This window comes from Cervus elaphus, chromosome X (assembly GCF_910594005.1).
Source record: "Cervus elaphus chromosome X, mCerEla1.1, whole genome shotgun sequence".
Taxonomy (NCBI): domain Eukaryota; kingdom Metazoa; phylum Chordata; class Mammalia; order Artiodactyla; family Cervidae; genus Cervus; species Cervus elaphus.
In genome coordinates, this window is record NC_057848.1 from 25,142,762 (window position 1) to 25,286,940 (window position 144,179).

Below are 144,179 nucleotides of genomic sequence, written 5' to 3' on the forward strand. Positions count from 1 at the left end.
AGAGATTCTTGCTCACAGTAGTAGATATAATGGTCATCTGAGTTAAATTCACCCATTCCAGTCCATTTTAGTTCACTGATTCCTAAAATGTTGATGTTCACTCTTGCCATCTCCTGTTTGACCACTTCCAATTTACCTTAATTCATGGACCTAACATTCCAGGTTCCTATGCAATATTGTTCTTTACAGGATCAGACTTTACTTCCATCACCAGTCACATCCACAATTGGACATTGTTTTCGCTTTGGCTCCATCTCTTCATTCTTTCTGGAGTTATTTCTCCTCTCTTCTCCAGCAGCATATTGGGCACTGACCAACCTGGGGAGTTCATCTTTCAGTGTCTTATCTTTTTGCCTTTTCATACTGTTCATGGGACTCTCAAGGCAAGAATACTGAACAGGTTTGCCATTCCTTTTCCAATGGACCACGTTTTGTCAGAACTCTCCATTATGACCTGTCCATCTTGGGTGGCTCTACATGGCATGGCTCGTAGTTTCATTTAGTTAGACAAAGGTGTGGTCCATGTGACCAGTTTGACTAGTTTTCTGTGATTGTGGTTTTCATTCAGTCTGCCCTCTGATGGATAAGGATAAGTGGCTTATGGAAGCTTCCTCAAGATGTTTTAAGCAAATATCATGGACTAGTAATTGGTACAGCTTGTTTCAGGGAATTTTTGTTTGAGGATGATCAGTGTATCTAGCCCCCATGAGCATGCTCACTCAGTAGTGTCCAACTCTTTGCAACACCATGGACTGTATCCCACCAGGCTTCTCTGTCCATGGGATTTCTCAGGCAAGAATACTGGAGTGGGTTGCCATTTCCTCCTTCAGGGGATCTTCCTGACCCAGGGATCGAACCTGTGTCTCCTGGATTGGCATGTAGATTCTTTACCACTGAGCCGCCTGGGAAGCCTAAAGGGCTTTAAAGGGCCAGTATAGTAGTATGGAAAGAACATTGAAAAAGAGAGACTCTAGATCTGATTCTTCGTGACCTTGACCAAGTCTTTATGCCAAACCACTCCTAATTTGTAAAATAGAAAAAATCATACCCCCTCTGCCTAATTCATAGGTTGTTTTGAGGTCAGACAAGATAGATCTTATAAAAGAATTTTTTAAACCATGAAACAAAATACAAATAAAGGAATTTTCTACCATAACCTCTTCATTTCACAGATAATTCTGAAGCCAACATATATTATGGTACTTCCTCAGAAATACATAGCTAGTTAGTAACAGAGCCAAAACGAGAACTAATTCTCTTTACTCCTAGTCAAGTGCTTTCTACACTATGCTATTTTACCTTCTTCACTAATTTAGTATGTGTGAGAACTCAACTGGCTGAGCATGCAAGTATGCAATATCCAATTTGTTTAGAATGATAATCTACACATTTGCATTCACACTGTGATTCAATTTACTGAGGACTGTCTAGATATTGTCATTGTAAATTTAAGTGTTTTATGTGGAGTTTAATTTGAAAATTTTTTGTAATGTTAAATACATCTAGCCATTAGTTGCAACAGTACTGTGGTCTGTGCTGTGATTAGCAAATAATGTATCAGCATAGGGATTATAAATACGCTTATGATTCATCTTTCTGGCGGGTGTGAGTTTAAAGTCAGTTTCTTAAGATACAGGTAAAAATATGGGAGAATAATTTGACTTACATAAATTGTACATCTTAAATAGTTCAATGTTTAGAATGTGGGGAGTGGGAGGTCCATGGATAAATTTTAATAGGTTTTGTGGAAGATCACTGAGGAATATAATAGTATAAGTATTTAAAATGTATTGCATTATGTGAAGGAATAGAAATATAAAAATAGAGAAAGGATGAGAAAAGAGGACAAAAGTAAATTAGCTTAAAGGTAACTCCATAATGCAATGGACATGAACTTGGGCAAACTTCAGGAGATGGTGAGGGACAGAGAGGCCTGGCGTGCTGCAGTCCATGGGGTCACAAAGAGTTGGACACGACTGGGCTACTGAACAACAACAACTCTATAAAAGCCATTGGTGATTATTTATAGACACATTAGAAATTATTCAGTAGGTACTTAAAGCCCAAAAAGAATCGCTTTATTGTTTGTATGATCTAGGTTGTTTATCTCCAAAAGCAAATCATTGGAATGGAGCCAGTATTGCATTAGGGTTCCTAATAGCTCACTGTCTATGATGCCCTACTTTTTGTATTTGAAAGACACTTAACAAATTCTTCATAAGTATGCCTGGGCTCTTGGACCTTTATAACATGGACAATCCTAAATCATGGAACATGGAAGAGGGTAAAAATAAAATACCCTAGAGCTAGTAGATAACATTGGCCTAAGCAAAAGACAAAGAAGAGGATCAGCCATAAAACAAAGAAGACACAGGGACAATATGGGGCCCAAAGAGAGGTAGTTACTCTGGAAGCCTCAGGATAGTGTTGAGTATCATGGTTTAAAGAAGAGACTGAAGGGGACTTCCTTGATGGCAAAGTGGATAAGAACCCACCTGCCAAGGCAGAGGACATGGGTTCGATTCCCAGTCCGGGAAGATTCCACATGCCAAGTAGCAATGAAACCTGTACACCACAACTACTGTGCCCATACGCTGCAATTACTGAAGCTCCTATGCCTTCAAGTACCTTCGAGCCTGTACTCAATAACTAGAGAGTAGTCCCCACTCACCAAACTAGAGAAAGCCCACCCACAGCAACAAAGACCCAGCAGAGCCAAACATAAATAAATAAACAAAAATCAACTGAGGGTATAATTTTTTTTCTTTTTTTTTTTTTTTTTTTTAGAATTTTTCTTAAAAAGAGATTGAAAACAAAAGAGAGGAAAGATGTTAATACAAGAATTACCACAGGAGATTAAAATTTTTTATCAAGATACAACATTCATGAACTACATAAAAAGCAATAATCTCGTGTACTACTAAATAAAATTACTCATATGTATATATGTCTGTGTAACTCCTATAAAGATACAGAACACATATAACTCTCAAGAAAGTTCCCTCTTGTCCATTCTGATTCTATATTCCATTTCTCCTTCCCAAGAGGAATTCCCCTATGGGAATTTTTATTACTATTATTATTTATTATTATTATTATAGATTTTGTTGTTGTTTAGTCGCTAAGTCATGTCCAACTCTTCTTGCAACCCCATGAACTGTAGCCCGCCAGGCTCTTCTGTCCCTGGGATTCTCCAGGTAAGAATACTGGAGTGGGTTGCCATTTTCTTCTCCAGGGGATTTTTCTGACCCAGGGATTAAATCTATGTCCCCTGCTTGGCAGGCAGATTCTTCACCAATGAACCACCTGGGAAACCCGTTATAGATTAGATTTGCCTTTTCTAAAAATTGATATACATGGAATAAAACAGTATGTACTTTGTTGTGTCTGGATCTTTTTCTCAGTAAACTATTTTTCATATTCATTCATATGTGTCAGTAGCTTGTGTGCTGTGCTCAGTCACTTCAATTGTCTCTGACTCTTTGCGACCCCATGACAGAAAGTGAAGAAGAACTAGAGTCTCTTGATGAAAGTGAAAAGACCCTGATGTTGGGAAAGATTGAAGGCAGGCAGAGAAGGGGACGACAGAGGATGAGATGGTTAAATGACATCACCGACTCAATGGATATGAGTTTGGGTAAATTCCGGGAGTTGGTGATGGATAGGAAGGCCTGGTGTGCTGCGGTTCATGGGGTCGCAGAGTCAGACAGACTGAGTGACTGAACTGAACTGAACTTTGCGACCCCGTGGCAGAAAGCGAAGAGGAACTAAAGAGTCTCTTAATGAAAGTGAAAGAGGAGAGTGAAAAAGCTGGCTTAAAACTTAACATTCAGTGCTCTGGGCTGGTGCACTGGGATGACCCAGAGGGATGGGATGGGGAGGAAGGTGGGAGGGGGGTTCAGTATGGGGAACACATGTACACCCATGGCGGATTCATGTCAATGTATGGCAAAACCAATACAATATTGTAAAGTAAAAACTAAATTAATTAATTAAACTGAAAAAAAATGGAGAGAGCAGCATGGAAGCATATACACTAACATATGCAAATAGGTAGCCAATGGGAATGTGCTATATGACTCAGGGAACTCAAACTGGGGCTCTGTGATAACCTAGAGGGGTGGGATGGAGTGGGAGGTGGGAGGGAGGTTCAAGAGGGAAGGGACATATGTACACCTAAGGCTAATTCATGTTGATATGTGACATAAATCAAATCAATATTGTAAAGAAATCATCAATCAATGAAAAATAAATAAACATAATAAAAAATTTTTTAATGGAGATCATGACATCTGGTCCCATCACTTCATGGCAGATAGATGGGGAAACAATGGAAACCAAGACAGAGTTTATTTTCTTGGGCTCCAAAATCACTGTAGATGGTGACTGCAGCCATGAAATTAAAAGATGCTTGCTCGTTGGAAGAAAAGCTATGATAAACCTAGACAGCATATTAAAAAGCAGAGACATTATTTGCCAAGGGGACAACAGAGGATGAGAAGGTTGAATGGCATCACTGACTCGATGGACATGAGTTTGAGCAAGCTCCAGGAGTTGGTGATTGACAGGGAAGCCTGGAGTCCTGCAGTTCATGGGGTCACAAAGAGTCAGATACAACTGAGCAACTGAACTGACTGACTGACTTTGTGACCCCATGGACTGTAGCCTGCCAGGCTCTTCTGTCTATAGGATTTTCCAGGCAAGAATACTGGAATGGGTGGCCATTTCTTCCTCCAGGGGATCTTCCCAACCCAGGGATCAAACCTGTGACCCCTGCATTGCAGACAGTTTTATTCATGGTATTATTGATGGACTTTTCGGTGGTTTCCAGTTTGGGGCTATTAAAAATGATGCTTTTCTCATCAGTTATACACATGTTTTGGGGGTAAACATGCATAATTTCTTTTTTTAAGATTTATTTATTTTTGGCTGTGCTGAGTCTTGGTTGCTGCATGTGTACTTTTCTCTAGTTGTGGAGAGTGGGGGCTAGTCTCTATTTGCAGCACACAGGCCTCTAATTGTGGTGGCTTCTCTTGTTGCAGAGCATGGACTCTAGGGCAGGTCAATAGTTGTAGCACATGGGCTCTAGAGCACTGGCTCAGTAGTTGTGGTGCATGGGCTTAGCTGCTCAGTGGCAGGTAGGAACCTCCCAGGTCAGGGATCAAACTGGTGTCCCATGAATTGCAAGACAGACTCTTAAACACTGGACCACCAGAGAAGCCCACAGTTTCTTTCTGTTGGGTATGTATTTAGGAGTGAAATCGCTAAGCATTTATTCATACTTTCAGCTTTAGTGCATGTGTGCACAGTTGTTTCAGTCATGTCTGACTCTTTGCAACCCCATGGACTGTAGCCCACCAGGCTCCTCTCTCCATGGGATTTTCCCAGCAATAATACTGAAGTGGGTTGCCATGCCCCCCTCCAGGGGTCTTTCCGACCCAGGGATTAAATTGGCATCTCTTGTATCTCCTGCACTGCAGGCAGATTCTTTACCACTGAACCACCAGGGAAGCCCTCAGCTTTAGTAAATATTGTCAAATACTTTTAAAAGAAGTTATTTCACTTTATACCCTCACCAGCAATGTATAAAATTCCAACTATTCAACAAACTTGTTAACACTTGATATTATCTACTGTTTAAGCCATTTTGGTGGATGAATAGCAGACACATTGTTTGGTTGTTTAATATGCATTTCTTGACGTTAAGCATCTTTTTAATATGTTTATTGGTTATTTGGGTATCTTCTTTTGATATGTATCTGGTCAGGGCTTTCTCACATTTTAATTGGGTTATTATCTTTTTTAGTTGATTTCTAAGTGCCCATATATTCTGAACAGGAGCCCTTTGCCGTATATATGTATTACAATTATCTTCTTGTTGATGTTGTTGCTGTTCAGTCGCCCAGTCCTGTCAGACTCTTTGTGACCCCAGGGACTGCAACATGCCAGACCTCCCTGTTCCTCACCATCTCCCGAAGTTTGCCCAAGTTCATGTCCATTGCATCAGTGATGTCATCCAGCCATCTTACCCTCTGATGCCCTCTTCTCCTTCTGCCCGCAATCTTTCACAAAATCAGAGACTTTTCCAATGAGTCAGCTGTTCACATCAGGTGACCAAAATACTGGAGCTTCAGCTTTAGCATCAGTCCTTGCAGTGAATATTCAGGGTTAATTTCCCTTAAGATTGTCTGATCTCCTTGCTGTCCAAGGGACTCTCAGGAGTCTTCTCCAGCACCACAGTTTGAAGGCATCAATTCTTTGGCATTCTGCCTTCTTTAAGGTCCAGCTCTTACAACCGTACATGACCACTGGGAAGACCATAGCCTTGACTACCTGGACCTTTGTCAGCAGAGTGGTGTGTCTGCTTTTCAATACACTGTCTAGGTTTGTCATGGCTTTCTTGCCAAGAAGCAAATGTCTTCTGATTTCATGGCTGCAGTCACCATCCACAGTGATTTTTAGAGACCAAGAAGAGGAAATCTGTCACTATGTCCACATTTCCCTTTCTATTTGCCATGAAGTAATGGACCTGATGCCATGAACTTACTTTTTTTAATATCTAGTTTTAAGCCGGCTCTTTCACTATCCTGCTTCACCCTCATCAAGAGCCTCTTTAATTCCTCTTCACTTTCTACCATTAGAGTGGTATCATCCAAATATCTGAGGTTGTTGATGTTTCTCCTGCCTATCTTGATTCCAGCTTGTAACTCATTCAGCCTGGCATTTCTCATGATGTGTTCAGCATATAGGTTAAATAAACAGGGTGACAGCAGACAGCCCTGTCACTCTCCTTTCTCAATCCTGAACCAATCAGTTGTTCTATACAACATTCTAAATGTTGCTTCTTGACCTGCATATAGGTTTCTCAGGAGACTGGTAAGATGATCTGGTGTTTCCATCTCTTTAAAAGCTTTCCACTGTTTGTTATTATCCACACAGTCAAAGGCTTTAGCATAGTTGATGAAAAAGAGATGGATATTTTTCTGGAATTCCCTTGCTTTCTCTATGATCCAATGAATGCTGGCAATTTGATCTCTGGTTCTTCTGCTTTTTTAAAACTCAGCATGGACATCTGGAAGTTCTTGGTTCACATAATGCTGAAGCCTAGCATGCAAGATTTTCAAAATGACCTTACTAGCATGGGAGATGAGTGCAATTGTCCGATGGTTAACAGAGTTGTTAGTACTATCCTTCTTGGGAATTAGGAATAATCCTGTAGCCACTGCTGGGTCTTCCAGATTTGCTGACATATTGAGTGCAACACTTTGATAGCAACATCCTTTAGGGTTTTGAATAGCTCTACTAGAATATTTAGTTTTAATATTTTAATATTTTGACATTACATCCACTAGCATTATTAACAGCAGTGCTTCCTAAGGCCCACTTGACTTCATACTCCAGAATGTCTGGCTCTGGGTGACTGACCACACCATTGCAGTTATCTGATTCATTAAGATCTATTTTGTACAGTTCTTCTGTGTATTCTTGCCATCTCTTCTTGATCTCTTCAGTGTCTACTAGATCTCTACCATTTCTGTCTTTTATTTTGGCCATCTTTGGGAAAAATGTTCCCTTGATACTTCCAATTTTCCTAAAGAGATCTCTAGTCTTTCCCCTTCTGCTGTTTTCCTCTACTTTTATGCACTGTTCTTTTAAGAAGGCCTCCTTGTCTCTCCCTGCTATTCTTTGGAACTCTGCATTTAGTTGGATGTACCATTCCCTTTCTCCCTTGCTTTTCACGTCTCTTCTTTATTCAGCTATTTGTGAAGCCTCCTCAGATTAAACGCTTTGCCTTCTTTCTTTTCGCTTTCTCTGGGATGGTTTTGTTTGCTGCCTCCTGTACAATATTATGGACCTCCATCATAGTTCTTTTTTTTTTTTATTAGTTGGAGGCTAATTACTTCACATCATTGCAGTGGGTTTTGTCATACATTGATATGAATCAGCCATAGAGTTACACGTATTCCCCATCCCGATACCCCCTCCCACCTCCCTCTCCACCCGATTCCTCTGGGTCTTCCCAGTGCACCAGGCCCGAGCACTTGTCTCATGCATCGGACCTCCATCATAGTTCTTCAGGCACACTGTTAACTAGATCTAATCCTTTGAATCTATTCGTCACCTCCATTGCATATTCATAGGGGATTTGGTTCAAGTTATACCTGGCTGGCCTAGTGGTTTATCCCGCTTTCTTTAGTTTAAGCCTGAATTTTGCTATGAGAAGCTGATGATCTGAGCCACAGTCAGCTCTAGGTCTTGTTTTTGCTGACTGTATAGAGCTTCTCCATCTTTGGATCAGTTCAGATCAGTTCAGTCACTCAGTCATGTCTGACTCTGCAACCCCATGGAATTCAGCACACCATGCTTCCTTGTCCATCACCAACTCCTGGAGTTTGCTCAAACTCATGTCCATCAAGTCAGTGATGCCATCCAACCATCTCATCCTCTGTCATCCCTTTCTCCTCCTGCCTTCAATCTTTCCCAGCATGAGGGTCTTTTCCAATGAGTCAGCTCTTCACATCAGGTGTCCAAAGTATTGGAGTTTCAGCTTCAGCATCAGTCCTTCCAATGAACATTCAGGACTGATTCCTTCAGGATTGACTGGATTGATCCCCTTGCAGTCCAAGGGACTCTCAAGAGTCTTCTCCAACACCACAGCTCAAAAGCATCAATTCTTTGGCACTCAGCTTTCTTTATGGTCCAACTCTCACATCCATATAGGACTATTGGAAAAACCATAGATTTGACTAGATGGATCTTTGTTGGCAATGTCTCTGCTTTTTAATATGCTGTCTATGTGGGTCACAGCTTATCTCCCAAGGAGCAAACGTCTTTTGATTTCATGGCTGCAGTCACCATCTGCAGTGATTTTGGAGCCCAAGAAAATAAAGTCTGTCATGGTTTCCATTGTTTCCCTATCTACTTGCCATGAAGTGATGGGACCAGATGTCATGATCTTCATTTTTTGAATGTTGAATTTTAAGCCAGCTTTTTCACTTTCATCTTTGGCTACAAAGAATGTGATCAATTTGATTTCAGTATTGACCATTTGGTGATGTCCATGTGTAAAGTTGTCTCTTGTGTTGCTGGAAAAGGCTATTTGCTATGACCCGTGCATTCTGTTGGCAGAATTCAGTGAACTTTTGTCCTGCTTCATTTTTTTTTCCAAGGCCAAACTTGCCTGTTACTCCGGGTATCTCTTGACTTCTTACTTTTGCATCCTGGTCCCCAATGATGAATAGAACATCTTTTTTGGTGTAGGTTCTAGGAGATCTTCTAGGTCTTCACAGAACTGATCAACTTCAGCTTCTTCAGCATCAGTAGTAGGGGCATAGACTTGAATTAATGTGATGTTGAATGGCTTGCCTTGGAAACAAACAGAGATCATTCTGTCATTTTTGAGGTTGCACCCAAGTACTGCATTTCAGACTCTTTTGTTTACTATGAGGGCTACTCCATTTCTTCCATGAGATTCTTGCCCACAGTAGTAGATATAACGGTCATCTGAATTAAATTTGCCCACTCCCATCCATTTTAGTTCACTGATTCCTAAGATGTCAATGTTAACTCTTGCCATCTTCTGCTTGACCAAGTCCAATTTATCTTGATTCATGGACCTAACATTCTAGGTTCCTATGCAATTCTGTTCTTTGAAGTATTGGATTTTAATTCCAAAACCAGACACATCCACAACTGAGCATCATTTTCTATTTGGCCCAGCTACTTCATTCTTTCTGGGGCTATTAGTAGTTGTCCTCCACTCTTCCCCAGTAACAAACTGGACACCTTCTGCACTGGGGCAGTCATCTTTCAATGTCATATCTTTTGGTCTTTTTATACAGTTCATGAGGTTCTCGTGGCAAGTATACTGGGGTGGTTTGCCATATTGCCATATGGTTTGTACATATTACAATTATCTTCTACTCTGTGGATTTCCTTTCCCTTCTATTAATAGTATCTCTTGATGAACAGAAATAACACATACATATCACATACAACCATCCTCCCAGCAGACAAATTTACCTCTTTTACTGGGGCAACAAAAGTCACCAGATAGATAGAAGTTCCCTCATTTTCTTGTCACTAACCTTACACTTCCTTACAGCCTTGACATTAAGGCTGTATATTGTCTCCCTGCTTATTTAACTTATATTCAGAGTACATCATGCGAAATGCTGGACTGGATGAAGCACAAGCTGGAATCAAGATTTCCAGGAGACATATCAATAACCTCAGATATGCAGATGACACCACCCTTATGGCAGAAATAGAAGAAGAACTAAAGAGCCTATTGATGAAAGTGAAAGAGGAGAGTGAAAAAGTTGGCTTAAAACTCAACATTTAAAAAAATAAGATCATAGCATACAGTCCCATCATTTCATGGCAAATAGATGGGGAAACAATGGAAACAGTGACAGACTTTATTATTTTGGGCTCCAAAATCACTGCAGATGGTGACTGCAGCCATGAAATTAAAAGACGCTTGCTCCTTGGAAGAAAAGTTATGACCAACCTAGACAGCATATTAAAAAGCAGAAACATTACTTTGCCAACAAAGGTCCGTCTAGTCAAAGCTATGGTTTTTCCAGTAGTCATGTATGGATGTGAGATTTGGACTATAAAGAAAGCTGAGGGCCGAAGAATTGATGCTTTTGAACTGTGGTGTTGGAGAAGACTCTTGAGGATGGTTGGATGGCATCACCAATTGGATGGACATGAGTTTGAGCAAGCTCTGGGAGTTGGTGATCAACAGAGAAGCCTGGTGTGCTACAGTCCTGGGGTTGCAAAGAGTCAGACACAACTGAGCAACTGAACTGAACTGAACTTACACTTCCTTTCAACTTATTAGAATTGGAGGCCCAGAGAAAGGACAGAAAGACCAGAGGAAGAAGTAAGTGAAGAATGTAAGTGAAGAACCAGTGAGGTTTACAACACAGCAAATGGCAAGGGGATTTTCTTTATCTGAGGAGGCATTGTTAGTTTTTGAAGCCCAGGACCTGAACCTAGAATGGTACATGAATGTTGCAGCAGGTGTTCAGAATGCAATCCACTGCTACTGTGTCATCTATGGCGAGAAATAAAGAGTAACCACTCAGACATCACTGGATTGTTTCTTCAAGAGGGTGGATAGAATTGAGTTCAGCAAGGAGCCAGACACTGTGGCATCAATGCAGGCATGAGTGACATTGTAGCTCGCCCTCTGTCTCCTACTGCTCTTGACCTTTCGGCTCTACTATCTCCCACCTCGTCCCCTTCCTCTAGTCAGTAACCCTTCTTGCCTGTTCACTGGATGCCAGCTCCTGGATGCCAGATGTTGTACTGCACTACTGCACTTTTCAAGGTGCTGTGCTGTAGATTAAAAATGTTCCCTTTATTTTTTTTGTTTACAGTTTATGTATTATTTGTGTGAAAAGTATTAAAAACCTATTACAGTACAGTACTATATAGCTGATTGTGTTAACTGGGTACCTAGGTTAACTTTGTTGGACTTACAAACAAATTGGATTTATGAACATGATTTCAGAACAGAACTCATTCATATGTAGGAGACTTACTGTAATATATAATGTATATATACAACTTCATGTATATACAAATGGTTTCACATTAGACACACCTTTTAAAAGTTACTTTTTTCACTTAATTTTATGTTTTTCTGATGTATCTATATTGTTTTTTTTTAATTTTTTTGTTTTTTTTTTTGATGTATCTATATTGTTAAAAATAGATCTAGTCCATTCACTTTAACTATATATATATATATATGTGTGTGTGTGTGTGTTTGTGTATATATATGCTTTTTCTTAGGATTTAACTCAGAAATTAAATTCTTAAATGTCTGTGAGTGGTGTGAGGTATTGATCTACATTTATCTGTTTCCCTAAGAGCCAGTTATCCTAATTCCGTTTACTGAAGAGTCAATCATTTCACCTACTGACTTATTGTTCTCTATGTGTCATATAATAAGATTACATTTATACATAGTTCTGCTTATAAGTTCATTATTTTCTCCATCAGTTATTTGTCTATTCATGTGTGCCTTAATACTATACTGTTTCATTATTATGGATTTGTAGTAAATTTCGCTATCTACTAATATAAGTTCTTTATACTTACTCTTCAAAAGTTTCATGACTCTTTTTATCTATTTTCTCTTCTACATGAATTATAAGATGAATTTTAGTATCAGCATGTCAAGTTCTGTAAGAATAAAATTCTATTGATATCTTGATTGTATTTTCATTTAATGTGTAGAATAATTTGAAAAAAGTAACTAAGTTTATAACAATGAATCTTCCCTCATGAATATATTATAACTTATATTCACCTGGGTCTTTTAAATTTTTCTAAAGTTTTATAATTCTCTTCCTAAAAACATTACATCTTTTATAGGATTTATTTTAATATACCTTGTAATTTTTGTTCCTATTATAAATAGTAACTTTGGGAGGAGGGTTTGTAATTTTGGCCTATGAATACATGTGTGCATGTGAGTGTGTATTATGCACATAAAATACTTCACTTTACTTTTTGATATATCTTTTGCTATTTAGAAAGGTTTCATTTTTATTCTAATGATATCTTTATTCTGGTGGTTTTCAAACTTTACCATATATCAGAATTCCTGGAGAGCTGTTACAGGTTGCTGAGTTCTAGCACCAGAGTTCTTATTCAATAGGTCTGGGGTAGTTGAGTTCAGCAAGGAGCCAGACACTGTGGCATCAATGCAATGGGAGAATTTGCATTTCTAACAACTTTCTAATAGATAAGGACCTAGAAGTCCAGTACCACACTTGAAGAATCATTATTTTATACTAATATTTTCATATACTTTTTTCTTGATTATATTTAATTTTAACTTTTTACTTCGAAATAACTTACATTTACAAGTGAGTTTCATTTAGGAAACTAAACAGTATGAGGGTCTTGGGTACATCTTTCATGCAGATTTACTAATTGTTAACATTTTGCAAATACTTGCTTTATTACTTTATCCCTCTCTCTCTTCCTCTCTCTCTATGTAAATATTTATACATGTTTCTGTACATATTTATATTTACAAAGATATATTTGTATGTATATATTTAATCTTTGGTATTATTATTACTTTCTAAACCATCTGAGAGTAAGTCACTGACCTCATGCCTCTTTTCCCCTTAAATATTTCAATGTGTATTACTTAAGAACAGGGATATTCCACCATCAACAGATGAATGGATAGAGAAGATGTGCATGTATTTCACATAGACAATGGAATACTACTTAGCCATAAAAAAAGAATGAAATAATATATTATTTGTGTGAAAAGTATTATAAGCCTATTATAGTACAGTACTATATAGCCAATTGTGCTAGTTGAGTACCTAGGCAAACTTTGTAGGATTTACAACAAATTGTCAGACTCATCCAGAAAAAAAGGGAGATGGTTCAAATCAATCTAATCAGAAATTAAAAAGGAGAAGTTACAAGTGATACAGCAGAAATACAAAAGATTACAAGAGACTATTTCAAGCAACTATATGCCAGTGAAATGGACAACAGGGAAGAAATGGAAAAATTCTTAGAAAGGTACAATCTCCCAAGACTGAACCAGGAAGAAATATAAAGTATGAAAAGACCAACCACAAGTAATGAAATTGAAAAACAGTGAATAAAAATCTTCCAACAAACAAAAGTTCAGGACCACATGGCTTCACAGGTGAATTCTATCAGACATTTATAGAGGGCTTCTGAAACTCTTCCAAACATTTGTAGAGGGAGGAACACTCCCAAGCTCATTCTACGAGGCTACCATCACCCTGATGATCCAATCAGTGATTGAACCTGTAGGATGAAAATTTAGGGAGGTGTCAGTAATCATATTTCCTGTTGCATGGACTTGAGAAACAAAAGGAACTTTGGCAGAAGGGGCAGAGGGGTAGAGAAAGGGAGAGAAAAAGAGAGGGGGAGAGAGAGAAAGAGAGTGCACAAATAAATGTATGAGGAAGAATAGATTAAAGAATGATAGAGAATCTTAATAACATTTGAACCCTTGGTTTTGATCATTCTTGAGGCCTAACTGTACCTTGTCCTTTCCAAGTTCTGAATATTCCACTCCTACCTTTTTGTGAGAGAGCCCATTATCTTTCCATAAATTTTTCTCTTTCACTTAAGTTAGTTGCAGGTAGGTTTTTGTGCCTTTTTTTGTAGAAAAGAATAACTTTATTGCTTTGCCAGGCAAAGGGAGACATAGTGGGCTGATGCCCCCAAAACCATGTGTCCTCACTTCAGAGAGACAGTGAGAAATTTTACAGTAATTATTCAAAGAGGAGGTTGTGATCAGCTAGTGGACACTCTTCTGACGGGTTGATAGTGAAATAAGTGGGAGTCAGCATCATCAACCTTCAGGTCCAACTGGCCTGGGGTCTACATGCTTGTGGGCAGCACACAGTTGTTAACTGCTAACTGTTCCCACATTGAGAGAGTTTCAATATCTGTAAAGCAAATCAAAGATATTGTTGTGTGTATCCATTTGGGGGAAACCAGGACCCTATCCCAAGGCTGCTCTTGACTGTTTGTTTCTCCCTGGTCTGGCATCCCCTCCCTTCCCTAATTAAGAACTGCTTGAATCTGCCCATTGGAACTCACAGTGGGTCAAGGAGGGTGAGTGAAGGCTGTTTCCTATCATCAAAGAAATGGAGGATGCAGGCTTTGTGCCCCAGAACCCCGCAGGGCCCTGCACAATATCACTATGTGTCCCTATCAGGGAGGAACAGATTTTCTTCTACCCTTCTAGGTTCTTCTGGCTGGAGAAAGAATTAAACCAACATAAGACAGATTAAGAGGAGGACATCAAATTTTAAAAACATGTATATATAGGAGGCTCAGCAATAAAGAATCTGTCTACAGTGCAGGAGATGCAGGAGACCAGAGTTCGATCCCTGGGACAGGAAGATCCCCTGGAGGAGGGCATGACAACCTGTTCCAGCATTCTCATTGGAGAATCCCATGTGTGCCTTTAAACTACTAAAATGCCTTTACAGTACCAAACTTACTGTACAGGCTACTAAGTTTGTGCTGAACCGTATTCCTGATGAGAGTCAGAAATGTCCATATCCTGTTCATATTCTCATATACAAAATTAATATAATTTTCAGCTTTTATCCAATTTTTATCCATCAGTAGAAGAGGGAAATTTTGTATGGCCTAAACGATTTACTCTGAAAACTTTTAGGATTCATGTGTTTTGTATATAGACTAGAATTAGTGTTATAGACCAAAGCCTCAACCAAATTCAATGTTGCACTATGTACAGAATATTTATTTTCTGGCTAAAATCACTTTTAGTTACATAATAAAAGTTACTTTTATTATTAATCTTCATTTTCTTTCTTTTGTAACCTTTCAAAGATTAGAAATTTCTTTTCTAACATTTCAAAGATTAGAAATTTCAAAGATTTGAAGTTCATTTCAAAGAATCAAAGTGGTTGATTCTTTTAGAGATCATTTTGATGAATAAAAATTCAAAATTGCAATACACACTTTGAATCACTTTTCAACAATTCTCAAGGTTATGAACAGCAATAGAAAGCATGAAGGCTTCACTAAAATGCTGATAAAACCAAGATGTAGATGTTGACCAAAGATGATGGCTCCCATACATCATTCCTATACAACAGCCCAATTTAGGCTAGAGCATGCGTGCATGCTCAATCACTAAGCCGTGTCTGACTCTGTGGAAACTCATGGACTGTAGCCTGCCAGGCTCCTCTGTCCATAGGATATCCCAGACAAAAATACTAGAATGGATTGCCATTTCCTCCTCCAGGAGATCTTCCTGACCCAGGGATCGAACCTACATCCCCTATGTCTCCTGCATTGCAGGTAGATTCTTTACCACTGCTCCACGTGGGAAGCTCAACTGTCAAATTAGGGCCTACAGGCCTAATTCTGCCTCCTGTCTATTTTCATAAATAAATTTTAATGGGAATATATCCACACTCATCATCTAAATATTACCTATGACTGCTTTTGGTCAATGAATGTGGATTTGAATGGTGGCAGACAGAGATTGTGTGTGCCCCACAAAGTCTAAATATTTACTATCTGACCCTTTGAAAAAATTTGCCAACACTTGGCCTCAAATATTAGCAGTACAAATGGAGATAAATAGATGAGCAGATTATATTTTTTGAGTCAGAGAAGGAACAAGCCTGGTGAGTTCTAGCAACATAAAGGAAGGCAGGCCAGGGTGGTTAAAACATAAAATGACCCAGATATTACCATTGGTTTTTCTTTTTCTTATTTTGTAGCAATTTACAACTATTGATTACTAATCAGATATTAACTCACTCATTCAACAAATGTTCTTTAAGTTCCCACTCTGTCCTAGACACTATATTAGCTGCTTCACATAAACACACACATATCATAATAAGGGAAACCAATAATTAAGCAATTATAACAGAATCATAACTAACTAACGCCTTGTTCAGTCTTATCTGACTCTTTGTGACCCCATGGACTGCAGCACACCGCGCTCCCCTGTCCTTTACTATCTCCCAGAGCTTGCTCAAGCTCATGTCCACTGAGTTGGTGATGCCATCCAACCATCTCAGCCTCTGTCGTCCCCTTCTCCTCCCACCTTCAATCTTGCCCAGCATCAGGGTCTTTTCCAATGAGTTGGCTCTTCCCATCAGGTGTCCAAAGTAGTGCAGTTTCAGCTTCAGCATCAGTCCTTCCAATGACTATTCAGGACTGATTTCCTTTAGGATGGACTGGTTGGATCTCCTTGCAGTCTAAGGGACTCTCAAGAGTCTTCTCCAACACCACAGTTCAAAAGCATCAACTCTTTGGTGCTCAGCTTTCTTTATGGTCCAACTCTCACATCCATACATGACTACTGGAAAAACCATAGCTTTGACTAGAGAGACCTTTGTTGGCAAAGTAATGTCTTTGTTTTTTAATATGCTGTCTAGATTGGTCATAGCTTTTATTCCAAGGAGCAAGCATCTTTTAATTTCATGGCTGCAGTCACCATCTGCAGTGATTTTGCAGCCCAAGAAAATAAAGTTTCTCACTATTTCCATGGAGCCTGATTACCTAGGTTTCAGTGTCAGCCCTGACACTTAACTACTGTGTGATCCTTGTAAAACTGCTTAATTTCTCTGAGCCCCAGTGTCCTTATCCTTAAAGCAAAGATATCCTTATCCTTAAAGCAAGGATAATAATATTATCTATCTTAAATTTTATAAACACTTAGTTCAGCCTTTGGCCTATGGTGGCAAATTTAATAAATGTTGGTTACTATTATTAAGGCAAATGGCTTCTTTTCCCCCAGCTTTTAAACAGGCTTTATCTGTCAACCTCTGGCCTCTTCCTGGGTACTTTCTACCTTTTGATTTCGACTTGCCCTTATCAATCTTGTCACTCCAGTTGCTATCGTCATGCTTTTTCCTATTACAGGACCTTTGGTCATTCTGTTCCTTCCATCTGGAATGTTCCTTTTCCTGTTTGCCTGGCTAATTCCTATTTGCTCTTTAAACTCCATAGGGCATGAACTCTCTCCAGTTTTTGTTTACCATCTTACACTCAGTGGTTAATACTGCACCTGGAGTTCAGTGGACACTCATTAATGTTTGCTGCATGAGTAAACACGAGTCTGAGTCTATCATCTCACCTTATTCAGTGATTCTTCTGTACATTAATTCACATCCTAGCTATAGCCTTCTTTCTACTCACTGGTTCTAGATAATGCTCACCAAATATTCACTACACACAAGATTTGTTAGGTTCTGGGCTAGGGACTCCGAAAATAAATTTGAAAAATATGAATTTCCAGCTTTCAAGAAGCTACCTGCTCATGGAGGGACACAGGCATGCAAACAGAGAAACTATAATCCAGAATGATAAGTGGTATACTTGAGGCCTGTGCTTGAGACCATTGGTCACATTGGACTCATGAAAAACCAGAATATACACTTATCTAGGAAAGAAAAGGAAGGATTCATAGAGGAGGCAGTATCTCAATTGAGCCAAAAATAATCAGTAGCCATTTTCAAAATAGACAATTAGGGATAAAGCATTTGGCAGAAAGAATTTCAGGGTAAAAGTATGAAGGGTTTTTTTTTTCCTTTGTTGGTCCTGACTTCTATAAACCTTTTCCTTTTTTATTACCATTTTGAGTAACAATTTGCATGCCCAATAACTACGAGACTGCTCAGTCTCCCATTTTCAATGTCTATACATGAGATTTGTTATTTGTTGCTCTCAGTTTTTCCCTTTGCCCTGAATTTCCATCAAACATAGTATTTCAGTGAGCTTAATTTGTCCTTCTTTGTCATATGTATACTGTTCTTCCTTGTTTGCGTGCCTAAGATGTGCGTTCCTAATGATTCATTCCATTCTAGCGCTAACTGTACTTAACACTGTACCTGGACCTTGGATTCAAAGTGCTCAACTAAACTGGGGGGAAGCCTGGCGTGCCGCAGTCCACGGGGTCGCAAAGGATCGGACACGACCGAGCGCCTGAACAACCACAATGAGTTGGTGGGAGGCCAGCAGTGAGTGCTGTGTTTACGTAAGCTCAAGAGAGCGGCGGAGTCTATTGAAAGAAGGTAAATTCAGTGAACTTCAATAAAACTACCGAAAATAGGAGCATCCGAGGCGGAGTTCTGAAAAGGCAAGCAAGGCGACCTGGGTCTTACACGCATCGTTTTATGGGTCCATCTATTTTGCTGTCTGCGACTGATGGTTCCCAACCTGCTAGGAATCGACCTCAGCGACCCGTCTCCATCCTGATGATTCCAAGAATCCAGCGCGCGCGGGCACCCGTTGCGTGCTCGGCGCGAGGCCCCGCCCCCCGGCCGGAAGGAGCGGGGCGGGGCCTCCGGGCGGGGGATGGGGCCTCGCGCCGGGGGAGGGGGGAGCGAGGGGCTGGCGGTTTCGCGACCGAAAGCAAAAGGGCGGGCGCAGGGCTGCCTTCCGAGGCTCTCCTCGCTTGCGATTCGTCCACTTGGCTGAATCGGGAGTCGCGACCTCTGGCACAGGTGGGTCCCGCCCCATGGAGCGGGGAAGGGGTGTTCTGGGTGGGTTCGATGAGTGGCGTGGCCGAGGCGCTGGCTTGCAGGCTTGGGGAAGTGAGAGAGTGGCCGCCCCCACCCTGGCTGCTTAGGCCCCGGGGCGGTGGTACTTACCTTCACCCTGGCACAGGAGAAGGCCACTTGTGCCTTGCCGCAGGGCTTCCGTCACACGGTGGGTGGCACTTGCGCGACCCGGAGCCCTGAGATCAGCGCGTGGTTTGCTGGGCCCAGTGCTTGGGAACAGCTTGCAGAGCTGCAGCAGCCTCGCTTTGGGACTGCTGCCCAGAGGACATAGTCTCAAACTCGAGCAGACTTCCCCGCCCTGGGTCTGTCCTTGACTGGGGCCAGCTTTCAGCGAGTCCCTCCCATCTCCATGCTTCGCCTGGCTGGGCAGTGCAGTGGAAGCTGCAATTCGGTTGTCTGCAGGACCTTGCAGCACTGACTCTTTCTTGCTAATGTTTTCTGCCCAGATGGTACACTTTCTCGGCCCCTCCGGAGCAGGAAACCTAGCAAGAAGCAGGGCAGGGCATTGGGGAAGTTAGGCCAAGAGATCTTTCTCTGTTACGAAAACAATTCTGCAAAGGCCAAGGAGGCTTACTTACTTTACTGCTTGCCAGGAAAACTGGAAACAACATTAATTCAATGCCTTGGTTGAATGTTAACTCTAAAGAATGCCCTTCTGAATGCTTTACCATTAAAGAGTTTAACCAGATGATAAATCATTGTCCAAAACCTTATGGGTTGAATGAGCATTGTACACTGTCTGGCAAAAAGTCTAACCGGAAAGATTTGGGTGACTTAACTGTATACTCAAACTCTGCAAGACAGACCTGAGCTCTCATGTGGAGGAATGCTTTCATATGCAATTCCCATAGAATTGTCTTTTAGGGTTGCCTCTTAGCTTGGTATTTTCAGGAAACACTGTATTAAAAATTACACTTGATTTTGCATTAACTATAAGGGCAAAGAATTAGAAACACTATGGAGGGACATGATGCTATCTCTCTAATTCCTTCTCATTAAGGAACTGGTGACAATGATAATGGCAACCCTATATTATGCAAAACACTGTAATCTTCACAACCACAAGAGGTAAATGTGTTTATCTGTCATGATACTTAAAGATGTTATACTTTATCTCATAACCAGTATGATGAAGGGAATGTTCAAAGGGTGGGTTGAGTCTGTGGGCGTCTTTTGCACGTCCCCCTGTTTCTGAGAAGAATGGTGGACTGGGAGGGATCACTTCCTGCTTTTAGTATCTGTATGAGGAACCACAAGCAGCTCTGTATCTCTGCTTGTCAACTCTGGAAACAGCAGTAAAATATCCAAACTGATCACTCACTCTCTGCAGTGTTTCTGGCAGCTGTGTTTTCTGCCTGCCAGGATGAGGTGGGGTGGGGTGGATGCAGGCCCTGGGTGAATACACCCCTTCTGATGGGAAGAGTCTCTTTCTGCTTGGAGCCAAAGTGAACACCGATCCACCAGTTGGGCACCATTGCGACCCTCTCTCTACAACACCACATGTTCCCCATGGTCATATGGGCTGTACATGCACCTGTCATTGCCCACATGTAAAGAATTTGCAGGACAACTTACAGGCTTTGGGCAAAATCTGGTCTCTGCCACACCCAAAGGGTTTAAACAAGGAGTGGCCACTGGTATGAATGCGAGTGTCCTTTAGGATGGGGGACCTGATGACCTCCCAAGTGATCAATAGGGTGAGAGGGAACTTCTGCTAGACATCTGCTGAGCCGACCTCGTGGGTGAGCTGTTTGGCAGTGGGTGACTGGCTGTTTGGCAGGACCCCATGGAGGCTTTGGCCATATTTTTACTCTGTTCATTCACACTGTCACTCCGAAGACAATCAATGACTACTTCTTCTGTGCCAAGATGCTGATCTGCTCTGAGATGAGCAGCACAAGAGGACAGTAAGTTTGAGAGGATGACAGGAATTCAACTTGAAGCATACTAAGTCCGAGGCATCCTCACTCTTCCTCGTCCTAGTATCTGATCAGTGCAAATTCTTGCCACTTCTGCATCCTGAATATTTTTTTGTAAACCCACTCACTTCTCTTTCCTCCCCTGTTAATCAGAATTTCAACCCAGTGACACCCTTTCTTTTTCTGTTAATTACAAAACTGTATTAAAGGACCCAAATCCTTGCTTGACCCTCAGTCCTCATGGGAAAATCTCCACTCCTACCATAACCACAGCAACAGCAGGAACATCAACAACATACAGCAGCTCAATGAGGCATGTATGACCCCTAATGAATAATCAGACACACGAACTTTCTGTTTTTCTCTCCTTCCCAAAGTGTTTTTACAATTTTGTATTGAGATATAATTTACACACCATAAATTTGACTCCTTTTACGTGTACCTTCAAGGATTTTTAGTAAATTTATTGAGTGGTGCAACCATCACTGCATCCAACATTAGCTATTTCTATCACCTCAATAGCATCTCTCTTGCCCATATGCACTTAGTCCCCATTACCATCCCAGCCCCCTTAACAACCACTAACCCACATAATTTTACATTGTTTACATTCACATGCACCACCAGCACCATATAAAAGTTCTAATTTCTCTACATCTTCACCAATATTTTGTCATTTTTCCTCTTACAAAATGTATAACTGCCCTTGTGGATGTAAAGTAATATTTTAGCTTTAATGTGCATTTCCCGAATGTAAAGATATTGAACATCCTTTCATCTGTCTTGTCCATTTGTAAATGTTCTTTGAAGAAATGTCTATTTAATATTTTGCCCATTTTTTCAATTAGGTTATTTCCCTTCCTATTATTGAGATGTAAGATTTTTTTAAAATATATTTAGGATACAAGTGCTTTATCAGGTATATCATTTGAAAATATTTTTTTCCAATCTGTTTCTTGTCTTTTCATTGTTTAAATATTTTTAGTTTTTTCATTTTTTAATGATACCTTTTGAAAAGCAAAGGTTTTGAGTTCTGGTTAAGCTCAAGTTATCATTTTTCTTTTGCAAATTGTGCTTTTTTGTGTTGTATCTAAGAACTCTTTGCTTAATCCAAGGTCATGAAGATTTTCTCCTATATGTTCTTCTGAAAGTTTTATAGTTTAATCTTACATTTATTTCTAATCCATTTTGACTTATTTTGTGTGTGTGGTGTGAAGTAGGCAGTCTAAAGCCATCTATTTTTAACGTGAAGTATGACCTACAACACCATATTACTTCCAGATGTGCAATATAGTGATTTGATGTTTCTATACATTATGAAATTATCACCATGATAAGTCTAGTTACCACCTATCACCATACAAAGATGCTATAAAGTTATTGGCTATATTCCCTATGTATACATTATGCCCACACAGCTAATCTATTTTGTATCCAGAAGTTTGTACCTCTTAAGATCCCTTATCTGTTTCTCTCATTCCCCATTACTTCCCTCTTCTCCGGCAATGGCCAGTTTGTTCTTTGTATCTATGAGCCTGTTTCTGTTTTATTTATTCATTTGTTTTGCCTTTTAGATCTGACACATACCTGAAATCATATGGTATTTCTCTTTCTCTCTTTGACTTATCTCATTCAGCACACTACTCTCTTGGCCCATCAGTGTTATTGAAGATGGTAAGATTTCATCCTTCTTTATGGCTGAGTACTATGCCATTGTATATACATATCACATCTTCTTTGTCCATTCCTCCATCAGTGAACACTTAGGTTGTTTCCATCTTTTGGATATTTTAAGTAATGCTGAATTTGGGGGCATTTGGAGAGAGGACCTTCAGTGTCCACTTTTCAGGCAACTGGCCCCTGAGAAAGTCTTGCTGGACACCGTGCAGGTGCAGAGCAGGACTCCCATTCCTTACCCCACTGGGGCCCTGGGGAGATGTGCCAGGCCCTTGGGTACCCATTCACCTTGTGATGTGGGGGCCATGGCGGGCGGTGGTCATCTCTGTGAGTGGACAGGGTAGCATTCTGAGCTGGTGATGGATGAAGACATCTGTCCTGCTCAGGGGGGCATGGTGAGTCCCCTGGACCGAAGAGCGCCATCCCATGCCATCTGCTGTGGCAGCCACTGGCAATTGTGATTCAGACTTGAACCCAAGGGAGACAGTCGGTTCCCCCATCGCACCAGCCACGTCTTAGGAACCACCACTATGGAGATGCCAGCTACCTCACTGGGCAGCTCGGAGAGGCCACCTTGCCTCCAGGGCAGGAGGTTCCACGAGACAGTGCTGCTCCAGATCCTTGCACACACATGTGCAAGCACAACCAGCCCCAGAGGAAAGCCTGTGCCACCCCAGTCCAGTTCTCCAGGCCAGGCTGTGTTCTCATGCAAATATGCCAGAGGCCTGAGCTCTGAGCCCTGTCATCTCCTTGCAGCCCCAGGGCAGGCAGGAGAGAATGGTGCCCCTTACCCATCTGAGTGGGTGAGCTGGCTGTTAGCAATCCAGGAGGACTTCTGGTGTGGGCGCTAGCAGCAGGGTTGGAGTGGGGAACCCTTTGAATCCAGTAGAGTGACCATCTCTGACCCCCCCACTGGATGCCCAACACCTGAGAAGGCCTCAGTGTGCCAGGAAACCATGGAGCTTTCCCCCGAGGCCTGCTTGCTTTGGTTCTCTTGACCTTCCTCTTGCATTCTCTAGAACTTTCTGGCCCAGCTGAGCAAACAGGGGGTTCTGCATTTGGCCCTGGGCTCCTAGGGAAAAGTCATTCCAGTTCCCTTTGCCCTGACCACACACCCATCCATCTGATCCCTCCAACCTGTAGTCACAGGTCTATTGTCTTTGGGGTTTGATGGCGTTTCTTTTTGGACTGTGCAGCTGGTGGGATCTGTTGCCGGTGCCTGTGTGCTCAATTGGTAAGTTGTGTCCATCTCTTTGTGACCCCATGGACTGCAGCCCACCAAGCTCCTCTGTCCATGGTATTGTCCAGGCAAGAATCCTGGAATGGGTGGCCATTTCCTTCTCCAGGGGATCTTCCCCAGCCAGGGATCGATCCCTATCTTGCATCTCCTGCATTGGCATACGGATTCTTTACTACCTCACCACCTGGGAAATCTGCCTTAGTTCTCCCTGACCACAGATCAGACCCGTGCCTCCTGTAGTAAGAGTGCAGAGACTTAAGCACTGACCACCAGGTGAGATCTCAGGATTTGTGTTTTCTAGAGGGGACGTGGTGATATATTTTAGGGGGCAGGTCTTTGCCCACTTAGGGGTCGTGGCTGGCAGGTGTGTAATCCTCAAGGAGGGTGGGGAAGGAATGGGCTTGGTTACAGAGTCAGCAGATGCTGAACAGGTGGGAAGGGAAGGCTGGGGGTGGGGGGCGGGCCCAGGGCTACCCAGGGAGCTATAAGCAGCATCAGTGTCTGGGGGTCCTGTTCCCCCAAGGCCCAGGGGTCCTCCCTTTGCAGAAGTGTGGGGCCCGACTGCCAAGGTGGGCGGCCAACCTGTTGAGCCACATGGTTGAACTGACACTGGCTGAGGCTTCCTCTCCCGAGCCTGGACTCAGGAACAACTGGCTGTGATCATACTCTGCTGCTCGGGAAGGGACATGTGTTTCTTCTGATGGAGCAGGGCCCATTGTTACAGAGGAGTAGTCGAGGCTGGGGGCATGCTTGGGGAGCTTTCACTCCTTCCCCAGACCTTTTGCAGACACAGAGTGCTAATGAGAGGGTGCCGGGGTCCTCCCCCACCAGACTCTGAAGTTGTCACCCAGCAGGTCGGCCCACCAGGCTTTAGAGCTGTGTTGTAACCTGCTTGAGAGTGGGGGGGGGGGGCGGGGAAGGACCCAACAACTCCCCTTCCTGTCCCCTGCAGTTTGGAATGTGAAGTTTTGCACTTAGCTGTGCCACCTGTTGGTTTAATACAAGTGGCTCAGAACCGCTCCCTTTGTCACCGAGCCCGCCTGGCCCTGGGGCAGATGCCTGCATCGGGTTGTTGGTGTTCAGAGTCTCCCAAGGCTGCTCCCTGGAGAACTTTGGGCTCGGCCAGTGCATCATCTAGTTCCTACAGGTTTAAGGTGTTACTATATCCCATGCCAGGCCTCCCTGGTGGGCTGCTGGTGGTCCCCAGCTGCCAGACAGCCCCAAGAATCATGGATGTATTGGCTCACCCCCACGGTCAGCACAGGTGGTGCTAGCGGTAAAGAATCTGCTTCCAGTGTAGGTGATGTGAGACGTGGGTTCTATCTCTCAGCCGGGAAGATCCCCCTGGAGGAGGGCATGGCAACCCGCTCCAGTATTCTTGCCTGGAGAATCCCATGGACAGAGGAGCCTGGTGGGCTACAGTCCATAGGGTTGCACAGAGTCAGACAGGACTGAAGCGACTTAGCATGGAGTGTGAGCATCCCTACAGCAGTGGCAGGATGTGTGAGAACCAGAGAAGATGGAAGGGAGGATTTTAGGAAGCATAGCTCTAGCTTATGAATTAGATTCACATGGAAATGTTTTTTGAGGGTCACAACTAATGATCAGAATCATAAAAAAATAAATAATGCTGCATTGAAACACACAGGTGCATATATGTTTTCAAGTTAGTGTTTTTGGTTTAGTGTCGGAGGGTCCCCTTTTCTCTACATCCTTGCCAATACTTGTTACTTGTTGGGTTTTTGATAATAGCCATTATGACAGATATGCGGTGGTATCTCATTGTGGTTTTGATTTGCATTTACCCTCTCCCACAGAGATTAGACCTACATCATAATGCAACAGCTCTCCTGGACTTCTCAGACTCTGTCTGCATTTTCTCTCACATGTTTCCCCAGATAAACCACTTGCACAATCTGTGCCTGTCATGGCACCTCCTTTTCAGAGGACCTGGACTAATGCAGTTGTCAACATTACAGATTGGGATATTTCTCACAGAATATACATTTCTGGCTCCTCTCAAATATGGCAACATTAAGAGTCTCTGGCAATAATTAGCTAGAGCTGAGTAGTGGCTAGGGTTTTTGGACAGATCAAGCATTCTTTGATTCACTCCTCTCACCACAGTTCCCTGTTGTCTCTTTTGCTTTACCTATTTATGTTTCTTGCCTAACCCTTGTGGGCATATAATTTTGAGACCCTGATATAAAGGAGCATCCTCTTAACTCATGCAGTCCAATATATTCTTGCACTAGTTAAACCCAGACACAGATACGTATGACAGATACAATTTCAGCTTAGAGCTTTTGCTTTGGCCTCCTTTACACCAGAACTATATCGTCATGAACTATTCCTTTTTGTTCAAATGTCATTTTTCTCAATAAAGTCTACCCTGATCACCATGTTTAAAAGTCCTACTTCCTTCAGCATACCCCTTTATCCTGCTGCATAGCTCTGACTGCCTTCTAATATTTATTGATTTTGTTTATCTTTGTCCTTCCACTAGAAGATAAACTCCATGAAAGCGGGCATTTTTGTCAGTTTTGTTCCCTGATAAATCCCAAGTGCCTAAAATAGTTTCTGGCACAAAGTTGACCCCCAATAAATATGTGTTCAATGAACTGAGCAGGAATAGTGAGAGGGAGAAATGCAGCAGGCAGAGGAAACCACGTATGTGAAGGCAGTGAGGCATGGGGCAAGATAGATGGGCCCAGGAGACGCGTCAGTAGTTTGGTCTGCCCTCTAGGAGCTCTCAGCGAATGGAAGAGAAAAGTAATTTAGCAGGTAATTATTGGATGTGTTGTAAGCTCATAAGGGTATGCACAAAGTGCTGTGAGAACACTGAGTAGGCAGCTCCTAACTCTTCCTAGGGAGGTTAGGAAGATTTTACAAAGGTGACATTTGAGCTGGGTCTCAGGCAGGAGAGTGATATGCTGAAAGTGTTTTAAGAAAATTAATCTGGCACTAGTATGAAAGGTGGATTGGAATATGGATAGAATGGAGGCAAGGAAACCATCTAGTCTATGGCAGTAGTCCAGGTATGAGCTGATGAAGGCATCTATAGGAATGGAAAGAGAAGAACAAATCTGAGAGACATTTGAAAGGAAAAATTGACAGGGGCTAAATGGACTCTTGGCTTTAAGCCTTTTAGGAGGGAATGTGTCTTCCTTAGCAATAACCGTGCAAAGGTTCAGATTGACCTATTATGTAATTGCTTACTCTTGACTAGAATTTCTAGCGATTGCTGTTCTCCAAAAGTTTCTCTTGGATGATTGATACTTGTTGGACCTTAATTTACATTAAGATGGCGTTAGACTCTAAAGATTGGGAAGCTCTCAAAAACATAATTTTGACCACGAAACAGCAAATTATCCTATTAAAGGAGAAATGAGGGAAGCCACGGGTTGCAGGGGAAGTTTTTCAATGACCTCATAGGTGCTTTTTTTTTTTTTTAAAGAATAATGTATAAAACATCAAAAAGAAGGATGAATATAGCAGATGGCATGTGCCTAAAGGATTAGTATTTTGAAGGATTAAGGCACAAAATTACCTTGGGCTTGTATAAACACGTAGTTGCAGAGACAGAACAATGTTAACTACGTTCTCAGAAGGAAAAAGTACATGTTTACTGGGATGGATAAGTTACAACTTGATATTGTTTAACAATTCCCAATGATCAAAAGAATTAATACGAATAAGGAAAGGCTCTTTAACACTTAATTTTTTATAAGTATATTACCACTTCTAACAAAGAAGGAGGAAGTTTCAATCTACTAATTAATGAGCTAAATATGTCCTTAGTTAGGTTCTAGAACAGATTTTCAAGTAAATGAATACTGAGAAAATTGCAAAGTTATCAACAAAGACATTCCACACAGATCTAATTTTATTAGAGGTGTTTATGGAAATATGACAGCTATAACATGTACATTGAATGAATGCAATTTCAGCAAGATTTTAACAAGTCTTTTATGATACCCTTGGGAACAAGAATTATCAATCCATATTGGTGGGTTATATAATTAATACAATTATGTATTAATAACCATACTCAAAGAGTGCTGATCACAGACCATAAGCAATGGAAGACTTTAAGATGGCCTATTGCAAACCTTACCTTTGGTTTGATCTCATCAACACTTTCATTACTTAAGTGAAGATTTAGAGCAGGCACCTTACCAGATTTAAAGATGCTGTGAACCTCGAAGAAAATTCAATCCAATGTCCACAAATGTTTATGAAATTCTCCTAAGTACTAGGAACCATGCTAGATGTTAGGGTACAAACATGAATGACCCATAGGCCTCCTGTTGAGATGTATCCAGGTCTTTACTGGTAGGAAAGCATAAAAACATATAATTTCTTTTTTTAATTTTTTCAATCATCAGAATTTAATTTTAGAGCATTTACATCCCTACAAAAAGAAACTGCATACATATTAGCTGTCATTCCCCAATTCCTCCCTCCCCGCTGCTCCAGCTGGAGACAAGCACTAATCTACCTTTTATCTCTTTGGATTTGCCTTTTCTGGACAGTTCATGTAAATGGGATCATATAGCATATGGCCTTTTGTGTCTGACTTCTTTTTGTTTATATCAGAGTGTAGCCAATTAACAATGTCATAATAGAAAGGCATACAATTTCAACAAAATGTATTGAGAAGGAAGACAGAGGCATAAACAGGCTGTTATGAGAGAACTAAAGAAAGCTGCTAGTTCATTCTGAGAATTTAGGGAAGAACACTTAGATGAGATGATATCTCCACTGATTCTTGAAAGATGAATAGAAGAGAGTAGGAAGGGCTTCCACTTTAGAGGAACAAATAGCATGAACAAGAGTTTCTCAAAATTTAGAAAGTATAGTGAGTCTGGGAAATTATGAACAAAGAAGTACAAGGAAGTAAATAATAGGAAGTCAGGCTGAGAGGTGGCTTAGGATCAGGTAATTGGAGGCATTACCTAATATGATAATTAAATTGGATTTTTCCCTGAAGACCCTGTGCTTAGTCAGTCAGTCATGTCTGACTCTTTGTGACCCCCATGGACTGCAGCCTGCCAGGCTCCTCTGTCCATGGGATTTTCCAGGCAGGAATACTGGTGTGGGTTGGCATGCCCTCCTCCAGGGGTGAAGACCCTAACCTATTTCAGAAACCTCCCTCAGTCATCAGCAAATTATCTTATGTCTCTAGCTATGGACTTGGTATATGTGATTGGTTTCATCCCCCATCAACCTGAAATTCAGTTCCTTTATCAGCTTATACCACATAATAACATGTACACATCCACTCAAAGCAAGCATTTTTGCAAGGAGTTATTGATAAGGTTCACATCAAGCTCCATATAGCTTCTCTGCAGTGGCATGACCTCCTTTTTTCCACACAGAATGAATGAATTCCTTTTAAGATCATATGCAAATGGTGTTATTTTATTAATATTTATGAAAGCATCACACTCAAGGTGTCAGCAACTCCAAGAAAGGTACTTTTGCCAATAGATATAGTTTATCCCTAATAACAATAGTGATGAGGATGATTAGAATGACAGTAGCTGACATATATAGGTCTTACTATGTGACAACACAGTTCTGAGTACACTAAACCCATGAGATAAGTATTATTGTTATACTCATTTTACAGAACAGGAAACAGTAACTGAGAGTTTAAGAAACTCCCACAATTACACATAATCAGTGGAAAAGAAAGTTTCAAGGCTTCAAGATGAGGATGATCAATAGTGTCACAGTGATGAGTCCCAGAAGGACAAGATCTAAAAGGCAACCTTTATATGTGGTTGTAAGGTTAAAATTAGTGATCTTCTAAAGAACCACTTCAGTTAGATAGTGGGATGGAAGCAAGATTACAGTGCATAATACAAGTGGCTGGTAAGAAAATATAAGTAACAGTTATTGACCACTTATGGTTAGCTTTTCAGAATTTCTCCTTTAATGCTCTGTGGTTGAGATAAGATCAATTATTTTACATAGTTACATATGTAGTGTTATTCCTATAGCCTTATAAACATTGTTTTATATTGTTACTAACACTCTCGTTGTTGAATTTTCTAGGATGTGGTGTCACAGGTTGTCCCACCTACAAAGCAGGCTCCAGGACCTGCTGAGGGGGCAGGTCACACGTTGGGCCCTTCAACAGTCCAACTTCAAAAGCTTATTTCCACTAGCCATCTATTGGCACCATACAGCCTCCAAGTCTCTGAATTGTGTTTGGCAGCAACATGAAGATCACTTTGGTAAGACTTGTAGAGACAGATACTTTATTTTTAATTGTGATAAAAAAGTAACATAAAATGTATCATCTTAACCATTTTAAGTGTAAACTTCAGTAAGTGTAAAGTATATTTACATTGTCGTGCAATGACACATGCTTTTCATGTGGACTGAAAATACTTTCTGTGGAGTTGTGACAACTTCTACCCATGTATTTCCAGGATTGTTTTACAGGTTGTGAGAAAGACAGAAATAATATGGGGTAATAGTAAGATGTCATCCCAGCTAGGGGAAGGGAGGTCTGCCATGGTCCACCGCACTTTGTCTCCCCAGGTCATCTAAGGAAAAAGGAAAGAAAAAATCAAGCCCTCAGTATACAGGGGAGGGAGCTTCCCTGGTGGCTCAGTGGTAAAGAATCTGCCTGACAATGCAGGAGACATGGGTTCGATCCCTGGGTTGAGAAGATGCCTTGAAGGAGGAAATGACAACTCACTCCAGGATTCTTGCCTTAGAAATCCCATGGACAGAGGAGCCTGGCAGGTGTCTCAGAGAGGTGGACACATTTGAGCAACTGAGCTTGAGCCTACTATACAGGGGAGAGAAATTCAAAGACATAGACAGGAAATTCTATAGTCAGGGAAGGTATTAGGTGGCAGAGGGGCCAAAAGCTTTACTCCTGTGTTTTAGTTTCCTAGCACTGCTGTGATAAATTTACCATAAACTAGTCAGCAGAGAATAGCAGAAATTTATTCTTTCACAATTCTAGCAGTAAAAAATCTGAAATGAAGTTGTTGGCAGGGCCATGTCCTCTCTGAAGGCTCTAGGAGAAATTCTTCTTTCCCTCTCCTTGGTGTTCTTTGGCTTGTAGCAACATCACTCCACTCTTTGTCTCCATCATTACATAACCTTCGTTACTGGGTCTCTTCTGTGTGTTCCAATTTCTCTCTCCTTATAAGGGCATCTTCGGTGGATTGAAGGCCCACCCCAATCCAGTATGACCTCATCCTGTCTTGATTATCTTCAAAGATGCTATTTCCAAATGAGGTCTCATTCACAGGTATTAGAGGTGAGAACTTCAACATATCTTTTGGGGGAATACAGTTCAACTCACAATACCCTGGAAAGGGCCAAAAACACTGTGAGGACCATACTCCCGAGACACAGACTCACGATGCACTCCAAAGACTTAGGCTTAATCCCAAGATCAGAGAATTCCCTTTCCTCCCCTGACTCCAGCAAGCTAATAAGTCTTTGTTAAAATAGCAGTGAATGACAGCTACAAAGACTGTCTCGGAGGTGAAGCACCAAGAAAAGGGGCAAGGCCAAGAGGAGAGGTAAAAACAAGATCACTAAAGGGATTTAAAGCCTTTAGTACCCATAGACAGAGCAAGCATCAGACACAGCACAACTCTTGGCCAGATTGATATAGTCACCATAAAGTCCTATTTACTTCAGTATCTTCTGCTCTATGCAATATGTCTGGCTGTCAGCAACAAGCACAAAATTACAAAATATATATGCTAAAAGGCAAGAAATAACACAAGTTGAAGAGAAAAAGCACCATCAGAACTAGACTCACATGTGACATATGTATTGAAATTTTCAGTCAGGAAATTTAAAATAACTGTGGTTAATATTTTAAGGATTCTAAATGGAAGAGGTAGACAAAACGGAAGACCAGATGGATAGTGTCAGCAGAGTGATAGAAAAATACAAGAAAGAATCAAAAGGAAATCAAAAGCATAGTAACAGGAATGAAGAATGACTTTGTGGGGCTTATTAGACACACCCAAGAATAGAATCAGTGAATGTAAAATAGGTCAATAGAAATTACCTACACTGAAATGCACAGAGAAAATGAGAGTGCAAACAAACAAACAAAAAAACATAACAGAGTATTCAGGAAATGTGGAATGCTATCAAAAGTTATATAATATGTATGAATGGAATACTAAAAGGAGAAGAAATAAAGAACTAAGCAGAAGAAATATTTTAGGAAATAATTTCTGAAAGCTTTCCAAACTGCATGACAAACATCAAACCACATATTCAAGCAGCTTAGAGAAGCTTAGGATACATTTTAAAAAACCATGCACACACAAACACAACCCCACACTTAGGCAAAAGAGCAAAAAACAAAGAGCAAATCTTGAAGGCAGTCAGAGGGGAGAAAAACACTTTACCTACAGAGGAAGACAGATAATAATTACAGTAAAGTTCTCATGAGAAACTATACAAGCAGGAACACAACGGAATGACAATTTTAATACATTAAAGGGGAAAAAAACTGCCACCTATGATTCTATATCCAGCAATCCTTCAAAAGTGATAGAGAAATAGACTTTCTCATCTAACATCTCAAAATATTGTAAAAGAATTTATTCTGGCAGAAGAAAAATGATATAGGTAACAAACGTGGATCTACATAAAAATAAAGAGTGTTAGAAAGGAATGAAGATAAAAAACAAACTTTTCTCCTTCTGAATTATGTGAAAATTTAACTATTTAAATAGTAATAGCAATGTGTTTGGTGTTCATAGCACATATAAAAGTAAAATAAGTGACAATAATATGACAGGATAGGAGGGAGAAATTAGGAATATTCTATTTGTAATACCAAGTTCTGATTGGATGAGGAGGAATCAGAACTCTTTTTCGTAGCTAGTGGTATGCAAAATACTATACAACTCTGAATGACACTAGATTTATCTAAAGGTGGGCTTAGATTATTTAAAATGTACACTGTAAACATTTGGAAAAATAATTTTAAAATGTTTTTTTAAATAGTGTGAATAATAAGTCAAGAAATGAGATAAAATGGAATCATAAAAAATATCCAATGAAAATCAGAGAGGCAGAGAAAGAAGAAAAAAAAAGGAAGTAAGGAATAAATATGACGATAGAAAACAGCAAGAAGGCAGATTTAAAATCAACTACACTGGTAATCTCTTCAAATATAAATTGTCTGATCACACCAGTCAAAATACAAAAATTGTCAAAATGAATAAAAAAATATTCACCTATATGTTGTCTACAAGAAACATGTTTTAAATGTAAAGACGCAGGATAAAAGTTAAGGGATGAGGTGGGGACAGAGGATATATGGATCTTTCTGAAATTTAGTCTCAGTTTTGCTGTGAACCTAAAACTACTCTAAAAAATATAGTCTACTTAAATGTTTTTCTTTAACTTAAGTTGTTGTTGCTGTTCAGTTGCTCAATTGTGTCCGACTCTTTGCAACCCCATGAACTACAGCACACCAGGTTTCCCTATCCTTCACCATCACCATCTCCTGAAGCTTGCTTCAACTCTCATCCATTGAGTTGATGATGCCATCCAACCATCTTTTCCTCTGTCATTGTCTTCTCCTCCCGCCTTCAATCTTTCCCAGCATCAGGGTCTTATCCAGTGAGTCAGCTCTTCCCATCAGGTGGCCAAAGTATTGGAGCTTCAGCTTCATTATCAGTCCATCCAATGAATATTCAGGGTTGATTTCCTTTAGGATTGACTGGTTTGATCTCCTTGCAGTCCAAGGGATGCTCAAGATTCTTCTCCAACACCACAGTTCAAAAGCATCAATTCTTTGGTGCTCAGCTTTCTTTAGAGTCCAACTCTCACATCCATACATGACTACTGGAAAAACCATAGCTTTGACTAGGCAAACCTTTGTAGCCAAAGTAATGTCTCTGCTCTTTAATATGCTGTCTAGGTTGGTCATAGCATTTCTTCCAAGGAGCAAGTGTCTTTTAATTTCGTGGCTGCAGTGATCATCCACAGTGATTTTGGAGCCCAAGACAAGAAAGTCTTTCACTGTTTCCATTGTTTCCCCGTCTATTTGCCTTGAAGTGATGGGACCAGATGACATGATCTTTGTTTTTTGACTGTTGAGTTTTAAGCCAGCTTTTTCACTCCTCTTTTATTTTCAGCAAGAGGCTCTTTAGTTCCTCTTCGCTTTCTGCCACAAGGGTGGTGTCATCTGCATATCTGAGGTTATTGATATTTTCCCCTGAAATCTTTTTTTTTTTTTTCAGTGGGTTTTGTCATACATTGACATGAATCAGCAATAGATTTACATGTATTCCCCATCCCGATCCCCCCTCCCACCTCCCTCTCCACCCGATTCCTCTGGGTCTTTCCAGTGCACCAGGCCCGAGCACTTGTCTCATGCATCCCACCTGGGCTGGTGACCTGTTTCACCATAGATAATATACATGCTGTTCTTTCATAACATCCCACCCTCACCTTCTTCCACAGAGTTCAAAAGTCTGTTCTGTACTTCTGTGTCTCTATTTCTGTTTTGCATATAGGGTTGTTGTTACCATCTTTCTAAATTCCATATATATGTGTTAGTATGCTGTAATGTTCTTTATCTTTCTGGCTTACTTCACTCTGTATAATGGGCTCCAGTTTCATCCATCTCATTAGACCTGGTTCAAATGAATTCTTTTTAATGGCTGAGTAATATTCCATGGTGTATATGTACCACAGCTTCCTTATCCATTCATCTGCTGATGGGCATCTAGGTTGCTTCCATGTCCTGGCTATTATAAACAGTGCTGCGATGAATATTGGGGTGCACGTGTCTCTTTCAGATCTGGTTTCCTCAGTGTGTATGCCCAGAAGTGGGATTGCTGGGTCATATGGCAGTTCTATTTCCAGTTTTTTAAGAAATCTCCACACTGTTCTCCATAGGGGCTGTACTAGTTTGCATTCCCACCAACAGTGTAAGAGGGTTCCCTTTTCTCCACACCCTCTCCAGCATTTATTGCTTGTAGACTTTTGGATAGCAGCCATCTTGACTGGCGTGTAATGGTACCTCATTGTGGTTTTGATTTGCATTTCTCTGATAATGAGTGATGTTGAGCATCTTTTCATGTGTTTGTTAGCCATCTGTATGTCTTCTTTGGAGAAATGTCTGTTTAGTTCTTTGGCCCATTTTTGATTGGATCATTTTTTGATTCAGAGCCTTAAAGATAATGCTGTCAAAGTACTGCAGTCAATATGCCAGCAAATTTGGAACACTCAGCAGTGGCCACCGGATTGGAAAAGGTCAGTTTTCATTCCAATCCCAAAGAAGGGCAATGCCAAAGAATGTTAAAACTACCTCACAATTGCACTCATCTCACACATTAGCAAAGTAATGCTCAAAATTGTCAAAGCTAGGCTTCAACAGTACATGAACTGAGAACATTCAGATGTTCAAGCTGGATTTAGAAAAGACAGAGGAATCACAGATCAAATTGCCAACATTCATTGGATAACAGAAAAAGCAAGAGAGTTCCAGAAGAACATCTACTTCTGTTTTATTGACTACACCAAAGCCTTTGTGTGAATCACAACAAACTGGAAAATTCTTAAAGAGAGATAAAAGTAGAAATAAATTCACTATTGCATTTGGAGGTTTTAATACCTCTCTCAGTAACTGATGGGCTTCCCAGGTGGCTCAGACAGTAAAGAATCTGCCTACAGTGTGTTTTGATCCCTGGGTTGGAAAGATCCTCTGGAGAAGGAAATGGCAGCCCACTACAGTATTCTTGCCCGGAGAATTCCATGAACAGAGGAGCCTAGTGAGCTACAGTCCCTTGAGTCACAAAGAGTTGGACACAACTGAGCAACTAACACACATACACACACACAGTAACCGATATATTAACTAAGTACCATGAACCAACTTGACCCAGTTGGCATTTATATAACAATCCATCCAACAACAGTAAAGTGCACATTGTTCTGAAGTGTAAATGAAGCATTCGTAAAGGTAGACCACATTTTGAGCCATAAAACAAAGCTCAAAATTTAAAGGATTCTAACAAACATATAGAGACCATAATAGACAAAAACCTAGAAATCAATAACAGAAAGTTAGAAAAGTCACAAATATTTGGAACTTAAATTATACACTACCTTTAAATGTATAAGTCTCAAGGAAAGTTAAATATATCTCAGTCTAAATGAAAATGAATATACAACTTATCAAAATCTGTGGTAAGCTACTAAAGCAGTAGTTGGAGGGAGATGTATGGCAATAAATACACACACAGAATCTGTGCAAAAAAGCTACAAAACACTGATTAAAAAATGAAAGAACATAAGTAACTGAAAACACATTCCATAACCATAGATTAGAAGACTCAATATTGTTTTTTTTTTTGTTTGTTTGTTTTATTTTTTTTTTATTTTTTTTTTTCCAGTGGGTTTTGTCATACATTGATATGAATCAGCCATGGATTTACATGTATTCCCAATCCCGATCCCCCCTCCCACCTCCCTCTCCACCCGATTCCTCTGGGTCTTCCCAGTGCACCAGGCCCAAGCACTTGTCTCATGCATCCCACCTGGGCTGGTGACCTGTTTCACCATAGATAGTATACATGCTGTTCTTTTGAAATATCCCACCCTCACATTCTCCCACAAAGTTCAAAAGTCTGTTCTGTATTTCTGTGTTTCTTTTTCTGTTTTGCATATAGGGTTATCGTTATCACCTTTCTAAATTCCATATATATGTGTTAGTATGCTGTAATGTTCTTTATCTTTCTGGCTTACTTCACTCTGTATAATGGGCTCCAGCTTCATCCATCTCATTAGGACTGGTTCAAATGAATTCTTTTTAATGGCTGAGTAATATTCCATGGTGTATATGTACCACAGCTTCCTTATCCATTCATCTGCTGATGGGCATCTAGGTTGCTTCCATGTCCTGGCTATTATAAACAGTGCTGCGATGAACATTGGGGTGCACGTGTCTCTTTCAGATCTGGTTTCCTCAGTGTGTATGCCCAGAAGTGGGATTGCTGGGTCATATGGCAGTTCTATTTCCAGTTTTTTAAGAAATCTCCACACTGTTTTCCATAGCGGCTGTACTAGTTTGCATTCCCACCAACAGTGTAAGAGGGTTCCCTTTTCTCCACACCCTCTCCAGCATTTATTGCTTGTAGACTTTTGGATAGCAGCCATCCTGACTGGCGTGTAATGGTACCTCATTGTGGTTTTGATTTGCATTTCTCTGATAGTGAGTGATGTTGAGCATCTTTTCATGTGTTTGTTAGCCATCTGTATGTCTTCTTTGGAGAAATGTCTGTTTAGTTCTTTGGCCCATTTTTTGATTGGGTCATTTATTTTTCTGGAATTGAGCTGCAGGAGTTGCTTGTATATTTTTGAGATTAATCCTTTGTCTGTTTCTTCATTTGCTATTATTTTCTCCCAATCTGAGGGCTGTCTTTTCACCTTGCTTATAGTTTCCTTTGTAGTGCAAAAGCTTTTAAGTTTCATTAGGTCCCATTTGTTTAGTTTTGCTTTTATTTCCAATATTCTGGGAGGTGGGTCATAGAGGATCTTGCTGTGATTTATGTCGGAGAGTGTTTTGCCTATGTTCTCCTCTAGGAGTTTTATAGTTTCTGGTCTTACATTTAGATCTTTAATCCATTTTGAGTTTATTTTTGTGTATGGTGTTAGAAAGTGTTCTAGTTTCATTCTTTTACAAGTGGTTGACCAGTTTTCCCAGCACCACTTGTTAAAGAGGTTGTCTTTTTTCCATTGTATATCCTTGCCTCCTTTGTCAAAGATAAGGTGTCCATAGGTTCGTGGATTTATCTCTGGGCTTTCTATTCTGTTCCATTGATCTATATTTCTGTCTTTGTGCCAGTACCATACTGTCTTGATGACTGTGGCTTTGTAGTAGAGTCTGAAGTCAGGCAGGTTGATTCCTCCAGTTCCATTCTTCTTTCTCAAGATTATTTTGGCTATTCGAGGTTTTTTGTATTTCCATACAAATTGTGAAATTCTTTGGTCTAGTTCTGTGAAAAATACCGTTGGTAGCTTGATAGGGATTGCATTGAATCTATAGACTGCTTTGGGTAGAATAGCCATCTTGACAATATTGATTCTTCCAATCCATGAACACGGTATGTTTCTCCATCTGTTTGTGTCCTCTTTGATTTCTTTCATCAGTGTTTTATAGTTTTCTATGTATAGGTCCTTTGTTTCTTTAGGTAGATATACTCCTAAGTATTTTATTCTTTTTGTTGCAATGGTGAATGGTATTGTTTCCTTAATTTCTCTTTCTGTTTTTTCATTGTTAGTATATAGGAATGCAAGGGATTTCTGTGTGTTAATTTTATATCCTGCAACTTTACTATATTCATTGATTAGCTCTAGTAATTTTCTGGTAGAGTCTTTAGGGTTTTCTATATAGAGGATCATGTCATCTGCAAACAGTGAGAGTTTTACTTCTTCTTTTCCTATCTGGATTCCTTTTACTTCTTTTTCTGCTCTGATTGCTGTGGCCAGAACTTCCAACACTATGTTGAATAGTAGTGGTGAGAGTGGGCACCCTTGTCTTGTTCCTGATTTCAGGGGAAATGCCTTCAATTTTTCACCATTGAGGGTGATGCTTGCTGTGGGTTTGTCATATACTCAATATTGTTAAGATGTGAATTCTCAATATGATCTACAGGTTCAGTGCAATCCCATTCAAAATCCCAGCAGACTTTTTTATACATATTGACAAACTGATTCTAAAATGTGTGTGGAAAGACAAAGATATCAGAATAGCCAATGCACTTCTGGAAAAAATAAGTCAAAGGCTTAAATTAGCATAGTATGGTTGACCCTTAAACAACGCAGAGGTTAGGGGTACCGACGTTTTGAGCAGTCAGAAATCTGATTGTAATTTATAGTTGGTCTTCTTTATATATTCAGTTCATTCATATACATGGTTATACATCCACAGATCAAACCAAATGCAAATCATGTAGTACTGTAGTATTTACTATTGAAAAAATTTGCATATAAGTGGACCCAAATTGTTCAAAGCCACGTTTTTCAAGGATCTCCTTGCAGTCCAAGGGACTCTCAAGAGTATTCCCTAGCAGCACAGTTCAAAAGCAGCAATTCTTCGGTGCTCAGCTTTCTTTTTTTTTTCCCCATTTATTTTTATTAGTTGGAGGCTAATTACTTTACAATATTGTAGTGGTTTTTGCCATACATTGACATGACTCAGCCATGGATTTACAAGTATTCCCCATCCCAATCCCCCCTCCCACCTCCCTCTCTACCCAATTCCTCTGGGTTTTCCCAGTGCACCAGGCCCGAGCACTTGTCTCATGCTTCCAGCCTGGGCTGGCGATCTGTTTCACCCTAGATAATATACATGTTTCGATGCTGTTCTCTCGAAACATCCCACCCTCGCCTTCTCCCAGAGTCCAAAATTCTGTTCTGTACATATGTGTGTCTTTTTCTGTTTTGCATATAGGGTTATCGTTACCATCTTTCTAAATTCCATATATATGCGTTAGTATACTGTATTGGTCTTTATCTTTCTGGCTTACTTCACTCTGTATAATGGGCTCCAGTTTCATCCATCTCATTAGAACTGATTCAAATGAATTCTTTTTAATGACTGAGTAATATTCCATGGTGTATATGTACCATAGCTTCCTTATCCATTCGTCTGCTGATGGGCATCTAGGTTGCTTCCATGTCCTGGCTATTATAAACAGCGCTGCGATGAACATTGGGGTGCATGTGTCTCTTTCAGATCTGGTTTCCTCAGTGTGTATGCCCAGAAGTGGGATTGCTGGGTCATATGGCAGTTCTATTTCCAGTTTTTTAAGAAATCTCCACACTGTTCTCCATAGGGGCTGTACTAGTTTGCATTCCCACCAACAGTGTAAGAGGGTTCCCTTTTCTCCACACCCTCTCCAGCATTTATTGCTTGTAGACTTTTGGATAGCAGCCATCCTGACTGGCATGTAATGGTACCTCATTGTGGTGCTCAGCTTTCTTTATGGTCCAACTCTCATACCCATACATGACTACTGGAATAACCATAGTTTTGACTAGATGGACCTTTGTTGGCAAAGTAATGTCTCTGCTTTTTTAATAAGCTGTCTAGGTTTGTCATAGGTTTTCTTCCAAGGAGTAAGTATCTTTTAATTTCGTGGCTGCAGTCACAAAATTCAAAACATTCTCTGTTAAAAACACTGTTAAGAGAATGAAAAGAAAAGCCACATAGACTTGGAAAAAATATTTGCAAACAACATACCTGAGAAAAAATTTCGAAAAGACCTCTTAAAAGTTAAAAATAAGAAAACAACCCAGTTTTTAAAAGGGCAGAAAGAGCTGAACAGACATCTAACCACAAGACACAAGTATGGCAAATAAGCATATGAAACATGCTCAACATCATTTCAAATTAGTAAATGCAAAATAAACCCACAATGAGATGCCACTAAACACCTATTAGAATTACTAAAATCCAAGAAAACTGGTGATACTAAATGCTGACAAGAATGCAGAGCAATAGGAACTCCTTGTTCATTGTTGGTGATAATGCAAAAATGGTACAGCCACTCTAGAATAAAATTTGGTAGTTTCTTATAAACGTGGACTTGCCAACAGCTGCATTTCTAGGTATTTACCCAGCTGATTTGTAAACTTATGGCTACAGCAAAAACCCACATGTGAATAACCACTTTATTCATAATTGTCAAAAGTGGGAAGCTATCAAAATACCCTTCAACAGGTCAAGTGGTAAACTATAGCACATCCATGCAATGTAATAAAAAGGAATGACATAAAATCTATTAAAGGCAAAACTATAAGGACAGAAAACAAATTAGTTACAGATAAGTATAGAGGGATTGCTAGAATGAATCAATGTGGTATTGCATTATAGTTGGAGACATCAGTATAAACTCATGTTTAGCTTCATATAGAGAGATGTGAAGATACAGAAATAATTCCAATTGACCCTTGAACAATGCAGGAGCTTTGTGTGCCAATCCTCTGTGCAGTCAAAAATGTGCATATAACTTGTACATTGCCCTCTGTATATGTGGTTCCCCTCTATCCACATTTCTGCATTCTCAAATTGAACCAACCACAGATTGTATAATAAGTAGTATGTACTATTGAAAAAAATTCTGTGTATCAGTGGCCCTGTGCAGTTCAAAGCTGTGTTGTTAAAGGGTCAACTGTATAGATATGTTTTTACACATAGATTAGTATATTTTCTAGCTCTATCCACTAAGAGGTCCTGGGAATAATGACACCCCAGTAGCAATGAGCACACCCAGAACTTGGTTTCTAATACCATTCTCTAGTGAAAGGAACCAAAGCCTTTTGGCGAATGGATGATTCTAGGGCTGGGCCAGGGAAGATACAAGATGAGCCTGGAGCATCTTGTAGTTTCAGAAAGTAAGCAAGTACTCAAAAAAAAATTATAAGGCAATGTTCAGGGGACACAGGAACTAACTGAAAGAACTTCTAATGGCCAAACCTGGAACAGCTTGAGCAAGAAAATAAATGATGTAATATTGGATTATAACACAAAATATAAATGTCCATGAATCTATGCTGATATAAATAAATGATTGAATAATGGGGAGAGTAGATATAAATCTCCCATACAAAAGAATTTCAAATAACTTATATAGATATTCCTCCTCCCCCAACAATGGAGGTGGATCTTAACTCTTCTGTCCTGGAAGGCAGGCTGTACTTAGTGATTTGCTGCCAAAGAATAGAGTGTAGAAGGAGCGGGGGAGAGTAACTCTTAAGAAGAGAAACCTAGCAAACACTACCTTTGATGGCATATACCAGTGATAGGATTTGGTGAGAAGGGCCCCTCACTTCGGTGGCTATCTCCCCAAAAATGTGTAACCCCAATTTAAACACAATAAAAGTATCAGATAAACCCAAATTGTGGGACATTCTAACAGAATGCCCGACTAGTACCTCTCAAAACTCTCAAGATCATCACAACCAAGGAAAGTTACAATCCAGAGGAGCCTAAGGAGACATGGCTAAATGTAACCTGGGCCCTGGATGGGATCCTGTGACAGAAAAATGACATTAGGGGAAAACTAATGAGATTCAAAAATTAGGAAAGCAGTACATTAAGGCTATATATTGTCACCCTGCTTATTTAACTTATATGCAGATTACATCATGCGAAATGCTGAGCTGGATGAAGCACAAGCTGGAATCAAGATTGCAGGGAGAAATATCAATAACCTCAGGTATGCAGGTAGAAAGGGAAGAGGATCTAAAGAGCATCTTGGTGAAAGAGAAGAGTGAAAAAGCTGGCCTAAAACTCAACATTCAAAAATGAAGATCATGGCATCCAGTCCCATCATTCATGACAAATAGAAGGGGACAAAATGGAAACAGTGACAGACTGTATTTTCTTGGACTCCAAAATCACTGTGGACATTGACTGCATCCATGAAATTAGAAGATGCTTGCTTCTTAGAAGAAAAGCTATGACAAACCTTCACAGCAAATTAAAAAGCAGAGACATCACTTTACCAGCAAAGGTCCATCTAGTCAAAGCTATGATTTTTCCAGTAGTCATGTATGGATGTGAGAGTTGGACCATAAAGAAGGCTGAGCATGGAAGAATTGATGCTGTCGAACTGTGCTGCTAGAGAAGACTCTTGAGAATCCCTTGGACAGCAAGGAGATCAAACCAGTCAAGCCTCCTGGAAATCAACCCTGAATATTCATTGGAAGGACTGATGCTGAAGCTGAAGCTCCATTATTTTGGTCACCTGATGCAAAGAGTAGACTCATTGGAAAAGACCCTGATGCCAGGAAAGATTGAGGACAGGAGGAAAAGGGGATGACAGAGAATGAGATGGCTAGATGGCATCACCAACTCAATGGACATGAATTTGAGCAAACTCCAGGAGACAGTGAAGGACAGGGAAGCCTGGCATGCTGCAGTCCATGTGATTGCAAAGGGTCAGACTTGACTGAGTGACTGAACAACAACAAATGATTCAAATAAATTTGGGAATTTAATAAATAATATATCAATATTCATTCATCATCAAAAATTTATCATACTATTGTGTGATAATAGTAATAGGGGGAACTGGGCAACTGTTATATGTGAATTATTTGTATTTGCACCTTTTCTATAAACCTAACACCATTATAAAATTAAAAACAAGCTTATTAAGAAAGAGGGAATTGGAGAAGGTAGTGGAAACCTGGAAACCAGGGGAATATTATTTTGAGATGGAAGATATTACAACATGGTCACTGATGAGAATGATCCAGTAGGAGGGGCAAATTTCATTCATAAATGAGAGTGTTGGCCTTAAATGCCCAGATATTTTAACCATACTAACAAGAAAGAAGGCAGAATATATGTATACAAATGTACATAAGTGGCTGGATATGGAGCATGGGTTTGTGGAGATTGTCTTCTAATTGCTTCCGTATTCAAAAGCAAGATCATCAGTTGAAAGTGGGAAGGGAGAGGTGGTATTGGCAGTTTGAAGAGAGAAGAGACAATGTATAATAGTGTTCTCAGAAAGTGAGTGAGTGATTATACTAAAAAGTTATGCAAAGACTGTTTGGCAGTGTTGAGTACTCATTTGATATTTTTGGTGATTTTGAAATGAAAGGAACCAACACAGTTTAAATTTTTTTTCTCTAACAATGTTTAGCTGGTGGGCTGCAGGCATACTGGAGGTGTTGACTTGAATTTATCAGGGTACGAGTTTTGTCAGGGAAGCATGGTAGAGGGAGATGGGGGGAAGAGAGTTAAGGGTGTTTGCAAGGAATTGATGAAAATGACAGTCCATGGAAGCTGCGCCCTGCAAGGAGGGAAGCAAAGACATTAAAGGAGACAAGATGATGGATAACAAAAAGAAACTTATTGTCAATGGATCGGAGATCTTTGTGGAGGTGAAGGATTGTTAGAGTGAACAGTGCCTGAATAATTGAGCTGGAAAAGGAACACTAGGTAGAATATTGGGTGTTTGAAATGAACATTATGAAGATATTACAATTAATAATGATGAAGTTGCCAAGAATGATGACAGGGAAGGGATGACGGGGGTGACAGTGGAAAGCAGTAACCTGATCATCATTTATTTAAAAATAAAAAGTGACTCAGGAGATGCATAAGCTTCAAAGCAACAGTGAGTCAACTGCAGGATTACTACAACCTTGTCTTGTTCCCCCGATGATCCAGAAACTAGAGCCGGTTTTCCAAAGTTCAATCTAATTTTACTACTCTGATTTTAAAAATCACTTTATAGAGGCCCACTGTTAGAGATGGTGATTGCCTGAATGTGGCAGAAGAAAAAGGTGCAAATGGAGATGTCACATGGATTTCAGAGTGATTTAGAATGCGGAGCCAACAAACTTTGATGATTGGTTAAATGTAGGTTGCTAGAGAGATGAGTTAAGATGGGTCCAAATTTTGTCTTCTGTATTGACGTTTTGGCTTGGCCTAATTAATAAACATTTGCTCAGTGCCAACTTTACACAGAACTGAGAACTTCTAGAGAGCCAGAAATGGTAGTCCATACCTTAATGTAAGATGTAGTATCCATTAAATATAAAATGAGTAAATATAACAAGCATAAATAACTTATGCCATATGCAAATTGATACTTACCAAATAATTAATTTCAAGAAAAATGCAGAGTTAGTCAAGAGTCAAGGAAGCTTCTTTGCATTAATTTAATTTTTAGCTAGATTTTGAAAGAAAAGATGGTCACTTAATTACAGGAGACTATAATTTCAAGCAGAAAAATGGCAAGAACAGAAACTTCTAACCCAGATATCTAATAGGGAAGGAGACAATCATCTATAGTTTTGATGAGAGGATCATTCTCATTTCTGATATGTGACCTATGTTGGAGTCACCAATAGGATAGCTTCACCACTGCTCATTGATTTACTCAACAAGCATTTAATGAGCGTGTACCAGAAGCAAGGCATTGTGATAAGTGCCAAGCACACAGTGATAAAAAAGACATGTTCCCTATCATCAAGGTACTGTCTTATAGCAAAAACACATGGACAATTATAAGACAATGTGATAAATGCTTTTAGACAATATATAGGGTGCTGTAAGAACAAAGAGGAGAGGTACCTAACCCAAAATAAAGAGTTACAAATGACTGCTTACAGAATCTTTGCAGAGTCATGAATATTAAATATGAATTAGCCAAGGGGAAAATGGGGAGAAGGTATGGATGAATGTTCCATTCAGATGGAACTGCATGTGCAAGAGCTCGAAGGATACAGAGATGTCATATTGGCTACAGGTGGCACTGAATCACTTTTATCACTCCAAGGAAATGGTTCTCAGTATTTTAATTTATGAATCCCATAGAAATTTTGTTACAAGCTACAGGTTCCATCCATAGAAAAATGCAGAACTACACACACATTCACACACACAGTTTTACATATCATTCCATGGATCCTAAGTCAAGAATTCCAACTTCAGGTTACTACCAAATAATAGTCCCATTTCAAAATATCAGCAGTTGTTATATCATTTCTTATTTGTTGTTCACTTGCTGTGTCATGTCGGACTCTTAGTGACCCCATGGACTACAGCACACCACGCTTCCCTGTCCTTCACTATCTCCCGGAGTTTGCTTAAACTCATGTCCATTGAGTCGGTGATGCCATCCAACCATCTCATCCTCTGTTGCCCCCTTCTCCTCCCGCCTTCAATCTTTCCCAGCATCAGGGTGTTTTCGAAAGAGTCAGCTCTTCGCGTCAGGTGGTCAAAGTATTGGAGCTTCAGCTACAGCATCAGTCCTTCCAACCAATATTGAGGGTTGATTTCCTTTAGGATTGACTGGTTTGACCTAGCAATCCAAAGGACTCTCAAGAGTCTTCCCCAACACCACAATTTGAAAGCATCAATTCTTCGGCACTTAGCCTTCTTTATGGTCCAACTCTCACATCTGTACATGACTACTGGAAAAACTATAGTTTTGACTATATGGACCTTTGTAGGCAAAGTGATGTCTCTGCTTTTTAATTCGCTGTGAATGTTTGTCATAGCCTTTCTTCCATGGAGGAAGTGTCTTTTAATTTCATGGCTGCAGTCACAGTCCACAGTGATTTTGGATCCCATGAAAATAAAATCTATCACTGCTTCCTCTTTTTCCCCTTTCATTTGCCATGAAGTGATGGGACCAGATGCCATGATCTTAGTTTTTTGAATGTTGAGTTTCAAGCCAGCTTTTTCACTCTCCTCTTTCACCCGCATCAAGAGGCTCTTTAGTTCCTCTTCCCTTTCTGCCATTAGAGTGGTATCATCTGCATATCTGAGGTTGTTGATGTTTCTCCCAGAAATCTTGATTCCAGCTTGTGATTCATCCAGCTCAGCATTTCACATAATGTACTATGTATATAAGTTAAATAAGCAGGGTGACAGTATACAGCTTTGACACTCTCCTTTCCCAATTTTGAACCAATCCGTTGTTTCATGTAAGGTTCCAACTGTTGCTTCTTGACCTGCATACAGGTTTCTAAGGAGGCAGGTAAAGTGATCTGATAGTCTCATCTCTTTAAATATTTTCCACAATTTGTTGTGATTCATACAGTCAAAGGCTCTAGCATAGTCAATGAAGCAGAAGTAGATGTTTTTCTGGAACTCCCTTGTTTTCTCCATGGTCCAACGCATGTTGGTAATTTGACCTCTGGTTCCTCTGCCTTTTCTAAACCTAGTTTGTACATCTGGAAGTTCTCAGTTCATGTACTGCTGAAGGCTAGCTTGAAGAATTTTGAGCATTACCTTGCTAACACGTGAAATGAGTGAAATTATGCAGTAGTTTGAACATTCTTTGGCATTGCCATTTTTGGGGATTGGAATGAATACTGACCTTTTCCAGTCCTGTGGCCACTGCTGAGTATTACAAATTTGCTGGCATATTGAGTGCAACACTTCAACAGCATTGTCTTTAAGGATTTGCAAGAGCTCAGCTGGAATTCCATCACCTCCACCAGCTTTGTTTGTAGTAATGCTTCCTAAGGCCCACTTGACTTCACACTCCAGGATGTCTGGCTCTAGGTGAGTGACACCATCATGGTTATCTGGGTCATTAAGACCTTTTTTGTATAATTCTTCTGTGTATTCTTGGCACCTCTTCTTAATATCTTCTGCTTCTGTTAGGTCCTTACCTTTTTCTGTCCTTTAATCATGCTATCCTTATGTTAAATATTCCCTTGGTATCTCTAATTTTCTTGAAGAGATCTCTAGTCTCCCCCATTCTATTGTTTTCCTCTATTTCTTTGTATTGTTCACTTAAGAAGGCTTTCTTATCTCTCCTTGTTGTTTTCTGGATTCAGTTGGGTGTATTTTTCCCTTTCTCCTTTGTCTTTTGCTTTTCTTCTTTCCTCAGCTATTTGTAAAGCCTCCCCAGACAACCACTTTGACTTGTTGCATTTCTTTTTCTTTGTGATGGTTTCAGTCACTGACTCCTATACATAGTTACAAACCTTTGTCCATAGTTCTTCAGGCACTCTGTCTATCAGATTTGATCTGTTGAATCTATTCCTCACTTCCATTGTATAATCATAAGGGTTTGATTAAGGTCATACCTAAACGGTCTGGTGGTTTTCCCTACTTTCTTCAATTTAAGCCTCAATTTAGCAATAAGGATCTCATGATCTGAGCTGCAGTCAGCTCCAGGTCTTGTTTTTACTGACTCTATAGAGCTTCTCTATCTTTGACTGCAAAGAACACAATCAATCTGAGTTTGGTATTGATTTCCGCATATGTCTATGTGCAGAGTGGTCTCTTGTGTTGTTGGCAGAGGGTGTTTGCTATGAGCAGTGCATTCTCTTGGCAAAACTCTCTTAGCCTTTGCACTGCTTCATTTTGAACTGTAAGATCCAACTTGCCTGTGATTCCAGGTATCTCTTGACTTCCTAATTTTACATTCCAATCCCCTTTGATGAAAAAGACATTTTGGGGGGATGTTAGTTCTAGAAGGTGTTGTAGGTCTTCATAGAACCAGTCAACTTCAGCTTCTCCAGCATTAGTGGTTGAGGCATAGACTTGGATCACTGTGATGTTGAATAGTTTGCCTTGGAAACAGACTGAAATCATTCTGTCATTTATGAGATTGCACCCAAGTACTGCATTTCAGACTCTTTTGTTGACTATGATGGCTACTCCATTTCTTCTAAGGGATTCTTGCCCACAGTAGTAGATACAATGGTCATCTGAGTGAAATTTGCCTGTTCCTGTCCATTTTAGTTCACTGATTCCTAAGATTTTGATGTGCTTGCCATCTCCTGCTTGATAACATTCAATTTACCTTGATTCGTAGACCTAATCTTCCTGGTTCCTATGCAATATTGTTATTTACAGCATCGGAATTTACTTTCACCACCAGACACATCCACAACTGAGCATCATTTCTGGCTTGGCCCAGCCTCTTCATTCTTTTTGGAGCTATTAGTAATTGTCCTCCACTCTTCCCCAGTAGCTTGTTGGACAGCTCCTGACCTAGGGGGCTCATCTTTCAGTGTCATATCTTTTTGCCTTATCATATTGTCTGTGGAGTTCTTGAGGCAAGAATACTGGAGTGGTTTGCCATGTCCTCCTCCAGTGGACCACATTTTGTCAGAATTCTCCACTATGACCTGTGTATCTTGGGTGGCTCTGCACAACATAGCTCATTGAGTTAGATAAGCCCCTTCACCTCAACGAGGCTATGATCCATGAAGGGGTGGTACAGTTTAGCTAACAATTGCACAGAGGTTAAGCTAAAAACCTTTAGCCAGTAAGGTTTCCATCCTTTGCCATTGCAACTGTATGTGGATTGGGGCAAATATACGTGGATTGGGGCACACAAAGTTTAGGCTTTTCATAAGTTTGCCTTGGCTTTCAGATTCTGCCACACTTTACATGTTTCCATTGTGCCGGCAGAGGGCCTTACATTCCTCCATGGATATGTAGATAACTAAGGCCCTTTCCAGTCTCTCCTAAGTATGCACACAGCCCTGCATGTGTATACAGCCTTGCTGAACACTGGGCATGTGAGGGGGGCTTTCCCAGGCCCACTATAGCTGTCCCCTCCCTTGATCCCCTTCATAGATTCTTGATTGTTCTGCTGGTCTATTGCTTGCCCTAACCAGTATGTCAGCTGGCTTTCTTGGTTCCCCTGTCCTGGTACACCTACTGCTGATGGAGCTGCTGGGGGTAAACTAGGGGTGAAAGCACCTCAAGCTAAAGCACACAGATCCCCACTGTTCTTACCCAAGATTCAATCATTTTTCTTGACTAAATGCTTTTTAATTTGCTGGAGAACTTTGGTCAATTTCCAGGGTCCCAAAATAGTAGTTTGATAATTTTGTCCAGTTTTATCATTGTTATTAGGGGAGAAGATTTTCCAAGCTCCTTACCCTGCCTTTCCTGAAGTCTAAATCTCAGATTCCTAAGAATACATTTTGAGTAACACTAGCATAGGACTTTGGGGTTGGACAACTTGAATTCTTGTCCTACCTCCACACCTAATGATTATATGATCTTACCAATTAATTTAACATCTCTGAGCTTTAGTTTCCTGTTCTTAAAAAGAGAATTGTAACATTGTACAAAGTCAATTTGAAGAGTGTAGATGTACTGCATTTTTAAACTGTTGATTAGTTTTTCAGTAAGGATATACCACAGTTTATTCAGCTGTTCCTTCACTGCCCCACTGATAGACAATCTTATTTTCTAATCATTTTGCTATTATAAACAAAACTATTATGAATATCCTTGTGCATACCTCCTTGCATGTGACAGTTTCCATAAGGTAAGTACTCAGAGGTGAATTTCTGAGTCAGGAAAGTAATATACATTTTTTTAAAATTATTTTCATAGAAACTTCCAAATTGCCATTCAGTGTGTCATCACCAATATATATTCACATTACCAATGTTTGAGAGCATGCATTTCCCCACATCATTTGAAAACACATGTTTTAATCGAACTTTAAAAAAATTGTCACTCTGATGAATAAAAAAATGATATCTTAATACCCATTTCTATGATTACTCCTAAATTAGAGGCGTGCATGCATTTACTGTTCACTGCTGGTGACTTTCCTGTTGATATCCTTCAGTTGTTTTTCTACTGTGTTTTTATCCTAATGATCATAAGGATTTATTCAATATACTGGGTATTAATCCTTTTATGTTGAAATCTTTTTCTTGTTGTATTTTAACTTGTTTACACTTTGCAAAACAAGTTTTTTATTTTCACATACACAAATTATCTTTTATGCTTTATGTGTCATATTAAAATACTTTTCCTTCTTCAAATTTGTCAATATATAATAGTTTTATGTTTTATATTTTACTTTATCAGTAATTTACTGTTGAAGCTGATGTGAATCTAGAATCACTTTTTTCTTTTTTTATTTTCCTTTTTTTTGTTTTTGTTTTTATTTTTTTATTTTTTATTTTTTCCAGTTTTTTTCCATTTATTTTTATTAGTTGGAGGCTAATTACTTTACAATATTGTAGTGGTTTTTGCCATACATTGACATGAATCAGCCATGGATTTACATGTGTTCCCCATCCTGATCCCCCCTCCTACCTCCCTCCCCATCCCATCCCTCTGGATCTTCCCAGTGTACCAGCCCTGAGCACTTGTCTCATGCATCCAACCTGGGCTGGCGATCTGTTTCACACTTGACAATATACATGTTTCAATGCTATTCTCTCAGATCATCCCACTCTCGCCTTCTCCCACAGAGTCCAAAAGTCTGTTCTATACATTTTTTCAAATATTCATTTTTCTAAAACTAATTATTGAAAAATCTATCATTTAACCAGTATTGCAAAATGCCACCTTTAGCATATATACCATATTTCTATATACACTTAGGTCTATTTTGAGATATTCTGTTCCCTTGATTTCTTAGTCCATTCTGCATGAATATCATACCTTTTAAATGACTGTAGCTTTATAATATATTTTTATACCTAGTAAGACTTCCCTTCCAAACCTTTCTTTTTCTTTGTCAAAATTATTACTTTCTTAATTCTGAATATGAATCTTGGAATTAGCCTGTCCAGTACATGAAAATTTTCATGGGGATTTGGGTTGGAAGTACATGGAGTTTTGTGCATTAATTTATGGAAGTATTTCTGTCTTTTCATTTTTGAATCTGCCCAATTGTGAGCATATTTTTCCATTCACATTTCCTTCAAGTCCTTCAGAATTTCTCCATAGTTATCTTCCACATTGTCATTTATTCCAAGACACTTTATAGTTTTTATTCCTGTTATAAATTTGAACTCATTTTTATTTATCCTGTCTACATGAATAATCTGATGTATAAGAAAGTGTTTGATATTTTTTGGTAACTTTTTCTTTTGATACATCTTCAAGCTAACAGGAAAGTTGCAAGAATAGTACAAGGACCTCCTTTATATCCTCTATCCATGTCTGTTTTTTTTTTTATATACATGAATGACTTCATTTTCCAAATTTAGAACTCTGATCTGTTTTGGATTTATCTTGGAAACCTGGTGACAATATGAGATATGGACTCGATTTTATAGTTTTTCAAATGATTATCAGTTGTCCCAACACCATTTACTTAAAAAGTCCTATTTTCCACAGTGATTATATGTACCAGTTTCTACTAACCAAATTTCCATGTGCATTCATGTGTATTTTTGGATTTTTTATACTCTTCTGTTGTTTTGTCTGCCTGTTCTTATACCAACATCACACTATTTTAATTGTTCCATGCTATATTTTAATATCTAGTAAGGGGCCAGTGTCCCTTGCATTGCTCTTGCTCATTTGTTGGTAGAAGACTTTTTGAAGGGAGTTTTGAGTCCAGACTTTGTCATTTTCCTAAATATTTTATTTATTTTTATAGAATAAATAACATAAAAAAAGAATAAATAACATAATAAATGCTAATAAAAGAATGTGATCTTTTCCCTAGAACTGCAATATGCTAACAGTGTGATGCGCTTTGATTATGTCTGGCTTCGAGACCACTGCCGCTCAGCCACTTGCTACAACTCTAAGACTCACCAGCGCAGCCTAGACACTGCCAGTGTGGATTTATGTATCCAGCCAAAGACCATTCATCTGGACGAGGCCACACTCTTTTTCACTTGTAAGTGGACAGGAGACCTGGTCTTCTTTGGGTACTTTTTGTTAAACAAATCATCCACATAATGAAAAACTATTCAGTAATAAAATAAGAATGAAAGATTGATATGCATGATAACTTGGGGAAAGCACAAAGGAATTACAGTGAAGGAAAAATGTAACTGCATGATTCCATTTATGTAACATTCATGAAATAACAGAATTATAGAGACAGTGAACAGATTAGCAGTTGCCAGGACAAGAGGAGGAATGCTGTGGCTTTAAAGAGGTAACATGAAGGAGTCTTGTGGTAATGGCACACTTGAGTATTTTTACTATAGTAGTGGTTACATAAAGCTGCACATGTAATAACACTGCATAAAGTGCACACACACACACAGAAATAATTATATATATATATATATATATATATATATATAACTCGCGAGATCTGAATGAGCTCTATGGATTGTATCAATACCACTTTCTTGGTTTTGATATTGTACTGTGGTTGTACAAGATGTTAAACATTGGAGAAGGCTCAGGGAAGGGTGCATGAGACCTCTTTTATATATTTCTTTGTGACTTTCTGTGAATCTATATTTCAAAATAACAAAAAAGCATTGGAAGAAGAAATATTTATTTGACTACATTTTACTACTGATTTGTCTACAATGAAAAGAAAACATTACCATATATAGCACTTAGTTTTTCCAGCAAGTATACTGGAAGATGATGCTGTTAAAGCGCTGCACTCAATATGCCAGCAAATTTGGAAAACTCAGCAGTGGCCACAGGACTGGAAAAGGTCAGTTTTCATTCCAATCCCAAAGAAAGGGAATGCCTAAGAATGTTCAAACTACTGCACGATTGCACTCATCTCACACACTAGCAAAGTAATGCTCAAAATTATCCAAGCCAGGCTTCAACAGTATGTCAACTATGAACTTCCAGATTTTCAAGCTGGATTTAGAAAAGGCAGACAACCAGAGATCAAATTGCCAACATCTGTTGGATAATCAAAAAAGTAAGAGAGTTGCAAAAAACATCAACTTCTGCTTCATTGACTGTGCGAAAGCCTTTGACTGTGTGGATCACCACAAACTGTCAAAAATTCTTCAAGAGATGGGAATACCAGACCATGTGACCTGCCTCCTGAGAAATCTGTATGCAGGTCAAGAAGCAACAGTTAGAACTGGACATGGAACAACAGACTGGTTCCAAATAGGAAAGGGGTATGTCAAGGCTGTATATTGTCACCCTGCTTATTTAACTTATATGCAGGGTATGTCATGAGAAATGCTGGCCTGGATGAAGCACAAGCTGGAATCTAGATTGCTGGGAGAGATATCAATAACCTCAGATATGCAGATAACACCACCCTTATGGAAGAAAGCAAAGAAGAACTAAAGAGCCACTTGATGAAAGTGAAAGAGGAGAGTGAAAAAGTTGGCTTAAAACTAAACATTCAGAAAACCAAGATCATGGCATCTGGTTCCATCACTTCATGACAAATAGATGGGGAAACAATGGAAACTGTGAGAGACTTTATTTTCAGGGGCTCCAAAATCACTGCAGATAGTGACTGCAGCCATGAAATTAAAAGTCGCTTGCTTCTTGGAAGAAAAGCTATGACCAACCTAGACATCATATTAAAAAGCAGAGACATTACTTTGCCAACAAAGGTTCATCTAGGGGGGCGGGCCTAAGATGGCAGAGGAATAGGACGGGAAGACCACTTTCTCCCCCACAAATTCATGAAAAGAACATTTGAATGCTGAGCAAATTCCACAAACAACTTCTGAATGCTGGCAGAGGACATCAGGCACCCAGAAATGCAGCCCATTGTCTTCGAAAGGAGGTAGGACAAAATATAAAAGATAAAAAAAGAGACAAAAGAGATAGGGACAGAAATCCATCCTGGGAAGGGAGTCTTAAAAAAGAGAGGTTTCCAAACACCAGGAAACACTCTCACCGGCGGGTCAGTGGCAAGTCTTGGAATCTCAGAGGGCAACATAACTGGGAGGAAAAATAAATAAATAAATAATTTAAACCCACAGATTACATGCCTAATGGCAACTCCCAGCAGAGAAGCAGCCCAGACGCTTGCATCTGACACTAGCAAGCAGAGGCTGGACGGGGAGGCGCGGGCTGCATTGCTTAGGGTAAGGACCTGGCCTGAATGCCCCTAGGGCAATCTGAGGAAGCTAACTTGAGATAGCAACCCAGACTGTGGGATAGCTATCCCAGGAAAAGTCCTAACCTAAGACACTGCCAGGCCCGCTCACAGAACAAAGAACTGAACGGAACTAGCTGGCTGCGGACTGGCCCATCCCCCGCCGGAGACAGGCAGGCAGGGGAGAGCCAGAGCCAGAAGGGGACAGTCACCACCCCCAGAGAGGCATCCTCTACCAAACTGCAAGCAGGCTTCATTGCTAACCAAGACTTCTTGGGATTCTGGACGGTTAACATCTGCTGGGAGGGTCACAGCCAGAGATCAGCTCCCCAGAGGAGACACACAGCACACCTGAGAAGGCATGCCCATTGTACATCCAGAAAACCAAGCGGCTGGGACAGGGGAGGGGATAAGATGCACCCTCCAACTGGGGGTGACTGTGCTCACCAAGCACCTGGTCACCTGAGCTGCTCGGACCTGGGAAGGGCACAAAACGCACGCCCAAATGACTCTGCGCCTTTGTGGAGTACCTGAGAACCTGAACCTGAGCGGCTTAGACCTGGGAAGTGCACACAACCCAGGGCCCACTTTAGACAGTTCCCCTGCAGAGCAACCTGGAACCTCAGCAGTGTAGACTGGGAAAGCACACACGCTGTGAGCAGGGGCAAACCCAGGGCAGCGGAGACCCTGCGAGCGCTCCCCACACACGCCAGTGATATTTGTTTGCAGTGTTCCTCCCTCCCTACAGCACGACTCAACAAGTGAGCCTAAATAAGTGACCACCTTCATCCCCTCGAGTCAGGGCAGAAATTAGACACTGAAGAGACCAGCAAACAGAAGAAGCTAAAGTAAACAGAGGGAACCACTTTGGAAGTGACAGGTGCAAAAGATTAAAACCCTGTAGTTAGCACCAACTACATTGGAAGAGGCCTATAGATCTTGAGAAGTAGAAGCCGGATCAAGGAAATATCTAAAAATGAATTGACCCCACACAGTCCACAACAGCTCCAGAGAAATTCCTAGATATATTTTTATTATTATCATTTTTTAATTGTTTTTATTTTTAAGTCCGCTATTACTCCTTTAATGTTCATATTTATAACTTACTATTACCTTGCCCAAAAAACACCTTATTTTTAAAGCAAACTTCATATATATATTTTATAATTTTTGTGACTTTGTTTCATTTTTTTAATGTTGTATTTTTGAGAATCTAACCTCTACTCTAGATTTTTAATCTTTGCTTTTTTGTTGTTTGTTATCAATTTTGTACCTTTAAGAACCCAATCTTCAGTACCCATTTTTGCTTGGGAGTGAGATTACTGGCTTGATTGCTCTCTCCCCCTTTTGACTCTCCTTTTTCTCCACCAGGTCACCTCTATCTCCTCCTTCACCCTTCTCTTCTCTGCCCAACTCTGTGAATCTCTTTGTGTGTTCCGGGCTGTGCAGAACACTTAGGGAACTGATTACTGGCTGGATCTGTCTCTCTCCTTTTGATTCCCCCTTTTATCCTCCTAGCTACCTCTGTCTCCTTCCTCCCTCTTCTCTTCTCTGTGTAACTCCGTGAACATCTCTGAGGGATCCAGACTGTGGAGAGCACATAGGGAAGTGATTACTGGCTAGCTTTCTCTCTCCCCTTTTGATTCCCCCTCTTCTCCTCCTGGTCACATCTCCCTCCTCCCTCTTCTCTTCTCCATGCTATTCTGTGTACCTCTCTGGGTGTCCCTCATTGTGGAGAAACTTTTCATTTTTGTTATCAGTGCTGTATAGATTGAGAAGTCTCTTGAGGCTACTGTAAGAATAAGACTGAAAACCAGAGGCAGGAGGCTTAAGTCCAGAACATGAGAACACCAGAGAAATCCTGACTCCAGGGAACATTAATCAATAAGAGCTCATCAAAAGCCTCCATACCTACACTGAAACCAAGCATCACCCAAGGGCCAACAAGTTCCAGAGCAAAACATACCATGCAAATTCTCCAGCAACACAGGAACATAGCCCTGAGCTTCAATATACAGTCTGCCCAAAGTCACACCAAACCCATTGACATCTCAAAACTCACTACTGAACACTTCATTGCACTCCAGAGAGAAGAATTCCAGCTCCACCCACCAGAACACCGACACAAGCTTCCCTAACCTGGAAAACTTGACAAGCCACCCATCCAACCCCATGCACAGTGAGGAACCTCCACAACAAAGAGGAACCACAAACTGCCAGAATACGGAAAGGCCACCCCAAATGCAGCAATACAAACAAGATGAAAAGGCAGAGAAATACTCAGCAGGTAAAGGAACAAGATAAATGCCCACCAAACCAAACAAAAGAGGAAGCAATAGGGATTCTACCTGATAAAGAATTCCGAATAATGATAGTGAAAATGATCCAAAATCTTGAAAACAAAATGGAGTTACACATAAATAGCCTGGAGACAAGGATTGAGAAGTTGCAGTAATAAAATTGAAGGATATAAAATTAACACACAGAAATCCCTTGCATTACTATAGACTAACAATGAGAAAACAGAAAGAGAAATTAAGGAAACAATTCCATTCACAATTGCAACGAAAATAATTAAATACTTCAGAATCAGTCAGTTCAGTTCAGTTCAGCCACTCATTCATGTCTGACCCCATGAATCACAGCATGCCAGGCCTCCATGTCCATCACCAATTCCCGGAGTTCACTCAAACTCATGTTCACTGAGTCGGTGATGCCATCCAGGCATCTCATCCTCTGTCGTCCCCTTCTTCTCCTGCCTCCAATCCCTCACAGCATCAGGGTCTTTTCCAATGAGTCAGTTCTCCACATCCGGTGGCCAAAATATTGGAGTTTCAGCTTCAGCATCAGTACTTCCAGTGAACACCCAGGACTGATCTCCTTTAGGATGGACTGGTTGGATCTCCTTGCAGTCCAAGGGACTCTCAAGAGTCTTCTCCAACAACACAGTTGAAAAGCATCAATTTTTCAGCGCTCAGCTTTCTTCATATTCCAACTCTCACATCCAGACATGACCACTGGAAAAACCATAGCCTTGACCAGATGGACCTTTGTTGGCAAAGTAACGTCTCTGCTTTTTAATATGCTATCTAGGTTGGTCATAACTTTCCTTCCAAGAAGTAAGCGTCTTTTAATTTCATGGCTGCAATGATCATCTGCAGTGATTTTGGAGCACCAAAAAATAAAGTCTAACACTGTTTCCCCATCTATTTCCCATAAAGTGATGGGACCAGATGCCATGATCTTAGTTTTCTGAATGTTGAGCTTTAAGTCAACTTTTTCACTCTCCTCTTTCACTTTCATCAGGAGGCTTTGCAGTTCCTCTTCACTTTCTGCCATAAGGGTGCTGTCATCTGCATATCTGAGGTTATTGATATTTCTCCAAGCAATCTTGATTCCAGCTTGTGCTTCTTCCAGACCAGCATTTCTCATAATGTACTATGCGTATAAGTTAAATAAACAGGGTGACAATATACAGCCCTGACATACTCCTTTTCCTATTTGGAACCAGTCTGTTGTTCCATGTCCAGTTCTAACTGTTGCTTCCTGACCTGCATATAGGTTTCTCAAGAGGCAGGTCAGGGTCAGGTGGTCTGGTATTCCCATCTCTTTCAGAATTTTCCACAGTTTATTGTGATCCACACAGTCAAAGGCTTTGGCATAGTCAATAAGGCAGAAATAGATGGTTTTGTGGAACTCTCTTGCTTTTTCCATGATCCAGCGGATGTAGGAAATTTGATCTCTGGTTCCTCTGCCTTTTCTAAAACCAGCTTGAACATCTGGAAGTTCACGGTTCATGTATTGCTGAAGCCTGGCTTGGAAAATTTTACTGGCATGTGAGATACTCAGGAATATATCTACCTAAAGAAACAAAAGACCTATATATAGAAAACTATAAAACACCACTGAAAGAAATCCAAGAGGACACAAATAGATAGAGAAATATACCATGTTCACGGATCAGAAGAATCAATATAGTGAAAATGACTTACTACCCAAAGCAATCTATAGATTCAACGCACTCCCTATCAAGCTACCAATGCTATTTTTCAGAGATCTAGAACAAATAATTTCACAATTTGTATGGAAATACAAAAACACCTCAAATAGCCAAAGCAATCTTGAGAAAGAAGAATGGAACTGGAGGAATCAACCTGCCTGATTTCAGGCTCTACTACAAAGCTACAGTCATCAAGACAGTATGGTACTGGTGCAAAGACAGAAGTATAGATCAGTGGAACAAAATAGAAAGCCCAGAGACAAATCCACACACCTATGGACACCTTATCTTTGACAAAGGAGGCAAGAATATACAATGGACAAAAGACAGTCTCTTTAACAAGTGGTGCTGGGAAAACTGGTCAACCACTTGTAAAAGAATGAAACTAGATCACTTTCTAACACCATACACAAAAATAAACTCAAAATGGATTAAAGATCTAAACATAAGACCAGAAACTATAAAACTCCTAGAGGAAAACATAGGCGAAACACTTTACGACATAAATCACAGCAGGATCCTCTATGACCCACCTCCCAGAATATTGGAAATGAAAGCAAAACTAAACAAATGGGACCTAATGAAACTTAAAAGCTTTTGCACGACGAAGGAAGCTATAAGCAAGGTGAAAAGACAGCCTTCAGAATGAGAGAAAACAATAGCAGACGAAGCAACTGACAAAGAATTAATCTCAAAAATATACAAGCAACTCCTGCAGCTCAATTTCAGAAAAATAAACGACCCAATCAAAAAATGGGCCAAAGAACTAAACAGACATTTCTCCAAAGAAGACATCCAGATGGCTAAAAAAAAAACACATGAAAAGATGCTCAACATCACTCATTATCAGAGAAATGCAAATCAAAAGCACAATGAAGTACCATCTAATGCCAGTCAGAATGGCTGCTATCCAAAAGTCTACAAACAATAAATGCTGGAGAGGGTGTGGAGAAAAGGGAACCCTCTTACACTGTTGGTGGGAATGCAAACCAGCACAGCCACTATGGAGAACAGTGTGGAGATTCCTTAAAAAACTGGAAATAGACCTGCCATATGACCCAGCAATCCCACTCCTGGGCATACACACAGAGGAAACCAGAATTGAAAGAGACACGTGTACCCCAGTGTTCATCACAGCACTGTTTATAATAGCCAGGACATGGAAGCAACCTTGATGTCCATCAGCAGATGAATGGATAAGAAAGCTGTGGTACATATACACAATGGAATATTACTCAGCCATTTAAAAGAAGACATGTGAATCAGTTCTAATGAGGTGGATGAAATTGAGGCCTATTATACAGAGTGAAGTAACCCAGAAAGAAAAACACCAATACAATATGAAAGTGAAAGTGAAGTCACTCAGTCATGTCCGACTCTTTGCGACCCCATGGACTAATGTACCCCACCAGTCTCCTCCATCCATGGGATTGTCCAGGCAAGAATACTGGAATGGGTTGCCATTTCCTTCTCCAGGGGAGAAGGTAGATCCCCTACCTAGGGATCGAACCCGGGTCTCCCGCATTGCAGTCAGACGCTTTAACTTCTGAGCCACCAGGGAAGCCAATACAGTATACTAACGCAGATATATGGAATTTAGAAAGATGGTAACGATAACCCTATATGCGAGATAACAAAAGAGACACAGATGTATAGAACAGTCTTTTGGATCTGTGGGAGAGGGTGAGGGTGGGATGATTTGGGAGAATGGCATTGAAACATGTATATTATCATATGTGAAACAAATCGCCAGTCCAGGTTCAATGCATGAGATGGTCCTTAAGGCTGGTGCACTGGGATAACAGAGGGATGGGATGGGGAGGGAGGTGGGAGGGGGGTTCAAGATGGGGAACACATGTACACCCGTGGTGTATTCATGTCAATGTATGGCAAAACCACTACAATATTGTAAAATAATTAGCCTCCAAATAAAATAAATAAATTTATATTTTTTTAAAAAAAAGGTTCATCTATTCAAAGCTATGTTTTTTTTCCAGTAGTCATGTATGAATGTGAGAGTTGGACTATAAAGAAAGCTGAGCACCAAAGAATTGATGCTTTTGAACTGTGGTGTTGGAGAAGACTCTTGAGAGTCCCTTGGACTGCAAGGGGATCCAACCAGTCAATCCTAAAGGAAATCAATCCTGAATATTCATTGGAAGGATTGATGCTGAAGCTGAAACTCCAATACTTTGGCCACCCTGATGCAAAGAACCAACTCAGTGGGAAAGACCTTGATGCTGGGAAAGATTGAGGGCAGGAGGAGAAGGGGACAACAGAGGATGAGATGGTTGGATGGCATCACCGACTCAATGGACATGAGTTTGTGTAAGCTCCAGTAATTGGTGATGGACAGGGAAGCCTGGCATGCTGCAGTCCATGAGGTTGCAAAGAGTCGGACATGACTGAGCAACTGAACTGAACTGATACTAGAAGAGAACACCTAGAAACTTGTGCATGGTTTTTTCTGGACTCGGCCCCATGCACTTTTTCCCCTTGTTGATTTCAATGTCTATTCTTTAATTGAAATAAGTCTTAACTGGACTATAACAGCTTTTTTAAAAAAGAAAGAAAGCATACCATAGAAAGTTTTTTTTTTAAAGCTGACTTTGCAAAATATTTGTAGAGTATATGATTAAATGTGTGTGTGTGTGTGTGTATATATGTATGTATATATAGTGCTATTACCAATTTGTAAGAAAAACACCAGTGTTCCAAAGAAAAATGTGAGAAAGAAGTGAACAATCATTAAACAAGTCAGGAAACATTCTGTAAAGGGCCAGACAGTAAAGATTTTAATCTATGTTGAGTACACTGTCTCTGTCACAACGATTCAGTTCTTTGGTAGTAGGGTAGAAACAGCTATAGAAAATACATACTACAAAGCAGATGTTACAAAAACAATTCTGGGCAGGTTTGGCTACTAGCTCAGTTTGGTAACCCTTGCATGTAAAAAATATAGATGTCTAACAAATGTTCTTCTTCACCTTAAATAACTTAAATTTATTATAATAAGAGGAGTTTTATTTACCAAATTAGAAAAAAAATATGTTTAAAAAGTAAGAGTACTCAATTTTGATGGGCACGCATATATGCATATATTGTTGGAGGGGATGAAAATCGGTAGACTTTCTAGAAAGTAATCTGGTTATAGGTATCAAGACTCTTAAAAGTTTGTGTCTTTGGACTTAACAATTCTACCTTCTGTGTGTCTATTTTAAGAAAATTATCAGAAAAATGGACAAGGATGATCACTATTAATTAATAGGGAGACTTATCAAAAATACAACTACATGCCCCGGGAGAACAGACTGGTTAGGTAAATCTTGGTAGTCCATATTCTGAAAATTATAGGAATTAATTTTTTGAAGGCTTAATTTTTTAATGAAAAAAATTATTCTTAAAATTTAAGTGACAAAGGCAGGGTGCAAACTGATACATACATATATATATATGTTATGTAAAGTAAAAGTATGCATACAGAAAACTAGAAGGAATGATTGCAAGCTGTGAATAGTGGTGTCATCTAGATAATCGAATAAGTATATCTGACCTTTTCATTTCCTTATACTTTTTTATGCTTTCCAAATTCTTTATGATACTTTTACTATAATGGTGTAGAAATTTGAAAGAGAGAAACAGAGACAGAGAGGTAGAAAGAAAAGGAGAGAGAAAATGTCAGGATAGCCTTTCACTCCTCTTGCTGTATCCTTTGCTTACTCCTTTGCTTATCCTGAATATTTTCTAAAACATTTTAGGAGCTGGCTTTTTGACTTTTTGTGGAGCAGCGGACAAAGTTATCATGTTGTATTGATATCATATCATTAGACCAAACTGCCCTAATTCATTTATAAGAGGGAGATAGAGGCCCATTACTATGTAGCTATAGTTTCATAAACTTATTTTCCTGCTGAGAAGATTTATTTGTTCATTCATTCACTTACTAATTTATACTACTCAACTGAGAAATATTTCTGTCTCAGGAACATTCCAGGCATTCATTTGAATTTAGTTTCATGAACAATACAGATGTGCATGTGTGCTAAGTCACTTCAGTCATGTCCGACTCTTTGCGACCCCATGGACTGTAGCCCACCAGGCTCCTCTGTCCATGGGATTCTCCAGGCAAGAATACTGGAGTGGGTTGCTGTGCTCTCCTTTAGGGGATCTTCCCGACCCAGGAATCGAACCTGCATCTCTTATGTCTCCTGCATTGGCGGGCAGTTTCTTTACCACTGGTGCTACCTGGGAAACCCCATAAACAATACCAGACTGGGTAATTGGTTGCTGAAAATAATATTCTTAACCAGTAAATTATTGGCAGTATATATAATTATTATTTTTAATACCTTTTATTTTTTTCCTAAAAAGGGCCAGATGGTCACGTGACTAGATATGATTTGGATTGGCTGGTGAAAAACAGCTATGAAGGGCAGAAACAAAAGGTCATCCAACCTAGAATCTTATGGAATGCTGAAATCTACCAGCAAGCCCAAGTTCCAGCTGTAGATTTCCAGACCTTCTTAGAAACCAAGGAGGGACTGAAGAACTTTCTGCAGAACTTTCTACTCTATGGAATTGCTTTTGTAGAAAATGTCCCTCCTACTCAGGAACACACAGAGAAGCTGGCAAAAAGGATCAGCTTGATCAGGTGAGTCATTAGTTTTCTGATGTGCAGAAATTAATTTCCAGAGCATGAACATCAGTAAAATAATATGACAGGTATGGTCACCCTTGTTTTTCCAGAATATTCTGTGGCCTGAATAAGGAGATTGCCATTTATAGTGCTTTATTTGAAGCCCAAATTTCTAATCTCTAAAGACTCTTACATGTTAAATATGATGACTTCAAAGTTGTTGTCTTTTTTCAAGCCCAGTGACAAAGTAAGAATTATTCATTATACGCTAGAAAGAGCAGTAACTTTGAGTAAAGATAGCCAGACTGTAGTCTGAGTTCTACCATCAAGCAGTTGGGTAAACACACACTCCTACCCACAATCCCTGTCCCTGTCACCTCTATTTTCCCATCTGATCACTAAAAGGATTGAATAAGATGGTATCTAAAGATATCTACTTTTGACCTGTTATTCCTAAGGCTTAATTCAGACACTGGTTGTTAATAATACTGCCCTATACTGTACAGCCAAAGCCTTTGACTATGTGGATCACAATAAACTGTGGAAAATCTGAAAGAGATGGGAATACCAGACCACCTGACCTGCCTCTTGAGAAACCTATATGCAGGTCAGGAAGCAACAGTTAGAACTGGACATGGAACAACAGACTGGTTCCAAATAGGAAAAGGAGTATGTCAGGGCTGTATATTGTCACCCTGCTTATTTAACTTATATGAAGAGTACATCATGAGAAATGTTGGGCTGGAAGAAGCACAAGCTGGAATCAAGATTGCTGGGAGAAATATCAATAACCTCAGATATGCAGATGACAGCACCCTTATGGCAGAAAGTGAAGAGGAACTGCAAAGCCTCCTGATGAAAGTGAAAGAGGAGAGTGAAAAAGTTGACTTAAAGCTCAACATTCAGAAAACTAAGATCATGGCATCTGGTCCCATCACTTTATGGGAAATAGATGGGGAAACAGTGTTAGACTTTATTTTTTGGTGCTCCAAAATCACTGCAGATGATCACAGTAGCCATGAAATTAAAAGGTGCTTACTCCTTGGAAGGAAAGTTATGACCAACCTAGATAGCATATTAAAAAGCAGAGACGTTACTTTGCCAACAAAGGTCCATCTAGTCAAGGCTATGGTTTTTCCAGTGGTCATGTATGGATGTGAGAGTTGGACTATAAAGAAAGCTGAGAGCCGAAAAATTGATGCTTTTGAACTGTGTTGTTGGAGAAGACTCTTGAGAGTCCCTTGGACTGCAAGGAGATCCAGCCAGTCCATCCTAAAGGAGATCAGTCCTGGGTGTTCATTGGAAGGACTGATGCTGAAGCTGAAACTCCAATACTTTGGCCACCTGATGTGAAGAGGTGACTCATTGGAAAAGACCCTGATGCTGTGAGGGATTGGGGGCAGGAGGAGAAGGGGACGACAGAGGATGAGATGCCTGGATGGCATCACCGACTCAATGGACATGAGTTTGAGTAAACTCAGGGAGTTGGTGATGGACGGGGGCCTGGCGTGCTGCATTTCATAGGGTCGCAAAGAGTCGGACAGGACTGAGTGAGCTGAACTGAACTGATACTGTACAGCATTTAAGCAGCATATTCACATCAATGATTTTAATTGGTTAGTATAGTAGTCCTGATAAGTGTATATTTTATCTCCTGTTCTAATGATGAGGCGCTTGAGGAGCAGATGTATTGAGTGGCTTGACCAGAATTGCTCTTCTAGTAAGGAGTAGAACTGGAATTCAAGAAAGCTCAGGTTTTCTAATCTTAAGTACAAAGTTCTTTCCATTGCATTTCTAGGTAGTATATAGGTTTATCTTCTGTAGTATTAAATGTTATGTAAACTGACTTTGTCATAATTAGTACTTTACTTTTACTTCATAAGAACCAGATATAGCTCATTGTGTAGCAGATGGTATGCTGGGTCATTTGCTCATGATGTATGTATCTCAAGGAGAGATATATAGTAACAGTGATACAGCAAGTCTCACTAAATACTTGCTAGTATAAACTATTCTTTTCTCTTTTTTTATTCTTCCATGTCTAAAAGGTGGGTGAAAAGCAGCTACCCAAAAACATCTTTTTCTATGTGAGGAAGGTGAGTGCAGGACAGAAATGTGAACCTGAAAGCTGTTCAAAGCAGACACATAAACAGAGTGAGATGGTTCCCTGTTTTCTGACTACATTATCCTTCCACTTATTCCCCCCAGCTTCCTAGAATATTACTCAGTGGTGGGCTCATTAAGACAGGTGATGAGTTCAACTATTTTCTTTACTTTATAGTTGGATATCTGGAGCCAAAAGATAAAAGTTCTATTTTTATTTGTCAATAAAGAAAGTATTGGAAAGAGTTTTGAGTGACAAGAATGAAATTTTCAAATAGCTAAAAAGGCCTTCTATGCTACATTTGACAGAGAAACCATCTATGGGAGGATGTGGTTTTTCACTTCAGACTTCTCCAGGGGTGACACTGCATACACCAAGCTAGCTCTGGATCGGCACACTGATACCACCTATTTTCAGGAGCCCTGTGGGTAGGTGGATTAGAATTTTCCAAAGTGAGATCATTACATGTGATGGTCTTGAATACTTTCTTAATCATTTTCTGTTTTATTTGAACCAAGATCATATCTGCTGCTGCTTATTTACATAACTATCTCTTTTCTACTTAGAAATATGATCATTTTTAAAGATTCATAGGAATAAAAATTTTTGAAATGATTGAAAATCTACCTTACTACATGAATGGATCTTAATTTTGTTTAATTTACATTTTTATCAAAGTGATTGCAAATAATTTACCAAAAATGTATTTATTAACCATTGGTTTGGGAATTTGTACAGTTTTTCTTATTTAGTTATTATATTGCAAGTTAAGTTCAGTTCAGTTCAGTCACACTCAGTCGTGTCTCACACTTTGTGATCCCATGGAGTGCAGCATGCCAGGCCTCCCTATCAATCACCAACTCCCGGAGTTTACTCAAACTCATGTCCATTGAGTCTGTGATGCCATCCAAATATCTCATCCTCTTTCATCCCCTTCTCCTCCCACCTTCAATCTTTCCCAGCATCAGGGTCTTTTCAGATGAGTCAGCTCTTCACATCAGGTGGCCAAAGTATTGGAGTTTCAGCTTCAGCATCAGTCCTTCCAATGAATATACAGGACTACTTTCCTTTAGGATAGACTGGTTGGATCTCCTTGCAGTTGTAGGATCTCCTTGCAATTATATTGCCAAGGGGTCAATATTCTAAACACAGCTGCTTTATCTATGGTGTTAAGAGGAATTTGAATCCAATTTAAAAGAAGTTGGAGGGAAAATGTGAATGAAAAATAACCTTTTTTAAATAAATTTATTCATTTTAAGTGGAGGCTAATTACTTTACAATATTGTAGTGGTTTTGCCATACATTGACATGAATCCACCACGGGTGTACATGTGTTCCCCATCCTGAACTCCTCTCCCACCTCCCTCCCCATCCCATCCTGCTGGGTCATCCCAGTGCACCAGCCCCAAGCACCCTGTCCCATGCATCAAACCTGGACTGGCGATTTGTTTCACATATGATAATATACATGTTTCAATGCCATTCTCCCAAATCATCCCACCCTCACCCTCTCCCACAGAGTCCAAAAGACTATTCTATACATCTGTGTCTCTTTTGCTGTCTTGCATATAGGGTTATCATTACCATCTTTCTAAATTCCATTTATATGCATTAGTATGCTGTATTGATGTTTTTCTTTCTGGCTTACTTCACTCTGTATAATAGGCTCCAGTTTCATCCACCTCATTAGAACTGATTCACATGTCTTCTTTTAAATGGCTGAGTAATATTCCATTGTGTATATGTACCACAGCTTTCTTATCCATTCATCTGCTGATGGACATCAAGGTTGCTTCCATGTCCTGGCTATTATAAACAGTGCTGTGATGAACACTGGGGTACACGTGTCTCTTTCAATTCTGGTTTCCTCTGTGTGTATGCCCAGGAGTGGGATTGCTGGGTCATATGGCAGGTCTATTTCCAGTTTTTTAAGGAATCTCCACACTGTTCTCCATAGTGGCTGTGCTGGTTTGCATTCCCACCAACAGTGTAAGAGGGTTCCCTTTTCTCCACACCCTCTCCAGCATTTATTGTTTGTAGACTTTTGGATAGCAGCCATTCTGACTGGCATTAGATGGTACTTCATTGTGCTTTTGATTTGCATTTCTCTGATAATGAGTGATGTTGAGCATCTTTGCATGTGTTTTTTTTTTAGCCATCTGGATGTCTTCTTTGGAGAAATGTCTGTTTAGTTCTTTGGCCCATTTTTTGATTGGGTCGTTTATTTTTCTGAAATTGAGCTGCAGGAGTTGCTTGTATATTTTTGAGATTAATTCTTTGTCAGTTGCTTCGTCTGCTATTGTTTTCTCTCATTCTGAAGGCTGTCTTTTCACCTTGCTTATAGCTTCCTTCGTCGTGCAAAAGCTTTTAAGTTTCATTAGGTCCCATTTGTTTAGTTTTGCTTTCATTTCCAATATTCTGGGAGGTGGGTCATAGAGGATCCTGCTGTGATTTATGTCGTAAAGTGTTTCGCCTATGTTTTCCTCTAGGAGTTTTATAGTTTCTGGTCTTATGTTTAGATCTTTAATCCATTTTGAGTTTATTTTTGTGTATGGTGTTAGAAAGTGATCTAGTTTCATTCTTTTACAAGTGGTTGACCAGTTTTCCCAGCACCACTTGTTAAAGAGACTGTCTTTTGTCCATTGTATATTCTTGCCTCCTTTGTCAAAGATAAGGTGTCCATAGGTGTGTGGATTTGTCTCTGGGCTTTCTATTTTGTTCCACTGATCTATACTTCTGTCTTTGCACCAGTACCATACTGTCTTGATGACTGTAGCTTTGTAGTAGAGCCTGAAATCAGGCAGGTTGATTCCTCCAGTTCCATTCTTCTTTCTCAAGATTGCTTTGGCTATTTGAGGTGTTTTTGTATTTCCATACAAATTGTGAAATTATTTGTTCTAGATCTCTGAAAAATAGCATTGGTAGCTTGATAGGGAGTGCGTTGAATCTATAGATTGCTTTGGGTAGTAAGTCATTTTCACTATATTGATTCTTCTGATCCGTGAACATGGTATATTTCTCTATCTATTTGTGTCCTCTTGGATTTCTTTCAGTGGTGTTTTATAGTTTTCTATATATAGGTCTTTTGTTTCTTTAGGTAGATATATTCCTAAGTATTTTATTCTTTTCATTGCAATGGTGAATGGAATTATTTCTTAATTTCTCTTTCTGTTTTCTCATTGTTAGTGTATAGGAATGCAAGGGACTTCTGTGTGTTAATTTTATATCCTGCAAGTTTACTATATTCATTGATTAGCTTTAGTAATTTTTTGGTGTAGTCTTTAGGGTTTTCTATGTAGAGGATCATGTCATCTGCAAACAGTGAGAGTTCTACTTCTTCTCTTCCTATCTGGATTCCTTTTATTTCTTTCTCTGCTCTGATTGCTGTGGCCAAAACTTCCAAAACTATGTTGAATAGTAGGGGTGAGAGTGGGCACCCTTGTCTTGTTCCTGACTTTAGGGGAAATGCTTTCAATTTTTCACCATTGAGGATAATGTTTGCTGTGGGTTTGTCATATATAGCCTTTATTATGTTGAGGTATGTTTCTTCTATTCCTGCTTTCTGGAGGGTTTTTTATCATAAATGGGTGCTGAATTTTGTCAAAGGCTTTCTCTGCATCTATTGAGATAACCATATGGTTTTTATCTTTCAACTTGTTAATGTGGTGTATTACATTGATTGATTTGCAGATATTGAAGAATCTTTGCATTCCTCAGATAAAACCCACTTGGTCATGATGTATGATCTTTTTAATGTGTTGTTGGATTCTGTTTGCTAGAATTTTGTTAAGGATTTTTGCATCTATGTTCACCAGTGATATTGTCCTGTAGTTCTCTTTTTTTGTGGTGTCTTTGTCTGGTTTTTGTATTAGGGTGATGGTGGCCTCACAGAATGAGTTTGGAAGTTTACCTTCCTCTGCAACTTTCTGGAAGAGTTTGAGTAGGATAAGTGTTAGCCCTTCTCTAAAATTTTGGTAGAATTCAGCTGTGAAGCCGTCTGGTCCTGGGCTTTTGTTTCCTGGAAAATTTCTGATTACAGTTTCAATTTCATGCTTGTGGTGGGTCTGTTAAGATTTTCTATTTCTTCCTGGTTCAGTTTTGGAAAATTGTACTTTTCTAAGAATTTGCCCATTTCTTCCAAGTTGTCCATTTTATTTTCATATAGTTGCTGATAGTAATCTCTTATGATCCTTTGTATTACTTTGTCGTCTTTTGTGATCTCTCCATTTTCATTTCTAATTTTGTTGATTTGATTTTTCTCCGTTTGTTCCTTGATGAGTCTGGCTATTGGTTTGTCGATTTTATTTATCTTCTCAAAGGACCAGCTTTTGGCTTTGTTGACTTTTGCTATGGTCTCTTTTGCTTCTTTTACATTTATTTCCACCCTAATTTTTAAGATTTCTTTCCTTCTAGTAACCCTGGGGTTCTTTATTTCTTCCTTTCCTAGTTGCTTTGTGTGTAGAGTTAGGTTATTTATTTGACTTTTTTCTTGTTTCTTGAGGTAAGCCTGTATTGCTATGAACCTTCCCCTTAGCACTGCTTTTACAGCATCCCATAGGTTTTGGGTTGTTGTGTTTTCATTTTCATTCATTTCTCTGCAGATTTTGATTTCTTTTTTTATTTCTTCTGTGATTTGTTGGTTATTCAGCAGCGTATTGTTCAGCCTCCGTATGTTGGAATTTTTAATAATTTTTCTCCTGTAATTGACATCTAATCTTACTGCATTGTGGTCAGAAAAGATGCTTGTAATGATTTCAATTTTTTTGAGTTTACAAGGCTAGATTTCTGGCCGCCCAGGATGCCATCTATCCTGGAGAAGGTTCCATGTGCACTTGAGAAAAAGTGAAATTCATTGTTTGTGGTGAAATGTCCTATAGATATCAATTAGGTCAAACTGGTCTATTGTATCATTTAAAGTTTGTGTTTCCTTGTTAATTTTCTGTTTAGTTGATCTATCCATAGGTGTGAGTGGGGTATTAAAGTCTCCCACTATTATTGTGTTATTGTTAATTTCCCCTTTCATACATGTTAGCATTTGTCTTACATATTGCAGTGCTCCTATGTTGGGTGCATATATATTTATAATTGTTACATCTTCTTCTTGGATTGATCCTTTGATCATTATGTAGTGTCCTTCTTTGTCTCTTTTCACAGCCTTTATTTTAAAGTCTATTTTATCTGATATGAGTTTTGCTACTCCTGCTTTCTTTTGGTCTCTATTTGCGTGGAACGTCTTTTTCCAGCCCTTCACTTTCAGTCTGTATGTGTCCCTTGTTTTGAGGTGGGTCTCTTGTAAACAACATATATATGGGTCTTGTTTTTGTGTCCATTCAGCCAGTCATTGTTTTTTGTTTGGGGCATTCAACCCATTTACATTTAAGGTAATTATTGATAAGTATCATCCCGTTGCCATTTACTTGGTTGTTTGGAGTTCGAGTTTAAACATCCTTTCTGTGTTTCCTGTCTAGAGAAGATCCTTTAGCATTTGTTGGAGAGCTGGTTTGGTGGTGCTGATTTCTCTCAGCTTTTGCTTGTTTGTAAAGCTTTTCATTTATCCTTCATATTTGAATGAGATCCTTGCTGCGTACAGTAATCTGGGTTGTAGGTTTCTCTCTTTCATCACTTTAAGTATGTCCTGCCATTCCCTTCTGGCCTGAAGAGTTTCTATTGAAAGATCAGCTGTTATCCTTATGGGAATCCCCTTGTGTGTTATTTGTTGTTTTTCCCTTGCTGCTTTTAATATTTGTTCTTTGTGTTTGATCTTAGTTAATGTGATTAATATGTGTCTTGGGGTGTTTTGCCTTGGGTTTATCCTGTTTGTGACTCTCTGTGTTTCTTGGACTTGGGTGACTAGTTCCTTCCCCATTTTAGGGAAGTTTTTAACTATTATCTCCTCAAGTATTTTCTCATGGTCTTTCTTTTTGTCTTCTTCTTCTGGAACTCCTATGATTCGAATGTTGGGGCGTTTAACATTGTCCCAGAGGTCTCTGAGGTTGTCCTTATTTCTTTTAATTCTTTTTCCTTTTTTCCCCTCTGCTTCATTTATTTCTACCATTCTATCTTTTTTTTTTTTTAATTTTTTTATTAGTTGGAGGCTAATTACTTCACAACATTTCAGTGGGTTTTGTCATACATTGATATGAATCAGCCATAGATTTACACTTATTCCCCATCCCGATCCCCCCTCCCATCTCCCTCTCCACCCGATTCCTCTGGGTCTTCCTAGTGCACCAGGCCCAAGCACTTGTCTCATGCATCCCACCTGGGCTGGTGATCTGTTTCACCATAGATATATTTCTACCATTCTATCTTCTACCTCACTTATCCTATCTTCTGCCTCTGTTATTCTACTGTTGGTTCCCTCAAGAGTGTTTTTGATCTCATTTGTTGCATTATTCATTATATGTTGACTCTTTTTTATTTCTTCTATGTCGAAAAATAACCTTCTTGTGTGGACTCAGTAGCTATTGAGCCAAAGATAATATACGCCATCTTTTTTTCCAGCTTTATTGATATATAATTGATGTATAACATTATGTAAATATGAGTTGTACAATGTGTTGATTTGATACAGTTATGTACTGTGACATGATCACCACTAGTAGCTAACAGAGACTAGATCTTTCTCACCACAGAAAAGAAATGGTAATTACTTGATATGATAGATACCATAATTAACTTTCCTACCATTTGCCACTTATTAGAGGTACCTCTATGGCTATTTTGTTGCTGCTGTTTCTGTTGTTTGTTGATCTTCTACATATAGATAATGAACCCGAGGCACAAATATATTAGTAAAACGTGTGTAAGTATGAATTCATAAGGGCTTTCCAGGTGGCACTAGTGGTAAAGAATGCACCTACCAGTGTAGGAGACATAAGAGAGGCGAGTTCAATCCCTGGGTTGGGAAGATGCCCTGGGGGAGAGCATGGAAACCCACTCCAGCATTCTTGCCTGGAGAACCCCATGGACAGAGGAGCCTGGTGGGCTACAGTCCATGGTGTTGCACAGAGTCAGACATGACTGAAGTGACTTAGCACATGTGCACTCGTGAATTCATAAAGACAATATGAGAGGATGATAATATCCAGTTAATTGTAGTTACTCCGATTTCCTTTGAGGATTGGAACCTAAGAATGTTTGCTTCATAAAAGGAAGAATAAAACATCTTTTAGATGTCTGGCTCGATGTTATCGATATACAAAACCACCCACAGCTCTGCATTCTCATTATCTGGGATACAGAAAGAAGAATATGAGGAAATGGGATTAGAAACAGTTGGACAGGAGTTGAGGTTCAAATATTGACTAGCTGTTTTCTCTCTTACCACTACTGTAGATACCCAGTTGGCTGTGCATTTAATTTAACCCTTTCTAGTCAATGGGGAGAGCCAAGTACATCAACAGTACAGTGAGAGTGGTTGAGTTCAGGCTATGGCATCAACCAGACCTGGATTTATATCCCAGCTGGAACATGCATTAGCTTTGTGATCTTGGAAAAGAACCTCTCGGTGCCTTAGTTTTTTCATCTGTGGAATGGGACTAGTAATAAAACCTGCCCATTAGTATTGCTTAGGGATTAAGTTGGGCTTCCAGGTGGCCCTAGTGATAAAGGACTCACCTGCCAATGCCGGAAACGTAAGAGCCATGGGTTCGATCCCTGGGTTGGGAAGATCCCCCAGAGGAAGGAATGGCAATCCACTCCAGTATTCTTGCCTGGAGAATCCCATAGATAGGGAAGCCTGGCAGGCTACAGCCCATGGGGTCGCAAAGAGTCAGACACCACTGAAGCAACTTAGCACACACACAGGGATTAAGTTACATGATGTATTTAAAGCACTTGGATACTTCCTGGAATGTATGAAGTGTTCAATAAATGCTAGTTATTGTTCTTATCATTTTAGCCATTGTCATCATCATCATCATCATTTTATGCCTTATGCTTTCTAAAGTTACCTTTGCTCAGGATTTCATTCTTTCCGACCTCCTCGGGGATTTCTCATGCCTATCAACTTCTCAGTTCTTAAATCTCTACTTTTGTACACTTCTTTGACTCTGTCTTCCTCTGCTTACAGCCCCACCTTATTCCTCACCCTCACAGCTAGGCTTATTAAAATAATTATCTACATTCAGTATCTTTTCATTCTCACTTCTTATTCACTCTTCAAACCTGTAGTCAGCTAGTTTATCCAACCACGTCTCAATTAAAATTACTCTCTCCAAAGTCACCAGCAAGCAACTTATTTCAATCACCAGTATGTACCTTAAAGTCTTTATCTTATTTGAATCCTGGGGCCATTAACCTCTACCTCTTCTTGAATAGCCTTTCTTTTCTAGTTTTCCTTCTACATCTATAGTTAGTTTTCCTCAGTCTCCTATGCTGGCTTATTTTCTTTTGTCTGTGTCATAAATATTATTGTTCCTCAAGATTTTCTCCTTCTCCTTCTTTTCTTGCTTGAAATTATCTCTCCAAATGACTTCTATGCTCTTGGCTTTAGCCATCACCTACAGACAGCTACACACAGGACTTCCCTGGTGGCTCAGACAGTAAAGCATTTGCCTACAATGCGGGAGACCAGGGTTCAATCCCTGGGTCGGGAAGATCTCCTGGAGAAGGAAATGGCAACTCACTCCAGTATTCTTGCCTGGAAAATCCCATGGATGGAGGAGCCTGGTGGGCTACAGTCCATGGGGTCGCAAAGAGTTGGACACGACTGAGCAACTTCACTTCACTTCACAGACAGCTACAAAATCTACCTCTCTTCTAAGATAAACATCTTCAACTGGCTACTAAATAATCCTAACCTAGAAATTTTGCAGAAAGTTTAACATAGCCAGGACTGACCTTCCTCATTTTAATTGTATTTACCCTACTTTCTCCTTGATTTTATTCCTCCTACCTTTATTTATGTTTATCACTTATTTTACTTCATTGTTTACTTTTCCTTATTTTTGCTTTTTTTCCTTAATTACTATTGATTTTATTTTTCCCTTGTTAATTTGAAATTATTACTTTAGGTTTCCAGTCCATTAATAATTGATTTGCTTTTTCCTATTAATTTTTCAGTCACATGTAACTTAATTATTTCAAAATGTCCCTAAACTGAACGTCTTCCTCAACCGTTCACAGCCCCTTATTACCATCCAGTTATGCATCTGCCTCATTCTCTTGGCAAATGGGCATTATTACTTGTCAAGTTGCCCAGGGGAAGAACCTACAGTCATTCTAGATTTTTGCCTATTCTTCATCCTCCACATCTAATCATTTATTTCTTAGATGTGTCCTCTTTTCTATAAGCTCAAGTTCTCAGTATTTTTCTCTCCAGTTTCAGTTATCCACATTGTTTTTCATGTTTTTGTCATCTTGCTTCTCACCAGTTAATCTCGCACCTTAGTTTATTTTTTTTGTCTTTTGTTTGCATTTTTATTTATTTTTTTTCCTTTATTTTTATTAGTTGGAGGCTAATTACTTTACAATATTGTAGTGGTTTTTGCCATACATTGACATGAATTGCATCTTAGTTTAAAATCCTGTGATTCTCTGTGCTATGCCAACAGGAACTTTTCACTCTCTTCCTTGAATATACCTTGCTCTTCTACATTGATATTTTTGGTCATACCTTTTTCCTGCCTGAAATGCTCTCTTCTCACCTCAATCTCATTCCAGCCCAAGCCTTGCTTGTTCTTTAAAACTAAGCAAAATTATTCTCATCCACATCTCAAAAATTTATCTATACAACACCGCACTATAATAATTTCCTCTCTTTATGGCTCCACTGTCTTGTATATAACTTTATTATGGTGCCTATCATATTTTACCAGTACTTACTTGGTTCATTCTTCTAGATAGACTATGGGCTTCTTTAAAACAGAGACTATATCTTATTCATGCCCATATTGCCCAAGTCTGACACAGATAGGTTTCAGTACATATTGAATATATTTAGAAGGAACCCTTAGTGGCATTAATATGTCAGAGTACACAAAAAAGTACAACTGGAAGACAATTAGGAAATGAGATTTATTTCTTAATGAAAAGAAAATGACACAAGTAGAATCAGTAATCATTTTTTTTCTAAAAGTTTGATGTATTCTCTTTTCTCCACTGAACAGAGTAATTTAATTTTTCCCTTCTTTAGCATTCAAGTGTTTCACTGTCTTAAGCATGAAGGAACAGGTGGCAGAACACTGCTAGTTGATGGATTCTATGCAGCAGAACAGGTACTTCAAAAGGCACCTGAGGAATTTGAACTCCTCAGTAAAGTGCCATTGAAGCATGAATATATTGAAAATGTTGGAGAATGTCAAAACCACATGATTGGGGTTGGACCAGTCTTAAATATCTACCCATGGAATAAAGAGCTCTATTTGATCAGGTGAGTACCAAAGAACTATCCCTCAATGTAATATATTTGCCAGATATTAGTTTTCTAATGTAATGAAAATTCCTATGATCCTACATCTGTCACATTTTAATATTGCTATTCCATAGCTTTTTATTAGTACAATTTCTATTCTTATTAAAATTCCCATAGAATAATAAATAGGCCAACAGCCAAGGAACACTAGATTGGAGGGGCAGATTTTTCACATGGCATTTAAAAATGAAAACACTTTTAAAACAAAAACGGTTATTAAATTGTGCTCAGTGATCAAACAGCTAGGGTGCCTAAAGGCATGATAACCACAACATTTGACTCTTGTCCAGATTTATGCATTTCTCCTGACCTGTGTATATTGCCACCTAGTATCTTGTACATTCATAAAGCACATCATATGCAAAACTGAACTTGTCATCTCCACTCATTTCAAGCCTGCTCCTTCACACACAATTGTGAAGATAAAAATAAATTGTTGCCCCTGTATTGTAGTAGGAACTACATAAATCCTAAATCACTTCCCTGGGATAAGCTCCACTGGAAAACTCTCCCTCCATCATCTCTTGTGTCTCAATTGCCTAGAACAATGAGCTCAATATTTTCCCCAACATTTCATTATGAACACTTTTAAATACAAAAAAATTAAAAGCGTTTACAAGGAAAACTTGTATACCTACCGCCGAGATTCTACCATTAAGATATTGCTATACTTGCTTTGGGCTTCCTTAATAGCTCAGCTGGTAAAGAATCTACCTGCAATGCAGGAGACCCTGGTTCAGGAGGAGGGATAGGCTACCCACTCCAGTATTCTTGCCTGGAGAATCCCCATGGACAGAGGAACCTGGCAGGCTACAGTCCATGGGGTTGCAAAGAGTCAGACATTACTGAGCGACTAAGCACAGTGCAGCACATACTTGCTTTATTACCAATCTATCTATCTTTCTATCCTTCTGTTTATTTTTTTTCATTTATTTTTATTAGTTGGAAGCTAATTACTTTACAATATTGTAGTGATTTTTGCCATACATTGACATGAATCATTATAATCCTTCTGTTTTTAAATTAATCTTATTTTTGATACATTGCACAAAACATTGAAGATATATGTCTCCCAATGTACTTCAACATTTATAACCTTAAGTCTAAAATTCAATATTTGTTTACAGATGTTTAATTTTGATATAAAATATACATACAATGTATATACACACAATGTTGGTATAAATATTGAATATACACTTGCTGAGTTTTTAAAACTGCATACACCTATGTAACCCAAATGTCTATCAAGATATAGACTATTACCATCACTACAGAAAGTACCTTTATACCCCTTGTCAGCCCAACCCTACACACACACTGAGAGGAAACATCTGTTTTTATTTTTTACCACCATAGATTTGTTTTGCCTGTTCTAGAAATTCGCATCCTGGAACAAATCCATTCTTTTATGAATAAACACCTGGGCTGTTTCCTGTTTGGGATTATTTTGAATAAAGCTGCCATCAATGTTCATGTAAAACTATCTTTGTAGATATGTGTTTTCATTTCACACAGATAAATACCTAAGAGTGGAACTGCTGGATCATAGAGTACGTGACTTTTTAGTTTCATTAGCAACTTTTACTAAAGCATGTGTTCCATTTTACAGTTGTCAACAATGTATGAAAGTTGTAGCTTCTCCACATCCTTGCTAATACTTGGTGTTTTCAGTCATTAATTGTAGCCATTATACTGGATATCTCCTTGGTGTTCTAATGTGTATTTTTTGGTGACTGATGATGTTGAGCTTATTTCCACGTGCATATTGGCCATTCATATATCTCCTTTTGCTAAGTAACTAGTTAGATATTTTGCCCACTTTTTCACTGGATTGTCTTTTTATTATTTGAGTTGTCTCAGCCTTTCCTATCCATTTTGATATTTTTTTATTTCTCATTCACCAATATGTAGGAGTCACTCAGTTTCCAGATTTCTTTCATAGGGAATTGTTCTCTGTGTAACTGTAGATTTGTTTCTATTATAGACCAGAACCTCCAGCACTATTTGTAATAGTTACAAACTGGAAATTACTTACATGTCTATCAATAGAATGGATAAATGGGTGAAAGTCCCTCAGTCATGTCCAAAAGTCCCTCAGTCATGTCCGACTCTTTGTGACCCCATGGACTATACAGTCCATGGAATTCTCCAGGCCAGAATACTGGAGTGGGCAGCCGTTCCCTTCTCCAGAGGATCTTCCCAACCCGGGGAGCAAACCCAGGTCTTCCACACTGCCGGGAGATTCTTTACCAGTTGAGCCACAAGGGAAACCTTGAATGGATGAATACATTGTGGTATAGTCCCACAATAAAATTCTATTCAACATGAAGGATGAATGAACTATTGACATGCGGTACAATAATGATAAATCTTCTAAATATAACATTAAATGAAAGAAGCCAGACACAAAAAAGTACATACTATAGTATTCCATTTATATAAAGTTTTATAAATAAGCAAAACTAATCTGTGGTGACAGAAGTCATGATGGTATAACAGTTATCCTTGGGTGAGGTGAAAGACATGCCATGTGGTGTGGCCAAAAAATATATAAAAACAAACAAAACATAATATTCTAAGATGGTGGAAACCAGCTAGAACTTTCTTCTATCCCCTACCCTCAGAGTTTTCAAAGGAAAAAATAAATATGGTCAACAGGCAGTGGAACTCTTCTTTAAAATCTTATAGTCTTGAGAGAACATTAGCTTATTATTGCCACATCATCAATGGACAAGTAATGAATATAGGGAAAGCCTTATATAAAATTGCCCCATCAGCAACAGATGTTTTAATATGTTTTGGGGGAAATCTTTCTTTCTCACAATTTCACCTTAGGTACAACAACTATGACCGGGCTGTCATAAATACTGTACCTTATGATGTTGTCCATCGTTGGTATACAGCACACCGGACTCTAACCAGAGAGTTGAGGAGGCCTGAGAATGAGTTTTGGGTCAAACTCAAGCCTGGCAAGGTGGGTGCCAAGCTCAATAGACATCACGTAAGCAGTGAAGAGTAAGGATTTATTGAATATATGAGTCAAAATGTTACAAAGGAAAAAAAAAAGAAGGGAGTCCTGGGTATTGGCCCTGGTCCTACCACTCACTTACTGAATGACCCAGAAGCAGGCTCCCCCGAGTATCTACCCATCAATGGTTCTATTTGTAACATGAGTGAGTTGAACTTGATAGTCCCTAAGGGTCCATCTGACTTCATGATTCCTTTTTTTTTTTTTGGCTCTTCATATTTCCTCTGGATAAAGAACATCTCTAGCTTAGTGTAAGACAGTGAAACAGTTTAACTCTTTGAGAGAGAGAGAGAGAGAGAATTAAAAGAAAAGAACAAAAGAAACCAATGATCTGGTTTGCTTTGATGAAAGAATAATTACTCAAGAAATATAACCTCCTCAGATACAGGGCCTGTTATCTACTGTTGCCTTTGTTATTTCCATTTAGCCTGATACAGAGCTATGCACATCCTAGTTGTCACATGTTTAAAGATAGAAAGAAAGTGAAGTCACTCAGTCGTGTCTGACTCTGTGACTCCATTGACTGTAGCCCAACAGGCTCCTCCATGGAATTTTCTAGGCAAGATTACTGGAGTCAAATGTTTACTTAATCTCAAAATTTTAAAAAAAAATCTCATTAAATGTAATCAGAGAACAACCTAAAATTTTTATTTTAAATGATCTCTTCTGATTTATGATTCCTGTGGTCTGCACTTGTTCTGAGTATTTTTCCTCTCTCTTTTTTTTTTCCTGTTCACAGGTCCTATTTATAGACAACTGGCGTGTCCTACATGGCAGGGAATCCTTCACAGGCTACCGCCAACTCTGTGGCTGCTATTTAACAAGGGATGATGTATTAAACACTGCTCGTCTCTTGGGCCTTCAGGCTTAAAATTGATGGCATTGAGATTATGAACATGCCTGACACCCTATCAGAATTTCATTTCATATCAGCAGAATAATATTGTGCCAATACCAACTTCAAATTGTCTCCTCACATCATCACATGAAACAAAAGCCTCCCCTTTTTCTAGTAAGGAAAACCTTAGAGAGACCATCTCATATGGTATCTCTCTTCCCTAAGTTACAACGTGGACTCATTTGGTTTTTAGATCTTTTGATGTAATTTTGGTCAATCTTCTACAGAAATATAATCATCACATTGATGAGAAAGAATAATAGTCACTAGGTAAAAATTTGTTTCAACAGGATCTATCAGAAAGAAGAGAATTATAGGAATAATGCAGTCTAGCTAGAGCTGAAATTTGCAACATTTTTTGGTCTTAAGACATCCAAACACTTGAACACTACTGAGGACACCAAAAAGTGCTTAGATGTGGGTTATATCTATTGCTACTAATTATATTAGATATGAAGACTTAGAAATGTTTAAAATTTAAGAACAAAACAGCATACATCCATCAGAGAGATGACTTCATCACATGTCATATAGCCTCTGGAAAAGTCTTCTGTACGTTCATTAGATAATTAAATGGAAAAGGCAATATCATCTTAATATTGTTATTTAAAATATTTTTATTAATAATACACAGACCCACTAAAAGAATCTCAGGGACTACTCCAGGTGTCTTTGGACTACACTTTGAGAACCAGTGGCCTAGAGCAGCATTCCCCAAGCTTTTTGGCACCAGGGACTGGTTTCGTGGAAGACAATTTTTCCACGAACTGGGCCAGGGTGGCAGGAGTAGGGGGGTGTGGTTTCGAGACAATTCAAGTGCAACAATGAGGAAAGGTTGTAAATACTTAGGAAGTTTTGCTCACTCACCCACTGCTCACCTGCTGCTGTGTGGCCTGGTTCCTCACCTAGTTAGGGACCCCTTGGTTTAACTGAAAGCTTAAATTTTTTTTCTGTGGTCTCCTAGAACTACAGATATTGTAGGAATTGCTTCATAGCACAAGCTCAGTGATAAGGTGGGAACTGAATACATAGTATTTTATCTTGTGAGAAGAATTATCTCTTCTAAATCATCTCTCGAGGAGTAAAACCCATCCGTTTGGTAATTCTGTGAGGGATAATTACACAAAGGTTTTTAGAGATTTCTGAGGTTCCATATCATAATTCACACATGCACACACATACACACATGCATGTGCATGCCCACATGCACACAAAACACAGAAAGTGGAGATTACTATCCAAACTTGCATTTTAATTTTTGAAGGAATTTATGATGCAATGTTTTCCTCCATTTCTGCTGCTCTCTTTTTCTGTCTTAAAATATTCTACATGTCAACTGCCAAGATTTGACTGGGTTAGGTATAATTGGTTTCTTTTATTTTTAATGATTTTCCCTTATATGTGGAGAGAAGGGGGGAGGGGGAGAGAGACAGAAGGATAGGTTTGAGATTTATTTTCTGTTGGCTTTCATTGAAAATGAAGTATAACCACATTGACTGCTATAGAATGATGTAAGACAATCCAGGCTAGGATTTATGTAAGAGGAAAAAAGCATTATTAGTGAGGATAGGAGTCACAAATCAAAGTCAGTATTCTCTGACAGGGAATAGAGACTAATCTGATGTTTACAGAAAGTTCTTAGTTCACATTTAACAATTTATGCATTATTTTATTGACCCATCCAGGGCACCAAACTATGTTCTCAAATATTTCTGCATTTTAATTGTACTGCATAGGAATCCTTAGGGGTCTTCCATAGAAAGTGTTTTCCTCTTAGGTCAAAGGACTGATGATTAAATTAATGTATTAAAGAGTATTTGTTGTTGTTTAGTCACTAAGTGGTCTGACTCTTTGCAACCCCATGGACTGTAGCCCACCAGGCTCCTCTGTCCATGGGGTTCTCCAGGCAAGAATACTGGAGTGAGTTGCCATGCTCTCCTCCAGGGAATCTTCCCGACCCAGTGAACAAACTCACATATCTTATGTATCCTGCACTGGCAGGTAGATTCTTTACCACTGTGCCACCTGGGAAGCCCTTTACTATAATTATAAAATCCTCCACATCTGTTACAATCTGTCCCCCACTCACAAGACATCTAGCCTAAATCATTATGGTAATAGTGTAGAGTATCTACTTTGCTCTGCTGGCAAAGACTCCATTTTTTCTGTTCTCCAGAACAAGTATATGATATCACTTATATGAGAAATCTTAAAAAAAAAAAAAAAAGAACTTATTTACAAAACAGAAACATACGTACATAGAAAACAAAATTATGGTTACCAAAGGGGAAAGGGAGGAGAATGAGAAGTATGAGATTAATAGATACATACTATCATATATGAGCTTACTAACTGCACAGGGAACTATATTCAATATCTTGCAATAAACTATAATGGGAAAGAATCCAAACTGAATAACATTGCAAAGTCTTTGAAAACAGAACTACATTAAGACCATGAACCATACAGGGCTGGTTACAACATGTGGCTGGGACCCAAATGAGTAGGGGGAAAAATAAACAGAGCCTTGGGGACCTGTGGGCATATAACAAAAGGGCTGAGATTTTTCTCATTGGTGTGCTAGAGGACAGGAGAAAGAAGGTGGGACTGGAAAGTATTCAAAGAAATAATGGCTGAAAATTTTCTGTGTGGCAAAAGACATAAATGTACAGATTGAAGAAGTTGAGTGAATCCTAAATAGAATAAGCCCAAAGAAATCCACATCAAGATACACCACCGTCAAACTTCTGAAAACTAAAGGCCTAGAAAAAAAGTCTTGAAAGCAGCAAGAGAGAAACAATATCTTTCATGTGTGGGGAAAACTGATTTACATGGATTTCACATCAGAAACCACTGAGGTCAGAAGGAACTGGCATGACACTTCTCAGGTGGTGAAAGAAAAGAATCAGAATTAGTGGCTCAGACAGTAAAGAATCCACCTGCAATGCGGGAGACCTGGGTTCGATCATTGGGTTGGGAAGATACCCTGGAGGAGGGTATGGCAACCCACTCCAGTATTCTTGCCTGGAGAAACCCCATGGACCTATGAGCTGGACAGGCTACAGTCCATGGGGTTGCACAAAGTTTGGCACAACTGTGTGACTAAACACAGCGCAGCACATACATGGTGATCAAGTGAGATTTATTCCATGAATATAATGTTGGTTCAACACATGGAAATCAATTAATGTAATACACCATATTTATAGAATGTGGAGAAGGTGCTCATGATCATCTCATAGATGGGGGGGGGGCATTTGACAAAATCCAACACCTGTTGCATAAAAATGAATTCAACAAAATCCAACATCTATTTCATAAAAATGAATTCAACAAAATAGGAATAGAAGGGAATTTCCTCAACCTGATAGAGAGCACCTAATGGAAAACTCACAGATAGCATCATACTTAATGGTAAAAGAGTAGATGGCTTCCCTCTAGCATCAGGAACAAGACGAGGATGTCTGTTATTGTCACTTCTACACTTGATCTTAGCCAAAAGGCTGAGAAGCGATGTTATTGTCACTTCTATTCAATATTGTATTCAAAGCTCTAGTCAGGGCAATTAGGCAGGAAAAATAAAGGGATCCAGACTAGAAAGGAATGAGGAAAACTATCTCTATTTGTAGATGACATGCTTTTTGCATATATAAAACAATAAAGAATCCACCAAAAACCCACAACAACCTATTCATATATGCAATGAGCTCAGCAAAGTTGCAGAATCCAAGGCCAATGTGCAATAATCAATTATGCTTCTCTATATATACTAGCAATGAACAACTAAAAATTAGTTTAGGAAAGTAATCCATTTTACAGTATTGTCAAAAGTAATAAAATACTGAGAAATAAATTTAACAGAAAATGTGCAAGACTTGTACTCTAAGAACTGCAAAATGTTGCTGAAAAAAATGAAAGAGGCCCCAAGGAAATGTAAACCCATCCCATGTAAGTGGATTGAACACATAATATTGTTAAGATGGCTATAATCCCACAGGCAATATACAGATTCAGTGCTATGCCTGTTAGAGTCTAACCTGGCTTATTTGTAAAAACTGAAAAGCTGGTCCTAAAATTCATATGTAAATGCAAGGAAGGAAGATAGCCAAAACAATCTTGAGAAAGAACAAAACTGGAGAACACACATTTCCTAATTTAAGAACTTCTAACAAGACTATAGCAATTCTAAAAAGTGTGGTGCTGGCAAAATGGCAGTCATATAGGCCAATGTTTCAGGATTTCAAATCAAAAATAAATCCATGTGTCTGTAAATAGTTGGTTTTCAATGAGGGTGCCAAGATCATTCAGTAGAGGAATGACTAAACTCCTCAAAAAATGCTGGTGAGATGAGAGGATATCCATAAACAAAAGAATTAATTTGGACCCCTAATTTCACATCATGTAAAAAAAAAAATCAACACTAAATGGATCACAGACCGAAATGTAAAGAGCTGAAACTATAAAATGTTTGTAATAAAACGTGTAAATCTCCATGACTTTGAATTAGGCAATGGTTACTAAAATATGACAGCAAAAAACACAAGCACAAAAGAAAAAATAAATTGGACACTATCCAAATCAAAAACTTTTGTGCATCAAATAAGTCTATCTAGAAATTGAGAATCATAATAGAAAGAGATTCATGTACCCCAATGTGAGTTGCAGCACTATTTACAATAACTAGGACATGGAAGCAAACTAGATGTCTATTAACAGATGAATGGATAAAGAAGTTGTACATATATACATTGGAATATTACTCAGCCATTAAAAAGAACACATTTGAGTCAGTCCTAATGAGATGGATGAACCTACAGACTGTTACACAGTGAAGTAAATCAGAAAGAGAAAACTAAATATTGTATATTAATGCATGTGTATGGAATATAGAAAGATGGTACTGATGAGCTTATTTGCAGGGAAGCAATAAAGATGCACCAGGACTAAGGGAAAGGAGCAGTGACCCTCAAAAGAGCCTGAGCCAGACCTGCCTTTGAGTGTCTGAGAGTCTCCAGAAGAAGCATGAGTCAGCAGTGACCTGCTGCGGGGACAGAGGATCTTCATTTTTTCATTCAAAAAACTAAGATCATGGCAGCCAGTCCCATCACTTCACGGCAAATAGATGGGGAAACAATGGAAACAGTGAAAGGCTTTATTTTCTTGGGCTCCAAAATCAATGCAGATTGTGACTGCTGTATTTCCATGGTGCAGCCATGAAATTAAAAGACTCTTGCTCCTTGGAAGAAAAGCTATGACAAACCTAGACAGCATATTAAAAAGCAGAGGCATTACTTTGCCTACAAAGGTCTGTGTAGTCAAAACTATGATTTTTCCAGTAGTCTCACATCCTGGACAGTAAAAAAGACTGAGTGCTGAAGAACTGATGCCTTTGAACTGTGGTGTTGGAGAAGACTCTTGAGAGTCCCTTGGACTACAAAGAGATCCAACCAGTCCATCCTAAAGAAAATAAACCCTGAATATTCAGTGGAAGCACTGATGCTGAAGCTGAAGCTCCAGTACTTTGGCCACCTGATACAAAGAGCTGACTCATTGGAAAAGACCCTGATGCTGGGAAAGATTGAAGGCAGGAGAAGAAGGGGATAACAGAGGATGAGATGGTTGGATGGCATCACTGACTCAAGGGACATGAGTTGGAGCAAACTCCAGGAGATGGTGAAGGACAGGGAAACCTGTTGTGCTGCAGTTCATGGGGTCGCAAAGAGTGGGACACCACTGAGCGACTGAACAACAACAAATGGAGATGTGGACATAGAGAACAGACTTGTGTACACAGTGGGGGAAGGGGAGGGTGGGATGAATTGAGATAGTAGCATAGAAACATATACATTACCACATGTAAAACAGATAGCCAGTGGAAATTTACTGTATGACAAAGGGAGCTCAAATCTGGTGCTCTGTACAACCTAGAGGGGTGAGATGGGGTGGGAAGTGGGACGGACAGTCAGAGGATCAAGAAGGAGGGGACATATGTATACCTATGGCTAATTCATGTTGAGGTATGGCAGAAGCCAGCACAACATTGTAAAGCAATTCTCCTCCAATTAAAAATAAAGAAAGAAAAAATTATGATTAAGAACCAAGGCTAAATTTTGGTTATTAAGTAGATAGTGTGTAATATGTAATATCTCTATATACTGACAATGTAGATATAGAATAAACTGGGGGGAAAGAGGGGAAATCAGGAGAGGGTATGAAAAATAGAAAAATCTGTTTTTAACATTTTTTTACCCAAAGTTTAAACTTTTTACTTTGTATTGGGGTATAACCGAGTAACAATTGTGTGGTAGTTTCAGGTGAACAATAAAGGAACTCAGCCAAACATATACATGTATCCATTCTCCCCCAAACTCCCCTCTTATCCAGGCTGCCACATGACACTGAGCAGAGTTCCCTGTGCTATACCGTTGGTCCTTGTTGGTTATCCATTTTAAATATAGCAATGTGTACATGACCTTCCCAAAGTCCCTGACTATCCCTTCTCCTCGGCAACCATAAGTTCATTTTCTAAGTCTGTGAGTCTCTTTCTGTTTGTAAGTTTGTTTGTGTCATTTCTTTTTAGATCCCACCTATAAGGGATGTCATATATTTCTCCTTTCTGTCTGACTTAGAAATAAAAGAAATTGAAAAGACAATCCACACGATGGGAGAAACATTTGCAAATCCTATATCTGATAAGGGTGTACTTTCCAGAATGCATAAAGAACCGTAACCAGTTAACAACAAAAAGACAAGCAACCTAATTAAATAAGCAAAGGACTTGAATAGGCATTCCTCCAAAGCAGATGTGCAAATGTCCAAGAAGCACGAGAAAAGATGCTCAACATATTTAGCCATTCAGTTCAGCTCAGTCGCTCAGTCATGTCCAACTCTTTGCAACCCCATGAACCGCAGCACGCCAGGTCTCCCTGCCTATCACCAACTCCTGGAGTCCACCCAAACCCATGTCCATTGAGTCGGTGATGCCATCCAACCATCTCATCCTCCGTAATCCCCTTCTTCTCCTGCCCTCAATCTTTCCCAGCATCAGGGTCTTTTCCAATGAGTCATCTCTTCGCATCAGGTGTCCAAAGTATTGGAGTTTCAGCTTCAACATGAGTCCTTCCAGTGAACACCCAGAACTTATCTCCTTTAGGATGGACTGGTTGGATCTCCTTGCAGTCCACAGGACTCTCAAGAGTCTTCTCCAACATCACAGTTCAAAAGCATCAATTTTTCAGCACTCAGCTTTCTTTATAGTTCAACTCTCACATCCATACATGACCACTGGAAAAACCATAGCCTTGACTAGACGGACCTATGTTGACAAAGTAATGTCTCTGCTTTTTTTTTTTTTTTTTTTGGAGTGGACGGAGCAAGCTCCTATTCCAACTCCTAATTCCAAAAATCCATTTAATATATTGTCCTCGGATAGAGGACGTATCAGATATTAAACTGATTAGAACAGATACTACACTTGATGTCTCTGCTTTTTAATATGCTGTCTAGGTTGGTCATAACTTTCCTTCCAAGGAGTAATTGTCTTTTAATTTCATGGATGCAATCACCATCTGCAGTGATTTTGGAGCCCATAAAAATAAAGTCAGCCACTGTTTCCCCATCTATTTGCCATGAAGTGATGGGACCAGATGCCATGATCTTAGTTTTCTGAATGTTGAGCTTTCAGCCAACTTTTTCACTGTCCTCTTTCACTTTCATCAAGAGACTCTTTAGTTCTTCTTCATTTTCTGCCATAAGGGTGGTGTCATCTGCATATCTGAGATTATTAATCTTTAGCCATTAGAGAAATGCAAATAAAAATCACTGTGAGATACCACTTCACACCCACTACAATGGTTATTACAAGCAAAAAAAAAAAAAAACAAAAAAATAACAAGTTTTGGAGAAGATGTGGACAAACTGGGACCTTCATTCACTGCTTTTTGGGAATGCAAAAATGGCAGACCCCTGTGGAAATCAGTGAGGTTGGTGGTTCCTCAATAAAAGAAACATAGAATTATCATTGTGTTGTTCAGTCACACAGTCGTGTCTGACTCTTTATGATCCACATGAATTGCAACACAACAGGCCTCCCTGTCCCTGACCATCTCCTGAGTTTGCCCAAGTTCATGTCCATTGTATTGGTGATACCATCCAGACATCTCATCCTTTGATGCCCTCTTCTTCTACCCTCAATCTTTCCAAGCATCAGGGACTTTTCCAATGAATTGACTGTTCCACCAGATGACCAAAATGCTGGAGCTTCAGCATCAGTTCTTCCAACAAGTATTCAGGATTGATTTCCTTAAGACTTACTGGTTTTATCTCCTAGCTGTCCAAGGGACTTTCAGGAGTCTTTTCCAGCACCACAGTCTGAGGCATCAATTCTTTGGTGTTCTGCCAACTTTACAGTAAAGATCTCACAACCGTACGTGAGCACTGGGAAGACCATAGCCTTGACTATACAGACCTTTATCAGCAACTTCTCTGCTTTTCAACACACTGTCTAGGTTTCTCATCAGTCTTTCTTCCAAGGAGCAAGCGTCTTTTAATCTCATGGCTGCAGTCACCATCCACAGTGATTTTGGAGCCCCAGAAGTCAAAATCTATCACTACATCCACATTTTCCCCTTCTATTTGCCATGAAGTGATGGGGCTGGATGCTATGAATGTAGGTTTTTGAATATTGAGTTTTAAGCCAGATCTTTCACTCTCTTCTTTCACCCTCAAGAGGCTCTTTAGTTCCTCTTCACTTTCTGACATTAGAGTTGTATCATCTGCATATCTGAGGTTGTTGACATTTCTCCCAGAAATCGTGATTCCAGCTTGTGACTCATTCAGCTCAGCATTTGGCATGAATATATTCTGCATATAAGATAAATAAGCAGGATGACAATATACAGCCTTGCCATACACCTTTCCGAATATGGAACTAGTATGTTGTTCCATGGCCCAGTCTAACTGTTGCTTCTTGACCTGCATACAGGTTTCTCAGGAGACAGTAAGGTGGTCTGGTATGGTATCCCATCTCTAAGAATTTTCCACAGTTTGCTGTGATCCACACAGTCTGTGGTTTTCCTCTATTTATTTGCATTGTTCATTTAACAAGTCTTCCTCATCTCTCCATGCTATTCTCTTGAACTCTGCATTCAGTTGGGTATATCTTTCCCTTTCCCGTTTGCCTTTTGCTTCTCTTCTTTGCTCAGTTGTTTGTAAAACCTCCTCAGACAACCACTTTGCCTTCTTGCATTCCTCTTTTGGGGGGAGAGTTTTGGTCACTGCCTACTGTACAATGTTATGAACCCCTGTCCATAGTCCTTCAGGAACTCTGTCTACCACATCTAATCACTTGAATCTACTCATCACCTCCACTGGGATTTGATTTAGGTTATACCTGAATGGCCTATTGGTTTTCCCTTCATTCTTCCTGTACATTCTTTCCCTACATTCTTCTTTCCCATTCTTTCCCTACGTTCTTCCCTTCCATTCTCCCTGTATGCCTGAATTTTGCAATAAAGAGCTCATGATCTGAGTCACAGTCAGCTCCACGTCTTGTTTTTGCTGACTGTATAGAAATTCTGCATCTTTGGCTGCAGAAAATATAATCAATCTGATTTAGGTATTGACCATCTGATGATGTCCATACATAGAGTTGTCTCTTGTGTTGTGGGAAGAGGGTGTTTGCTATGACCAGTGCATTCTCCTGGCAAAACTCTCTTTGCCTTTTCCCTGCTTCATCTTGTACTCCAAGGCCAAATTTGCCTGTTATTTTGGGTGTCACTTGACTTCTTATTTTTGCATTCCAGTCCTCTATGATGAAAAGGACATCTTTTTGGTGTTAGTTCTAGAAGGTGTTTTAGGTCTTCATAGAACCGTTCAACTTCAGCTTCTTTGGCATCAGTGATTGGGACATAGACTTGGATTACTGTGATGTTGAATGGTTTGCTTGGAGACAGACTGAAATCATTCTGTCATTTTTGAGATTGGACCCAAGAATTCCATTTTAGTCTCTTTTATTGACTATTAAACTATTCCATTTCTTCTAAGCAATTCTTGGCCACATAGTAGATATAATGGTATCTGAATTGACCTCCACTCTTTACCAGTAGCTTATTGGACACCTTCCAACCTGGGGAGATCATCTTCTGGTGTCATATCTTTTTGTCTTTTCCTATTCTCCATGGAGTTTTCAAGGCAGAATACTGAAGTGGGTTGCCATTTCCTCTTCCAGTGGACCATGATATGTCAGAACTCTCCAATATGACTGATCCGTCTTCAGTGGGCCTGCATGGCATGGATCATAGCTTCATTGAGTTATACAAGTGCCTTCACCATGACAAGGCTGTGATCCATGAAGGGGGCAGGTAGCATGGCACTGGAGATGTCAATTTGCTCAAGCAATGAAACTACATTGGTACATCACCTGAAATTGAAATCACCACCTGGTCAAGCTAATGAAAACCCACTCTCATTCTCCAAGACCATCTGTTTTCTGCACAGGCCAAATAGGCTACTTTTAATGGGGATGTGGAGGAAATCATCACTCCTGCATGTTTGTAGCCCTTGATGGTACTGCAAATCACTGAAATCCACTCAGGTATGTGCAACAATTTGGTATACTATATTTCTAGATAGAGGCAATTCTAATTGCTTCCATTTTGCCATCCATGCCAAAATGGCCCTCACTCTGCAGGTCAGGGAACAGATGTGTTGTGGACTCTGCCAGCTGCTGAATATGTCTATCCTATTTTGCATTCCAGAACTGTATAGATAAGCATGGGGTTGGTTTGGGTTCACACCTGACCCAATGGAGATGGGCCTAAGATAAAATTTCATTGATCCCTTGACCTAAAATAAGCTCCTACTATGACTGATGGACCATAATGACACTTGGGGCATCTTGGAATTAGTGTGAGATCAGAGCCAGTGTCCAATAGGCCCCAAAAGGTATTCTCCTAGTTCAAAATCACACTCACTAAAAACTTCTAGGTCCCTTTCAGGAAGGCCGGGAAACAGACTAACAATATATATTTGGGACAGTGTACCAAGGCATGATGGACACCTACTTCCGTATTTCAAAACTTACTCCAAAACTACAGCTATCAGAACTGTGTAGTACTAGCATAGGGATAGACACATAGATCAGTGGAATACAATTAAGAGTCTGGAAATAAACCCATAAATGTATTCATGGACATACATCCCAAAGAGCTGAAAACAGGCATTCACACAGAACCCCATAGAGGAATGTCCACCACAGTAGGCACAAGGGAGAAGTCACCCAAATGTCCATCCACTGCTGAGTGGATACAAAACATGTGTGGTCTAGCCAAACAGTGAAATACTATTCAGCCAGGAAAAGGAAAGAAGTGCTGATTTGTGCCACCACGGGCATGGGCCCTATGCTCAGTGACAGCAGCCAGACACAGAAGGCCACCTATCTATTGTATGCCTCCACCTCTAGGAAGTCGACAGAACAGGCCAAGGGCTGTGACAAGAACCTGATGAGTGCTTGCCTGAGGACTACAGGGGTGCGGTGGGGGAAACTGCAGGAGGGGGCAGTGGGGAGTGAGTGCCTGGCCGGTACAGGGGTTTCTCTTTGTGGTGGTGCCAACGTTCTAGACACGGTGGTGATGGTGGCCCAGCACCGCCAGTGCACACTTGGTGCCACTGGGTGGTCTGCTGCCTTCTCTGTACAAAGGTCTCCTCCCGTGGGAAGGGAGCATTCTGACAAAGACAGGGTCCAATGGGCAGGGTGAGCAGCATCCTGCCAGCGCCATGTCTTTGCAGGCCCAGGCCTGCGGGGGTGGGGGTGGGGGTGGGGGGGCATGCGAAATTGGTGACCTCAGGGAGTCTGCCTGTCACAGACTGTGCGCCCCGACCAATGAGGGGCTGGCCCACGGTTGCAAAATAACACAATATTATAGAGTACTTTAAACTCTCAATAGTTGTCAAACTCTTTCTTCAGGCCTAATTCTTGACAACCACTGCTCTGGTCTCCATCTCTTAAAAAACTACTTTTCCCATGTGTCTTGTAAGTAGATTCATTACGTCTGTCAGCTTTTGACGCTGGCTGCTATCACTAAACATATTGTTTTTGAGGTTTGTCAAGATTGTTGTGTGTATCAATAGTTATGTTCTATTGTTGAGTAGTATTCCATTGTGTGGATGTACCACAGTTTGTTTAGCCCTCGGCCTATTGGAGGACATTTTGGTTGTTTCTAGGTTTTTGGCAATGTTGAATAAAGCAGATATGAACATTCATGGATAAGTTTTTATATGAACATAGAGTTTCATTTCTCTAAGGTATATGCCAAGGACTTGGCCAACTGGATCATATGAAAAAGTTCTTCATGTCTCTTCACAATTAGCCTCATTCTCATGCCCTAGGGGTAACAACTGTTCTTATGTTTTTCACCACATGTTGGTTTTGCCTGTTTTAGAACTTCAAGTAATGGAATCATACGTGTAAGTACTTCCAGTGATGCCTCTTTTGAAGGACACTGGAACCCTGTGTGCCCTGTTTCCAGCTTCCCGGATGTGGTCCACTGATAAGTGGGCTAGCAGCCACTCTATAGAACACAGCCTTGTCGAAATGAAACCCAGGACAGCCCAGTCTACAATTATACCCACAGTAATCCACCTTGCCACAACAGAAGCGTCCATGAAGTACACATAGGGGACACCTGCATACCTTTTATCACTGATTACTAATAGGTAGTGTACTGCTGTGGCCCATAAGGTGTCTCCTGCATGAGACCTCTTCTCCAAGATTAGGAAATGTAACTGATCTACTTAATACATAGAAATAAACACTGAGATTCAGGCAAAGTGAAGAGAAAGATAGATATGTTCCATATGAAGAACAAGACAAAATATCAGAAAAAGAGCTAAACAAACTGGACATAAACAATCTATCCAGTAAAGATTTCAAGGTAATGATCATAAAGATGCTCAATGAGTTTGAAAGAAGAATTGATGAACATAGTGAGAATTTTAACAGAGTTAGAAACTATAAAGCAGAACCAAATAAAGATGAAAAATACCATAACTGAAATGTTAAAATACTCTAGAATGAATCAACAGAAGAGTAGATGATACAGAATCTCAGGTCTCCCACATTGCAGGCAGATTCTTTACCAGCTGTGCCACCAGGGAAGCCCAAGAATACTGGAGTGGGTAGCCTATCCCTATCCAGTGGATCTTCCCAGCCCAGGAATCAAACCCAGGTCTCTTGGATTGCAGGCAGATTCTTTACCAGCTGAGTCACCAGGAAAACCTAGTTAAAATATGCTAGAAGGAATCAACAGAAGAGTAGATGAAACAGAGGAATGGATCTATGAGCTGGAAGGCATAGCAGTGAAAATCATCTAACTGAAGAGAAACAGAGAAAAAAAAATTGATAAAATGAGGATAGTTTAAAAGAACCCTGGGACAACATCAAGTATTCTAACATTCACATCATATGGGTCTCAAAGGACAAGAAATACAGAGTTTCAGCTATACAAAATGCATTAGTTCTTGAGATTTACTGTAGAGCATATAGCCTATAATTAACAATACTGTACTGTATACTTTAAATTTTACTAAAAGGGTAGATCTTCTGCTAAACATCATCACAAGATAACAATAATAATAAAGAGGGTAGGAGAAAACTCTAAATCAAATCCCTTAAGATTATAGAGAGGGATTAGATCTGGTAGACAGAGTGCCTGAAGAACTATGCACAGAGCTTCAAAACATTGTACAGGAGGTGGTGACCAAAACCATCCCCCAAAAAAGACACATAAGAAGGCAAAGTGGTTGTCTGAGGGGGCCCTACAAATAGGTGAGAAAAAGAAGAGAAGCGAAAGGCAAAGGAGAAGGAGAAAGATACACCCAACTGAATGCAGAGTTCCAGAGAACAGCAAGAAGAGATAAGAAAGCCTTTTTTAAGTGAACAGTGAAAAGAAATAGAGGGAAACAATATAATGGGAAAGACTAGAGATCTCTTCAATTAGTGATACCAAGGGAACATTTCATGGAAAGATGGGCACAATAAAGGACAAGAACTGTGTGGACTTAACAGAAGCAGAAGAGATTTAGAAGAGGTGGCAAAAATGCACAGAAGAACTTTACCAAGAAGGCCTTAATGACCTGGATAACCAGGGAAGCCTGACGTACTGCTGTCCATGGGGTCACAAAATGTCAGAAGTGACTGAGTAACTGAACAGCAACATAGCTTCTGGGGCCTTACTGTAAACTGAAAACTCATGGTCTAAATGAGACAATTGAAAACTAATATATTAACAATAATACTTTTCTATCCATATTACCCAGGACTTTTGGGCATTTCAGTATTTAAAGTATAGAATCATGTCTGTACACCTGGAAAAATCGCACATTGTGTTTCATTTTATTTTGTGGCAGTTTTGATCTTGTAAATAGCATAAGGACTAGGTTCTTTGGCTATCCAGATTTCATCTCTTTCTTGGTTTCTTCCCTTAGCTACATGCTCTAAAGCTGCAGTCAGTTCATGGCAAAACATGCTATTTGAGGATGGATAGGTGTGCGTAAAGTGATGGAAAGAGGAACCAGAAGAACTGTCATCATTGTGGTTTTCTTCTTCCTGGTCCTGTAGCTTTTTCTTGTCCAACTTGGAATTTATACACCCGGAAACTTCTTTCATTTCTTGGACAAAGATCATTTTGGAAGTAAAGATGCATAATAGAAAGATAAGGCCTCCAGAGACACCACACAGGAAATACAGGCCCATTTTCTCAGGGATGCCTGTGAGGAAAACAATAAACAATAAACCCATACTCTATAATGGGGTCAAAATGAGAAATACTAAAACAAACAAAGAATAAATGCCAAATGACAAACCAGTTCTTTAGTCTCTTGGTGATTTTTATATTCCTGAATGCTGTGGATTGAATTGTGTCCCCTCCCCCAACAACAACAACCTCAATATGATGGTATTTGGAGATGAGGCCTTTGGAAAAGAAGTTTACAAAAGGTCATGATGGTGAGGCCTTCATGATAGGGTCAGTGCCCTTATAAGGAGAGACAGCATAAGGATATCTTTCCCCCTCCCTCCCTTTCTTGTCTCTGTCTCTGTCTCTCGCTCTCGCTCTCCCATTTAAGGACATACAGTGTGAAAGCAGATGTCTACAATATAGGAAGAGAGTTTCCTCCTATGCTGGCACCTAAATCTGAATCTTCTCATCCCCAGATCTGTGAGAAAATAAATTTTTGTTGTTTAAGCCAACTTGTCTATGTTGTTTTGTTTTGGAAGCCTGAGCAGACTAAGATGTTGAATAAGAATTGGACTGGGATTTTGTGTTCGTTTGATCATTATAAATGTGAAGCCCAAGCATGTTTTTGTGGGTTTTTTTTTCTAATATCTCAAGCAAAAGATAATAGTTGTATATGCATTTTCCATTGTCAAACTTGAAAATACAGAGAATAAAATGTTACACTTCCTATTCCTACCTTCAAAAAAGGGGCTTATTTCACACCAGTTCTGTATTAAATGCAACATACTGCACCAGAGAGACACATCCAGTGAAAAAAATTCACTTGGAAACTCTATACTGGTTGAGATGATAAGCTACTTATCATCATATAACAATCTCTATCTCCTTGTATTTAATGCTATGACTTTTACTCTCTTAAAATAACGATGTTGCTTTAACTATCACTATATCTCCCCTTACTATCAATTCAGAAAGAAGAATTTATCTTTTTATGACCTTTACCTATCACTAGCTGTCTTTTTGGGTGTTTAAAATTATTTATTATGACAGGGGAAACTGCTAATGAGAGTTTACTTGGAAAAAAGCAGATAACATTATATATACAATATTATCTTTTTTCTTTTTTTTAAATGACTTTATTTTTTAGACCAGTGTCATGGGCACAATATCATGATTTTTCATGAAATGACCAGATAGCCTTTCTTTCCCACTGAGAGATGGATTAAATTTTTTCTTTGTATGTTTTTATTATAAAGGTGAGATATATTATGAAAAAAACTTAGAAAATACAGAAAATGGGAAAAAACAGCAACAATACCATCACTTAGGAATGCTATCATATGTTTGATATAGATCTTTCAAATAGTTTTCTAAATTTCTTTTAATGGCATTATAGTCTATAGGACCTAAACTTGTTAAAACTCTAAGTAGATACTATCAAACTCCCTTTCAATGATATACCAATAATACACACCACTGGCACATTGAAGTACTCATAATTTCATTTTAACCAACATGGAGTATTGCACTTTCTTTGTTACCACTTTAACAAGAAAACATTATCACAATGTTTAATTATGTGTGACTCTGATTTCCAGTAATGTTAAACATTTTGACAATTTTATTAGATATTTATGTTTCTCCTTTCTGTCAATTTTATATTACTATCTTTTGCTTAATAGAAAGAAGTAAGTGATTTTGTTATAGGTTTCAAAGAGCTCTTATACATTGTTAGCTCTTTGTCAAGATGAGTACAAACAGTTTTTGTAGTTGGCCTCTTAACATTAATTGCAGCAATTTTTGATGTCCATAGGCTTAATTTTATTAATTTATTCAAATCTAGAACTCTTTTCCTTGTGGCTCCTGTTTTTGAATCATAATAATAATAATTAGAGATTTATTTCCCACCACAATATATTTCACTTCTATTGTGAATAGCAAATGGATAAGTCCTTTTTCCTTTTGAAAATTTCTCTTGCTATTACACCTCTATAGGAAAAATTTTAGATTGTCAACATCCATATTTTCCTTTATAGTTTTATTATTTTTAACAGACTAAAGTCTTTTAAATTTTTTTAGAACAAGTGCTTAGTTTACAGAGTAATTGTCAGAAAGCAGAGACTTCCCACGTACCTCCCCTCTCTCCTCCCTCCACCCCATTCACACACAATTTCTCCTATTATTAACATTTTGCATTTGTGTAATTTGTGCAATGCATTTGGTACAATTGGTGAATCAATGCTGATATATTAACTAAAGTCCATAGTTTATATTAGGATTCATCTATTTCTGTTGTACAGTTCTGTGGATTTTGATACATGTAGATAGCTCAGCTGGTAAAGAATCCACCTGCAATGCAGGAGACCCCAATTCAATTCCTGGGTTGGGAAGATCCCCTGGAGAAGAGATAGGCTACCCACTCCAGTATTTTTGGGCTTCTCCTGTGGCCCAGCTGGTAAAGAATCTGCCTGCAATGTGGGAGACCTGGGTTTGATCCCTGGGTTGGGAAGATCCCCTGGAGAAGGGAAAGGCTACCCACTCCAGTACTCTGGCCTGGAGAATTCCATGGACTGTATAGTTCATGGGGTCGCAAAGAGCCAGACACAGCTGAGTGACTTTCACTTCACATCACATAATGTTCTATGTTCACCATTATATATATAAAAAATAATTTCACTTCTCTAAAACTGCCCAGTGCCCCACCTATTCATCTTTATCTCTACTCTCAAAAAAGAACAGAATCCATCTGACAGAAACTACTTCATCTTCCTTAATCTGAATTAGTCTGTACCTACACCTATTTTATCATTCCTCTCTCAACTTGCTTTCATTAGAGAACCTGTCCCTCCTGTTTCAATTGGTCTATCTTTAATTTCACTGATTCTTTCTTCTACCAGCTCAAATTTAATTTTGAGTTCTCTAGTAAACTTTCCATTTAAGTTATATTTTTCAACTCCAGAATTTATATCAAGCTTAACTTTTATAGCTTCTCTTTATTGAAATTCTCTATTTGGTGAGACAGATGAATGGATAAAGAAGATGTGATGCACATATATGGTGGAATATTACTCAGCCATAGAAAGGAATGAAACTGGGTCACTTGTAGTGATGTGGATGAACCTAAAGTCTGTCATACAGAGTGAAGTAAGTCAGAAAGAGAAAAACAAATATTGTATATTAACTCATATACATGGGATCTAGAGAAATGGTACCAATAAACTTATTTGCAGGGCAGGAATAGAGATGTAGATGTAGACAACAGACTTGTGGACATGGGGAGGGGAGGAGGAGAGGGTGGGACAAATTGACAGAGTAGCATTTGTCAGGAAGCATTTAACAAGAGGCTTCCTGTGTGCTGTTTTGGATCTGTCAGGAACCCTCTGGCCCTTATTAATTCCTGAATATTCAGGAATTAAGAGGAGAGGCACGCCTTTCCCGGGGCTGAGGAATCCAGGCATTTCTCATTACGGTGATAAGTACCCTCTTCCTTTTTATGAGCCATACGGTGAAAGGTGATTGTTTGCAACTCTCTCTTTGATAGGGATTGTCTTATGTTTCGTAAGTCTGGAATTTTGATCTTTATCTTTGCTGAGAATAACCACCTTGTAAGACAGTATATATGCACATACCATGTTAGATTAAAACACCTTTGCTCCATCAGAGCTTGGGTCCCCGTGTCTTTCTCTCTTTCGTTCTTTCTCTCTTTCGTTCTTTCTTTCTTTCTTTCTTTTTCTTTTCTTTCTGTCTTTCTCTCTCTCTCTATCTCTCTTTCAGGCTAATTCCTTGGAGCGCGGAGGCCCACTGAGCTCACTTTCTTGCCCAGGCTTCTAAGACCCTCTCCAGAAGGCACACTGTGCCTTCACCCACTCGAGAGGGCGCCTGGTGCCTACGTGCAGCAGCACGAGCCCTAAGAATAGGACTCTATTGGCTTTCTGCGTAAACCAGGGGATATCAGCCTCTTTCTCTCTCTTACTTTCTTATCGTTGACTCCAGACCACCAGGTTCCGGTCCATTAAAGGACCAACAGCACTGACATATATATACGACCATATGTGAAATAGCTAGCGGGAAGCTGCTATATGACACAGGGAACCCAGCCTGGTCCTCTGTGATGACCTAGAGGGATGAGATGGAGGTGGAGTGGGAGGGAGATCAAAGAGGGAGATTTATATAGTTGATTATACATATAGTTGTTTCATGTTGTTGTATAGCAAAAATTAACACATCATTGTAAAGCAATTATGCTCTGATTTAAAAAATTTTGAGAGAATAAATGAAAAAATGCCAATCCCGAAAGTAGAAATCAATAGGATGGTTAAAGATACAACAGGAAAATGCAAGCCATAAAATGTTAGTACAACTCTATTAACATCAAGCACAATAGATACTAAGGTAATAAAACTTACTGAACATTTAAAAGGTCACAACATTCAAATGAAAAGGTCAATATACCAGGATGATATAACATCATAGGCAAGTGATAACATAGCTTCAACATCCATAATCAAAAATTTACAGGAGTAAAGAAGGAATGTGAAAATTCAGCATTATATTACCTCCTTTAGGAACTAATGGAGAAAGCAAGGTGGCTCAGATGGTAAAGAATCCACCTACAATGCAGGAGATTAGATCCGGGTTAGAGCCGTGGGTCTGGAACATCTCCTGGAAAAGGGAATGGCAACCCATTCCAGTATTCTTGCCTGGAGAATCCCATGGACAGGGGAGCCTGTTTTGCTACAGTCCATGCAGTCGCAAAGAGCTGTACATGACTGCAGGACTAACATTTCACTTTCTTTTTTTTTCAGTGAAAGCAGTCATAAATGCAATGAAGGTATGAAATATTAGCTTAGCACAATTAATAATATTGATCTAATAGTCACAAACAGAAAACTTCACCCATTACTACAGAAAGGAAAATAGTCACCCATGTGCCACAGACCTCAAGAAATGAGGCTAAATGTATGTTTGTGAGAGTAATGTATGTAAGATGGAGCAGTCATACTTCTTTTCCTAATGACCATATAGAAAGTATGTCAACCCTATGGGAAATAGGTCTCAAGAGAGTGGCAACCTATTCTTTCTCACCAGTTTGTTGGCCTGCTTTGGCATATTGGAGAGACAGTGTCATCTAGGAGCATCTATAAGAGACCTGCTCAAAAAGTTATCCGTCTACACATAATTTCACCAAAAAGGTCTACAGCACTTGGCATAATTTGAAAACTGCATTGGACTGATAATATATCTACATTCTTAACTATTTTTGCATCAACAGATCTCTGGTGAATCCAATATAAGTTGCTAATGAGCACAGGATTTCTTTGCGGGGAGGTGATAAAATGTTCTAAAATGTGACCATGGTAATGGTTACACAACTCTGTTCTTATACTAAAAATCATTAATTGTATGCTTAATAGGATGAATTTTATGATATGTAAACTATACCTTCAAAAGTCTGCAAAAAAAAAGAAATAAATTTTGTTGGAGGAAGTTTGCCATTTGAAAATGAGCCAAAGATTAATGGAGTTTGGACTAATCATCTTAGACTCTGATATTATATATTAACTCTATAATTTAACTCTTTAAATATATATAGTTTTGGTACAAAATCTGACTCCCTGAGACTGTATGTATGGAAGATGCTCTCCACCATTAGATGCTCTAAGCAAGCTTTCCAATAGACTTAGACAAAAAAGTACCATTTCAAATATTAAATTCCATTTTTATGAGACTTTATTTTTCCACCTAAAACTGCCTAATCTTAGTTCAGATTAAATCCCCATGATTGTGTCAGAATGAAAGAGATATTTTACAGGAAGGCCGTATGTAGATCAGATTAGACCCAAGTTTTTAAGAGGGGAAAGGATGAAGAAAGGAATATTTAGTATTAAATAAGACTATTTAACTATTCTGTTTCTAATCATTCACTTGTAGGCATACTATGCAGAGTGTCTTCTGATACTTACCATATATATAATCAGACAGTGTAAATGGGTCCATTGAGCTATGGTCAATTTCTTGCAGCAGCTTTATAGGCACTGAAATGCAAAACAAAGAGTAGAAAACTGGCATGGGAATTTCAATTACTGTTCATACAACTGGGATGGTTAAAAAGTTGATATTTGGCAGACTTTCATTTAAAATAATGTATTGTGAGAGACTAAATTAAAGTAGTGTTAATCTAAATTTTTAAGTGACAGCCTTGTCATACCTATTTATTTCCATGGAATAAATCCTGAGTATTGAATCAAGTAATGGTCTAGGCATTGTCACAGAACAGAGGAAGGAATAAATGAACTAAGGAGATTTCAAAGTGCAGAAGTAAGGAGTGTACACTAAAGTAGTAAGGATGCTTGAACTGGAAAGTAGTGAAGACTTTGGATTAAAGCAATTTTAAAATAAGGATTTACCAAACACCAAAGATGAAGACATTGTTTTAATGTATGGAATGGCTCCTTCCTCTTGGTTTAGAAAAATGTTGGCATATTTAAAATCAAAAATAAAAAGATATCTGTAATCTCACATCCCCCTAGAACTATCTCTGAGTTTTCATCTTACTGTTCCTCATAACCTTATAGACACAGCTGATTACTTCTTCCTTTCCATCAGTCTTCTCCCTTTTTGCTTTCACACCACATTCTTCTCATTTTCTTCATACTTTATCTCTTCTTATTTCCCTTTGAATTAATCCTGGAATGTGAAATCAAGTGGACCTTAAGAAGTATCACAACAAACAAAGCTAGTGGAGGTGATGGAACTCCAGTTGAGCTATTTCAATTCCTAAAATATGATGCTGTTAAAGTGCTGCACTCAAAATGCCAGCAAATTTGGAAAACTCAGCAGTGGCCACAGGACTGGAAAAGTCAGTTTTCATTCCAATCCCAAAGAAGAGCAATGGCAAAGAATGTTCAAACTACCACACAGTTGCACTTATTTCTCATGCTAGCAAAGTAGTGTTCAAAATTCTCCAAGCCAGACTTTAACAGTATGTCACCTGTGAACTTCCAGATGTTCAAGCTGGATTTAGAAAAGGTAGAGGAACCAGAGATCAAATTGCCAATATCCATTGGATCATCAAAAAAAGCAGAATTCCAGGAAAATATCTACTCTGCTTTATCGATTATGCCAAAGCCTTTGACTGTGTGGATCACAACAAACTGTGGAAAATTCTTCAAGAGATGGAAATAACAGGCCACCTTGTCTACCTCTGGAGATTTCTGTATGCAGGTCAAGAAGCAACAGTTAGAACTGGACATGGAACAACAGACTGGTTCCAAATTGGGAAAGGAGTACATCAAGGCTGTATATTGTCACCTTGCTTATTTAACTTATATGCAGAGTACATCATGAGAATTGCCAGACTCGATGAAGCACAAGCTGGAACCAAGATTGCCGGGAGAAATTTCAATAACTTCAGATGTGCAGATGACACCACCCTTACGACATAAAGCAAAGAACTAAAGAGCCTCCTGATGAAAGTGAAAGAGGAGAGTTTAAAAGCTGGCTTAAAACTCAACATTCAGAAAACTAGGATCATGGCATCCAGTCCCATCACTTCATAGCAAATAGATGGGAAAACAGTGGAAACAGTGACAGACTTTATTTTTGGGGGCTCCAAAATCACTGCATGGTGACTGCAGCCATGAAATTAAAAGATGCTTGCTATGACCAACCTAGACAGCATATTAAAAAGCAGAGACATCACTTGGCTGACAAAGTTCTGTCTAATCAATGCTATGGTTTTTCTAGTAGTTGTGTACGGATATGAGAGTTGGACCATAAAGAAGGCTGAGAGCCGAAGAATTGATGTTTTTGAACTGTGGTGTTGAAGAAGACCCTTGAGAGTTCCTTGGACTGCAAGGAGATCCATCTAGTCAATCCTAAAGGAAATCAGTCCTGAACATTCACTGGAAGGTCTGATGCTGAAGCTGAAATTCCAGTACTTTGGCCACCTGATGCAAAGAACTGACTCATTGGAAAAGACCTTGATGCTGGGAAAGATTGAAGGCAGGAGGAGAAAGGGAGGACAGAGGATGAAATGATTGGATAGCATCACTGACTAGATGGACATAAGTTTGAGCAAACTCTGGGAGTTAGTGATGGACAGGGAAGCCTGGAGTGCTGCAGTCCATGGGGTCGCAAAGAGTCAGACATGAATGAGCAACTGAACTGAACTGAACTGAGTCCCCTTTGAAATTTTCTTTTTCTCTGCAAGTCTCTTAAGTGCTAACATTCCTTTGGACTTTGTTCTAACCCCACTTCAAACTATACACAGCAGTTATCCTGCTATGTCAACTTTTTGTTTGGAGATTTCTCCATTCTACAAATATTAGTAGGATAAGTATCATTAACCTTTTAGGAAAGATATAGGCATATTTTAAATATAAACGACAGCTATGCTGTTTTGGCTACTCAAAGTTTTAACCCCTTTCTGCAATGGGTTAATATGACTGCAATATTAACACACATTATAGGTTTCTGTGGGAAGAAAATTTTACCTCCTATTACAGGGGATAAAAATTCAAGTGCTGACTTTCCCAATCTCCCTTACAACTAGGGATTTGGAACATGATCTAAGCTTGCCCAGTCAGATGTGTCTGTGCCACCTGGACTTGGAAGCTAATAACTTAAAACTTTTCTCTCTTCAGAGGCAGCAGCTGTTTAATGGAATAAGCATTTTTCCTACCAGAAAGTTCCAAAGTACAGTTTGGGGCATTTTTATTAGATATATAGCTAAGCCAGGTTATACATCCCTCTCAGCAACTTCTATGAGATATCCACTGCCCTTTTAATAAACTCCTTTTCTGCTAAAACAGCTTAGGTTGACCTCTACTGCAGGTATCTAACCATCCCAACTGATACAGCTCCTAATACCTTCAGTACTGGCTCCACACTCAAATCAACACACACACACACACACACACACACACACACATATATATATATATACACTAACGTATCATTTTCTTCTGAATATCTCACAAGTATGGAATCACAGTCACTTAATACCTGTATAATCTTGAACGTGTTACTTTTCCTTTCTGAATCTTTGTTTTCTTTTCTATAGAATGGGAATAAAAGCAAGGGAGAAAGGGAAAGGTACATCAACTAAACACAGAGTTCCAAAGAATAGCAGGGAGAGACAAGAAGGCCTTCTTCAATGGACAGTGCATAAAAGTAAAAGAAAACAGCAAGAGGGGAAAGAATAGAGATCTCTTTAGGAAAATTGGAAATATCAAGGTAACATTTTGTGCAAAGATGGCCACAATAAAGGACAGAAATGGTAGAGACCTGGTAGATGCAGAAGAGATCAAGAAGAGATGGAAAGAATACATGGAAGAACTGTACAAAAGAGATCTTAATGAACTGGATAACTATGATAGTGTGGTCAGTCACCCAGAACCAGACATTCTGGAGTGTGAAGTCAAGTGGGCCTTCGGAAGCACTGCTGTCAATAAAGTTACTTGATGTGATAGAATTTCAGTAGAGCTATTCAAAACCCTAAAGGATGATGCTGTCAATGTGTTGCACTCAATATGTCAGCAAATCTGGAAGACCCAGCAGTGGCAACAGGACTGAAAAGGCCAATCCTCATCCCAATTCCCAAGAAGGGTAATACCAAAGAATGTGCTAACCATCAGACAATTGCACTCATCTCCCATGCTAGTAAAGTGAAAATGAAAGTCACTCAGTCATGTCTGACTCTTTGCCACTCCATAGACTATACAGTCCATGAAATTCTACAGGCCAGAATACTGGAGTAGGTAGCCTATCCCTTCTCCAAAAGATCTTCCTGACCCAGGAATTGAACCGGGGTCTCTGGCATTGCAGGCAGATTCTTTGCCAACTGAGCTCTCAGGGAAACCCCCCATGCTAGTAAGGTCATGCTTAAAACCTTGCATGCTAGGCTTCAGCATTATGGGAACCAAGAACTTTCAGATGTCCAAGCTGGGTTTAGAAAAGGCAGAGGAATGAGAGATGAAATTGCCAACATCCATTGGATCATAGAGAGCTAGGGAATTCCAGATAAACATCTACCTCTGTTTCATCAACTATGCTAAAAAGCCTTTGACTGTGTGGATCATAACTAACTGTGGAAAGCTCTTAAAGAGATGGGAACACCAGACCGTCTTACCTGTCTACTGAGAAACCTGTATGTGAGTCAAGAAGCAACATTTAGAACCCTGTATGGAACAACTGACTGGTTCAGGATTAAGAAAGGAGTATGACAGGGCTGTCTGCTGTCACCCTGTTTATTTAACCTATATGCTGAGCACATCACAAGAAATGCTGGGCTGGATGAGTTATAAGATAGGCGGGAGAAGCGTCAACAACCTCAGATATGTGGATGATACCACTCTAATGGCAGAAAGTAAAGAGGAACTAAAGAAGCTCTTGATGAGGGTGAAGGAGGAAAGTGAAAGAGCCAGCTTAAAACTAAATATTAAAAAAAAAAAACTAAGATCATGGCATCAGGCCCCATTACTTCATGGCAAATAGAAAGGGAAAAGGTGGGCTTCCCAGGTGGCACTAGTGGTAAAGAATCTACCTGCCAATGCAGAAAACTTAAGAGATGCTGCTTCAGTCCCTGGGTTGGGAAGATCTCCTGGAGAAGGAAATGGCAACCCACTCCAGTATTCTCACCTGGGAAATCCCATGGACAGAGGAGCCTGGCAGGCTACAGTCCATGGGATCACAAGAGTCAGACATGACTGAGCATCTGAGCACACCATGGCATCCGGCCCTCTTACTTCATGACGAATAGAAAGGGGAAAATGTGGAAGTAGCAACAGATTTCCTCTTCTTTGGCTCTAAAATCACTGTGAATGGTGACTGCAACCCTGAAATCAGAAGACGTTTGCTTCTTGGCAAGAAAGCTATGACAAACCTAGACAGCGTGTTGAAAAGCAGAGACATTACTCTGCCAACAAAGGTCCATATAGTCAAGGCTATGGTCTTCCCAGTGGTCACATAATGGTTGAAAAAGCTGGACCATGAAGAAGGCAGAGTGCCAAAGAACTGATGCCTTCAAACTGTGGTGCTGGAGAAGACTCCTGAGAGTCCCTTGGACAGCAAGGAGATCAAACTAGTCTATCCTAAATGAAATCAACCCTGAATATTCGTGGGAAGGACTGATGCTGAAGCTGATGCTCCAGTATTTTGGTCATCTGATGCAAACAGACGACTCATTGGGAAAGTCCCTGATGCTGGGAAAGATTGAGGACAAAAGGAGAAGAAGATGTCAGAGGATAAGATGGCTGGATGGCATCACTGATGCAATGGACATGAACTTGGCAAACTTGGGAGATGGTGAGGGACAGGGAGGCCTGTTGTGCTGCAGTCCATGGGGGTCGCAAAGAGTCAGACATGACTGGGCAACTGAACAACAGCAACACCTCACGGGATTATTTTAATGACCAAATGAGAAACATGGATGTAAAGAAATTGGAAACTGAAAAGTGCTATACAGATTTTAGCTATTGTTGTAATTGTAGAATGCGAGTTATAATATTGTAGCTTTCCACAGTAATTTATTAAGTGGTAGGGACACCCTCTTTTTCTTACCACATATATAGAAAACTTGCAGCTGTTTCTTCACTCCTGGGAAACAAGGTTCACCGAAAGTAACTGTATCTGCAAACAACGTACAGTTTTCTTTCTTTTGACACTGTCTCAAGACTCCTTGTAGAGTGTCAGGAGCTAAGCACTCTGTTGGTTTTGATTAAAACAAACAAATGATTTGAGTTGGGGAAGAAAAAAAGAGGTAGAATGCATAGAAGAACCAGAATAGGTATTTCTGCAATGTAGGCTTGAGAGTTTTTCTTTTAATATGCAAAATACTTTAAGATCTCAAGGAAATAGAACTAAAGGGGTGGTCTTGCAGTCAAAATAGTCTATTCAGGATGCCTTCACTGGGGTGAATGAACCTAGATACTGTTATCCTCTTTGTCATTTTATTTGAGATACAAATAATCATGGAAGGAGCGTCTATTACCTTGGCCTGACTTGGCTAGCATGCCCACTCCTTGGCTAGTGAAGAGCATTGTCCCTTTAGACTATAGTCAATGTTAATAATTTCCTAAAAGGAAATTCAGGATGTTTAGTATGATGGGAAAATAGATCTTAGGTAAACACTGCAAATGCACACTATTCTTGGATGGAAAGAGCAATCTTGATTTTTTTTTTCTATCACATCATACTGCCAGGCTTTAACAGCACACCAGGTCCAGAATTCTCTTTAACTTAGAAAGAAGCTGATGTCTTGTCTTATTTTCCCTAGGAAACCATACCATAGGACCTCCCAAGGTCTTGGCAGATATCAAATACTGCTGAGTATTGGATCTTCCTTCCTCTGAAATGCATGAAAGAGATATGTCATTTTTGTACTTGAAAAAAAAAATGCAATACAACTTTTGTTTGCCAAGAGTTCTAAAGATTTAAATTTTTCTCCAAGTTCCTAACAGCTCAAATTCTTTTTACTGTTCTAAATATGTAATTTACAATGTATTATTTTAGATTTTCAGTATCTATGAGTAGTTAGCAATTAAAGATATTAGTACAACTTAGTGACTTTGAAAAATACAAATTTACAAATACTAAATTTCTTCTGTCTTTTATGGAAGAAGTAACTAAAATGTAGATGAGGGAACCAGGTTAGAGGTATCTTATACTCTATCACTGGGCTCCCCTGGTGGCTCAGACAGTAAAGAATCCACCTGCAATGCAGGAGACCTGGGTTCGATCCTTGGGTTGGGAAGATCTCCTGGAGGGGGGCATGGCAACCCACTCCAGTATTCTTGCCTGGAGAATCCCCATGGACAGAGGAGCCTGGCAGGCTCTAGTCCATGGGATTGCAGAGAGTCAGACATGACTGAGTGACTAAGCATGAACATGCACTATCACTAGAGCAGAGTTTCTCAACCTTGGAAGTATTTACTTTAAAGGTTGGATAATTCTCAGTTGCAGGGTCTGTCCTGTACATTGTATAATGTTTAACAGCATCCTTGACCTCTACCCACTAGATGTCAGCAACAACTGACCCCAGTTGTGATAACCAAACATGTTTCCAGACACAGTGTCTTTGGGGAAGAGGTTAAAATCACTGCTGATTGACAATCACTGGACAGAGGTTAAGCTAAATAATCCTGTGCATAGTTATGTTTAATAAGAAAAAGGTTTATGAAGATTTTGTCCTGAACTATTCCAAGGTTTATGAGAATCAACAAAGGTTATTCAAAGCTTTTTTTGATCTGAAGCATTCAAGAGGCATGTCTTCTACAGAACCATGAATATACCAGAAAGCAGCACAATGCAGCAATAATCACAGAGCAACAGCACTGAAACTGAGATCAGTTTAGGCCAAAGACAGAAATTATGGCAGTGGAAATTGCACACAGACCCTATTTATTGGTACTCAAGTTACAGCTTACTTCAGCAATAATGTGATACAGTGTTGCATTAACTGAAATATGTCAATGTAAGTGAGTTTTCCAATCAAATTCTTAAGAATGTTAATTTTTGTGGCATATGCTTCAGGATAAATTGGAGCAGGCAGAGGCTACTGAGTTTGCACATTTTAAAACTAAGCATTGTCTTACACCTACACTGTCTCTGGAAAACATATAAGGCATAGCTTTCAACAGCAACATTTCTGTGGCTCTGCACTAGCTAATCATGATTATACTCTTGTTCATAAAATAGTTGCAACCATTTGAGAATGTTCATATTATATACTCAGCTCTAGTCTCATGGTATTGCTTATATTTTAATATCATGGTGATATGGAATATATTAATCAATTATTTAAAGTTCAGAGAATTTGGAAATTTCTACTATAGATTTGTGTGTCTTCTATTTCCAACATACCTATGACAGGTCCATTTGTATTCGTTACTTCACATTTTTGTTTTCCTTCCATGAATTTGCCATAACTTGCAGAGAAAATTGTCAAGACAGATTTATTTCTGCATCAAAGTCTCAGTGTACCATTCTCACACACTGTCTTTATTCGGTAGTTCACTAGGAAACAAAGTTGATACTTTAGATTCCCTTTTAAATTCAACATTATATTCCAATATGTTTATTTTTAAACTGTTTTGAAGCACTGATAGTTTAAGCTTCCTTAAAATGAGGAGAAATATATAATAAAGTCATCTGAACTTGTAGAAATCATCTGTCAGAAGAATTGCAATCCAAATTTTTAAATGAGAGGAGGGTTAAATTGAAAGTAGCTCTTACTTTTGGGTAAATTTCAAATCTTGAGTTATAGAATAGAAATAGGCCTCTATCACCAAGAAGTATTTTGTGTTTCTGGTTTAATACAGCTTAAGGTATTATACAGTGTTTTAAAATTGCTAAGCATGAAAACAAAGTCAGAACACTTAGAAATGAGCCCACAAACTATATAGGTCCCATCGTTTTTTGTAAATCCCCTCTTGATTTTAAACACCATTGTAAAACTTACCTGGTCTACATTTATAAGATACTATAAGATACTTGTATATGCCAGGACATGGATCCTGTCCAAACATTTGACTATTCATAGATATCTGACACCATCATTCATCCTTGCACTCATCCAGGAGTTTCTTGTGAAGAAGGAAAAGAGAGAAATTACTGAATAGAAGTTCACATCAATGTGTTATCATTTCCACTAATGAATTTTACAAAATTTTAAAAAGATGAATTATTTAACTTTCCAATAAAATGTTTCTTTTTTCCCCTGACACATAGATGTTATATTTATTGAACTTTGAGAAGAGAATATATATACAGTGATGGATTAGACATAAAAACTAAGGCCTTGAATTACAGTTCTGTTACTTACTTGCTATGTGACTACCAGCAAATTGCCTCTGTAAAATTATATTTGCTTGTATGTTAAAAGGAGATACTAATTCCTGGCACAAGTTAAGCAAAGGGCTATTTTCAAATCTAATTTCTACAGAAATGAAAGCTTTTAATATATGACAAATTGAATACTCTCTGGTTCTGGAAATAGAAAAAGCAGGTGGCCAAACAATTAATGTGGTTAGTTACAATGGGAAGGAGAGAAGAAGCAAGAAGCTCTTAAAAGTGAGGGGGAACAAAAACAAGAGAGCCTGGTATCATGAGAGCCAAAGGAACTGCGTGTTTAAAGAAAGGTAGAATGGTAGACTGTGTCTACTTATTGTGACACCAATAAGCCACATTAGATAAAGACATTAAAGGGTCCACTGGTGAAGATCAGTGGTGATCTCAGTGGAGCTAGTGGTGGCAGGAATAAGACTGAGTTGCTACCAAGAAAGTGGAGATAGTGTATTCCTTCAAGCATATAAGGATGAATGATGGGTCAATCAGGAAGCTGCTCATAATTAGTCTCTTGTTGCTGTTGTTTTTAGTTGCTAAGTCATGTCCAACTCTTTATGAGCCCACAGACTGTAGCCCGCCAGGCTCCTCTGTCCATGGAATTCTCCAGGCAAGAATACTGGAGTGAGTTGCCATTTCCTCCTTCAGGGGATCTTCCCCAACCCAGGGATCAAACCCAAGTCTCCTGCATTGGCAGGCAGATTCTTTACCCTAAGCCATCTGGGAAGCCCATATTAGTCTCTAGGGAAAACTAGAATGTTCTCAATTGATTCCAGGTATATTTTAGTTTTTATTAGATCATGAGCTCTTAGGAAGCTTCTCAAATCATGGAGCCCTTAATCCAGCACCCCTCTAGGTCACCAATGACCTCTATTACTGAATAGCTGTATAACCTTGGGAGAATCAGTTCACTTATCTGATTCTCAGTTTCCTCATCTATAAAATGATATTTAAAAGTAGTACCTACTTCACGATGTTATGTGTACTAAAGGAAAGAATTCATGTATTGTGCCAAGCAATATGCCTGGCACATAGTAAGTACTCAAAAAATGTTAGCTATTACTATATAAGAAGGGAAGGGAAATGGCCAAATTAAGAATATGTAACTGAAATCAAAGCTCTTCTAATCTAAATGGTGTAGTCAAGCTATGCATGATTAATTTCTTTTCCATTTTGCTCATGTTTCCATGGTAATTACATATTCAATCTATTCTTTCATCAAATAAAATTAGATATGTTTGCTTTTGAATGTAGAGTTACCAGGACCCTTGCCTTCTGAGAAGTTGGGTCTTACCTGTCTAGCTGTGACTGACACACAGGTGGCATTTTCACTGGTCTTATCAACTGGAGTTGGACAAAAGTTTTCATCAGGGACTTTATGACCATAAAAAGCAGAAAGGATGCTGATAGATGTCTTTTGTGGGCAAGTGAGTCCCAGTTTCTCTACTTCACATGCATGAGCTGTATGGTTCTTCAAGACTTTCTTAAGGTGGCCTGAAGGAATGTTAGAGACAAACAATGGAGCAAATACTGTATTATTCCCAAAGGATTTTGTGTAGGGTGAAGGGCCTCTAATTTCATCTTGGCTAGCCCTCCAAACAGTTACTGCGTATCTTTAACAGAATCCCAGCAATTGGTCATCTAGCATCTGCTTAAGCACTTTTAGTAACAGAAGATTTGAAATATTGCTGTGGGCTAGTTGTATTAAAGTTTCTTCTCATGTTAACTGAAACCCTGGCCACCCTGCTGTAACTTCTATTTAATGATCCTACTTCTGTCACATGGAGGTATATAGAATTGGTCTGAGGTCTCTTTCCCATGATGCTTCATTAGATGTTTAAGGACAGTGACTTTCTGAGACTTTTTTGAATCACAAACCAAATTTCCTCAACTTTTCTTCCTTCTAAATGGTCTTCAAATTTCTCACCATATTTGGAAATCTCATATGAATCCCATCTAGTTTGTCAATAAACTTCTTAAGGTTCTGGAAAAAAAATATGTGATGAGTCTGAATAAATAAAGTACAATGTAGTTTCTGGCAGCTACTGTTTTCTTCTATTTTGAAACGCAGGATATTATTTCATCATCTCATGTCTTATGAAACTGTATCAGGCACTTATAATAAAATACACAGTATTTATTTCTCCTTTATTTACTAACAGAAGCCCTATTATTTTGTGTGTGAGTGGCAGTAATTTCCCCAGTCTCAAGTAAGATATTTACAATTCTTTGAATCATCTTCAACTTCCTTTATCATTGTTTTATACTTCTCAGCGTAAAGGTTGTCATCTCCTTGGTTAGATTTATTCCTAAGTATTTTATTTTCTCTTATATGATTTTTAAAATAGTTTTCTTTTTATTTCTGATATTTCATTATTTAGTGTAAAGAAATGCAAGAGATTTCTGTACATTAATCTCATAGCTTGCTACCTTGGTGAATTCATTTATTAGTTCTAACAGCTTTTAAATGGAGACTTTAGGGTTCTTTATAGAGAATATCATGTCATCTGCAAATAGTGACAGTTTTACTTCCTCCCTTCCAATTTGGATACTTTTTGGATACAATTTGGATATTTTTTCTTGTCTGATTGCTATGTCTAGGGCTTCCAATACTATGTTGAATGGCAGTAGTGAGAGTGAACATCCTTATCTTGTTCCTGAATTTAGCAGGAAAGGCTTTCAACTTTTCACTATTGAGTATTCTGTGGGTTTGTCATAAATGGCTTTTGTTATGTTGAGATATTTTCCCTCTATACCTAGCTTGAAGAAACTTTTTATCATGAATGGATGTTGAATTTTGTCAAATGCATTTCTGTGTCTATTGAGATGATCATGTGATTTTTTTTTACTCTTCCTTTGTTAATGTGGCTTATATTGACTGATTTGCTAATATTGAACCATCCTTGTCTTTCTGAAGTTCAATTTGATCATGGTGTATGATCCTATGTGTGTGCGTGTGTGTGTGTGTGTACTCCTTTCTCTTGCAATTACTTAATATCTCTGTGTCTGAAGTTACTCTTCTACCAAAAGGGAATAATAATAGTATGAGTTTGGTTCTGGACACTAGTGGCTTTGAGTTATGATCATATTTTCTAGAGTTGGAACAAGAACCTTATCACACACACTTTCAACAACAACAAAAATACAGTCTACAAAAATGAAACAAATAAAAAAGGTATAAGAATCAAATTGGCATCAAACTATTGACTCACCTAAATAACAGTAATGATGTATTTCCAGTATTAAATCATGAGCCAGCATCTTATTTCAGGATAAACTGAAGAACAATTAACTACTTAGGATCTCACAAGCTCTAGTGATGCTGTGGATAATATAAATCATCATATTGTTTAAAAGTGTAGATTTGGTTTTTACACTTACTTGTTCTCAGGGTCAACCATAGTTTCCCTGTCTATATAGTAAGGAAAGAATATATTTTCCTGACACCTAGGCCAAGGCTGATGTTCACCAATGTCACTCTATGTAATGTCCCCAAGAGTCCTCTAGAGGGAAGCAGAGGGAAGGACTGTCAAGAGCTGTGGCTATGTAAACAAAATGGAAAGAAATATTTGTAGTGAATCTTGTTAATATAGGTATGGGTGCATGCTCAGTAACTCAATCACGTCTGACTCTTTTGTGACCCCATGGACTGTAGCCCACCAAGCTCCTCTGTCCATGGGAGTCTCCAGGCAACAATATTGGAATGGGTTGCCATTTCCTCCTCCAGGGGATCTTCCCAACCCAGGGAATAAACCCACATATCTGATGTCTCCTGCACTGGCAGGTGGGTTCTTTAGGACTGTACCACCTGGGAAGCCCTTAATATAGGTGTAAAACCCTCCACATCTCTTACAATCTGTCCCCCACTCACAAGACAGCTAGTCTAAATCATTATTTTAATAGTGTAGAGTATCTACTTTGCTCTGCTGGCAAAGACTCCATTTTTCTGTTCTCCAGAAAATTATTTATTCTTGAACACATTTATTTCTCTGAAATACTTTTTCTATAACCTGGCCTCTGGGGATATTTGCAGTATCAACAGGAAGAGGCCTACCTCTGAAACATTCACAAAAGCCAAACAACACTTTGACCTCTGAAGAAAAGAGGTAGTCGGTATCCCTTTCAGAAGGCTTCATAGGCCATTTATTCTTGATTTCCTTTTCTTGCTTTAGCAGTTCCCTGACAATATACAATTTCCTGCTACAATTTCCTGCTGCGTATAAACATAAGGCTCTCATGTCTACAGAACAGCAAGAAATGCTTGAGGAAAGTTTTTTTTTTTTTTCAAGTGCCTCCCTTGGGTATATAATGAGGAAACTCTCAACTTCTATTCTCTTCTCACCTCAATTTTCTTATTCTCCCTTACATTTCCCTCCAAACTCAGCTTCATTCTGTGTGCTCTAAGAAGCCTTTAACTCAGTGCAGCCCCCTTCCTCTTTACTGGTGCTGATCAGATGGTTTGAGGAAGTATAAACTCACAAATGTTTTCTATACTCATTCTACAACTAAATAACTAAATGACTCAATGCAACAACTAATAATAATAAATAAATAACCATGTGTGGGGTAGGGAGGGAGCATGTCCTAGTATCAAAAGAAAAGAAAAGAGAGGGTCAGAAATTATCAACTCACCTGGAAATTCTGGGACTGCTTCCAGCACAACTGCCAGAAACAACTCAGCACTGATCCAAAATGCAAGCCTTTGCAGCTCAGAAATTGTCCCAGTATAGCCATTTGGGGTCGTGCTTCCTCACTTGCCTGCATCCAGCTCAGAATGGCACTGGAATCCAGAGTCACTAGCCTCAAACTTCTAAAAGACCCTCATTGTCTATAAACAAAGAGTCCACTCTTTGTCTCGTGTGTGTGTGTGTGAGTGTGTGTGTGTGAAAGAGAGAGAGAGAGAGAAAGAGATCCATAGCTAGACAGAAAAATGAAAAGAAGAAAAAAAGCTAAAAGAAAGACTATTTCACACACTTATGCAAAATGAATCACTTTAATTGGTCATCTGAAGGGCCAACCAAGCCTAAGGAGGTATTGTGCATTGAACAAGTTTATGATTTTAGTTTTCACTAGAAAAATGAGGTCACTTAAGAAATAATATTGCAAAAAAAGAAATAATATTGTAATGACAAGAAGGAAAGGATGTGCCTTTTTTGCTTGCCCTAACCCCATCTACTGTATATAGCATGAGGGTTGATATGTAATGCAAAATTCTTGTCTATGGCCTAGCATTGTAGCACTGCAGTCAGTGAAGCCAAAGCATTATCACAGAAGGAATATATACACGAAGACTATCCAAGAACTCACCTCCAGTTCAAAGGTCTCATACAAATAGTACTTGAGTTTTATTGCTATGTGTGAAAATCTTTTTTATAAAGTTGTTTGTATATGTATAGATTATTAGTTCCTCACTATAAAATGCCTAAAGTATTATATTATTATAATAAAGAAGAACAAAGAACATAATATAAGTATAAAGAATATAATGAAGAAGAATATTTACTATATATTATAATAAAGAAGAATATTAACTAAAAATGTTAAGCATAAGATAGGGGCTAAGGAAAATCTCTGAGGAGAAAGTGTCTGTAATATTAAGAAAACATGATCAGAGAAGATAGAGATGTGAAAATAAGATGTGTCCAACTACCCTCAGTGGGTATTCAGCAGAAAGACAGATAGTCAAAGCTTCTATATATAATAATAGCAGTGTGATGATCTGAAAACTTTGAGACAGTTTCTAAGAAAAGAAGAAAATTCCTGGCCTTTTAAAAAGAACCTTCATCTCAATCTTTGACCCTTGAATCCTAGGTAGGCCTGAAGAAACATTGTTAATTTTTTTGAACATTAGAGAGCTTAATAAAGATTTTTAAATTCCATAAATCATTGTATATATAAAAGAAAAATATCTGCAGCAAGAGGTAGGAAGGGGAATGAGATGATGAGTTCTCAGTCCTAGTACACGAGCATTTGGAAACCTATTATGCAAAGGCCATAGGGGAAAGAGGAGCAAAGAGTATTTTGAATTTGAATTCAACGTAAAGCATGGTTAAACCATCTTTAAAATATTAATAAGACTTACTTTCAGCTCTGGCAACATAGCAGACTAATATGATGATCATACTCTGTATAAAAGCAAGACAACTATATGCTGGCTAAATGCTCTTTAACACTACAGGTGAAACTTGAGGACATTATGCTAAATGAAATAAACCATTCAGAAAGACAAATATGGCATGATTTCATTTATATGAGGTATCTAAAGTAGTCAAATTTGTATCAAAGAGTGCAATGGTAGTTGTCAGGTATTCAGGAAAGCGACCACTGCTGCTATTCAGTCGCTCAGTCATGTCTGACTCTTTGCGACCCATGGACTGCAGCACAATAGCCTTCCCTGTCTTTCACCATCACCCAAGGCTTGCTCAAACTCAAGTCCATCAAGTCTGTGATGCCATCCAACCATCTCATCCTTTGTTGTCCCCTTCTCCTCCTGCCTTCAATCTTTTCCAGCATCAGGGTCTTTTCCAATGAGTTGGCTCTTCCCATCAGGTGGCCAAAGTAGTGGAGTTTCAGCTTCAGCATCAGTCCTTCCAATGAATATTCAGGACTGATTTCCTTTAGGATTCACTGGTTTGATCTCTTGCAGTACAACGGATTCTCAAGAGTCTTCTCCAACACCACAGTTCAAAAGCATAAATTCTTCGGTGCTCAGCCTTCTTTATAGTACAACTCTCATATCCATACATGACTATTGGAAAAACCAGAGATTTGACTAGACAGAACTTTGTTGGCAAAGTAATGTCTCTGCTTTTTAATACGCCATCTAGGTTTGTCATAGATTTTCTTCCAAGGAGCAAGTGTCTTTTGATTTCATGGCTGCAGTCACTGTCCACAGTGATTTTGGAGACCAAGAAAATAAAGTCTGTCACTGTTTCCATTGTTTCCCTATTTGCCTTGAAGTGACCGGACCAGAGGCCATGATCTTTGTTTCTTGAATTTCTTTGTTTTTTGAATCTTTGTTTCTTGATCTTTGTTTCTTGAATTCTTGGTTTTAAGCCAATTGTTTTTTTACTCTCCTCTTTCACCTTCATCAAAAGGTTCTTAAGCTCCTCTTTGCTTTCTGCCAAAGGGTGGTGTCATCTACGTATCTGAGGTTATTGATATTTCTCCCAGCAATCTTGACTCTGGCTTGTGATTTATCCAGCCTGGAATTTCACATGATGTACTCTTCACATAAGTTAAATGAGCAGGGTGACAACATACAGCCTTGAGGTATTCCTTTCCCAATTTTGAACCAATCCATTGCTCCATGTTTGGTGTGAACTGTTGCTTCTTGACTTGTATGCAGGAGATAGGTAAGGTGGTCTTGGATTCCCATGCTAAGAATATTCCATAGTTTGCTGTGATCCACACAATCAAAAATAACACCCAGTTGTGGATGTGACTGGTGATGGAAGTAAAGTGTGATGCTGTAAAGAGCAATATTGCATAGGAACCTGGAATGTTAGGTCCATGAATCAAGGCAAATTTGAAGTGGTCAAACAGGAGATGGCAAGAGTGAACATCTACATTTTAGGAATCAGTGAACTAAAATGGACTGGAATGGGTGACTTTAATTCAGATGACAATTATATCTATTACTGTGAGCAAGAATTCCTTAGAAGAAATGGAGTAGTCATCATAGTAAACAGAGCCTGAAATGCAGTACTTGGAAGTAATCTCAAAAATTGCCTAATGACCTCTGTTCCTTTCCAAGGCAAACCATTCAATATCACAGTAATCCAACTCTATGCCCCGACCAGTAATGCTGAAGAAGTTGAAGTTGAACAGTTCTGTGAAGACCTACAAGACCTTCTAGAACTAACACCCAAAAAAGATGTCCTTTTCATTATAGGGGGCTGGAATGCAAAAGTAGGAAGTCAAGAGATACCTGGAGTAACAGGGAAATTTGGCCTTGGAGCACAAAACAAAGCAGGTCAAAGGCTGACAGAGTTTTGTCAAAAGAACGCACTGGTCATAACAAACGCCCTTTTCCAACAACACAAGAGATGACTCTACACATGGACATCACCAGATGGTCAATACCAAAATCAGATTGATTATATTCTTTGCAGACAACGATGGACAAGCTCTATACAGTCAGCGAAAACAAGACCAGGAGCTGACTGTGTCTCAGATCATGAACTCCTTATTGCCAAATTCAGACTTAAATTGAAGGAAGTAGAGAAAACCACTAGACCATTCAGGTATGACCTAAATCAAATCCATTATGATTTTACAGTGGAAGTGACAAATAGATTCAAGGGATTAGATCTGATAGACAGAGTGCCTGAAGAACTATGGACAGAGGTTTGTGACATTGTACAGGAGGCAGAGATCAAGACCGTCCCCAAGAAAAAGAAATGCAAAAAGGAAAATGGCTGCCTAAGGAGACCTTACAAATAGCTGAGAAAAAAAGAGAAGCTAAAGGCAAAGGAGAAAAGGAAAGACATACCCATTTGAATGCAAACTTCCAAAGAATAGCAAGGAGAGATAAGACACCCTTCCTCAGTGATCAATGCAAAGAAATAGAGGAAAACAATATAATGGGAAAGACTAGAGATCTCTTCAAGAAAATTAGAGATACCAAGGGAACATTTCATACAAACATGGGCACAATAAAGGACAAAAATGTATGGACCTAGCAGAAGCAGAAAATATTAAGAAGAGGTGGCAAGAATACACAGAAGAACTATACAAAAAAGATCTTTATGACCCAGATAATCATGATGGTGTGATTACTCACCTAGAGCCAGACATCCTGGAATGTGAAGTTAAGTGGGACTTATGAAGCATCACTATGAACAAAGCTACTGGAGGTGATGGAATTCCAGTTGAGCCATTTCAAATCCTAAAAGATGATGCTGTGAAAGTGCTGCACTCAATATGCCAGCAAATTTGGAAAACTCAACAGTGGCCAAGGACTGGAAAAGGTCAGTTTTCATTCCAATCCCAAAGAAAGGCAATGCCAAAGAATGCTCAAACTATCACACAATTGAACTCATCTCACATGCTAGCAAAGTAATGCTCAAAATTATCCAAGCCATACTTCAACAGTATGTCAACCATGAACTTCCAGATGTTCAAGCTGGATTTAGAAAAGATAGAGGAACCAGAGATCAAATTTCCAACATCCGTTGAATCATTGAAAAAGCAAGTGAGTTCCAGAAAAACATATACTTCTGCTTTATTGACTATGTCAAAGCCTTTGACTGTGTGGATCACAACAAACTGTGGAAAATTCTTAAAGAGAAGGACATGAGTTTGAATAAGCTCCGGAGTTGGTTATGGACGGGGAAGCCTGGCATGCTGCAGTCCATGGGGTCGCAAAGAGTCGGACATGAATGAACGACTGAACTGAACTGAACACTGTTTTTCCGAAATACTGGCTGGGAGGGGGACATAGAAAGTTACTATTCATTGCTCATTCAGTTTCAGATAAGCAAGATTAATTAATTCAAGATCTGCTGTATAACATTGTATCTACAGGCAATGATAATATATTGTACACTAAAAAATGTAATAAGGCTTTCCTGGTGGCTCAGCTGGTAAAGAATCTGCCTGCAATGCAGGAGACCTGGGTTTGATCCCTGGATCAGGAAGATCCTCTGGAAAAAGGAATGGCAACCCACTCCAGTATTCTTGCCTGGAGAATCCCATGGACAGAGGAGTCTGGCGGGTTACAGTCCATGGCAGTAGCTAAGAGTTGGACACAACTTAGTGACTAACACACAGACAAATGTATTAAGACAATAGATCTTATTTTAAAGTTTATCAAAATAAAATAAAAATTCAAAAAGACATGCTATATAAGCATGATGACAAAGAAAGATTGAAAGTAAATGAAATATAAATATGTACTACACAGAAGATCTAAGAAAGCTAAGATAGTTATTTCAATATTAGAAAAATAATAGTTATGTTGGATATTTTGAAATCACTTTATTGGAAAATAGAAAATATGTTAAACATCTTTATTCATTATGTATTTGCAAATTAAAGACAACAATGAGATATCATTATATATCCACCAAAATGACTGAAACTAACCATCTGAAAACATCAAATTTTGGCAAGGATATGGAACAACTAAAACTCCCATACATAGTGGGAGTGTAATATGGCACAAATACTTTGAAAGTAGTTTTTCAGTTTTTCATAAATCTAGATATATACCTAACCTACTACCTAACACTTCTGCTTTTAAAAATTTCCCAAGGAAAATGAAAAAATATGATTACGTGGTAACTTGAACACAAATGTTTATAGCAGCTTCTTTCATAATAATAAAGAACTGAAAAGAAGCCAGATGTTCACAGTTGAATGTATAAATCAACAGCAGTTTATTAATATAGCTATATAACATTTGGTGATAAAAAGGAATGAACATAGGTACACACATCAAATATAAGTGCCTCTCAAAAGAGGCTTCACTGAAAGTGCTTACATGTATGATTCCATTATTTGAAGTTCTAAAATAGGCAAAATCAACATGTAGCAAAAAGCAGAAGAACAATGGTTGCCCCTAGGGCATGAGAATGAGGCTAATTGCAAAGAGACCTGAAAAACCTTTTTGTATGATCCAGTAGGCCAATTCCTGGGTATATACCTTAGAGAAATGAAACTTTATGTTCATATAAAAACTTATCCATGAATGTTCATATCTGCTTTGTTCAAAATTGCCAAAAACCTGGAAACAATCAAAATGTCCTCCAATAGGCCAAGGGTTAAACAAACTGTGGTACATCCACACAATGGAATACTACTCAACAATAGAATGTAACTATTGATACACACAACGATCTTGATGAACCTCAAAAGCAGTATGTTTAGTGATAGCAGCCAGCCTCAAAAGCTGACAGACTTAATGAATCTACTTACAAGACATGTGGGAAAGGTAGTTTTTTAAGAGATGGAAACCAGAGCAGCGGTTGTCAAGGACTAGGTTTGAAGAAAGAGTTTGACAGCTATTGAGAGTTTAAAGTACTCTATAACATCACGATCTTTTTGGGTAGCTAAGGGGCCTGCAGGGGCCTTGGGTGGACACAAATTTATCCTCAAGGGCATGCCCTGGATGACAGCCAGCAGAGTCATAAGAAATTGCAACTGAGATGACTTCCCCAAAGGCCCTGGCAATTTAAGTCTCTTCTGCCTCCCAGCTCCTTCCTCTTATGGGTCCGTTAGATAGAAGTCCCACAGAGTTTACCAAAACTCTGCTGGTTTATTTATTTTATTTTCTTTATTTGGTTTCGAATTGACCAATTTGGCCTTATCCAGGGAACCTCAGAAACACTTAACCTGTGGGCCCCAAGAACAGCTGTAAGTCCCAGACCCTGCTGCCTTCTCCCTGCCTGCCCCTGCCCTGACCTCCTGTGTGGCCCTCCAGGCGTGCTTTGTACCTCCTCCAGGACTCATGAGTAATAAACTTCTCCATTTCGCTTTCCCTTGCGGTCTTTGTTGAATTTTGGCTCCCCATCCAACTCTCCACCCAGGGCTCTATTTCACCAACATTCTTTTTACAAAAATCAAGCACTTAAACAGGGACTGCTGTACCACACCAGGGACTTGCTGGGTTGGTGGAGCTATTCCATGTCCTGAATGTGGTAGTGAATGCACACATGTATACATGTGCTAAATTCATAGAACTGGACTCCAAAAGATGTTGATTTTATTGCATAATATAAGAAAACAAAAAACAAAAAAGAAATATCACAGTGCCATGGACTGCATACAGAACTAACCTTACTACTTAGTAAGTTTTTATTTTAGCACAGGTATACTTTTATATGGGCTTCCCTGGTGGCTCACTGGTAAAGAATCCACCCACCAATGCAAGAGAAGCAGATTCGATCCCTGGGTCAGGAAGATCCCCTGGAGAAGGAAATGGCAACCCACTCCAGTATTCTAGCCTGGGAAATTTCATGGACAGAGGAGCCTGGCAGGCTATAGTCCATGGGGTCGCTAAAGAGTCAGACATGACTGAGTGAGTAAGCGATGTGTTTTCATATATTTTAAAAAGATCTTTTATGTTGTGTATTATATATATAATATATATGTAATTTCCTCTAATTCTTCTACCATTATTCTGAAATGGTGGGCAGGTATTATGTTCTCATTATTTAAAATGAAATTAAAGGTCAGTAAAAGGCTAGTTCCTTATCAGTGAAGCAGCAGTCTGCATAAAGCTTCTTACTAATCAAATCCAAGCTACCTAAGGCATAAAGAAATAGCATTAATTTTAAAACGTGGGTCTCAGACATGATGACTACTCCAGTTTTCTAGGCTAAAGCTCCATTTCCACGGTGATATGCAAATCGAGTGGCCGGAGGCAGAGCCTGGTCCCTCGAAAGTCACATATGCAAAATGAGGGTGGTGGCATGGACCCTGGCCGGGAGCCCTCCATTGCTAAGTGACAGCTTGCTCCTGCAGGTTGCCAAGCAGGGCATCTCCTGGCATCTCTAAAGGCACACGACCAAAAAGTCAACTGGTGACCCCACGTGACCCTGATTCTGACTTTGCATAATTGCAGGTTGTGTCCTGCCCACCCCATCGCCATCCCGCCGCGGTCTAGACCCTTGCCCCATGGGCATCTAGGCCCTACCCCCATGGGAACCCCTGTCAAGCACACTGTCCACCATCCCTGCATCTCACGCCTGGGGGCGGTCGGTCACCTTGGCACCTTCACCTTACCATGACGCTGCCCTCTCGGTCTTGAGCGTCACCACCAGGACCCCGGTCCCTCTAGGGACTTGGCCTGCCTCCTACTTGCTCAGAGCCAATGGGGGAGCCTTCTTTCCCCGGCCTCCCCCCAGACCCCACTCCACCGCAACCTTGGTGCAGCCAGCCTCTCCCACCAGGGCCACTGCATGCGCTGTCACCATGGGCGACCACTCCTCTCTGCCTGCCATCCCCGACTCCATCTGTACCCACAACACTCCCCGTCTGCTCCAGCCAGACCCCCGACCCCCACCTCTCCGGAGGGGTGTCCCACAACCTCCTCCCAGGCCAAGTGACTGAAGCACACACACGGATGTCTTAAAACACTTTGATTGATTCGACATGACTGGGCCCGAGGCACCAGGCTGTGCAGTAGGTCAGTGAGCAGGCCTGGCACCCGACAGCCGGGGGGAGGCCCGTCCTGGAGCTGGGTACCCAGGACTCAAGACCCGGGTGTGGTTGAGCAGCTAGTGCCGGGCTGGGGCCACCAGGGAGATAGTTTTCATCCCAAAAGAGCCGCTGAGCAGAGCATTGTGGTGGACCGCCATGCCCACCAGCTCTGGGGTGATGTGCCTCTGACCGCTGTTCTGGGCCTTGTTGCCTGCCAGCTCCAGTACCTTGGCAGTCAGGTGCTGCATGATGGCTGCTAGGAAGATGAGTGCGGAAGAGCTCAGGCGCTGGGCATAGTGGCCTTCCCGCAGGAGGCGCTCCATGTGGCTCATGGAGAAAGACAGCTCGTGAAGGGCAGTGCAGCGACCAGACGACCTTCGACGGCCCCTTTTCCTTGGCATGCTGACTGTTGAGCCCGCTGTCTCCGAGGCCTCGCTTTGCGGTGCAGTGGGATAAGGTGCGGTGGGATGAGATGCGGTGAGATGAGATGCAGTGGGATGAGGTGCGGTGGAATGAGATGCGCCAGGATGTGATGCGGTGGGATGAGATGCAGTGGGGTGAGATGCGGCGGGATGAGTCAGCTGGTCCCATCCTCTCAAGGCAACTGGTACTCTCAGACCTCGACTCCGTATCCTAGCAACCACGGGCCAGCCCCTCATTGGTCGGGGCGCACAGTCTGTGACAGGCAGACTCCCTGAGGTCACTGATTTCCCATGCCCCCCACCCCATCCCCACCCCCACAGGCCTGGGCCTGCAAAGACATGGCGCTGGCAGGATGCTGCTCACCCTGCCCATTGGACCCTGTCTTTGTCAGAATACTCCCTTCCCATGGGAGGAGACCTTTGTACAGAGAAGGCAGCAGACCACCCAGTGGCACCAAGTGTACACTGGCGGTGCTGGGCCACCATCACCACCGTGTCTGGAATGTTGGCACCACCACAAAGAGAAACCCCTGTACCAGCCAGGCACTCACTCCCCACTGCCCCCTCCTGCAGTTTCCCCCACCGCACCCCTGTAGTCCTCAGGCAAGCACTCATCAGGTTCTTGTCACAGCCCTTGGCCTGTTCTGTCGACTTCCTAGAGGTGGAGGCATACAATAAATAGGTGGCCTTCTGTGTCTGGCTGCTGTCACTGAGCATAGGGCCCATGCCCGTGGTGGCACAAATCAGCACTTCTTTCCTTTTCCTGGCTGAATAGTATTTCACTGTATGGCTAGACCACACATATTTTGTATCTGCTCAGCAGTGGATGGACATTTGGGAGATTTCTCCCTTGTGCCTACTGTGGTGTGCCTAGGTGTACCTAGGCACACCTGTTTTCAACTCTTTGGGATGTATTTCCATGAATAGATTTATGAGTTTACTTCTAGACTCTTAGTTCTATTCCAGTGATATAAATGAAAACATGAGAAATATTCATTACTTTGAGTTATACAAAAAATTCTTAGGTATGATGTTCCAATTTAAAAAGGAAAAAAAAAGACTTTAAATTGAATTTTATCAAAATTTAAAATTTAGCTCTATGAGAAATACTGTTCAGAGTTTGGAAAGACAAGCAACAGATAGAAAACATATTTTGAGGTCATGTAACTGATAGAGTACACTTAGGATGTAGATATCTTAAAACTTATGATAAATAAACAAACAACCCAATTTAAAAAGTCCAATTGTCCCAGCAGGTTACGTTGTAGACATCAACAAAATGGTTCTGAAATTTATATGGAGAGGTAAAGGACCCAGAATAGCCAACACAATGGGCTTCCCAGGTGGCACTAGTGGTAAAGAAGCTGCCTGCCAAAGTAGGAGATGTAAAGAGACAAAGGTTCGATCTAAGGGTCAAGCAGATCCCCTGGAGGAGGGCACAGCAGCCCACTCCAGTATTGTTGCCTGGAGAATCCCATGAACTGAGGAGTCTGGCAGGATTACAGTTCAAAGGTTCGCAAAGAGTCAGACACAACGGAAGTGCCTTAGCAGCAGCCAACAAAATATTGAAGGAAAGGGAGAAAGTTGGAGGACTGACATTACCCTATTGAAGACATATCATGAAGCTACAGTAATCAAAATAGTGTGGTATTGGTGAAAGAATAAACAAATAGATAAATGGAATAGACAGAGTGCCTAAAAATGGACCTACATAAAGATAATTGACTAATCTTTGATAAAGGAGCAAAAAAAGATAATAGAACATAAATACTCTTTTAAATAAATGATACTGAAACAACTGAACATCTACATGCAGAATAAATAAATAAATAAAGACAGACATAGACGTTACACCCAAAGGATGAACACCAAAGTGTACATACTTTTTATATTTTGGATAACAATCTTTTATGAGATGTGTCCTTTTCAAATATTTTTCTCCCAGTCTGTGGCTTGTCTTATTCTCTTGACAGGGTATTTTGCAGAGAAGTTTTAAACTTTAATGGCATCCAGCATATCACTCATTTCTTTCACAGGTCATCTTTCATGCTTTATCTAAAAAGTCATCACCATACCCATGGTCCTCTGGGTTTTCTTCTATATTATCTTCTAGGAGTTTTAGAGTTTTGCAGTTATGTCTGTGATCTATTTTGAGAATGGGCCCTTCAAAATAGTTGTTGCCAGTGTCTGTGTCCCTAGGAGAGGTCCCTGTTGCCTCCTACCTCTTTGGAAGTCTCTCCAAGATCAGCAAGTGGCTCTCTCCCAGGCATCATTCAAATTATTGCTTCTGGCTTTGGTCTCAGAGTGTATGAGATCTTGTGTTCACCCTTTAAGTGTAGAGTCTCTATTTTCTGCAGATCTCTGGCTCTCCCAAAAGTAAGCCCCACTGACTCCAAATGCTCTAGGATCTTGTCTTCCTAGTACTGGACTCAGACTGAGGAGCATGATGTGGGACTCACTCCCCCTCTGTCCTTGGGGAGAACCTATGCAATAGTAATTATCCTCCCACTTGTGTGCTGCCTACCACAAGAGTATGGGTGTTGACTATATCACGTCTTCACTCCTTCTACCTGTGTCACTGTGGTTATTTCCTTCAGATCTTTTCTGCTAGTGTTCAAGTTATTCTTATCAACAGTTGGTCTGTAAATAGTAGTAATTTTGGTGTGTCAATGGGAGAGGTGAGCTCAGAGCCTTCCCACTCCACCATCTTGGCCACATCCCTATGGGAAAAAAATCCTGTGATTTTGGAGCACAAGAAAATAAAGTCTGTCATTGTTTCCATTTTTCTGCCGTCTGTTTGCCATGAAATGATGGGACTGGATGCCATGATCTTAGTTTTCTAAATGTCAAGTTTTAAGCCAGCTTTTTCACTCTCCTCTTTCACCCTCATCAACAAGCTCTTTAGTTCCTCTTCACTTTCTGCCATAAAGGTGGTGTTATCTGCATGTCTGAGGTTGTTGATATTTCTCCCAGAAATCTTGATTCTAGTTTGTGCTTCATCCAGCCTGGCATTTCACATGATGTACTCTGCCTATAAGTTAAATAAGCAGGGTGACAATATACAGCCTTGACACACTCCTTTCCCAATTTTGAACCAATCCTTTGTTCCATGTCCAGTTCTAACTATTGCTTCTTGACCTGCATACAGATTTATACCTCTTAACAGGCAGGTTAAGGTGGTCTGGTATTCCCATTTCTTTAAGAATTTTCCAAAGTTTGTGGTAATCCACACAGTCAAAGGCTTTGACATAGTCAATAAAGCAGAAATAGATGTTTTTCTGGAACTCTCTTGCTTTTTCAATAATTGAGCAGATGTTGGCAATTTGATCTCTGATTCCTCTGCCTTTTCTAAAACCAGCTTGAACATCTGGAAGTTCACATATTGTAGAAGCCTGGCTTGAAGAATTTTGAGTATTACTTTACTAGAGTGTGAGATGAGTGCAATTGTGCAGTAGTTTGAGCATTCTTTGGCATTGCCTTTCTTTGGGATTGGAATGAAAACTGACCTTTTCCAGTCCTGTGGCCACTGCTGAGTTTTCCAAATTTGCTGGCATATTGAGTGCAGCACTTTCACAGCATCATCTTTTAGGATTTGAAATGGCTCAACTGGAATTCCATCACCTCCACTAGCTTGGTTTGTAGTGATGCTTCCTAAGGTCCATTTGACTTCACATTCCAGGATGTCTGGCTCTAGGTGAATGATCACACCATCATGATTATCTGGGTCGTGAAGATCTTTTTTGTATAGTTCTTCTGTGTATTCTTGCCACCTCTTCTTAATATTTTCTGCTTCTGTTAAATCCATACCATTTCTGTCCTTTGTTTGTTCCCTTGGTATCTCTAATTTTCTTGAAGAGATCTCTAGTCTTTCCCATTCTATTGTTTTCCTCTATTTCTTTGCATTCATCACTAAGGAAGGCTTTCTTATCTCTTCTTGCTGTTCTTTGGAACTCTGCATTCAAGTGGGTATATCTTTCCTTTTCTCCTTTGCTTTTTGCTTCTCTTCTTTCACAGCTATTTGTAAGGCCTCCTCAGACAGCCATTTTGCTTTTTTGCATTTCTTTTTCTTGGGGATGGTCTTGATCCTTGTCTCCTGTACAATGTCATGAACCTCCATCCATAGTTCATCAAGCACTCTGCCTATCACATCTAGTCCCTTGAATCTTTTTCTCACTTCCACTGTATAGTCGTGAGGGATTTGATTTAGGTCATACCTGAATGGTTGACTGGTTTCCCCTACTTTCTTCAACTTAAGTCTGAATTTGGCAACAAGGAATTTATGAACCGAGCCACAGTCAGCTCCCAGTCTTGTTTTTGCTGACTGTATAGAGCTTCTCCATCTTTGGCTGCAAAGAATATAATCAATCTGACTTTGGTATTGACCATCTGATGATGTCCATGTGTAGAGTCGTCTCTTGTGTTGTTGTGTGTTTGCTATGACCAGTGCATTCTCTTGGCAAAACTCTGTTAGCCTTTGCCCTGCTTCATTTTGTACTCCAAGGCCAAACTTGCCTGTTACTCCAGGTGTCTCTTGACTTCCCAATTTTGCATTCCAGTTTCCTATGATGAAAAACATCATTTTTGGTGTTCTACAAGATCTTCCAGGTCATCATAGAACAGCTAACTTCAGCTTCTTTGGGGCATAGACTTGGATTACTGTGATATTCAATGGTTTGCTTGGAAACAAAGAGTTCTTTCTGTCATTTTTGAGATTGCACCCAATCTCAATTAATTAATATTAGTCATTAATTAATTAGTCATTAGGGAAATGGAAATCAAAATCACAATGAGATAACACCACTGCCCTATCCACTGTAATGACTATAATTTTAAAAAAAACTAATGATCAAGAGTTCAATTCAGTAGGAAGACACAACAATTGTAATTATTTATACACCTGACTTAGGAGCACCTCCATGATAAGGCAATTGCTATCAGCCATAAAGGGGGAAATCAACATTAACACAATAGTAGTGGGAGACTTTAACACCCCACTTACACCAGTAGATCATCCAGACAGAAAATCAATAAGAAAACACAAGCCCTAAATGATATATTTGACCAGATAGAATTAATTGGTATTTATACGCCATTCCATCCAAAAGCAGCAGAATACAACTTCTTCTCAGGTGCACACAGAATATTCTCCATGATAGACCATATCTTGCCTCTGTAAATTTGAGAAAATTAAGATCATATCAAGCATTTTTTCCTGAGATTACAAATCAATTACAGGAAAAAAAAGATTGTAAAAAACATGAACACATGTAGGCTAAACTATATCCTACTAAATAACCAACAGAATACTGAAGAAATCAAAGAGGAAATAAAGAAAATATCTAGAAACAAGTGAATGAAAATAAGACAAGCCAAAATCTATGGGATGCAGCAAAAGCAATTCTAAGAAGGAAGTTTAAGTTTAAAATTTCAAATAAACATCTTAACCTTTCACCTAACACAATTAGAGTAAGAGGACCAAACAAAACCCAAAGTTAGCAGAAGGTAAGAAATCACAAAGATCAGAGCAGAAATAAATGAAATGGAAATTTAAAAAACAGTTGTAAAGATTAATGAAGACAATCAATAAACAAATATACTCTCCAAATAAAAAAAAAAAAACAGTTGTAAAGATCAATGAAACTAAAAGCTCTTTCTTTGAGAAAATAAACAAAATTGATAAACCTTTAGCCAAACTCATCAAGACAAAACAGGAGAGGACTGAAATAAATACAATTAGAAATGAAAAAGTAGAAGTTACAACTGATACTGCAAAATACAAATGATCATAAGAGAATACTCCAAGCAACTATATGCCAATGAAATGGACAACCTTGAAGAAATGGATAGATTCTTTAAAAGGTACTAGCTTCTAAGAATGAACTAGGATAAAATAGAAAATATCAACAGACCAATCACAAGTAGTGAAACAGTGATTAAAACTCTTCCAACAAAATAAGTCCAGAACCAGATGGCTTCACAGGCAAATTCTGTCAAAAATTTAGAGAACAGCTAACACCTATCCTTCTCAAACTCTTCCAAAAAACTGCAGCATAAGGAACACACCCAAGCTCACTCTATGAGGCCACCATTACCTGATACCAAAACCAGACAAAGATATCACCAAAAAAAGAAATTATAGGCCAATATCACTGATTAACATACACACAAAAATCCTCAACAAAATACTAGCAAACAGAGTCCAACAACACATTAAAAGGATCATACACTCTGATCAAGTGGAATTTATCCCAGGAATGCAAGGATCCTTCAATATATGCAAATCAATCAATATGATTTACCATATTAAAGAAGAATAAAAACCATATGATCACCCCAATAGATGCAGAGAAAGTTTTTGACAAAATTAAAAACCCATGTAATATATATTAAAAAAAAAAAAAAACTCTTCAGAAAGTGGGCATAGAGGAAACCTACCTCAACATAACAAAGACCATATATAACAAACCCATAGCAAATCTCAGTGGTGAAAAACAAAGCATCCTCCCTAATATTAGGAACAAGACAAGGATGCCCATTCTCACCACTATTATTCAGCATAGTTTTAGAAGTTCTAGCCAGGGCAATCAGAGAAGAAAAAGAAATAAAAGGAATCCAAATTGGAAAAGAAGAAGTAAAATTGTCACTGGTTGCAGATGACATGATACCATATATAGATAACACTAAAGATGCTACCAGAAAACTACTAAAGCTAATCAGTAAATCTAGTAAAGTTGCAAAATTAATACACAGAAATCCTATACATTCCTATACACTAACAATGAAATGTCAGAAAGAGAAATTAAAGAAACAATCCCATTTACCATCACAACAAAAAGAATAAGATATCTAGCGTGTAATGGTACCTCATTGTGGTTTTGATTTGCATTTCTCTGATAATGAGTGATGTTGAGCATCTTTTCATGTGTTTGTTAGCCATCTGGATGTCTTCTTTGGAGAAATGTCTGTTTAGTTCTTTGGCCCATTTTTTGATTGGGTCATTTATTTTTCTGGAATTGAGCTGCAGGAGTTGCTTGTGTATTTTTGAGATTAATCCTTTGTCTGTTGCTTCATTTGCTATTATTTTCTCCCAATCTGAGGGCTGTCTTTTCACCTTACTTATAGTTTCCTTTGTTGTGCAAAAGCTTTTAAGTTTCATTAGGTCCCATTTGTTTATTTTTGCTTTTATTTCCAATATTCTGGGAGGTGGGTCATAGAGGATCCTGCTGTGATTCATGTCGGAGAGTGTTTTGCCTATGTCCTCCTCTAAGAGTTTTGTAGTTTCTGTTCTTACATTTAGATCTTTAATCCATTTTGAGTTTATTTTTGTGTATGGTGTTAGAAAGTGTTCTAGTTTCATTCTTTTACAAGTGGTTGACCAGTTTTCCCAGCACCACTTGTTAAAGAGTTTGTCTTTTTTCCATTGTATATCCTTGCCTCCTTTGTCAAAGATAAGATGTCCATAGGTTCATGGATTTATCTCTGGGCTTTCTATTACACACCAGTCAGGATGGCTGCTATCCAAAAGTCTACAAGCAATAAATGCTGGAGAGGGTGTGGAGAAAAGGGAACCCTCTTACACTGTTGGTGGGAATGCAAACTAGTACAGCCACTATGGAGAACAGTGTGGAGATTTCTTTAAAAACTGGAAATAGAACTGCCATATGACCCAGCAATCCCACTTCTGGGCATACACACCAAGGAAACCAGATCTGAAAGAGACAGGTGCACCCCAATGTTCATCGCAGCACTGTTTATAATAGCCAGGACATGGAAGCAACCTAGATGCCCATCAGCAGATGAATGGATAAGAAAGCTGTGGTACATATACACCATGGAATATTACTCAACCATTAAAAAGAATTCATTTGAATCAGTTCTAATGAGAAGGATGAAACTGGAGCCCATTATACAGAGTGAAGTAAGCCAGAAAGATAAAGAACATTACAGCATACTAACACATATATATGGAATTTAGAAAGATGGTAATGATAACCCTATATGCAAAACAGATAAAGAGACACAGATGTACAGAACAGACTTTTGGACTCTGTGGGAGAAGGCAAGGGTGGGATGTTTCGAAAGAACAGCATCAAAACATGTATATTATCTATAGTGAAACAGATCACCAGCCCAGGTTGGATGCATGAGACAAGTGCTCGGGCCTGGTGCACTGGGAAGACCCAGAGGAATCGGGTGGAGAGGGAGGTGGGAGGGGGGATCGGGATGGGGAATACATGTAACTCCATGGCTGATTCATGTCAATGTATGACAAAACCCACTTCAATATTGTAAAGTAATTAGCCTCCAACTAATAAAAATAAATGAAAAAAAAAAAGAATAAGATATCTAGAAATAAATCTACCTAAGGAGACAAAAGACCTGTACTCAAAAAACTATAAGATACTGATGAAAGAAATCAAAGACAACACAAACAGATGGAGAAATATACCATCTTCTTGGATTGGAAGAATCAATATTGTGAAAATGACTGTACTATTCAAAACAATCTACAAATTCAATGCAATCCCTATCAAAGTACCAATGGCATTTTTTACAGAATTAGAATGAAAACTTTACAATTTGTATGGAAACACAAAATACCCCAAATAGCCAAAGCAATTTTGGGAAAGAAAAACAGAGCTGGAGGAAGCAGGCTCCCTGACTTCAAACTACATGACAAAACTACAGTAATCTAGAGAATATGGCACTGGCACAAAAATAAAAATATCATCAGAACAGGATCAGCTCAGTTCAGTTACTCAGTAGTGTCCAACTCTTTGGGACCCCATGGACGGCATCACGTCAAGCTTCCCTGTCCATCACCAACTCCTGAAGCTTGCTCAAAGTCATGTCCATCAAGTCAGTGATGCCATCCACCCATCTCACCCTCTGTCATCCCTTTCTCCTCCTGCCTTCAATCTGGAACAGAATAGAAAGCCCAGCGATAAGCCCATGCACCTATGGTCACCTAATTTATGACAAAGGAGATAAGAATATACAATGGACAAAAGACAGCCTCTTCAGTAAGTGGTGCTGGGAAAACTGGACAGCTACATGAAAAAGAAGGAAATTGGAACACTTCCTAACACCATACACAAAAATAAATTCAAAATGGATTAAAGACCTAAATGTAAGGCCAGAAACTATAAAACTCTTAGAGGAAATATAAGCAGAACGCTTTCTGACACAAATTGCAGCAAGACCCTTTTTGATCCACCTCCTAGCATAATGGAAATAAAAACTGAAATAAATAAATGAGACCTAATTAAACTTAAAAGCTTTTTCACAGCAAAGAAGATTATAAACAAGATGAAAAGACTGCCCTCAGAATGGGAGAAAATAATTGCAAATGAAGCAGCTGACAAAGGATTAATCTCCAAAATATACAAGCAGCTCATGTGGCTCAATACCACAAAAACAAACAACCCAATCAAAAACTGGGCAGAAGACCTAAATAGACATTTCTCCAAATAAGACATACAGATTCCTAATAAACACATGAAAAGATGCTCAACCTTGCTCATTATTAGAGAAATGCAAGTCAAAACTAGAATGTCATATCACCTCACATGAGTCAGAATGGCCATCATCAAAAGATCTACAAACAATAAATGCCAGAGAGAGTGTGGAGAAAAGGAAACCCTCCTACACTGTTGGTGGGAATGTAAATTGGTGCACTCACGATGAACAGTATGGAAGTTTTTGAAAAAACTAAAAATAGAACTACCATATAATCCAGCAATCTCAGCCCTGGTCATATATCTATCTGAAGAAGTCCATAATTTGAAAAGGGACATGCACTTCAATGCTCACTACAGCACAATTTACAATAGCCTTGACATGGAAGCAACCTAAACATCCATTGACAGTGGAATGGATAAAAAAGATGTGGTACACATATACAATGGAATATTATGCAGCAATAAAAAAACAAAATAATGCCATTTGCAGCAACACGGATGAACCTAGAAATTATCATACTAAGTAAGTCAGACAGAGAAAGACAAATATATGTTATCACTTATTTGTGGAATCTAAAAATAGGAGGTACAAATGAACTTATTTGCAGAACAGAAATAGAGTCACAGATGTAGAAAACAATCTAATGGTTACCAGGGGATAAGGTAGGCAGAGGAATAAGTTGGGAGATTGGGATTGACATATACACACTACTATGTATAAAATAGACAATGAATAAGTGCCTACTGCATAGCACAGGGAACTCTACTCAATACTCTGTAATGGTTAATGTGGTAAAATAATCTAAAAAAGAGTGGATATATGTATATGTATAAACATTTCACTTTGCTGTACATTTGAAACTAACACATTGTAAATCAATTGTACTCCAATAAAAATTTAAAAAAATAAATAAAAACAGAAAATAAGTATTTTGGAAAAATTAAAATTGTCATGTGCTGCTGGCGGGAATGCAAAATGGTGCAGCCATTGTGAAAAAGTTTTTCAGTTACTCAAAGAATTCAACATAGAGTTACCACATGACCAGCAATTCTACTGCTAGGTATATACCCAAGAGAATTGAAAACATATGTGCACCCAAAATAATGTGCATGAATGTCCATACCTGCCTTATTCACAATAGCAAAAAGGTGGAAATAACCCAAATGTCCATAAACATAACATGATAGATACATGTTATCTACCATTATTTGGCCATCAGAAGTAATGAAGTATGGTCATGCTACAATATGGATGAACCTTGAAAATGTCATGCTAAGTAAAAGGAGCAAGTCACAAAAGACCACATACATGTGATTCCATTTATATGAAATGTCCAAGGTAGGCAAATCCATAGAGACAAGAAGTAGACTAGTGGTTGTTAAGGGGTTTGGGATGGTAATGGGAGCTAAGTGCACATGGGCAAGAGAGAGATGCTATTGAGGTGATAGAAATATCTAATGTTGGATGCAGTGATGGTTGCACCACTTGATAAATTTACTTAAAGTCCTTGAAGGTACACATAAAAGGAGTCAAATTTATGGTGTATAAATTATATCTCAATACAAAATTTTGAAAACACTTTAGGAAGTAGAGAAAAATAGAAAGTCCATGTGTCTGATTATTCATTAGGGGTCATACACGCTTCATTGAGCTGCTGTATGTTGTTGATGTTGCTGCTGTGGTTATGGTAGGAGTGGAGATTTTCCCCTGAGGACTGAGGGTCAAGCAAAGACTTGGGTCCTTTAAAACACTGTTTTGTAATTAACAGAAAAAGAGTGTTGCTGGGTTGAAATTCTGAGTAACAGGGGAGGAAAGAGAAGTGGGTGGGTTTAAAAAAAATATTCAGGATGCAGAAGTGGCAAGAATTTGCACTGATCATATATTCGGAACGAGGAAGAGTGAGGATGCCTCGGACTTAGCATGCTTCAAGTTGAATTCCTATCATCCTCTCAAACTTACTGTCCTCCTGTGCTGCTCATCTGAGAGTGGATCAGCATCCTGGCACAGAGGCAGTATTCATTGATTGTCTTTGGAGTGACAGTATGAATGAACAGAGTAAAAATATGGCCAAAGCCTCCACAGGGTCCTGCCAAACAGCCAGTCCTATGCACACCTATGAGGTTGGCTCAGCAGATGTCTAGCAGAAGTTCCCTCTCACCCTACTGATCACTTGGGAGGTCATCAGGTCCCCCATCCTAAAGGACACTCACATTCTTACTGGCAGCCACTCCTTGTTTAAACCCTGCAGGTGTGGCAGCGACCAGATTTTGCCCAAAGGCTGTAAGTTGTCCTGCAAATTCTTTACATGTGGGCAATGACAGGTGCATGTACAGCCCATATGACCATGGGGAACATGTGGTGTTGTAGAGAGAGGGTCGCAATGGTGCCCAACTGGTGGATCCGTGTTCACTTTGACTCCAAGCAGAATGAGACTCTTCCCATCAGAAGGGGTGTATTCACCCAGGGCCTGCATCCACCCCACCCCACCTCATCCTGGCAGGCAGAAAACACAGCTGCCAAAAACACTGCAGAGAGTGAGTGATCAGTTTGGATATTTTACTGCTGTTTCCAGGGTTGACAAGCAGAGATATACAACTGCTTGTGGTTCCTCATACAGATACTAAAACCAGGAAGTGATCCCTTCCAGTCCACCATTCCCAGAAACAGAGAATGAGTCCACTATTCCCAGAAACAGAGAAACATGCAAAAGACGCCCCCAGACTCAACCCTCCCATTGAGCATTCCCCGATTATAGAAGAGAAGTGAAATTTGCAACCCAGAAGGGAAATCTGGCTGTGTCAGCAGTAGAATTGAGGTTGGAGACTTTTGATGAAGTACACTTTTCAAACCAAAGGCAGTGTCATTAGATAAACATCCTTTTCAATGTTAAATGTTAAAACCCGAATGATTTCTGGACCTTTTCCTGGAAGAGCTTTTTGCTGCTGTCAGGTTACAGAACAGCATAAGGGGCCATTTTCTGGGCATGAAGCCCAGGATTCAAAGGGAAGCTCTAGAGAACATCTGGTCTGCTTGATATATTGAAAATGCTTGTGTATTTTTCTGTATGTGCTTCTCTATGCTGACTCATAGCATTGAAGCGTCTCTGGAAACACCCCCACCCTTCTAGCCAGCCAGTTTATACACACCCAGTTGGCTCCTCCTTGATTCAAATGTTAGTCAAGAGGAAGAAGGAAAACGAATTCAAGAGCCGCTCTCAAGCATCTAGAATTTTCTGCACCCCTCCTCTTGAAGAGAGACTAGCCCAGTTCTGACAATTAGAAGCTGGATTTCCCTCTTAAAGCACAACCTGCATTTAAGCCTTTGGATAAAATTGGAAGAAACCAATCTGTGAGTACTGTGGACTGTGCAGAAGGCAGAGGGCTGACAATTGCCACTAAAAACAGAGAGATGGCAGGCCCAAGGCCCAGCAGTGAAGCTGACCCTGAAATTGAGCTTTTTGTGAAGGTAAGTTTCTAGCTCTAATGACAGCATACAGAATGTAATTTTTCTTGACACTGGACCTCAGCTCCTTTTTAAAAAGTCAACATTTCAGCTAAAGATAGGAAATAAATTTGCAATTAGGTACATACTCTGAGTCCTTGAAGAATGCTTGGGTGTTTGGCTGCTCTTATATAACAATAGAAAAACATCCCATCTGAAAAAAGCAAGAAGATGTGGTGGAAAGACAACTAGACTGGTTAGTAGTCAGAACAACTAAATTATATTCTCAGTGACTTCCTTTGTAACCATGGATCTGTTTGTTTCTCTATCTATACAATGAAGGAGCCTGACAAAATGATCCTTAATTCTTTCCAGGTCTCACAATTTATGTTTTATTGAATAGATTTTGGAAGGGCTGAATGTGAGGAGAGGGCCAAAAATGGCCCGAGAGCCTCATTCCCACCCATGGTCCAAATAGAGCTTTCTAAAATTCTCCTACAATGGATGAACATCAGAGCAGTGTCACATGAACACCATAGGAGGGGAAAGCCAGGAGTGTTTGTGTGCCTGTTATGTGAGTAGCAGGCATTTTGCCTTGGTTTTTTTTAAACATCTTAACTTTTAAGAAAAGCCCTTTGGAAAACCCCTAAAGCAGGAGAAAGGAACATGTGTTTCTAAATTAGCTCATCAAGAAAAAGAAACAATTTGAATGGGTTATTCCAAGTAGAAACTAACTACATAGTTTCCTAAATCCTTGCCTATATTAACTATTTTCTCTATATTTTCATTTACTATTGGAAGTATTCAGGATGATGATAATAATAATAACAAATTCATATCATGCTTGACCCTTTTCTAAACACTTTACATATATTATCTCCTTTAGTTTAGGAGGATAGGTTAATAAAAGTTAAGTAGTAGTATAAGTAGTATTGGTAGTAATATTGTTCTCATGATTTCTAGATAAGTAAGCTAAGGAAATAAAGGTTAAGTAATTTGCCTCTAAAACTACATCTCCTCTTGATGGCCTACAAAGACATAAATAAGGTGTGCTTACCAAATATTAGATTAAACACCTGTTAGCCAAAGTAATACTTTTATACCCTGGTGACTCAGACAGTAAAGAATCTGCCTGCAATGCAGGAGACATAAGAGACACACATTAGATCCCTGGGTCAGAAAGATACCTTGGAGGAGGGAATGGCAACCCACTCCAGTCGTCTTGCCTGGATAATTCCATGGACAGAGGAACCTGGCAGGCTATAGTCCATGGGGTCCCAAAGAGTCAGACATGACTGAGGGACTAACACATCTATTTTCACTTTTTTTAAAACATATATACACCAAGGACATAGTTAATCTGCCTTTAAAAAATTATGGGTGGAGAGGGTGGGAGGGGGGATCAGGATGGGGACTACGTGTAACTCTATGGCTGATTCATATCAATGTATGACAAAACCCACTGAAATGTTGTGAAGTAATTAGCCTCCAACTAACAAAAAAAATTTAAAGAGAGAGAGAGAGGAAAAAAATAAATAAATAAACTGAGGAATTTAAAAAAAAAAATTATGGGAGAGAGAGAGACTCTTGAATTCCTACACAAGAAAAGAATCCAAGTAAGTGTTTGCTGGACTGTGGGGCATAAGAGCCACTTCTTCTACCTCTTGTTATTGCTGTTTAGTCACTCAGTTGTGTCCAACTCTTTGCGACCCCATGGAATGTAACCCGCCAGTCTCCTCTGTCCATGGGATTTCCCAGGCTAGAGACTAGAGTACTGGAATGGATTGCCATTTCCTTCTCCATCTCCTACCTCCAGATTCCAGCAAATCTAAATAAGCCTTAACTTCCCAACTGGCTTTTTATACCTACCAATTTCAAACCAGAGGTAATAAGTCTCTTCATAGGGTAACTAGTTTCTTTTGTCCAAACTTGTTTATTCAGTCCAACCTAATTCCTCTAACCCATTGCTGGCACTGATCTGTGTGTTTATCTTCATAGACTTCCCATGAATTGTGTGGTTATCTAGACAGTAGAAGTTAGGAAGTCACACGTTGGAGGAGCAAATGTTAAATTAAACAATAACTTTCAGGTTAAAAACTAATCACTTACTGAGTACTTACTATATGGCAGGGCCTGTGCTACGTGGTTTATTATTAACCCTATTTTATGGGTACAGAAACTAAAGAAAAAAGTACCTAGGTAGTTTTGCCTAAGGTTACATAGCTAATAAATGGCTGGGTTAATATTAAAGTCCTTTTAAATAACTGTTTTGTGTGTGCATATTCACTGACTAAGTCATGTCCTACTCTTTGCGACCCCATGGACTGTAGCCTACTGGAGTCGGTTGCCATTTCCTTCTCCAGGGGATCTTCCAGACCCAGAGATCAAACCCATATCTCTTGCATCTCATGCATTTCCAGGCAGATTCTTTACCACTGCACCACCTGGGAAATTAAAATAGCTGTGCATAATCTTAATTGTTTTCACTTGGGCACACTTTTTAGTAAAATTTCTCAGAATTTCATTAGATGAAATCCTCTACATGTAAGCATATCTAATGACGTTGACACAAGTCACAGATTTTCTGAAGGAACCTTGACTATCATCTGGTCTGGGTTTTTGTTTTGCTTTGCTTTAAAGAGTGGCGCCAGTGGTAAAGAATCTGCCTGTAATGCAGGAGACATTAGAGAGGTGGGTTCAATCCCTGGGTTGGGAAGATCCCCTGGAGAAGGGAATGGCAACCCACTCCAGTATTCTGGCCTGGAAAATCCTGTGGACAGAGGAGCCCAGGCTACAGTCCATAGGGTCACAGAGTTGGACATGACTGAGTGACCTAGCATGCATGCATGCAAGATTGATTCCAAAGATCTCTAGAAGTTCTGTAGAAGATACTATGAGTGAGAATAGGGATTGAGAGAAGTGAGAATGTTAATGACAAAGCTTAAAAAGCAACTATATCTCATTTATACTGTGGTGTCTTTCCAAAGATTAAATAACTCTGCAATTTTCCCAGCTACCTCTGGGGAACCTACCACAATTTCCCAATAGCACTGATGGGATCCCTAAAAGAAAGTAATTTTTTCTCCTATCACAATTAAGAATGCATATCACACACACCCCTGTGTTCCATATAGCTAGTGAAAACATTGCCTTTCAGCTCTAAATGACTTGGGCAAGATTTATATCTGGGAACTAAGAAAGGATTTTCTAAAAGAACACATTTTATTTTCTCTAGATGCAGAGGTTGTCTTATTTGTTTGCTGTTCACTGATAAATGGAGTTTTTGTGTTCTCTACTCTACCAGTCTAATGGAGAAGGAAATGGCAACCCAATCCAGTATTCTTGTCTAGAGAATCCCATGGATAGAGGAGCCTGGTGGGCTGCTGTCCATGGGGCCGCACAGAGTCGGACACGACTGAAACAACTTAGCATGCATGCATGCATTGGAGAAGGAAATGGCAACCCACTCCAGTATTCTTGCCTGGAGAATCCTAGGGACAGAGGAGCCTGGTGGGCTGCCATCTATGGGGTCGCACAAGGTCGGACACGACTGAAGCGACTTAGTAGCTGCAGCAGCAGCTACCAGTCTAAAATTAAGTTTTCACAGATTTGTACATAACATTATGTATGCTGTGCTTAGTCACTCAGTCGTGTCTGACTCTTTGCAACCCCATGGACTGTAGCCCTCCAGGTTCTTCTGTTCATAGGGATTCTCCAGGCAAGAATACTGGAATGGGTTACCATGCCCTCCTCTAGGAGATCTTTCCAACCCAGAGATCAAACCCAGGTCTCCTGCATTGCAGGCAGATTCTTTACCATCTTAACCACCAGCAAAGCCCAAGACTACTGGAGTGGGTAGCCTATCCCTTCTCCAGGGGATCTTCCCAACCCAGGAACTTAACCGAGGTCTCCTGCAATGCAGGCAGATTCTTTACCATCTGAGCCACAAGGAAAGCCCATACCATTATAGACTTTAACATTTGGACCAAAATTCTGAATAAAATATTTTTGTCTTTATTGATAAATGTGAGATAGAAAGCAATACTATTCTCTAGCCAGACTGCTTTCAAATCAGAACTATCATAAAGACGATCATAAAGATTTTGTTGTTGTTGTTCAGTTGCTCAGTCATGTCTGACTCTTTGCAACCCCACAGACTGCAGCACGCCAAGCTTCCCTGTCCTTCACCATCTCCTGGAGTTTGCTCAAACTCATGCCCATTGAGTCAGTGATGCCATCTAACCATCTCATCCTCTGTCATCCCTTTTACCTCATGCCTTCAACCTTTACCAGCACCGGAGTCTTTTCTAATGAGTCAGCTCTTGGCATCAGGTGCCCAAAGTTTTGGAGCTTCAGCTTCAGCATTAGTCCTTCCAATGAAAATGCAGGGTTGATTTCCTTTAGGTTTGACTGGTTCAATCTCCTAACTGTCCAAGGAACTATCAAGAGTCTTCTCCAACACATCAATTCTTTGGTGCTCAGCCTTCTTTAGGGTCCAACTCTCACATCCATACATGACTACAGGAAAACCACAGATTTGACTCTACAAACATTTGTCAGCAAAGTAATGTCTCTGCTTTTTAATATGCTGCCTAGGTTTGTCACAGCTTTTCTTCAAGGAGCAAGCATCTTAATGTCATGACTGCAGTCACTGTCTGCAGTGATTTTGGAGCCCAAGAAAATAAAATCTTTTACTGTTTCCATTGTTTCCCCATCTATTTGCCATGAAATGATGGGACTGGATGCCATGATCTTAGTTTTTGGACTGTTGAGTTTTAAGCAAGCTTTTTACCTCCCTTCTTTCACCTTCATCAATATGCTCTTTAGTTCCTCTTCACTTTCTGCCAAATGGGTGGTGTTATTTCATATCTGAGGTTATTGATAATTCTCCCAGCAATATTGATTCCAGCTTGTGATTCATCCAGCCTGGCATTTCACATGATGTACTCTGCATAGAAGTTAAATAAGCAGGGTAACAATATACAACCTTGATATACTCTTTTCCCAATTTTGAACCAGTCTATTGTTCCATGCCCAGTTCTTCTTGACCTGCATACAGGTTTCTCGGGAGGCAGGTAAGATGGTCTGGTATTTCCATCTCTTTAAGAATTTTCCAGTTTGTTGCCATCCACACTGTCAAAGGCTTTAGCATAGTCAATGAAGCAGAAGTAGATTTTTTTCTGAGATTTTCTTGCTTTTTCTATGATTCAAAGGATGTTGGAAATTTGGTCTCTGGTTCCTCTGCCTTTTCTGATTAATAATAAATCCAATAAAACTATCAATTGGGAGAAACCAATGTTTAAGGAGTGTGGGTTCTGGAGTAGATAGTAATGGATTTGCTACATAAGAAGAGTATATGTGTTCAACTCTTGTCTAGGTGAGAGTACTTGAGCAAGTCAGCTTCTCTGAGCCTCTTTCCTTATCTGTAAAACAAGAGTAATGATAGAACCTCCCTCACAGAACAATCTTCACTGTAAGGATTAAATCCAATAAATATGTAAGACACAGTAGTTGTTAACATGGTAAACACTCAATAAATGTCAGATGTCACAGTTGTTATTTTTTACACTTAGAAACTTAATCATAAATGCAAAGAGAAAATGTTCTTCTGGTGAATGACCACATCCTGTCTTTGCTAGCTGGAAGTAGGTAATTTATAAATCAGGCTTCACAATTTGTGTATGTGTGTGCTCACTCACTTAGCCATGCCCAACTCTTTGTGACCCCATGGACTGCAGCCCACCAGGCTCCTCTGTCCATAGGATTCTCCAGGCAAGAATACTCGAGTGAGTTGCCATGCCCTCCTCCGGAGGATCTTCTGGACGCGGGGATTGAACCCAGGTCTCTTGCGTCTCTTGCATTGACAAGTGGGTTCTTTACCACTAGTGCCACCTGGAAAGCCCAACATTTTGTGTAATGGCACTTTATTTTTTATTTAATTTTTATTTTATATTGGAGTATAGTTGATTTCGTTTCAGGTGTACAGCAAAGTGAATCAGTTATACATAGACACATATTCTTTTTTTTTCAGATTCTTTTCCCATTTAGGTTGTTTACATAATTTTGACCCGAGTTTCCTGTGCTATACAGTAGGTCCTTGCTTGTTATCCATTTTAATTTTTTAAATTAATTTCTTTATTATAATTGGAGGCTAATTACAATATTGTAGGGGTTTTTGACATACATTGACATGAATCAGCCACGGGTGTACATGTGTCCCCCTGTCCCAAATCCCCCTCTCACCTCCCTCCCCATCGTATCCCTCAGGTTTGTCCCAGTGCATCAGTTTTGAGTGCCCTGTTTCATCGAACTTGGACTGGTCATCTATTTCACATATGGTAATATACATGCTTCAATGCTATTCTCTCAAATCACCCCACCCTGGCCTTCTCCTGGTGGTGATTTAGTCGCTAAGTTGTGTCCAACTCTTACGACCCCATGGACAGAGGAGGCTGGCAGGTTACAGTCCATGGGACTCTCCAGGGAAGAATACTGGACTGGGTTGCCATTTCCTTCTCCAGGGGATCTTTCCAACCCAGGAATCAAACCCGGGTCTTCTGCACTGTAGGTGGATTCTTCACCAACTGAGCTACAAGGGAAGCCCTCGCCATCTCCCACAGAGTCCAAAAGTCTGTTCTTTATATCTGTGTCTCTTTTGCTGTCTAACATATAGGGTCATCATTACCATCTTTCTAAATTCCTTATATATGCATTAATACACTCTATTGCTGTTTTTATTTCTGACATGCTTTGCTCTGTATAATAGGCTCCAGGTTCATCCACCTTATTAGAACTGATTCAAAAGCATTCTTTTTAATAGCTGAGTAATATTCCATTGTGTATACGTACCACAGTTTTCTTATCCATTCGTCTGCTGATGGATATCTAGGTTGCTTCCATGTCCTAGCTATTGTAAACAGAGCTGTGATGGACATTAGGTTACACTTGTCTCTTTCAGATCTGGTTTCCTCAGTGTGTATGCCCAGCATTGGGGTTGCTGGGTCATATGGCAGTTCTATTTCCAGTTTTTTAAGGAATCTCCACACTGTTCTATATAGTGGCTGTACTAGTTTGCATTACCACCAACAGTGTAAGAGGGATCACTTTTCCCCACACCCTCTCCAGCATTTATTGTTTGTAGACTTTTGGATAGCAGCCATTCTGACTGGCATGAGATGGTACCTCATTGTGGTTTTGATTTGTATTTCTCTGATAATGATTGATGTTGAGCATATTTGCATGTGTTTGTTAGCCATCTGGATGTCTTCTTTGGAGAAATGTCTGTTTAGTTCTTTGGCCCATTTTTTGATTGGGTCATTTATTTTTCTGGAATTGAGCTGCAGGAGCTGCTTGTATATTTTTGAGATTAATTCTTTGTCAGTTGCTTCGTCTGCTATTATTTTCTCCCATTCTCAAGGCTGTCTTTTCACCTGTTTATAGTTTCCTTCATTGTGCAAAAGTTTTTAAGTTTAATTAGGTCTCATTTGTTTATTTTTGCTTTCATTTCCATTACTCTGGGAGGTGGGTCATAGAGGATCCTGCTGTGATTTATGTCGGAGAGTGTTTTGCCTATGTTTTCCTCTAGGAGTTTTATAGTTTCTGGTCTTACATTTATATCTTTAATCCATTTTGAGTTTATTTTTGTGTATGGTGTTAGAAAGTGTTCTAGTTTCATTCTTTTACAAGTGGTTGACCAGTTTTCCCAGCACCACTTGTTAGAGAGATTGTCTTTTCTCCATTGTATATTCTTGCCTCCTTTGTCAAAGATGAGGTGTCCATAGGTGCGTGGATTTATCTCTGGGCTTTCTATTCTGTTCCATTGATCTATATTTCTGTCTTTGTGCCAGTACCATACTGTCTTGATGACTGTGGCTTTGTAGTAGAGCCTGAAGTCAGGCAGGTTGATTCCTCCAGTTCCATTCTTCTTTCTCAAGATTGCTTTGACTATCCAAGGGTTTTTGTATTTCCATACAAATTGTGAAATTATTTGTTCTAGTTCTGTGAAAAATACTGTTGGTAGCTTGATAGGGATTGCATTGAATCTATAGATTGCTTTGGGTGGTATACTCACTTTCACTATATTGATTCTTCTGATCCGTGAACATGGTATATTTCTCCATCTATTTGTGTTCTCTTTGATTTCATCAGTGTTTTATAGTGTTCTGTATATGGGTCTTTTGTTTCTTTAGGTAGATTTATTCCTAAATATTTTATTCTTTTTGTCACAATGGTGAGTGGGATTGTTTCTTTAATTTCTCTTTCTGTTTTCTCTCTGTTAGTGTATAGGAATGCAAGGGATTTCTGTGTATTAACTTTATATCCTGCAACTTTACTATATTCATTGATTAGCTCTAATAATGTTCTGGTAGTGTCTTTAGGGTTTTCTATATAGAGGATCATGTCATCTGCAAACAGTGAGAGTTTTACTTCTTCTTTTCCAATCTGGATTCCTTTTATTTCTTTTCTGCTCTGATTGCTGTGGCTAAAACTTCCAAAACTATGTTGAATAGTAGTGATGAGAGTGAGCATCCTTGTCTTGTTCCTGACATTATTGGAAATGCTTTCAATTTTTCACCATTGAGGATAATGTTTGCTGAGGGTTTGTCATATATAGCTTTTATTATGTTGAGGTATGTTCCTTCTATGCCTGCTTTCTGGAGGGTTTTATCATAAATGTATGTTGAATCTTGTCAAAGCTTTTCTCTGCATCTATTGAGATAATAATATGGTTTTTATCTTTCCATTTTTAATGTGGTGTATCACATTGATGGATTTGTGGATATTGAAGACTCCTTGCATCCCTGGATAAAGCCCACTTGGTCATGATGTATGATCTTTTTAATATGT

The 144,179-nt window shown here is 39.4% G+C and overlaps 3 protein-coding genes, 2 long non-coding RNA genes and 1 pseudogene across 8 annotated transcripts in view; 2 read left to right on the forward strand and 4 right to left on the reverse strand.

Moving 5' to 3' along the window:
* Positions 1–18,890: 18,890 nt before the first annotated feature.
* On the forward strand, positions 18,891–81,120 carry TMLHE (trimethyllysine hydroxylase, epsilon). 4 transcript variants are annotated; one of them, XM_043896398.1, is made up of 8 exons: positions 18,891–19,028; positions 29,985–30,166; positions 51,869–52,045; positions 62,568–62,847; positions 65,245–65,364; positions 75,075–75,311; positions 78,192–78,330; positions 79,124–81,098. In XM_043896398.1, the coding sequence occupies exons 2-8, from the start codon at positions 29,986–29,988 to the stop codon at positions 79,253–79,255; spliced, it is 1,266 nt and encodes a 421-aa protein (XP_043752333.1). In that variant the 5' UTR covers positions 18,891–19,028; position 29,985; the 3' UTR covers positions 79,256–81,098. The 4 variants fall into 4 exon arrangements, with proteins under 4 accessions (XP_043752333.1, XP_043752335.1, XP_043752334.1 ...); XM_043896400.1 differs by lacking the exon at positions 51,869–52,045 and having other exon boundaries at positions 79,124–81,120; XM_043896399.1 differs by lacking the exon at positions 65,245–65,364.
* Positions 81,121–86,605: 5,485 nt separating this feature from the next.
* On the reverse strand, positions 86,606–86,784 carry LOC122690898 (annotated as a pseudogene).
* Positions 86,785–93,919: 7,135 nt separating this feature from the next.
* LOC122689918 lies at positions 93,920–106,015 on the reverse strand. Its single transcript, XR_006339946.1, has 3 exons — positions 105,580–106,015; positions 99,981–100,052; positions 93,920–94,048 (listed from the first exon to the last, which is right to left on the reverse strand). It is a non-coding gene; the product is annotated as an uncharacterized LOC122689918 (long non-coding RNA).
* A 2,473-nt stretch (positions 106,016–108,488) lies between these two features.
* LOC122689919 lies at positions 108,489–113,614 on the reverse strand. Its single transcript, XR_006339947.1, has 3 exons — positions 113,494–113,614; positions 110,156–110,355; positions 108,489–108,602 (listed from the first exon to the last, which is right to left on the reverse strand). It is a non-coding gene; the product is annotated as an uncharacterized LOC122689919 (long non-coding RNA).
* Positions 113,615–122,084: 8,470 nt separating this feature from the next.
* Positions 122,085–122,408, reverse strand: LOC122689093 (histone H2A-Bbd type 2/3-like). Its single transcript, XM_043895223.1, has one exon. The coding sequence runs from the start codon at positions 122,406–122,408 to the stop codon at positions 122,085–122,087; it is 324 nt and encodes a 107-aa protein (XP_043751158.1).
* A 12,638-nt stretch (positions 122,409–135,046) lies between these two features.
* Positions 135,047–144,179, forward strand: part of CLIC2 (chloride intracellular channel 2) — a 23,342-nt gene continuing 14,209 nt past the window's right edge. The window contains exon 1 of the mRNA XM_043896988.1: positions 135,047–135,356. Coding sequence (XP_043752923.1) covers positions 135,300–135,356 — 57 coding nt within the window. The 5' untranslated portion in view covers positions 135,047–135,299. The remainder of the gene's footprint in view (positions 135,357–144,179) is intronic.

What these genes read in the sequence shown, in the direction of transcription:
- TMLHE (XM_043896398.1), top strand. Translation starts at nt 29,986, where the DNA reads ATGTGGTGTCACAGGTTGTCCCACCTACAAAGCAGGCTCCAGGACCTG. An exon ending in GGCCACACTCTTTTTCACTT is followed by an intron (nt 52,046 to 62,567) that starts GTAAGTGGACAG and finishes TTTCCTAAAAAG; the next exon opens with GGCCAGATGGTCACGTGACT. An exon ending in AAAGAGCTCTATTTGATCAG is followed by an intron (nt 75,312 to 78,191) that starts GTGAGTACCAAA and finishes ATTTCACCTTAG; the next exon opens with GTACAACAACTATGACCGGG.
- LOC122689093 (XM_043895223.1), bottom strand. Translation starts at nt 122,408, where the DNA reads ATGCCAAGGAAAAGGGGCCGTCGAAGGTCGTCTGGTCGCTGCACTGCC.